At 39.2% G+C, this 144,179-nt stretch overlaps 2 protein-coding genes and 1 long non-coding RNA gene across 3 annotated transcripts; 2 read left to right on the plus strand and 1 right to left on the minus strand.

Annotated features, from left to right (window-relative positions):
* The first annotated feature begins 31,074 nt into the window (after positions 1-31,074).
* pou1f1.L (POU class 1 homeobox 1 L homeolog) lies at positions 31,075-43,732 on the plus strand. Its single transcript, XM_041581598.1, is given in 7 exon segments — positions 31,075-31,240; positions 34,757-34,825; positions 36,698-36,839; positions 37,997-38,217; positions 38,406-38,570; positions 40,473-40,533; positions 42,345-43,732. Coding segments are annotated over 7 exon segments (1,014 nt in total). The 5' UTR covers positions 31,075-31,098; the 3' UTR covers positions 42,559-43,732.
* A 10,680-nt stretch (positions 43,733-54,412) lies between these two features.
* On the minus strand, positions 54,413-75,568 carry chmp2b.L (charged multivesicular body protein 2B L homeolog). Its single transcript, NM_001094283.1, is given in 6 exon segments — positions 54,413-54,965; positions 57,808-57,914; positions 60,400-60,502; positions 61,609-61,803; positions 64,648-64,739; positions 75,462-75,568. Coding segments are annotated over 6 exon segments (645 nt in total). The 5' UTR covers positions 75,496-75,568; the 3' UTR covers positions 54,413-54,851.
* A 107-nt stretch (positions 75,569-75,675) lies between these two features.
* LOC108707899 lies at positions 75,676-112,368 on the plus strand. Its single transcript, XR_001934344.2, has 4 exons — positions 75,676-75,812; positions 84,462-84,502; positions 97,219-97,290; positions 112,078-112,368. It is a non-coding gene; the product is annotated as an uncharacterized LOC108707899 (long non-coding RNA).
* The last annotated feature ends 31,811 nt before the right edge of the window (positions 112,369-144,179 follow it).

The raw sequence follows: 144,179 nt of genomic DNA on the forward strand, positions 1-144,179 counted from the left end.
ATTGATTAAGAAGACCCTCTCTGTTAAATAGTTACCTGTTGTACTGCTCTGAAGTGTAGTAGAGCCTTCTGATGGAGAGAGATTGAAGAAATTAGCCAAGAATCTCTAAGCAAGTGCAGTTAAAGGGCATGTAAAAGCGAAAAAACTAAAATCCCATTTTTACTTTATTTAATGAAAAAGAAACCTATTTCCAAAATAATTTAATTAAAAAATGTGTAATGCTTTTATAAGAAACCTGACTGTATGTGTGAAATTGTCCCTTCATTTACTGCTGTGGATAGGAATTGTCAGATGGTCCCTAACTGCTGAGCAGGGAAACAATCATACTTATGAACAGCAGGGGGAGCCCCCGCCTTACTTCCCAGCCATGCAGAACTCAAGCAGCTTTGTTTATGACGATCCCTAAGCAGCCCAGACCACACTGAGCATGTGCAGAGTCTTAGTCTTGCAAAGATGTTTAACAAAGTTACAAGATGGTGAACCCCTGTAACCAACTTTGAAAGCATAAATTATTTGTTTGATTAGGCTTGTGGTGCAGTAAGTTCATGTTTATATTTAGCATACAAAATACAGCATTTCTAGCCTTATTCTATTTTAGACTTAACATGCCCTTTAAGCACACTTAGCATCTAAAGAAACTGGCAAGGTCTTACTCACACTGACTGAAAATACCCTTGAAAATCATGGGCAGGTATTAGGTTTAGATGGATATATAAACAGAAATATGTACAGCCATTAGGATGGAAAGGTAAGATTCCAGCTGACTAGGACTGACCCATTCATCTATTCCATAGTAAACCAAACTATAAAGATATAAAGACTATAAAGATATACCGACGGCCATAATGATAACCCAGTGCATTTCAGCAGTTTAAACCAGGTTGTCATCTGGGGGACAAACAAATACAATACACTTCTATCAATTTAAATGTGAAGATCCATTTTGGTGACTTTAGGCCATTGGTATAGCATTATGGAATTTTGCACATCTGTACATATGATTCAGTCTCAAAAGTGACTCTCTGTGTGTGTTCCTTCTTTAAAAAGAGTTGGTAGGCACCATCTTGATCTTCTTCAGGTCATTTTTCTATGCCACAGAAGCACGTGCAGTTGATGATGATCTGGCCCTGGCTTCAAATGTAAATGCCCTATGATGCTGATGGAACAAAGGAGGACCTAAAGCTGTATGAGATGGCACCTGCCAGCCTAACGGAGATACACAAAGAGATTAATTTGTGGTATGGGGAAGAAGCAGGGAGTGATCCATGGAGGAACCTGGGAAGGGGTTCATTCTTCTTTAATAGCAAAAATCAGGTTCATTCTCCTTTATTAGCAAAGGCATTCATGAGAGGCAGTACCAGTTGTCAAAATTCTCCTAAAGAACAACACAGGTTTCTTAGAAATCTATGATCTGCAAAACCCATTTACTCCACCACTAAAGCTTTCAACATCACAACAGTTTCCTTCGGAGTGCCATTCTTGCAGTTTCCTTTATTAATGACCTGTCACGAAAGGTTTCCCAAACCCAGAACAAACCCCAAGGTCCCGGCCTTGGCTCAGTCTACTGCCTATAACAACCGCCTTTCGTTCCTGGAGAAGCTCTCTGCTACTTGGATGCTGCCAGGTCTTATAGTGAGAGGACAAAGGAGAGAGTTCTGGGCAGACAAGGGAACCAAATATGAACTAAAGGAACAAGGAGGAACAGGCCAAGTCAATACTAATCAGGCAGAGCAGTACTAAATCAGGAGACAGGAGCGTAGTCGAGGTCACAGTACAAAAGCAGGATCTGAGAGAATGGTCAGTAAACAGGCGAAGGTCAGGACAGGTGGTTTAAGGTGGCCATACATGGAGAGATTATGCGGTATGCGACATCGCCAAACGAGCGGATCTCCCTCCGATATGCCCACCTTGAGGTGGGCAATATCGGGCTGATCCGATCGTGGGCCCTAGGGCCCAACGATCGGATCCTAACGATGCCCAAACGGGCGGTCGGATTGCGGGACCGCATCAACGAATAGATGCGGCCGCAATCCGACGGGATTTTCTGTCCCATCCGATCGAGATCTGGCCGACTTTCGGCCAGATCTCGATCGGTGAAGCCCGTCGGGGGGCCCCATACACGGGCCAATAAGCTGCCGACACGGTCTGTCGGCAGCTTTTATCGGCCCGTGTATGGCCACCTTAACTAGGGATGGTAAAGAACAGGCTAGGTTAGGAACAGGCAAGACAGATGAAAGCACACCCAGGAACTATTAAAAATAGATCTACGTTGGGCAAGCAACAATTGGCCGTGGGCCTTTTAAATATTTGAATTTCATGCCGAACACGATGACGTCTGGTGCATCGCTTACGTCAAAAACCTGGAAGCAGTGTGAGCGCGTCTATTGCACGTCTATTGCGTATCACTACTGGACCACTAGGTATTCTCACATGACCATTGCCTTCCCAGTTTTATTTACCATGACTCTACCGCATAATTTAAGAAAAAATATTAGTTGCTGTGCACATATTACTCCAGAGAGATTCAGTATATTGAAATTGGATGTATATTACCCCAGATAAAATAGTAATTCAGTATAACTCAGTATTAATCAAGCAACAGTTTTAAGATTTGTTTCATGCTAATCCTTCACAAACGAAACGTGTGCCAGTATTGATGCAGTACCGATTTAATTTCTAATGACCCAGAACATATGTGAGAACAACTACAGTGCCTCCTTCATGCAAATGCATAGCCATATAAATACAGTGCCGATTCCATAGTGCTCATTACAAGCCAGTGCTAGTCCTGGATGCTTTGTATAAGACATACTGGCAATTTCAGGGTCATGAGAAAAGAAATACTATGGTTATTTATAGGGCACCGGCTTTATGTTCTCTCAATAGATGAATAGCCAATTATAGCTCAGTGGGAACATTAACAGTATGAAAATGCCATTGTGAGAGGCAGTAGAATAAAGCAATATATGTTTCTATTACAGGAGGCTGATCGGAGAAAACATTATAAGTTACTTCAAACTAGTCTCTTGTTCTTAAAGGAGAAGGAAAGGCTAAAATTAAGTAAGCTTTATCAGAAAGGTCTATATAAATACACCGGTAAAGCCTCAATGTAATGCTGCTCCGGGTCCTCTGTCAAAAGAAACACCACATTTCTTTTCTTCTATTGTGTACTCATGGGCTTCTGTATCAGACTTCCTGTTTTCAGCTTAAACCTCCAGGGCATGGCCTTGAGCATGCTCAGTTTGCTCCTCTCCCCCTCCCTGCTGTAATCCGAGTCCAGAGCTATAGTGAGCAGGGAGAGACTCAGGCAGAAAGTGATGTCTCACAAAGCCAATATGGCAGCTGCTATCCTAAACAAACAGAGAACACTTCTAGAGTGGTTTACTCAGGTATGGTAAAGCATTCTGCAGAATAAATATAGTGTTATATCTTGCACTATTGTGGCTAATCTATTGGCAATAAACTGCTTCAGTAGCTTTCCTTCTCCTTTAAAGGTGTCTTTTTGTCCTGCTGCAACTCATTGAGCAGATCCAAGCTGACCATTGCCGGCTTGACCAACAGTCAACCTTTGTGCATCAGTTAAAACACTTACAGGACCTCTATACTCCTATTAATTCTTCCAGCCTCTGGCTGCAAGAATTAATCATGACCAAGTATCAGAGACACATCATGACCAAGTATCAGAGACACATCTATTCTTTTAATTGGACATAGAAGTTCTTTCTTCTTCTTTCACTGTACACATGGGGACTCTTTGGTAAGCTCCCTTGCTAGGAACCAAATCTCATTCCTGGAACTAATGAGGTCTCCCTGTTAATGGATTCCTGTAATCCCTCTATTTTGAGACATAAAATACTAAGAACAGCATTTCTCCACTATAAAAAAAAAAAAGCAACCACCTATGATGAAAGAAATTACTACAAGCACCGTCGTCTTGTTAGCTTTCAAGTTCTGATCAAATCTTTAAAAGGTTCGGAAAATAAAGCTGACTGTATGACATGAAGGTAAACAACAAAACAGAATAATATACAATATCTGTGACTAGTAAAGCAATTTCTACTTCTTCTCTCCCTGCAAATGAAGGGTGCTTGGTGCATCACCTAAATTCACAGGTACAGATTGATTTCGGATTGTATGCTATTGTTTGTATGATTCCAGAAGCCAGTTTACTAAGGCTGAGTTGTAATAACAAGTCTAAAGCTTGCCCCAGGTTCTATAAATCAAAGCAAACATCTGATTGGTTGATACGGTTTACTAGTCGTGGAACAAGCTTTAAACCATTGATTTCATTGCTACATTGGTTTATCTACGAGGTTTGACTTTGTACCTTTAGTATGATAGGAGATATATGACAAAATTGTACAAAAAAAATCAAGAAGTACTGCATAATTATAGTAGGTAATAAAAAGCTATTTTTTTTAATGGAGGGGAAAAAAAGAGTTCAATCTATTATAGACTTTTTTTCAACATTAAGTTTCTACTAATGACTTACTCCACTATAATCAGCTACAGCCAAAGAAATCTCAACAACCATCATTCAACTGTCAGATTTGGAACCAGAAAATCTTACAGACTACGCGGACCCATTAAAAAAAATATAAAAGCCGCCATCTAGTATAGAGGGAATGGTGAAGAGTGTCATTCCGCTGACAGCTTTGGGGGCTTCGATCAGTTCTTCCAACGCTCAAGGAGATTGTGTTAGATCAGCAAAATACAAATAAATAAAAGAAAATGCTGTGTTTGCAAATGCTGTGTTTGCTCTTGCTGTCATTTGGGAACTTGTGCTTGCTTTATGCCAGTAAATGTTTGCTTTTTCTAATGCAAGTTTAAATGGCCTTGAAAGTAAAATAAGAAAATCGAGACCTAATATCTAGGTCCTGCATTGGGTTGAATACCTATGGAATCTCCGCAAAGTGGTCAGAATTCAGGCGGAAGAACTCTGATCCTAAGGAAGGCAGCAGGGTGGGTCTCACAAGAAAAGTGGATCAGTGCCTATGGCAACAGAGAAAACAGACAACAAAACAAAAATATGGTTTAGTATGGTGTTAGTTTTCAGATGGCACCATGTGTTGTAGAAGAGAAATCTTTATTGTGTCAGTTCCCCTTTATAAAGGGCCTGTTACTCCTCCAACCTTGTGCATATAAGCTTATTCCAAAAACCTCCACCAACTGTGGCTAAAGTGCCTACTTACAAGATAGTAGTTTTATGTATTGCATGTAGTATCCAATAGTAGTCTCCCCTTCTCTGCACAGCTCCTTTATGCTCCAATATAGGAATACAAAAAACCTATAGCATAATACTGTTGTATTTATACAAATAAGAATTCTTTAAAACATTGCACTCAAATTTGTTTCCATGAGGATAGTCAACATATATAAGCAGGCAGGGCAGCCATCAGGGGGGGACAGGGGGGAGAGTTGTAGGGGGCCCGAGGGTAAGAGGGGCCCGGCCACGCCACACTTACTTGATTAGCCTGCCCCCCATCTTTCTGAGAGCTGCTGACTTCGGGAAGGCATGGAGGGGGGGCCCTGGCCACCAATTTTTTTTTATCATGTGGGGTCCTAGCCACCAATATTTTTTAATGGGGGGCCCTAGCCACAAATGTTTTTTTATGGGGGGCCTGACCACCAATATCTTTTTATTTTTTATTAACATGTGAGAACCCTAGCCACCAATATTTTTTTTTTTTACTGTGTGGTGGGGGGCGGACCTGTGGGATGGGGAGGGCGGACCTGTAGGTGGGGCTTGCAGTGGGCGCAGCCCAGGAAATTTTGTCGTATGGGGCCCTGTGATTTCTGATGGCGGTCCTGTAAGCAGGTCTCCCCAATGCAGTTCAGAGAGAAAAAGTTATGCCAGCATCTTTCTCTCTCCCCTGCAGCTCACTGTGACGTCACCTCTGCCTGATGCGTTTCGCTGAACCAATCAATGCCTATATTAGAGCATAAAGGAGCTGTGTAGAGAAGGGGAGAATACTATTGGATACTACATGCAATATGTAAAACTGCTATCTTGTAAGTAGGCACTTTGGCCACAGTTGGTGGAGGCTTTTGGAACAAGCTTATATGCACAAGGTTGGAGGAGTAACCGGCTCTTTAAAGGGGAACTGACACAATAAAGATTTCTCTTCTCCAGCACATGGTGCCATCTGAAAACTTGACAACTACACCATATTTTCATTTGTTGTCTGTTTTCTCTGTTGCCATAGGCGCTGATCCGCTTTTTTTCTTGTTTGATTTTTTCATGTATAGCTGAGAGACTGGAAAGGATCGGCAGGAGTAAAAAAACCAAAAAAACAAATTTTTTCTTCTTTATATTTATTCGGTGTGGGTCTGCACACAAGCAGGACTCTAGTGCCCGTGGTGATAATAAATCAGCCCTTTAAATTTGGTCATATTATCAGCACTCCAAATAAATGAGCATTTCCATTTGTGTGCAAGTTTGTTGTGGTGTGCCGCATTGTTTATCTATCCGCTTACATGATGTTAAACATTGATTTTCTTCTTTGGTGATTGCAAGGAGGTTTTCCTGATGTATTAGAAACATTGACTAAACTGCCATCTCTTTTATGAGCAGAGAATGATAATAATAACCTTTTATACATTTGGTATCCTTTGTGATATTTTCTGACATCTAATTTCATAAAGAAACATGATTTATGTTTCTGTAAAAAATTGCCTAAGTTATTTTTTTTGAAGAAGCCTTCTCCTTATTATGCTCAGCTATTCCCCAATGCATTTTATGACAGTTTCACCTTCAGAGTTTCCTTTAACAGTATCCCAAAACAGTTCCTACTGTTTAACTAGTACAAGTGCCACATCAAAGAAAAGCTGATACAGAATAACCTTTATGAATACCCTTCACGATAGGGCCTATTTACAACAGTGTGCAAAGTGCAAAATAAGTTTGCAGTCAGCCTTTTTTTTTGCACTTTGACTGGACTTTCCACTACATTTCAGAGCATAGGGACCAGCAGACTGCACCTAGAATATGTGTTAGGCAGCACTTGAATCAAATGAGGTGGGCAGGTCTGCTCTAAGGCAGATTTTTGACCCGAGCAGCTCAGAGCAGCTAGCCCAGGGGCACAAATGCTTAGGAAATGAGCACTTAGGGGCACACTCTTGCACTTGTATGAATGACCCCTTATATCTTATAGTAGATTTTATTTACCATAATTATTTAATTGTTTCTTTTAGAAAGATTAGCATACATTTGTCAATACTGACTGCTTTGTACCTCAGTCAGATGTTTGTACCTCTAGTGTATAGATATAGATGCATTTGGGTTTATATTAATTATTTAAAAATTTGTGTTAGAGGGGGAATTAATGGGCAGATTTATCAAGGGTCAAACTGAAAATTCGAATTTTGAATTTGAATTTTGAATTTTCGAATTCGAATTTCTATGTTCAAAACTGTGAAATTCGACTAGGGAATTGTCAAAATTCAATTCAAGTTTTTTTAAAAAAAATTCGAATTTGATTTTCGATATTTATCATTCACTGGCCCATTAAGAACTCGACTATTCGCCACCTAAAACCTGCCAAATTGCTGTTTTAGCCCATGGAAGATGTCCTGGAATCAATTTGGAGTTGTTTGCAGCCTTCCTGACATTCGAGTTTTTTGCGTAGAAAAAACTCAAATGGAGTTTGAAAAAGTCGAATCAAATTTGATTAGAATTCGATTCGAGTTTTTGGGTCGATCCTATTCACCCGACTTTGAAATTTTTTTAAATAAATTTCGATTCGAGTTTTTGGGTTGATCCTATTCACCCGACTTTGAAAAATTTGATTTTTTTAATGAATGTCGATTGGTCGAATTTCAAGTTCATGGGAGTTTTAAAAGCCACTATTTTGGATTTGACCGAACCCCTGAATCCTTTGCAAAAGATTCGGCCGAATACCAAACCGAATCAAATTGAAAACATTTTTTACTTCCTTGTTTTGTGACAAAAAGTCATGCAATTTCCCTCCCGCCCTAATTTGCATATGCAAATTAGGATTCAGATTCGGTTCGGCCAGGCAGAAGGATTTAGCCGAATCCGAATTCTGCTTAAAAAGGGCGAATCCTGGCCGAGTCCTGAACTGAATCCTGGATTTGGTGCGTCCCTAGTAATATTGGGGGTAGGCTGCCATTTCAGGTCATTTTGCCTGGTCATGTGCTTTCAGAAAAAGCCGGCTGTTGTTTCTCCTACTCAGTGTAACTGAATGTATCTCAGTGGGACCTGGATTTTACTATTGAGTTCTTATATCTACCAGGCAGCTGATATCTTGTGTTAGGGAGCTGCTATCTGGTTACCTTCCCATTGTTCTGTTGTTAGGCTGCTGGGGGGAAGGGGGGTGATATCACTCCAACTCCAACTAATGTCATAATAGTGCAACTGGGAAAATCTTTCAACCCATACAAAATTAAGTTTTGTTTTTTTTACATTATTATTAAGGCTTTTTTGAGCAATGCATTTTTATGCCAAGAAGGCACAGATTACAATGATTTATTCATCCAAAATTGGAAAATAGATACTATGCCTCGATGAAGACTCTCTCTGTGACACAAGTAGATCTCTCAAAAACAATAATGATGTTCTGTGCAGAGCAATGAAGACTATGAGCGTCCTGATAACATGATTATTCTGCATGTCTACAAAAATACAATACAAAATAGCTTAATATAGTCTCCAAGTCTAGACTCAACAATGTAAATTGATTTGTAATTATCTTAAAAGTCACAAACACAATTATTAAAAATGATTTATAGAACCAGAGAGTGACTCTATGGAAGAAGATAAGAAAAAAGGATTGTATTTATTTGTTTGCATGGAGTAAAAATATGCCAGGAGTTGTTGGACTCTAACTGCAGACAGCATCTCCGTCCGAAGGTAAACATAAATAAGAAGAGAAGCGGACAAATTCCTTGGCTATTATACAGGCCTGGAGCTCAGTAGAGAGCAGTTTAGCAAAGGTAACGTTGGTTAATGGAATCCTAATATTAGAACCTTCACCTTCTGAATGTAGATGGCCCCAGAAAAAAATATCAGGTCAAAATCAGGGACTCCTTTGTCCATATCTAAATGGAACTTACGTAATCATTCCACCTCCGTATAGTGCCCCTCTGGGATACAAGCAAGATGTGTTTCCATTGTCCACGGGCGTAATGGGTAATCTATTAGTCTATAAAAAGGGAGGGATTATAAAGGACCTCTTTTCTGAATTTCTCTCCAAGAAGAGAGTAGACCTGCTGAAGAGCCTAAGACAGAAGGCCTTAGTGAAGGAGACACCTAGAGGTCCATTTATCAAAGGTCGATTTTCAAATGAATTTTTTTTTTTCAAATACAATTTTCTTTTACTCTAATAAATTCAAACATACTCAAAATTTGAATGGGAAGTTATGTAAGAAAAAATTCAAGTCTAAATCTCGAACGAATATAACTCTAATCAAGTTTTTTCTCAGAAAAAAAATTTGAATCTCGGGAAGGCTATTAACATCTTCAAACGAGCCACTGGACATCTGCCGTTGACTTCTACATGAACTCGGCAGGTTTTCGTGGCGAATAGTTGAATTGGGCAGATTTATCAAGGGTCGAATTGAAACTTCAAATTAAAAAAATTCTAATTTCGAGTTATTTTTTTGTGTACTTCGACTAGGGAATAGTCCAAAAATTTGAATATCGAAATTTATCATGTACTGTCTCTTTAAAAAATTGACTTCGACCATAGCCCTATTAAACCTGCCGAATTGCTGTTTTAGCCTATGGGGGACCTCCTAGAACCCATTTGGAGTCAATTGGTGGACTTCGATCTAATATGATGTTACTTCGATTCACAAGATTCAAATTTGAATGAAAACAACCTATTCACACGAAAAAAAAATTAGATTTTTTAATAAGTTTCAGTTGGTCTTTTTTAATTTGAATTTCAAAGTTTTTTTTATTCGAAATTCAACCCTTGATAAATCTGCCCCTAATTGTTCCCAGGGTTATGGTTTGTTAAATCTCGATTTATGAATTTAAATTCAAATTTGAATTGAGTTTGGATTATTCCCAATTAGAATTTGTGATTTTTGACCAAAAATACAATTTGAAAATTCGAATTTACTATTCGACCCTAAATAAATCTGCCCCCTAATGTAGTAGACGCCTTTCTTGGAAGTTGGGCAAAGGGACCCTGTGAATGAGGGCTAGTAGCAAATTGCTTATTGCTTAAGCAGTGAGCACAATTAAGAAGAAATGGTATGGGTCAGTTCCCCATATATTACTAGACTGTAGAGATTCCATTTGTAAACTCGAATTTAGAGTTTATGGGAGTTTTTAAAAACTCCCATCAACTCCCATAAACTCAAAATTCGAGAAAAATGAAAAATAGAAATCTATAAAAAAAAAAAATCATTTTTTTTAAAAAAATGGGTGAATATGAAAGTCCACATTGATTAGGCTAAAACACCAATCTGGCAGGTTTTAGTGAATATTCGAATTTGAATTCTTAAAGGGACATTATATGATAAATTTCAAAATTTGAATTTCTGGGGTTTTTTTTCATTCAAAGTGAATTTGGACTATTCCCTAGTCAAATTAGACTAAAATTAACCTGAAATTCAAATTTAATAATTTAATTTATAAAAATGATAATAAGTATGTAAGAATGAGTAAGAACAATTGTGAAATTGCCATCATGTGATTTCATATGATAAGCGGCCATTCATTTTCAGTTTAAAAAAAGAAGCAACTTTTTAAATGTATTCTGTTCTTGAATAAATGTAATATTTCTGTTAAAGAACCCAAGAATTCTTCTAAAAGTATGTTTGGGAGTTTCAGCCAGGAAACAGAAATCACCATACTGTCAATGGCTAACATAATAGAGATACTGCAACATAAGCTTTCTGGACCTTTTCAGAAATCCTGAATACGGATGGGCGAATTTTTTCGCCTAGCTTCGCCGTGGAAATGACGCCCATAGACTTGTATGGCAGCGTGCGTAAAAAAAAAAAAAATACGTGTGTCAAAAAAATTTCGCCGGGCAACAAATTTTTTTTGACGCCCATAGACTTTAAGGGGCGTTGGGGACAAATTGCCGGCGGCAAATTTTTGGCGAAACATAACGGCTCAGATTCGCCCATCCCTAATCCTGAAGAATAGACCCCAGAGTCTTTCTTTGTAAAATTTTAAATGAGTTAGCCATTGTAGGTGTTTTATCTCTCTGACACAGTTAAGTCCTTGATTGTTTTGGAAATTTGTTGATTGTGAAATATAAATTGTTGGATTTAAAATTACTGGAATTGACCTGAAGCAGATGGGCTGTGCGTGAGGCTGAAGGATTTATCAACCTCTCCTGTATTTCATACACAAGGTAAATTAGTGATCAATAATGGCTAACAGGTTTATTACTGATTGCTGCTGACATATGAGTTGTTCGGCCATTCGTCATTCCCTTGCCTCGACCCTCTCGCTTCTCATTGACTTATAAATATAGACGAACGTGAATCAGTCGTTTCATAGGAATATGTTTCACGGCAATTACAAAGTGACTTCACATTATTTTTGTGATAAATAAAGGTTCATTTCTATCTCTATAAAGTGATTATTTTGTTTTATTTCTCATAAATATCTTCACTCTTGTTAAAGGAATATTATCATTTAAACAAATTTTATTACGAAATTATCTATGTTACACCCGAAAACAAAGTATAATTGTAAGTCACGTAGCTGTGCTTAAATGGACACAAATGTTATGTTACCTGCCAAACATGCCATTTGTAGAGGTATGGAACCTGGTATTGAGAATGAACAAGGTTTTCTGGATAAGGGAGTCTTTCTGTAATTTGGGTCTCCGTATCATTTTGGTCTCCATATCTTAAGTCTACTAAAAAAAGCATTTAAACATTAATTTAAACCAATAGGATTAGTTTGCCTCCAAAAAGAATTAATTATATCTTAGTTGGGAACAATTACGGGTAGGGGACCTGTTATCCAGAACACTCGGGACCTGAGGTTTTCCGGATAATGGATCTTTTCATAATATGGATCTTCATATCTTAAGTTTACTAGAAAATCATATAAACCTTAAGGGGCAGATTTATCAAGGGTCGAATTTCGAGGCGATGGGAGTTATTTCAAACTCCAATCACCTCGAAATTCGAATAAAAAAAGACCAACTGAAACTTATTTAAAAAATCGAATTGTTTAACTTCAGGTGAATAGGCTGTATTCAATCATTCGATTTAAATTTGGATCGTATTCTATCAAATTCGATTAGAAGTTTTTCCCCCAAAAAAACTTTGATTTTTCGAAGTCCACCAAATGAATCCAAATTGGTTCTAGAAGGTCCCCCATAGACTAAAACAGCAATTCGTCAGGTTTTAGATGGCAAATAGACAAAGTCAAATTTTTAAAGTGACAGTACATGATAAATTTCAATTTTTTTTTTCAAATTCGATTTGAATTTGGACTATTCCCTAGTGGAAGCAGGCACATTTCAGGGGCTGCTGCCACCTGAGGCAGCAGCCCCAATGCTGCCCCCTCCTGCTCCATGCTTCTAACTTCCAGTGCCAGAGCGGGTGGAGGAGGGGCCACATCGCTAGTGCAGTGAGCGCTATTGCGCTTGCTGCAGTAGAAGAGCCGAATTTCCATTTTAAAAAATGGAAATTCGGCTCTTAAAGTTACCAGAGGTGGCTATTTGCCGCCCATGGTAACTGGCCACTCCGTGCCGCCTGAGGCAAGATTCTAACCTTGCCTCATGGCCGGAGCGGCCCTGAGTGGAAGTACATTAAAATTACCTCGAAATTCGAATTTAAAAATTCCAATTTTCACTTCGACCCTTGAAAATCTGCCCCTTAGAGGCCTTTATTTATCAACAATCTCATTTTCATGGTTTTAGAGGTTTTTGAAACCACAACTAAACTCACTTTCTGTAAAACCATGAATGTCATCATCATGATTTATTTATATAGCGCTGTCAAGATACGCAGTGCTTGACATTTATTAAAAAAATCCCAATAAAAAGGTGAAGGGAAAAGTAGCACAAAAGTCACTAACTTCTAACTTTTTTGAGTTGTTGACAACTACAACTTTTTCATATTGTTGCACAAAAGTCAGTGTCAAAAACTACGGAAAGCTCTAAATCCACGAATGAAAGAAAGATCTTTCACCTGTAAAAAGGATGTTTGCCATTTACTCGTACGTGTTTTTAACAGGTTTTAGCTGGAGTATTTTCAGATTTAGAATTCGCAGTTTTGTCGCATAATAAATAGTGATGGGCAAATTTATTTGCAGGGATGGATTCGCGGCTAATTCCAACGTTTTGCCATCCGCGAATATTTTCGCAAAATCACTGCAAAAATTTGAGCTAGGGAAAAACTCACTGCAACAAAAAAAAAACTGTCATGAGTCAAAATTGGCACACGTTTAGAAAGTGTCACGCGTCAAAATTATTTGGATGCCCATTGACTGTAATGAATTTGGACAAAATAGTCACGAGTATAAAAATTGTTGATCTTGTAAAAATTGTTGCGCGTCTTTTTTTGCCGTTTCATGAATTTTTTCACCGTTTCGTGAGTTTTTCAGCAAAGCAAAGTGGGACAGATTTGCCCATCACTAATAATTAGTGATGGGCAAATAATAATTTTCTGATTTGGACTTTTCCATCCTATGGGTTTAATAAATTACAAAAAATTCTCGATTTTTTATCTGATTATAAAAAAACCCACAAATTTTCTGTGATTTTTGCATTCAGAGTTTGGTAAATAACCCCCTTCTTGTTATTGCTACTTTTTATTCCTCATATTTCTATTCAGGCCTCACCTATTTATATGTTGGTCTCTTACAATTAAATCTAGGAATTTAAATGAAATTTTAATTAATACTATTGGGAACTCAGCTACTTCTGTTTCTGTTGTTTTTTTTGCAAAGCATATAAGTAGTGATTGGCGAATAAATATGCCTGGTGTGAATTCACGACGAATTTTCAAAAAATTTGGACGTGCGTCCGTAAAGTCGATTGCGTCAAAACTGTCGCGCGGCAACACTATTCGGACGGCCGTTGACTTTAATGCCGGCGTCAAAATTGAAGCAGGCGTCAATTTTCGCAAATTTTTGGCCCTTTTGCAAATTTCGAGAGAGCTTCGCCCATCACTAGATATAAGGTAGTACATTATTCGAAATTTGAGGATCTATTAATAATTGTGAATTTTATTCTATCCCATTAATAAATGTCAATTTATAAGCAAATGTGAAAAGGAAAGTATTTGATCCAAAATAAAAAAAGAATATGAGGCAAGTCAATAATTTTGTTTCATCATCTTGGTGCTTCTAAAATACTGTGTGTGTACTATGTAATCTTATCCTGCCACCTGCTGGAAATACCCCAGAAACATCTAATGAGCTTCTCAGTCTCCTGCTGAATATTCATCTCTTTGGTTTCTACATATTGTTGCACATTCATCCGATGGTTAAAATACATTTATATGGAAAAATGATTAATTGTGGTTCATTCACAGATTATACAAAATGGCAGGTAGGAAAGTTGAGCTACTCAGGTTCTCTATGTATTCCCTGTATGACCCTTTCATGGGTAAGATACTTTGTGCCTGCAGTAAATCATATATATTTAAATGTATTCTAATGCACAGCCTGTATCTTATTGTATTCCCTCTGGTTTAGGTTTTTGCCTGTTCAGATACAGGTACGGGATCTATTATCTGCAATACCTGGGGCTAATACAAAGTACACTATTGGATTATTATTACAGAGGAAAAAACAAATCCATAAAAAAATAGGAATGATTTATAGGGCAAATTTGACTTTCAGTTTGGCTGCTCATAATAAGCTTTCAGACAAACTGTACATAAACATCAGTCCTGTACCAGTTGTTCCAAGAAGATCTAGGACAGTGAATACATTTCACCCTAAGTGACCTGCAAGCTGGGTTTTCAGGTGTATTAAAGGGGTTGTTCATCTTCAGTTCAATTGTTTTCAGATTGTTCAGCAGAAAAAAAGACTTTTTTCGATTACTTTCCATTATTTATTTTTTGCTGTTTTTCCAAAATCTAAGTTTAACGTTTAATGCTCCTGTCTCTGGTGTTAGAGTCTGGCAGCTCAGTAATTCAGGTGCAGACTATAAACTGTTACAATTTTGCAACATTTGGGAGGTTATTTACTAAACTCTGAATGCAAAAATCACGAAAAATTCGTGATTTTTTTAAACAAAATCTGGCTATTAAAAAAATCACAAATTTTTCGGAATGTATTAAACCTACGAAAATGGAAAAGTCTTTATCTGAAAATGGGGCATCTCAGACCTGTTGAGGTTGCATATAAGTCAATGGGAGAAGTCCCAATGATTTCGGGCAATACTCCAGTTTTCGGGTAAAAATGACGAAAAAATCGGATGAAAAAATTTGTGAAAATCTGATTTTATTTCTCCCCGCAAAGCAAATTCTTTGGAAAATGTAATAATAAATAAGCATAAAAAACATGGTAGCAGAAAATATTCAGATAAATTCAGACTTTGGTAAATAACCCCCTTAGTTGATACATTTCTCTGCAGTATCTCTGTATCAATTCTAACAGCTGCCTGTAATGAAACCCAGAGATTCTGCTCAGCAGGGGCAAAGATAAGAAATGTATCAACTAAGGGGCAGATTTACATATGGTCGAATATCGAGGGTTAATTAACCCTCGATATTCGACTGCTGAATGTAAATCCTTCGACTTCGAATATCGAAGTCGAAGAATTTACCGCAAATAGTTTGATCGAATGATTAAATCCTTCGAATCGTTCGATTCGAAGGATTTTAATCCATCGATCGAACGATTTTTCTTCAACCTAAAAATTGTTAGAGAGCCTTCCCCATAGGCTAACATTGCACCTCGGTAGGTTTTAGGTGGCGAAGTAGAATGTAGAAGTTTTTTTTAAAGAGACAGTACTTCGATTATCGAATGGTCGAATATTCAAATGATTTTTAGTTTGAATCGTTCGATTCGAAGTCGTAGTCGAAGGAAATTCGAAGGTTTTTTTATTCTATTCCTTCACTCGAACTAAGTAAATGGGCCCCTAAATGTATCCATTTAGAACTGTTTAGGGGGATGGCGACCCCCTCTCCCAGAGCTGCTTTAGAAGGTGAAAAAAGACACTTTTCACTTCAATATTAGAAAAACAGTGACACATAAAAAACAGAAAGTAATTGGAAAAAGTTGTTCTTTCTGGTGATCTCTCGGAAAACAACTAGTTATTTGAAGGTGAATAACTCTAAGTGGAACAAATAGGCTTTCTTCCCATATACCACCCTAACTGCAAAACAGATGATATTATTTTTTTGAACTTAATAGACTATGTTATTTTGTGCATGTGTTTGTATCCCAGGCCTGCACTTCCACCAAGCAATATAGTCAACCAGCTCCAGTTCAGAGAACAATGAGATTTGGCTATATGATTTTAGAGCCCTGATCAAGCTCTGGGGCAATTGGCTATTTATCCTACAAGGGTAAAAAAAATGTGACCATGCCAATTTTATGGCCACACCCCTATATCCTGTATCTATTTTACAAAATGTGGCAGTTTATGGAAAGTTTGAACACATTTCTGAGGATTTTAGGGTCAGGTTTTATGTGTCAAACCTATTACAGTTTTGCTAATGAAGGTGAATTGCCCTTTAATATGCAAGTCACCGTTTCCCCAAGAGACCTGCTTATCTTGAATAGTAAAACTATCTTTGCTTATCTTAAATTGTTACAAATGTATCTAAGTGCAGGTGCCGGGTATTCTGGGCTCTCTGACAAAAGGCTCTTATTTTAGAAACATTGTATTGTTTTCTCTGTAGGAGATAAAAGAGAAACTCAGGAAATTGTATTAACAACCCGGGACTGGGGATTGAGCTGTCAAAATCTGGACTGTTCTGCAAAAAATGGGACAGTTAGGAGGTATGAAACAGTACCATGTCCGAGCCAGGAACGGGAGAATAAATCACCATAAAACTGTTTTGTGGTTTGACTATGAAGATTTTCATTCATCCAGGTCATGGTATATCTAGTTAGAGAGTTGCATGAATGGATGTGTGAAGTGTTCTGAGTCACTGGTTCAGGTATGTGGATAACATTTGGGTTAAAATCAGATCCAATGAAGTGGTGGCCTTTACAGAACACATTAACTCAGTGGACAATAACATCAAGTTCACAAGGAAAGATGTCCACGAGAACAAACTTGCCTTTTTGGACTGTTTGATATGCATCCAAGAGGGGGGCAACTTGAAGATGGAAGTATACAGGAAACCCACTCATACGGATCAATATCTGTTGTTTGATTCCCACCATCCGCTGGAACACAAACTGGGGTGTCATTAGAACTCTGCACCACCGGGCGGAATGTGTGGCAACTGATACAGAGTCCAAGGACAAAGAGCAAAAACATCTCAGTGGAGCTTTGAAAGCGTGTGGCTACCCAGACTGGGCCTTTGTCAAAACAGCAGCAACCAAGCCCAACAGGAACACCAATAGAAATAACCGCCTGGAGACACATAGTAGGCGAAACATAGTCATCCCATATGTAGCTGGAGTGTCAGAGAAACTCAGGAGGATTTTCAACAAACACCACGTCCCTGTGTTTTTCAAACCTAGCAACACACTGAGACAAAAACTGGTACATCCAAAGGATCCAACACCAAAAGAAAAACAAAATAATGTGGTATACGGAGTCCAGTGTAGTAAGGAGTGCACAGATCTATACATTGGGGAGACAAAACAACTGCTCTCCAAGCGAATGGCTCAGCACAGGAGGGAGAACTCTACAGGGCAAAACTCTGCTGTATTTCTACACCTAAAAGACAAGGGACACTCCTTTGAAGATAGCAAGGTCCAAATCTTGGATAAAGAAGAACGCTGGTTTGAACGAGGCGTGAAAGAGGCGATTCATGTCAAGGTGGAGAAACCATCCCTGAACAGAGCTGGGGGCCTTCGACACCACCTGTCTGCTACATACAATGCTGTTCTAACATCTGTACCCTGGCGGTTCCAGAACACTTCACACATCCATTCATGCAACTCTCACAAGTAACACCTCTTTCTAGGAGTTGCATGACACATTGGATAATCCTATCACAACTACACAGAATCAACACCTCTGTGAGTTTCTTCAGATGTCACCTCTTTGAAGAGTTACAATGTGCCATTGTGATTGGATTAGTGGAAGAGTTTATATGCTGAGAATTTCCCACACCAGTCAGTTGAATTGAAGAATCTGCTCGGATTAGTAGTGAAACGTCTTCAATGATTACTCAGCAAGTCCAGTTGTTTTAGATTTACCTATACTAGATATGTTTTGTGGTTTCTTTATAATACTAAACAGTGGCTGTTAGCGATGGGCGAATTTATTCGCCAGGCGCGAATTCGTGGCGAATTTGCGTGATTCGCCGCCAGCGAATAAATTCGCGAAACTCCCGTGAAAATTCGCGGCAAAAATTCGCCAGGCGTCAACATTTTTTTTCCGAAAAAATGGACGCCGGCGTCAAAAACGGGCGCCGGCGCCAAAAACGAGACGCCGGAGCCCGGTGCATATTAGTTACGCCACTGATACTAAACCTACACTGCAATGCAATTATTATCAATATCTTTTTCCAATACTATTTATTGCACTAGCACTTTAACTATTTAGGAACTGCACTTTGGTACCATATGATGATTAATTGTAGTGATAAGGTACAGATCTATGAGTAAATGCCTGCAGCGGTCTTTTTAAATGAATTTATTAAGATCTTACCTCATTTATTGATTAGTACTTTACTAAATTAATTAAGCAATCTTTTTTACGCTAATTAATTCAATTTATATATGTGTATTAGGTTAATGAATTCATACACGCCGTAATTGACACTCGCATTCTATTAATTATTATCACATATAATTATTAATTCCCTGTATTGTGTGTTGGTTCCACTTTACTCAATTCAATACAGTATAGAAACTGTTTAAACTATATGTTGTAAGGGCCCGAAGGCACAGTTGGAGTGCGGACCTAGGAGGAGGCAGGTATCAGAAGGGTAAGGCAAGAGAGTAGTCAAAAGTCCAGGCAATAGTTCAATCCAGGCAGAGAAGGGTCAATACGTAATAACAGGCAAGTTCAGTACACAGGAATCAAAGAATCAATAATAACACACCCAGGAATATACAAAGTTAAACCTATACTTGGGCAATGTCTGCAGTGTCCAGAAGGCTTTATATAGGCCAGGAATGGCACCAAAGTTTGAGCGCAATGGCGTCTTGATGCTGATGCTGGCGTCCTGACGCCGGCGTTTAGATGCCGGTGCACATTCTGACGTTGGCAGTTAGGCGCCGGCGCATGTTCCGACGCCGGCGACCATTCCGTCGCCGGCGACTAATCGGCAGGCGAGAAGACGCTGGCGTCATAGTGCTGCGACCAGCAGGATCCACATGGAGAGGCAGGGAGTCGCCATTTTGGACGCTGTCGCCATCTTGGATGTGAGTAGTGACTTCCATTTCCATTACATATGCGCCTTGTTGTTCAATATTGATAAGGTAACACACTTCTAATTGGGATTCCTACAAAATCCTGTTAGTTATAGGCGGGGGTTCTTTTCTCTTTTTAGGTTTTACAATTCTTTTTCGGACAACAGTCAGACCTGCATATAACTATTAGACTTATTACAAAAACGTAAAACTTTTTTTCCTCAGTGATTAAATACTTGTCAGGATGGCAAATACTTTAGGCCAATATATAGTTAGCAAATAATATCTGCCTGCTTATAACTTAGGCTAGGTTTAGTTTTTAGTCATCTGTTGCACCAACTTGTCCATCAATGGTGGCATTCTTGTGCAAAGTAGACTAGAACCTTTGTATGAAAAGGATTTACCTGTTTATTTATTTATTTATTTATTATAAAGACTTGGTAATACAAACAGACACATTATACTACTTCTATACACAAATTAATTATTACAGTCCATGGTTAACCACGAAACGGTGCCCCTAGTGACTTTATTATCCTGGACAGGGACAGAATGCTTCCTTATGTTATCAAGCAGCAATGTCTGAACTAAGAATATGACATAGGAGAACAACAAGAGTACAAAGCCGTTTCTATTCTTTTGGCAATCTCGGACTGGTTAGTATGCTATCCCTTTAAGAATGAATAAATAGTTGTAAATCAGAGTGATCATAACTGACTTTAAATTATCTGTACATATGATGGAGATATAGGGTTCTTCTGCCATAGATTACTTTAAAATATGTGCCATTAATAAACAGCAAGACGACAGGTGGAGGTTCTCAGTAATATCAATCAGTTTTTCCTCATAAACATTCAGTATTCATTTAATAAATTTATTGATTCTCTATATAAAGTTTGGTTCCTTTGGGGGGGAAAAACAGTTCTAATTGCAGTAAATCCTGCAGTGCTGTGAGAGAGAAAATAGAATAATCAGGTGATAATCTCTTCCATTTCCAAACACAGGGAGAAGTCAGAATGTTTTGCAAACAAGAAGATGGACTTCGAGAGCCTGGGATTAAAATGGAGATGGTGACAGCTTGGAGGTCCATTATCCAGGTACCTTGGTTTCAAAACAGGGCTTGTTGTTATTAAACTGAATACTTTGTTTTGTGTGTCTAGCATGGAATTGCATCATTCTTCAACTTGAAAGAAACTTCCCACTCATGAAATGCTCTGCAAAAGATATATAACCTCCCCACTCAGTGAAAGGGCGTTGATAAATCCAAAGTGTTACAAGAAGAGGATTCTTTCTGGACAACATCATGAGTATTACATCAGAGGAACGATTTATATGTTCGTAGAATGTTCATTTCTCTGAAACTTACTTTTTAGGGCAAATTAAGATATTTTTCGAATTAGTTACTTAATCGCCGATTTTTTTTGTAATTTATTATGTGTAAAAAAAATACAAAAGTATAGCAAGTAAAAGCTGTTGAGTTCATGTAGTCATTGGAAGTTCAAGTTCATGGAGTCAAAGGAAGTTTCCTTTCTTTACTTGCAAAGATCAGCCTTTTGTACATGGTTGTAGAGGTTATCAGGGGATCAAAGTGTTCATTGTTGTACACATTTTTAGTTTTTTCACAAAAAGTTTGATTTTTTTCAACAGCTATTTGCGTATTTTTTTTTATTCAGATCTTTTAACAACGTTTATGGCATTCGTGATTTCTGAAAAATAGTTTAATCGTGGTTTCAAAAAGCTGTAATGCCGCTAAAATTCGAGCTTTAGTAAATGGGCCTCTAGAAGTAAATTTAAGAAAAACAAATTCAATTCAACCATACAGAGATTTAGTGAAAGGAAACTTTATTTGATTTACCGATATGCTCTTCCAATAATATTTCTGTAGAAAGAAAGGAGTCCTGTAACACCTTCAGATGCCCACCTTCTATTCATATAGGTTAATTCATTTAAAGCCATGATCAGATTTCCAGATTGATGATTTTGCAGAAAACATTGTCTAGCCTAGGTACCTTATACTTCATTAACACATCTAAAAAATGCCTTTTCTTTTCTTTTCCAATTATGTTTATTGGCATTTCAAAATAAACAATAAGAGCAAAATCAACAAAATATTGACTTACTGTACATTAAAAACCGCCAATAAACAAAATAAAGAAAAAGGATTATTACATATACATCCAATGAAAATCAAGCAACAATTGTTGACTTTAAACAAAAATCATAAAGAGAAATAAATGAATATGCCTTTCCTTTTATTTAAATTCTGTGTCTACTGATCAGACTTTTTGTTCCTAATGTCGTCCTCTTCTATATGCTAAAGAACAATGTGATATTAATGTATTGAATTGATAATTAGTTATAAATTAGGATTATGTTTAACATACCTTTTATTTGGTATTAGAGAGAAAAAGGTAATTGACTATATACATAAATAATATTTATATCTGAATGCACCAATCTCAAAAGTTGCCAACAACAATTCTTTACTTATGTATTATATATTTATGTATTAACGTGAAAGTGAATAAATCTACCCCTTATTTCTTTTGATTACTGCTTTTTTTTTAATACAAAAAACTCGTATTGGAGAAGCCTGATTTTAAGAATAACTGTGAATTAACGAGCACGTTACTTCAGTTACGAAAACAAACTGAAAATGTTCCATTTGATTTTACAAACTGGGCTGCAAACTGGGCTGCTTTAAAAAACGTGAAAAATAAAATATCTTGAAAGTTGAACTTGCATTGACTAACGTTTCATGGTTTATCATTAGAATTTTTGAGAGATGATTTTGAGTGATACATCTAAAAAAATTGATGTATTTTTGGAAAGAAACAATTTCAAAATATAAAAAATAGGCCCCCGTCTTTATCTGAGGTAGTTATATACTGTAAAAATACAAACAAAAAAAAATAACATTTATATCATATAATACACAAGAGCCACAAATAGGTGACTTCTAGTATCCTAATATTTTACAACATGGGGTATACTATTAACTATATGATACTTTAGAATAATTAATATTCTGTATAGTATATCCTTATAAACAGCCTTAGTGTTATCTGTTCTAATCGGTGCTTAGTGATGTAGCTTGTGTCAAAACTCACTGAATCTTTTATACGCCCATTTGCAAAATACACAAATATTAAAAGTCACCTAGAAGTCTGTGGTCATGGAATTCCTCAGTGCTTCCTTTACCATAGGGGTTACATAATTCCCTATATAAAGTCGCTTAGTTATTTAATTAGTTATTATCGTTACTTTTACTTGTACAGGTATGGGATCCGTTATCCAGAAACCCGTTATCCAGGAAGTTACAAATTACAGAAAGGCTGACTCTTATAGACTCCATTTCAACCTTTTCCTTTTCTCTGTAATAATAAAACAGAAGCTTGTACTTGATCCCAACTCATATATAATTAATCATTATTGGAGGCAAAATTGGCCTATTGGGTTTATGTAATGCTTACATGACTTTCTTGTAGACTTAAGGTATGAAGATACAAATTACGGAAAGATCCATTATCCAGAAGACCCCAGGTCCCGAGCATTCTGGTTACACGGCATTCTGCATAACAGGTTCCATATCTGTTTCACACATCACTAGGGGGGTTATTTATCAAAGTCTGAATTTATCTCATTATTTTCTGCTACAAACTATGATCAAATCCACTCAGGTTTTTTATGCTTATTTATTATTAAATTTTCCCGAAAATTTGCTTTTCAGGAAAAAATCAGATTTTCAAGATTTTTTTCAAATTTTTCCTCAGATTTTCATGATTTTTTCGGATTTTTCACCTGAAAACTCTGATTTCTTATGCTTTTTGTCCGAAAACTCCGTTGGGGTATAGCACAAAACCCAGCATACATTAAATAAATCATTGGGACTTCTTCCATTGACTTATATGCAACCTCGACAGGTCTGAGATGCCGGATTTTCAAATTCAGACTTTTCCATCCTCTGGGTTTTTCCTTTAAAAATAATGCTACGAAATTCTTTGAACATTAGGGGGGTTATTTACTAAACTCTGGTCCGGCATCAGACCTACCGAGGTTGTATATAAGTCAATGGCAGAGCTCGCTACCCTGCTTTGAAGTTTATGTGGTCTGCGCTGGAATTAGCCCGAAATCTGGCAAAAATCCTAAAAATTCAGGCTTTTCGGGAAAAAGCCTGAAAAAAATAAGGGATTCAAGAAAAAATCGTATGATTCGGGTTCTGCTCAACTTTATTGAGATTTTACTGAACCAATTAAATCAAGCTTTTTTAATAACAAATAAGTTAAAATCGGATATGGGAGTTTGTGGTTTTTTTTATTTTAAAAGTGAGATAAATTCAGATTTTAGTAAATAACCCTCCCCAAGTAATAACGGTTCATTGGTGATGTTCTAAGAATAACAAACGTATCATTTATTGATGCATTTTAGAGGAACGAGAGAAGAGTGTACAACAAGCAAGGAAAGATTTATCTGTTCCCTCATTAAACTTGAATAGCCGATGGCCGTATTCATTACAGCATTTAAGTGATTCGAAAATAAAAATGGTGGAGATTTCTGCCATTTTGCACAAAGGTCATTTATTGGTCAAGAACGAATATAGATTACCATATGTTCACTTAGAAAATCCCCATCTTCATTTATATTCATATCTGAACTTAGGTCTCTGTTTGAATTTATGAATATTAGCCATTCGACTGGAGAAAACATCATCTGTTCAGTGAATCAGCAGGTTAAAGTTTCAGTAACAAACAAAACCTCCCCCAAGGAAAGGGATTTAATCAGAATATTCAAAAAATTATAAATACCTTTTTCTTTTGAGCAGAATTCATGACTTCAATGGTAGCATTTGCTTATCTCCTTAATGAATACAGCCGTTTGCAAATTTTATTTAGCCCCAGTCGATTAACCGTTCACTAAAAAGGCTGTGCACAGCTCAAAGCACAAGTCAGAGCATAAAATCATGTTTTTAGAAAAAAAAAAAAATATATATATATATATGTATGGGATCTGCTATCCGGAAACCAGTTTTTTTTTTGTTTTTTTTTAAATTATTTTGATATTAAGGAATCCATGAAAATATTTATTTATTTTTTTTTGGATATTTTAGATGTAGTTACCCTCTGGTTGCTATGTTTTGTTTGGTTAACAATGTATACACATTGCACTCAAATTTATGGATGTTGTTTGTGTTACTGTAGAAAATTGAGTATGTATTTTCATATTATAAGCACAAAGCAGCTGTGTTTTTAAGTATTATTGCACTATTTTTTTATGCACAAGTAAATTGTTATTTCAAAAATTACACAGTTTTGGAATGATTAGGGTACATTTCCCTACAGGTTGTATTTGTATAACTTTGTATGTGACAAATAAGGAATCTTTTTATCTATCTATTATCTCTCTCTCTCTCTCTCTCTCTCTCTCACTTTCTCATCTATCTATCCATCCATCTGCCTGTCTATCTATCTATCTATCTATCTATCTATCTATCTATCTATCTATCTATCTATCTATCTATCTATCTATCTATCTATCTATCTATCTATCATCTGTCTGTCTGTCTGTCTGTCTATCAACTCTATCTATCTATCTATCTGTCTGTCTGTCTGTCTGTCTGTCTGTCTGTCTATGTCTATGTCTATGTCTATCTATCTATCTATCTATCCATCTGTTTGTCTATATCTATATATCTGTCTGTCTGTCTATCAGTCTGTCTGTCTATGTCTATCCATCTGTCTGTCTGTCTGTCTGTCTGTCTGTCTATCTGTCTGTCTGTCTATGTCTATCTATCTGTCTGTCTGTCTATCTACTCTTTGGGCTGCTTTTTCAGTTTCAGTAGATAAAAGCCCCAGTATTCCAGATTTTTGAAAGTATGAAACTATACCCACAAGTAGGATATATATTTTCCTTAAAATTTTTGAGATGTTTTATTATTACAGAGAAAAATTCGGAAAGATTATTTGTATAAAATGGAGTCTATGAGAAACAACCTTTCTGTAATTTGGAGCTTTATGGATGTTTCCGGATAATGGATCCCATACCTGTATTAGACTTTATGATTATATTTTGCTTTTCTATAAGTGAAAATGAAAATTGTTGCTGGTTGCTGGAATCAGTGCCTCGAGTAATCAACTTGCAGTATTTCTTATAATTATTATATTTTATTATTTCTGGGATCTCCGCTCTTTATTTCTGCTATAAAAAGCCAACGTTTCTAGGGAACAGTGGTCTTTGTTACTGGATAGCAGTTTAAGTTATAAAATGAGGGGGGAAAAAATAAAATGAAAAAAAAAAAAACCATTTCCCTTATATTTCTACAAATATATTTTTAAGTTGAACTATACCATTAAAATCATTTAGTAATTTGAAATGTTTTCTTTGAAAAAAATCAAGAATCCCCCGTACACCAGATATATAGAGATTTGCCGTGTATTCTGATAGCTGCTGTATGCCGTTGGCCTCACTTATCAGATCTTGATTAGAAGCGTGGGAACACACCTTTCAAACCAATGCTAAGGCTTGTTTAAATGCACACTATAGTTTTCACTATGGGCAACAGAGAGACCGGACAGGTGGCCCAGCAATAACAAATGGCTACGTTTGTTTTCCCTTATACCCAACATCTCCATTTTCTGTAAATCTGGCTTTAAGGCTATTGTCACCTCTAATGTAATTATGCTTGCTCACATTGAAAAGCCCAATGAAGTAGACTTCAGCAGCAAGGCCGAATAAGCCGCCTATAAGTTTCCTAAAACCTTCCACATTATGTTAGCCCATGGGAAAGTGTCTTCTTTTCATTCCTCTTAATTCACTCAATTTTCCTGTTTGTCTTCGTTACACTGACCAGACAATTTCATACATTCACACTACCCCCAGGACCTATTTATCCTTCCGTTCTGCTTGTTCATTTAAACTCATGAAGTGCTAAATTAACTTGCGCTTATGTGTCTCTGTGTAACTGAGATTAAGGGAATATACTTAACTCTCATGGTCATCAATATTAAAGTGGCTTGGCAGGACACTTGAGTATGAAAACTAATTGATAAACTCATATGATAATTAGCCTAAAGAAGAAGTGTTGGGCCTCCTCTTTGGTTCGAGTTGATGGATTAAATTGTGGCACTTCACAGAAAATACTTGCAACAAACCAGCTGGACCATGTTAATAGCGATGGGCGAATCTGTGGTGTTTTGCTTTGCCGGAAAATTTGCTAATTTACAGATAAATTCACGAAACGGCTGAAAATTTGTGAAACACATTGGCGTCAAAATAATTTTGATGCGAGACAACTTTGACACGAGCAACAATTTTTATTCGAGCACCTATTTTGTCCAAATGAATTAAAGTCAACGGGCGTCTGAATAATTTTGACGCCCATTGACTTTAATTCATTTGGACAAAATAGGTGCTTGTATAAAAATTGTCGCTCGCGTCAAAGTTGTCTCGCATCGATCCCTTCCCATTGAAGAAACCTGAATGGTTTATTTACAGCTGGTGCCTATGGAACCCATATTAACTGATTTATATTTTTAAAATGTATTTTGTATAGGCAAATTGCATGTTGATGTAAATTAGCCTTTTTTATGAAAACTCAAGAGAAGTCTATGGGGAATTTTGGAATTGAATTAGATGTTTTTCTTATCTAATAGAATCTGAACCCATATGTTGCTCCTAGTTGAAGTAACACAACTTTTAGTTGCACTTCTGTATTAACTGTGAAGCTAAAACCTTTAGATAAAGAGTAGTAAACGTGCTTAAAAATGTAAAGGTCTCATTTACTAAGATCAAGTAAGGTGAAAAGTGTAAAAAGCACTAGTGATGGACGAATTTCTCCCGTTTCACGAAACAAAAAAAAAATCATGAAAATCAGAAATTGGCGACAAAATCCCTGGAGAAATTGGCGTTAAAGTCAATGGGCATCTGAATAGTGGTGATGCACGCGATTTTGACGCAAGCGACTTTTCAATTGCATGTCAATAATTTTTTTGACGCCAGCAAAATTTCGCCGTCAAAACACGGAAATTCACCGCAAATTCGTGCCAAACGAATTTATTCGACCATCACTAAAAAGCACAAGAGGTGTGTGTGATACAAAGTTTTCCACCAGTTTTCAGGGTAAACCAAAAAGTGTCATGTATTTCTGCTTCTATAAAATAGATATATAAATAGTTTTCCAAGGATAAGTCACCAAGCGGCCTTATTGACAAAAAAAACCCAGTCCAAGGGTGACCAAAATTTGGAAAAACTCAAAGTGAGTGAAAAGATCAGTTGATAAATGCAGTAGCAAAGTTTAGTAAAATATAAATGTATTTATTAGGACATATATAACCTAACGCGTTTTGTGCCAAATGGGCACTTACTCATAGGCTAATTTTTGCTATGTGAGTAAAACACATGGTAAATTGTGCTTTTTTGCACTTCCCGCATCCCCGCACCTTTAGTCTTTTCCCCATACTTTGACATCTAAGGGCAGATTTATCAAGGGTCATTAACATTTGAATTTTCTAATTTTAATTTTGAATTCGAATTTTCAAGTTTTTTTTAAATGGAATTTGACTAGGGAATAGTTAAAATTTGATTTGAGTTTTTAAAAAAATTCTAATTAAGATTTTTGAAATGTATCATGTACTGGTCCTTTTAGAATTGCTGTTTTAGCCTATGGGGGACGTCCTGGGATTAATTTGGAGTTGTTTGCAGCCTTCCTAAAAATCAAGTTTTTTCCAGAGAATTTTCGAGTTTAAGTGGAATTTGACTAGGGAATAGTTAAAATTCGATTTGAGTTTTGAAATCGAATTTTCAAGGTTTTTTTTAAATGGAATTTGACTAGGGAATAGCTAAAATTCGATTTGAGTTTTTAAAAAAAATCTAATTCTAATATCATGTATTGGGCCTTTAAGAATTGCTGTTTTAGCCTATGGGGGACGTCCTGGGATCAATTTGGAGTTGTTTGCAGCCTTCCTGAAAATCAAGTTTTTGATTTGAATTTGTTTCTAGTTTGCAGGTCGATCCCATTCACCCTCAGTTTGATTTCAATTTGGTTGTGAGTTTTTTATTCTCGAATTTCGAGTTCATGGGAGTTTATGGGAGTTTACAAACTCCCACGAACTCTAAATTCAACCTTACTTAATAAATCTGCGCCCTAAAAATGAATAAATGAGAAAACTACTGAGGAATTAGACCTAATCCAGAAAGTAGTTTTAATGTATATAAAAGATAGTAAAATCACTATGAATTACAGCTATTCTATTTTTCGTTTTCACTCTTATGCCAATAGTACTGCTAATAAAGGCATAACTGTGAACAAACTGGAGGGGTACATCTATCTAGCAATCACTGTATCCTAGTTTTCCTTTCTCACATGACAGTTTCTGCATTTTTTATTAAAACATAACAATATGATAACTATAATAATAATAATAATAATAACATCATTCATGAATAAAAGTGACTTGGTGTAAGATGCAATAGGCCAGAAGTAGCACACAATACATTAGGAAGGAACTATAATTTCTTTAAAGGTCTTTATTTCCTTAGAAAGCTGACAACATATTGCAGTTACCCTGTTATGGTCCATCATTACTGGAGAGCACTGACACAGATACTATTATAGATCCTTGTGTAGTATATGGAGGGGCATGGGGTTGGTTAACTGGCTACTGACAGATGTCCAGGTAGGTTACTGATAAATCAAGCAGGTTTCTTAGTCAGCACCTCACCTTGAGCCAAATCTAGGAACTAGATTCAACATTTCCCAAGTAAAAGACATTTGGACCACCCCCTACATACAGGAAATACAAGTAGGTCTGGGTTTGGAGTAGATGCCTAAAACTTCTGGTTCTTGTCCAAACTAAATCACAGAGAGCCTTATTGTTTCAATCCCATGCTGAAAAATGCACATCAATCGAATGTTTTGCAACATCTTAAAACATGAAAAAATAGGTAATATATATATATATATATATATGAAGTAAATGTGCAAAATGTGCTCTAATGGCCTTACAACACCAAGCTGGAATAGATATATGTCTGAATCAGCTGACAATCTTCTTGATTCATACCAACCATCATCTAGTTGCGCCAAATATCACAGGTATGGGAATCCGTTATCCGGAAACCCGTTATCCAGAAAGCTCCTAATTTACGGAAAGGCCGTCTCCCATTATATTATCACTCCATTATATTTATCAAATAATCCAAATTTTTAAAAATGATTTCCTTTTTCTCTGTAATAATAAAACAGTAGCTTGTACTTGATCCCAACTAAGATATAATTAATCCTTATTGGAGACAAAACCAGCCTATTGGATTTATTTAATGTTTACAGGATTTTCTAGTAGACTTAAGGTATGAAGATCCATATTACAGAAAGATCCATAATCTTACCCAAAAATGTGCAACAAACACAACATCATTTTATCCTTCCCCTCTCCTTCCACATCAACCAAATGGATCTGAGCCACCCCACTGTCTATAATAAGGACATACAATAAATATTAGGTTTATTCATTTTAATGGGAGATACAAAGCACTCAGATATTATTGGTTGGTGGTCAGATTTATTATTAGTTGTGCCTCTTTTTGTAAGCTAGTACAGGTATGGGACCTATTATCCAGAATGCTCTGGACCTGGGTGTTTTCTGGATAATGGATCTTTCCATAATTTGGATCTTCATACCTAAAATCTACTAGAAAATATTTTAAACATTAAATAAACCCGATAGGCTGGTTTTGCTTCCAATAAGGATTAATTATATCTTAGTTGGGATCAAGTACAAATCACTGTTTTATTATTACAGAGAAAAAGGAAATCATTTTGAAAAATTTGGATTATTTCATTATAATGGAGTCTATGGGAGACAGGCATTCCGTAATTTGGAGCTTTCTGGGAATTGGGTTTCCAGATAATGGATCCCATCCCTGTAGTAATAGATAAACTATAGCTGGTACTTGCTTAAACAGGATCATAGTGTAATAGTAGATACCATTCCCAGTGGACCAGAGGTAATGTCAAAAAATCACAGGTATTTTTTTAAAAAATTGGCAACATGGGAAACTTTTTTTTCTATTGAAAAAGCAGTTGTAGCCTAGTGGATAGGAAGTCCTCTAACCATGTAGGGCCTGTGTATAGCAGTATACTGAAAAATGCATGTTATTTTGCCCTCCCAATTTTTATTAGTCGCCCAAAGCAGAAACAAGGTGCCATGAAAAAAAAAACGCCATAAAAATGACGCAAAACAAACAAACAAAAAATGGTAACACAACAAAATATTCAGAAAGTTCACAAATAGGAGCTGTATGTCCCCATGTATGTCGTGTCTATGTGAGACATAGTGCAGCCCCGTAACAGTGACCTCTACATTGAACGCTGCTTAAATCTCAGGTTTCTGTTTTTTTTGTTTTCCAAATCAATGGGGTGGATATAATGAGGTTGGGAGGGAAGGGCTAACAATGAAGTCTAAGAGCAAACTCCTGCAAAAAGAACATTAACATGGATAAGTGGGTTTCCCGGCCCTATAAATACCTGCACACAACCTGCCTGCTCCATACATACATGCGGAAAGCCAGTCCTTGGTGCTACTCCTATAAATTATTATAAATCCTCTGAGAACACTTAGCCATCCTTTTCTTTTTTTTTTCTTTTGTTTTGGGTTGGGGTAATGAGTTTCCAAGCTTTTGTCACAGCTGATTCTTTTGTTCCTTTAAATTCGGATTCTTCAGCTACTTTTCCGCTCAGGATGCATCACAGTACTGCTGAATACCTTCCCGTCACCAACCACACCACCAACGTGGTTTCCACAGGTACCTTTCAGCTCTTATCTCTTGTTTTGAAGATCGCTTAACCCCTCGGAGCCACTAGGCGAGCAAATTCGGGATAAAAAATGTGAAATGAAACTTCTTAAGCTGTCGATTTCAGCAGGAGGCTATATCTGTATTCCTATGCCAGTCTAATAATACTTTGCGCTTCTGGCAATGTGAAATCCTATATTTATGCTTTTACAGAACAATTCATTATTATTCCGTTTTTGGGGCAGGGTGATTTATAGCTTGGCCATCCTAGGGCTCATTTATAAACAAGTTATACCCTAACAGATACTACAGGTATGCGATCCGTTATCTGGAACCCCATTATCCAGAAAGCTCCGAATTACGGAATGCCAGTCTCCCATAGACTCCATTATTATAATAAAATAATCCACATTTCTAAAAAATGATTTCCCTTTTCTCTGTAATAATAAAACAGTAGCTTGTACTTGATCCCAACTAAGATATAATTAATCCTTATTGGAAGCAAAACCAGGTTGTTGGATTAATTTAATGTTTACATGATCCAAATTACGGAAAATTACGGAAAGATCCGTTATCCGGAAAAGGTCCCGAGCACTCTGGATAACAGGTCCCATCCCTGTACAGTTAGTTTGATACTAGTAATGATGTATGCAGTGCTCTATTAAACCTATTCTGCACAAGGAACACTAAGGAACCTTGCCAGTTATTAAAGGCATGGGGGCTCATTTATCAAGACTGGGCAAATTTGCCCATGGGCTGTTACCTATAGCAAACAAACAGATTGCTGCATTCATTGTTCTTCTTGCAGCTGGCTTTAAAAAGCTAATCACTGATTGGTTGCTATAGGTAACAGCCCATGGGCAAATTTGCCCAGTGTTGATAAATGAGCCCCATGGTCTTTATCAAATATGGAATTGGGGAAAAACATGGTGGATAGTTATCCCAAACTTAAAGAGGTTATTCACCTTTGAGTTAACTGTTAGTATGATATAGAGAGTGATATTCTGAGACAATTTGCAATTGGTTTTCATTTTTTATTATCTGTTGTTTTTTACTTATTTAGCTTTTTATTTAGCGGCTCTCCAGTTTGCAATTTCAGCGATCTGGTTGCTAGGGTCCAAATTACCCTAGAAACCATGCATTGATTTGAATAAGAGACTGGAATATGAATAGGTGAGGCCTGAATAGAAAGATGAGTAATAAAAAGTAGCAAAAACATTACATTTGTAGCATTACAGAGCATTTGTTTTTAGATGGGGTCAGCGACCCCCATTTGAAAGCTGGAAAGGGTCAGAAGAAAAAGGCAAATAATTAAAAAAACTATAAAAAAAATGAAGACCAGTTGAAAAGTTGCTTAGAATTGGCCATTCGATAACATACAACAAACAAACTGAAAGGCGAACCACTCCTTAAATAAGAAGTCTCAGGAACAAACGCTTTGTAATGGTTTATTATTCATGGCATGCGGATATGCAGCATTTTGGGGAAGTCTGTCACCTCTTATTCAATGCTATAATATGAATATAATATATACAGGTATGGGATCTGTTATCCATAAACCCGTTATACAGAAAACTCAGCATTACTGAAAGGCCATCTTTTCATTTTATCCAAATATTCAAAATTTTTAAAAATGATTTCCTTTTTCTCTGTAATAATAAAACAGCAGCTTGTACTTGATCCCAACTAAGATATAATTAATCCTTATTGGAAGCAAAACCAGCCTATTGGGTTTATTTAATGTTTACATGATTTTCTAGTAGAATTAAGGTTTGAAGATCCAAATTACAGAAATATTCGATATCTGGAAAGCCCTAGGTCCTGAGCATTTTTGTAATTCATTTTGTTAGTTTGTTTTCAGTGTTTCAAGGTTTCTGATAGGTTCATCAAAATCGAATTTTAGTGGACTAAGTATAAATAATACCAGGTCCCAAGGTTTAGATAACAAATCCCATGGTTGTATTACTGCACATCTCTGAATTGTGGGACAGTTCCTTCTAAAATGTCGACTAGTAGTGATGGGCGAATTTATTTTGCAGGTGCGAATTTGCGGCAAATTTTTGCGTTTCGCCGCCGGCGAATAAATTCTTGAAATTGCCGCAAAATGTTAAAAAAATGAATGTCAATGAGCATCAGAATTGTTGCCGGCGTCAGAATTGTAGCCGGCGTCAAAATTCGCGTTTTGCTAATTTTTCAGCGAACCGAAACTGGAGAAATTCGCCCATCAATATTGACTAGCGTTTTTCAGCTCAAGGTTCCCTTGGCTCAGAAACGAGAAGGGTAATATTATGGACTTAAAGAATCACTCAGAATATATAAAAAAAATCACATGCAACAGATGAGGTCTTTACATGGAAGGTAGTATTTAAAGGACCCTTGCAACTGAGTGTCCGGTTCTGTTTGCAGTCCAACTTGCAATGGTTTTTTGAACTGAGTGAGCAGATTGGCTCCATGTCAGATCACCAACAAGACCCAATATAAAGTGGGGATTAGACAACTGTGCTGGGCTGGAGCAAAATGGCCTAGTTTCCCATCTGTCAGCACAGCCCCTAAATGTCAGTAAGTAATGGATATGCAGAGTAGCTACTCGCTGAAGTAACTGCCTGTGCTCAAGGAGAGCTGCTGTCTCGGTCAAAGGAGTTTGCTGCAAGGGTTAAATGTCTTAAAAAATGATAAGAACAATGCTCACAAGAGCACTTTGAGCACGTTATTTAATTCTAACATTTAGGGGCAGATTTATCAAGGGTCGAATTTCGAAGTAAAAAATACTTCGAAATTTGACCATCGAATTAAAATACTTCGACTTGGAATATCGAAGTCGAAGGATTTTTCACTGAATTTCGCCATCCTAGAATTTATTTGGAGTCAATTGGTGGACTTTGAAAAATTGAAGTTTTCTTTTTAAAAAACTTTGATTCGAATTCGATCAAATGCGATATTACTTTGATTCGTACGATTCAAATTCGATCGAATAAGGACTAAAAAACTCCCGTTAATTCGAAATTCGACCCTTGATAAATCTGCCCCTTAGAGACTACAGGTATGGGATCCGTTATCCGGAAACCCGTTATTCAGAAAGCTCAGAATAACGGAAAGGCTCCCGTAGACTCCTTTTTATCCAAATAATCCAAATTTTTTAAAATGATTTCTTTTTTCTGTGTAATAATAAAACAGTACCTTGTACTTGATCCCAACTAAGATATAATTAATCCTTACTGGAGGCAAAACCAGCCTATTGGGTTTATTTCATGTTTATATGATTTTCTAGTAGACTTGAGTTATGAAGATCCAAATTACAAAAGTATCCGTTATCCGGAAAACCCCAGGTCACGAGTTTTCAGGATAACAGGTCCCATACCTTTACTATAATACTATTTATATAAGAAGTTAAAATATGAAAGGAATCTGATTGAATGTATCTTGAATCCTCATAAATTTTCTTACCAGTCCCGTCTGTTTTGTCTTTGGTCCAAATTCCTAAACTCTCTCATATCTACGTCTCGGCGCCTGATGTGGATAATACACCAGCTGGGCTGCATTACCCTAACCCATCGTGTCACTATGGAAACCAACAATCTACCTATGGGTTGATGACAGGTAAGGAAATCCCCACACTTGTCCCAGGAGGTTTCATTAATTGAAGTTGAGGGGTGCATAACAAATTGGTTCACGGCTGCAACTTCTTACATTGTTAGTATTCCATTTACTACACTTGCACTGCGGTTGGGTAGTCAGTTTAGTAAGTTGCACACTTACAACTGTGCTGGGTTCACATTTCACTAATGCAGTCATTTGGCAGGTTATCACTGCATGATAAATCCTCAGAAAAAGGAAACAATACCCCTGAATATTGTAGGTGTCTACATCAGATGTAGTAGCCCTTATGTTTCAAACCTTTAAAGGAAAACTATACCCTCCCAAACAATGTAGGTCTCTATAAAAAGATATCACATAAAACAGCTCATATGAAAAACCCTGCTTCATGTAAATAGACCATTTTCATGATAATATACTTTTAGTATGTGCCATTGGGTAATCCTAAATAGAAAATTGCCATTTTAAAAAATAAGGGCCGCCCACTCGGATCGTATGATTCACAGTGCCAGTAACGTAACTAGATGGGGGGGCCCTGGAGCGGGACGTGCAGCCGGGCCCCCCGCCCCCCTCCGTACGCCGGGAAACGGACGGAAGTACTGAAGAAATCAGTGGCGCGCGAGCTGCCGGTGGGCCCTGAGGGGGTGCGGGCCCTGGCCTAATCGCACCCCCTGCTCCCCTGGTAGTTACGCCACTGCACAGTACACTCAAACATACCAACAAACCATACTTGTTAGGTCACATGAGCCAATTAACAGACAGGGTTCAGTCTTTTGCTGCCACACTTCTTCCTGTTACAGTTAGAGCTGCAGTATTTCTGGTCAGGTGATCGCTGAGGCAGGACACTGACCATCACAAAATGGTGGTTCAAGGCAAGAGATGTAAAAGGGCAATATTTACTTAAAAATATAGACCAGTTTGGTAAGATTCTTTAATATGCTACTTAATATGATGTAAACTATCTGTTGCTTAAAGGGGAGGTAAAGTCTAAAATAGAATAAGGCTGAAAATGCTGTATTTTGTATACTAAATATAAACATGAATTAACTGCACCACAAGCCTAATCAAACAAATGATTTATGCTTTCAAAAATTGCCACATAGGGTCACCATCTTGTAACTTTGTTAAACATCTTTGCAAGACCAAGACATGCTCAGTGTGGTCTGGACTGCTTAGAATCGTCATAAATTATCAAAACAGCACAAGTCAAATAATATCTGCCATAAGCTGATACAGCAAGACTGATTAATAATCAAAATAGAAGATTGCACTGGGTCCTGTGTTGTCATGTAATCTAATGTGGATTTTATAGTTTTTCTATTGTTCAATACAAACTTTTTCCAACTCTACCGAACCAGTGGCTGCAGCAAAAGAATCCTCCAAATAGAATCCCAGTTTATCTTTTTAAATCTGGCTTCATGATCTTTGTCCCTGCAGCTGGAGTTGGAATCCAATACAAATCTCTACACAGCCTCCAACTGCTCTACAGGGAAACAAACAAAGCTGCTTGAGTTCTGAATGGCTGGGAAGTAAGGCGGGGGCTCCCCCTGCTGTTCTTAAGTATGATTGTTTCCCTGCTCAGCAGTTAGGGACCATCTGACAATTCCTATCCACAGCAGTAAATGAAGGGAAAATGTTACTGCATACAGTCAGGTTTCTTATAAAAACGGTGCACATTTTTTAATTAAAGTATATTGGAGATAAGTTTCTTTTTCATTAAAGAAAGTAAAAATTGGATTTTATTTTTTTGCCTTTACATGTCCTTTAAGTGTTCATTTTGGGGGTATTTTTACGAACTGTATTCTCCACTGGAGGGGAGCATTGTCAGTGTATCCCATGTTCCATTAGAAATCTTGTTTCTGAATTGTTTTCTAGGAATTAAACCAACTGCTTCAGAAATGCTTTCTGCCAGTATCTCCCAGACCAGAATTTTGCAGACATGCAGCATGCCTCTGTCCAACGTGGTGAATGGAGTGGGTACTTTGCAAGGCAAGTGAAACTTCTACCTAAGCATTTAGTATTTTTTTTATTTATAGTGCTAAGTTAAAGGGATTCTGTCATGATTTTTATGATATAGTTTATTTTTCTAAATTACACTGTTTACACTGCACTCTACAATATAAAATGTCATTCCTGAACCAGCAAGTGTATTTTTTTAGTTGTAATATTGGTGTGTAGTTGCATCTCAGGGCATTTTGCCTGGTCATGTGCTTTCAGAAAGAGCCAGCACTTTAGAATGAAACTGCTTTCTGGCAGGCTGTTGTCTCTCCTACTCATTGTAACTGAATGTATCTCAGTCAGGCCCGGATTTGTGGAAAGGCCACCTAGGCCCGGGCCTAGGGCAGCAGGATTTTAGGGGGCGGCATGCTGCCCAACCACACCCACATTAGTTCAAAAACACTGAGGATGTGCAGAAGATACAGTAATTTTGTAAATTTCCTGTGCCCAGTCCACATTGCTGAGGTCCCGATCATGAAAATTTGCATAAATAAAGGGGGGACACGGGTGACGAATGGCAGTGGGCCCTTGGGGCACCCTCTATGTAAATCCGGCCCTGATCTCAGTTTGATCTGGATTTTACTATTGAGTGTTGTTCTTAGATCTACCAAGCAGCTGTTATCTTGTGTTAGGGAGTTGCTATCTGGTTACCTTCCCATTGTTCTGTTGTTAGGCTGCTGGGGGGAGGGGTGATATCACTCCAACTTGCAGTACAGTAGTAAAGAGTGACTGAAGTTTATCAGAGCACAAGTCACATGACTGGGGGCAGTTGGGAAACTAACAATATGTCTAGCCCCATGTTAGATTTCAAAATTAAATATAAAAAAATTTGTTTGCTCTTTTGAGAAATGGAAACGTTTCTGGGGGTATACCTTGATGCAATAAATGGGGTAAGCTCCCCAACTGCATAATTTGAGTGTGTGCGGGTCTGTGTATATTTTGCAGTATTAGCAGTAAAACCATTGGTAGCCCAAAGCCAATGTGTTTGATCCTAAGAAAAGTCCTGGGGAGCATTTGAATGCTCTTAGGGCTGCAGCTGTCTTGTCTTTTAGTTGTTTAATATTTGAAGTCTAACCTAACTTAAGTTACCATTAAATTTTGTACTATAATTGTAATCAACTATTAAACAGTAACCAAAAAACTGTCTCCATTCTCATTAGGAGTCCATACTGGCAGCCTACCCCCTTGCCTGATGAGTGCTAGCTCTTGCACCATCGGTCACGGCTTTACGCCGGTTCACCAGTCCCTGTTGGGAGAAGACATCACAGCTACTGACTTCAAGCAGGAATTCCGCAGGAAGAATAAGCCCATCGATGAACCAATTGACTTGGATTCCCCAGAAATCCGAGAGCTCGAAAAGTTTGCCAATGAATTTAAAGTCAGAAGAATCAAGCTGGGTAGGCATTTTGTCCATTCTTCGCTTTTAATTCCATCCACTTAACTTTTCCTGTACAGTCCTTGGCCCTCAAGGAGCGCTATACTAATAAAAATATACATACACACTTAAGATTTAATAAGAAATCAGTGTTTATATTTTGAGTATTTTTTAAGTGTAATTGCTTATTGCAGTAACTTCTTTAAACAGGATACACACAAACAAACGTTGGAGAAGCCCTCGCTGCAGTACATGGGTCAGAATTTAGCCAAACAACTATATGTCGATTTGAAAACTTACAACTAAGTTTCAAGAATGCCTGCAAACTGAAATCGATACTATCCAAATGGCTGGATGAAGCTGAACAAGTTGGAGGTATGATGAATATGGTATAGTATGATGTATAGTATGATGTGTATAGACAGGGGCATAATTACAAAGGAAGCAGACCCTGCAAAGGGGCTCAGGAGCTATGGGGGCCACATGAGGCTCTAATTCATATAAATATTGGTAAAACAGGTCAACCTTTAGACATTTTAGGGGCCTGAAAAATAATTTGCTTTGGGGCCCATTAATATCTTACGCCACTGCTCATAGATGAAGATTGGGACAAACGATGAGGTTATGGTGAATAGAATTGAAAATACTTCTAAAAAGAGAAAGGTTAATACTGAAGCGTTTTTTGATTTTCCAGTCCCCATGAAGAATGAATGCCAATGAGTGAGTAGCCTCATGTCTGATCTGTAATTAGCCTGCAGCTATAGGTCAAGGGCTGGCAGCTAGCACCATTCAACATAAAGTTCCAATGGAGCTGTTGTTAGTCTAGGAATCCCAACAACTACAGATATAGAAACAATTAAAGGAAAACTATTCCCCCAAAATGAATACTTAAGCAACAGATAGTTTATATCAAATTGAATGACATATTAAAGAATCTTACCAAACTGGAATATATATTTACACAAATATTGCCCTTTTACATCTCTTGCCTTGAGCCACCATTTCGTGACTCTATCTGTGCTGCCTCAGAGATCACCTGACCAGAAATACTACAACACTAACTGTAACAGGAAGAAGTGAGGAAGCAAAAGGCAGAACTCTGTCTGTTAATTGGCTCATGTGACCTTACATGTGGTTTGTATGTGTGCACAGTGAATCTTACGATCTCAGGGGGCGGCCCTTATTTTTTAAAATGGCAATTTTCTATTTATGATTACCCAATGGCACATACTACTAAAAAAGTATATTATTATGATAATGGTTCATTTACATGAAGCAGGGTTTTACACATGAGCTGTTTTACTCAGTATCTTTTAATAGAGACCTACATTGTTTGGGGGGTATAGTTTTCCTTTAAATAAATATGGCATAAAAAGTAAATCAAGCAGATACTTTCGCACATGGGTGGATCTGGAGTTAATTTAGCCTTTAGCATTGTTTCATGCTTACAGTGATGTATGAACAAGCAGGGAGGGCCCAGCATCTGCAAAATATTTGCTGCCATGCCTAGAAAAAGAGACCTCAATGAGTCTGAAAGAGGAATGATTGCTACAACTCTGATGTTGTAAGAGAAAGAGAAGCTAAGATGATGCTGATACACAAATCTATCGGAAAGACATCATCAATGTAGCGGAATCTATGAAAGTATATGATGCCGTTACCCATAAAATCAGTGCATTTCACTCATTTAACTTCAGTTCCTAGTTAGGGCATCAGCAGAAGAGATTTTCACAAAGAGGGATAGTGTCACAGTTGATGAAGGGCAGAGACACACGGTCAGATTCAGGGAGATTAGACTAATCTCCCCGAATCTGGCCATGTGTCTCTGCCCTAAGACATTTTTTTATTATTGTGGTATTTACATAGATACACATCTCCTGGGGTTATGTATTAAAAATAATAGAATCAGCTAGTTTTGGCACTACTGGGGTCCCAAGTAGCTGCTGGGTCTGAGATTGGTCACATTTTATACAATTAGGTCACACATTGTACTCTGTTCTTGCCTTGAATCCAAGGGGCATGGTCTGACAGCCATGGAGGTTGTAGAAAAATTTGCTGAACATGAAAAAAGACTAGGCAACGCAACAGCCTCTTAAAAGATGGTCTAGTCAATTCATCAATGGTTTAGCTTTAGCTTTAGGTAAGGGATTACATCTTCTAGGCACTCTGCTGTTATTATTCTTAAACACTCAGCAACCCCTGAGCAAAAAAAGTTTATTTTACAAAGGAATGATATCCTTCATTAAAGAATAATGCCATATTTTTGCTTTCAAACAGCATTATACAATGAAAAGATAGGTGGGAACGAACGAAAAAGAAAAAGAAGAACAACCATAAGGTAACAACAAAGGAATGTAATATTTAGTACTATTTAGTTTCTGCGACTTTTTATTTAGTTGTGTCATCATTGAGCCATTGAGCGCCCCCAGGTTGTGCTTAGTTGTATCTTGTTTTTAGCTACAAGGAGGTCAAGAATGGCCAAAAATGCTGACACCTTGGCCACCCTAGACCAAGTCAATAGGTTATTGGCCAAGTTCTGCCACAAGTTAGTGAACTCACCAAAAGATCTGATCTTTACATGTATGGCCAACTTTACTGTCTTAAAAATGTTAGCACTGGATCATCAGTCATTGATTGCATGGTAACTTCTCTATTTCTCTAATGATTTTCTGCATTCAGAGAATGAGAAGAAGATTATCCTATGGCCCAAGTATAAAAAGCAGGAGTGTCTAAAGTATCCCATTTGAAGCCTGTCATATTTTTTTAGAATTCTAGATGTTCTGTCAAAGCACACTGTTGGTCTGTCTGTAAACAAGATTAAACAACACAGCACACACAACCCTTTGCCCAAGCTCCTTTATTTAAAAATAAAGACTAATCTTATGTACAGGGCTCAACTGTTAAGCCAATCTAGCTCTACTATGTTTAAATAATACTGTATATACTAAAATGCTGCACTGTTTTGCTGAGACTGGAGGTACTCCAATATCATTAATGCTTACTTTGCACATCCTTAAAGGAACAGTAACGTCAAAATATAAAAGTGTTTTAAAGTAATGAAAATATAATGCAGTTGTCCTGCACTGGTAAAACTGCTGTGTTTGCTTAAGAAACACTACTATTTTTTATATAAATAAGCTGCTGTGTAGCAATAGGGCAGCCATTCAAAGGAGAAAAAGCTCAAGTTACACAGCAGATAGAAGATAAGCTCTGTCTGTCTAATGGTGCTATCTGTCATCCATTCGTTAACCTGTGCCATATAGCCGTTTTTCAATTTCCGCCATTGCTCCACAGCAGCTTGTTTATATGAACTATAGTAGTAGTGTTTCTGAAGCAAACAGATCAGTTTTTCCAGTGCAGCCAACACTACATAATATTTTCATTACTTTAAAACACTTACATTTTTTGGTGTTACTGTTCCTTTAATAAATTACCCTCTGCAAGTGCAGTCGCAGCTTTGGATCCCACAGAGATGCTGTCAGACTGGTGCGGCCATGAATATTCTGATTATCAGTAGTTACACTCTTTTATACAATGTTCTCCAATTCCAGTTACTTTATAAGGTTTTGTAGCTCTAACTTGCATATGTTTAAAGGGGAAGGAAACCTAGCCGGCGCAAACCCTCCACCCCCCCACCCGTTTGTTGCCCACCCTCCCTCCTCCCCCCTGGCCTACCCCTCCCGCTGGGCAAATGCCCCTAACTTGTTACTTACCCTTCTGCGCAGGTCCAGTCCAGGGAGTTCACAGACGACATCTTCTTCCACGCGATCTTCTTCCTGCTTTGAACGGCGCATGCGCAGTAGGATCATTTCGCCGGTACGATCTACTGCGCATGCGCGTGACTTTTGGCGCATGTGCAGTAGATCCGTACCGGCGAAATGATCCTACTGCGCATTCGCCAAAACGCAGTTCACAGTAGGAAGATCGCGTGGAAGAAGATGTCGTCTGTGAACTCCCTGGACTGGACCTGCGCAGAAGGGTAAGTAACAAGTTAGGGGCATTTGCCCAACGGGACGGGTAGGCCAGGGGGGAGGAGGGAGGGTGGGCAACAAACGGGTGGGGGGGTGGGGGGTTTGCGCCGACTAGGTTTCCTTCCCCTTTAAGCACCAAAGCTTACATCCCATTGGATAAACTCTCATGTCTCAACAGCATAGCTGCCAAAGAAGCCCTGGAATCACACTTTGGAGAACAAAGCAAACCTTCCTCTCAAGAGATTATGAGAATGGCCGAGGGCTTAAACCTTGAAAAGGAGGTTGTGCGGGTTTGGTTCTGCAATCGCAGGCAGAGGGAAAAGAGAGTAAAAACAAGTCTGCATCAGAGCTCATTCAGCACTTTCTCCAAGGAGCACCATGACTGTCGATGAGACTAACATTTGGAAAAAGTATAAATATACTGCACAAACAACTGTCACTTGACGGAGTGTTGCAAATGTATTGCTTTATGAAGATAACGGTAGCGTTTTTTAAACTGAGTGCCTCTTATATTTATAGGTGTTTTGTTACTTCTGTTTTTAAGATAATATATACCATTAATCCCATCCCAACCGTGCCACACAGCTCCGCTCTACCTCTGTATTTCAGCAGAACTGGTAGATCTATAAATGCTAAAGTACTGGTAAGCCAAAGAAAATGGCTGTTTAAGGAGAACTCCACCCAAATAATGACATACCATATATAACATAAGAATCCAAGAAAAATTTTCTACCATTGTGTAAGTTTTTTCAAATGTTTTTGGGTTAGATCTCCTTAAAATAACATCTGAAATACACAAAGAACATTTGTTATTATGGAGCTTAGGAGCTCAGAAGACAATGAAAGCTTACATGGCAAGATTTCCACCCAAATAATGACATAACATATATAACATAAGAATCCAAGAAAAGTTTTCTACCATTGTGTAAGTTTTTTCAAATGTTTTTGGGTTAGATCTCCTTAAAATTACATCTGAAATCCATAAAGAACATTTGTTATCATGGAGGTTAGGAGGTCAGAAGACAATGAAAGCTTACATGGCAAGATTTACAAGAAAGCAGATCATACTTGCCAGATAATTTAGCAAATAAGCAAAGATAAAGAACCATAAGGGATAGGCTGAGAAAGACCTACAAGGATCATAAAAAGCCCTTCTGAAATTCAAGACATGCACCAAGAGCCTTTTTTTTTAAAGCAGAAAGCATTCACATGCCTCATGCTATACACAAACCCAAAATCAGAGGCTCTAACCTACAGTTAAGGAATTAAGGGATTCCTGTAGCCAACTATGCCTCCAGAACCCCTGTTTTAATAGCACAGATACAGTCTAATAATTTAGAGCCATAAATCCAAACTTGCAAATAGACTTGTGTTGACCTTCTTATATCAGTACAAGACATTGGCACATGGCTACTTGGGGGGTAGAATTTTGAAAGCAGCAAAGCAAAATAACCATAATGCTTAGGGTGAGAATGGTGCAAAGAGCCCAATATCTTGCACTGATCAGATCACTGATAATTAATCACCGTGGAGCAAAGTCTGGGATAACCTGTAACTATACACCTGTATTACTAGGAACGTTCCCCGCACTGCCTCAGCTGTATAGTTGAATGCATCCAATCCTCCACGGGTACACCGCTATCCCGATATATACTTAAAGATTTCCAAGAATGAGGAGAGCACTCATAAATAGCAATTTATGCTGTGATTGTGTTTATTCAGGCTACTACACAACATGTTTCGGATCCATGTTGATCCTTTATCACCATTGTTGTAGGTGGCAATATTAGAGGCTACCTTTGCAGCTAGTCATGGTTTGGGTGACTTTCTTGTCTGACATTGGCAATGTAATGATACTGAGAGAAATTCTGTCTCACAGGTTTTGGCCAGGTCAGAATACATGCAGAACAATGGAAAAATCTCTTTAGACCCTCCCGGCACACCCCCATAAGATATTCCAAAATGATATTGTTGATTTGGCTGATGCCCATTTACGTCCATAGTGCAGACTGAGGTTTATTAAGCCTTGTTGGACACATTTTCAGCAGTGTATTAACCAATGAAATGATTAGTTACTAATTAGAACTAAACCATTGGTTGCTATGGGTTGCTGAACTGGTGCAAAATATCCAGTTATCCAAGTTTTACTCGCAAGTGTGAAGGAAAAGTGGACTGACAAGTCCCACTATTCATGTGAATAGATCATGGCAAGCTATGCTCCCTATTTAGGGTGGTGGCAGACGAGGAGATTTGTCGTCCAGAGACAAATCTTCTCTGCTTCGGGCGACCAATCTCCCCAAATGCCTACTAGAATATGAATCGCTTCGGATTTCCGATGTCGCCTGAAGCTGCCTCACTTCGAGTGATGTTGGAAATACGAATCGATTTGTATGGCATCCCAGGCGGCGATTCTTATTCTTGCGGGCGAGAAGGCATTTCGGGTTGATTAGTTGCCCGAAGTAGAGAAGATTTGTCGCTGGGCTGCAAATCTCCTCTTCTCGGAAAATTAAACACTCCGAGTGCCATTCCACTGGCGATTTAGATTCTAGCCGGCCATAAGCAGTTCGGACTAAATCTCCCCAAATCTTCGCGTGTGTCCTTACCCTAAGTAAATCTTGCCTCATTACGGGATTTGTTTTTTTTTATATTTTACTGTATATATCAGGGTTGTCTTACCTCCTGATCTTTAGCGGTATACACTAATTCCAATCAGTAGGTAGCATTTACTGATACCATGTTTAAAATCTAACACCTAACTGGGTGCTATGGGTCTCCCGCACCTGGGCAAGTCAGTGCGTTTTATTACATATGAGAGTTAGTTTCCTGGGGTAGAATATTGGAGAGATTCCCTGCTCAGTGTAAATATGCTGGTATCACAGTACTGCAGCTGGAAGGCTGCCTGGCCAAACAACATACAGTTGAGGCAACTATATCTAGAATTTACAATAGGTAAAGGGCAAGAAGGCCCACCGCTCAACAATCCTGGAAAATTTACACATTTAACCCTAATTTGCATGTCCCCACCCAGTTATGCATATGGACATACCAGTACAAGCCATCCCTTCACTCTTTACACCTACACAGAGACAAATGTAAGTCATAATACATGGACCAGCAGAATTGGATCACTAACCCATTACATGGAGCTGACCAATTTTTCCTCCTTGGCTACATTTCCCCAGCACAGACCCAGACCATTAATAAAGCTATTAATGCACTTTTTCCCACTGTCCCAGTCCTCTCTCACTGTGAGAGATAGATTCTCTCAATACATTCTATTTATTCTTTACTCTGTGACATATTGTGTGCAGTCCTCTGTGTGGCTCTAGCATCTGTACAAAGGTTTTAGTTTTAATGTACTGAATTTTAATTTATTTCTAAATAAAATGTAATTAACTATGTGCTCATTTTGTTTTTATATCCGTGTCTGTGTAAGAAATTGGGAACAGACTCCCAGTATAAAGGCTGCAGGCTACATATTACGGCAGCAGAATATAGGGCTGTTTTTAGCTTGTTCAGTTAATAAAGGAAGCTTATGTTGCCCTCTAGTGTAGAGACGATAATATTTTGTAAAAAAAAAAAAAAAAAATACCATCACCAAATACAAATATTGGATAAATGATTGCAGTAATAAAACAAGTATATACCAGCACCATTCAGAGTGACGGCAGCTTCAGGGATCCCCAGCATCAATAGATTTGCTTGCACAGGATCCATCAAAGCAACAGGAAGGCTGAAATGGTGCAGGAGCAGGTTTGAACATGACCATCATGCACAACATTTGCATCCATTTTAGTGTGACCGGACTTAAATTTACGGTTATAAATGAGGCTTCTGATCTTCTTCCTTTAGGCTGAACATAGACTCACTGGCATTTCAAGAGCAAAAGTACAAACAACTCAGGGGTTGTACAACTCATTATGGCATTTGAGAATCAATGCCTCTATCCAGTTAAAGAATTCCAAAGAGCACCTTCTGCAGATACGATCTCCATTTACAGGTGGCCATACAAGGGCAGATTTGAGCTGCCACATATCAACAAGATATCGCCTGACCCGCTGTAAACTTTGCCAGAAGTGGGTCATGCAAGAAAAACCCAAATGGTTCCCAATATTTGCGAGGCATTAGACAGATGTAATGGGCGTGCTCGTGTAATAGGTTCTTTGCACTTCAGTAAACTGTGATGTCCTACACTCAAATACATTGCAAATAATCCATACCTTCCATTAGATAGGGAGCATAACGGTTGCTAGGGTAATTTGAATTCTACCAACAAGATGGCTGAAATTGCAAACTGGAGCGCTGCCGAAAAAAAGCTAAATAACTAAAAAACCACAAATAATAATACATGAAAACCAATTGAAATGTGTCTTAGAATATCACTCGCTACATCATACTAAAAGTTAATTTGAAGGTGAACAACCCCTTTAAGGACAATGAGCGTTTGTGCCTTAAGATAATAAAAATGGTCTCTCCTTTAAACAAAACAGGGATTGTTTGTCCATATGTATATTGTAATATATTTAAGCTGGCTTCCCTGGTCTTTCCATCTGATTCATTAAGAATTCTACTGCCTCATTATACGTTTTACACAGGGACTAAGTTTTACCTGCAACTTACTTACTTTCAAGGTTAAAACTCCCAGACATGGCTGCCCTTTTATTGGCCAAGACTGGGATCACCTGACTGTAGCTGGGAATGGTGGGAGCTACAACATGGAAGTTGTGCTCATCAATTATTTTTAAATCATTAAGCGGGGGTGCAATGAGGCTGTGACCACAAAAATTCATACAGACAGAGAAAGAGATTTATATCAACTGCTGACATGTTTCAGAAGAAAATATAATACGCGGCATGTGTTATTTTAAAAACATGTCCCTGTAAAAGGAGTTGTTCACCTTTGCATTAACTTTTAATATAAAGTAGAGAGTGATAATCTGAGACAATTTGCAGTAGGTTTTCATTTTTTATTATTTGTGTTTTTTGAGTTATTTAGCTTTTTATTCAGCAACTCTCCAGTTTGCAATTTCAGCAGTCTTGTTGCTAGGGTCCAAATTACCCTAGCAACCATGTATTGATTTGAATAAAAGACTGGAATATGAATAGGAGAGGCCTGAATAGAAAGATGAGTAATAAAAAGTAGCATTAACAATAAATATGTAGCCTTACAGAGCATTTGTTTTACGTATAGTTAGGGCCCCCCCCCATTTGAAAACTGGAAACAGTCAGAAGAAGAAGGCAAACAATTAAAAAATGACACAAAATAAATAATGAAGACCAGTTGAAAAGTTGCCTAGAATTAGTCACTCTATTACGTACTAAAAGTTAACTTAAAGGTGAACTGCCCCTTTAAGGAGAATTTTGAGTGTTGTAGTTGAACAGCAGCTTGACAGACAAATCTTTCAGCTCAGAAGAAGACAATGTACTGGCTGATTTGGGGGCTCTTTGGATGTAATGGATACGTAAGTGGGACTCTTGGCTACAGTTGGGGTAAATGTAATATAATGTGATTTACTCTGATTTTTGTGGATCTATGAATTGCAAGTACAATTTCTAAATATATTACTTAAGGCTTAAAGGTTCACCTTTAAATTAACCTTTAGTATGATGAGGAGTGTGATAATCTTAGACAATTTGCAATTGTTTTTCATTTTTTATTATTTGTGTTTTTTAAGTTATTTAGCTTTTTATTCAGCAGCTCTCCAGTTTGCAATTTCAGTAGTCTAGTTGCTAAGGTCCACATTACCCTAGCAACCATGCATTGATTTAAATAAGAGACTGGAATATGAATAGGAGAAGCCCAAATAGGAAGAAGAGTAATAAAAAGTAGCAATAACAATTCATTTGTAGCCTTACAGATCATTTGTTTTTAGATGGGAGTCAGAAGAAGATGGCAAATAAAAAAAAATAACGAAGACAAATTGGAAAGTTGCTTAGAATAAGTCATTCTATAATATACTAAAAGTTAACTTGAAGGTGACCTACCCCTTTAAATAGCACCCACTAGTTGCACAGTTATAGAAGGTGTAAAGAACAGGTGCTTTTGATTGATGACTTTCCCGGCAGAGAATTCCCTGTGAATGCCCGTGTTGGCCGCAGTTATTTCCCTACATCCAAATCAACAAGGATATAAATGGAACTGTATTTATGGAATGTAAATCACTATTCTGTACACTAGATGTCAGCATTCTCCTCTGTTTTTAGAAAGTCTCTGTATTGTGGGCATAAAGAGTTTAATATGTAGCAGAGCTCATACTTTAGAAACTTTGTCCTGCAAACTTAACTGAGGGATACTGGGAGTTGTTCTCTGCAACATACGTGTAGGAACTGAACAGGAGCATTATAATATATATATAATTTTTATAACAAACAGAGACAATATTTCCAAATACAAAATTGACAAGGGCGTTTAGAGTTAATAAAGTTACTTAAAGGGTGTTTCACCTTCAAGTTAACTTTTAGTATTTAATAGAACAGTCAATTCTAACCAACTTTTTAATTGGCCTTCATTATTTTTTTTTATCTATAGTTTTTGGATTATTTGTCTTCTTCTTCAGACTCTTTCCAGCTTTCAAATGGGGGTCACTGACCCCATCTAAAAACAATTGCTCTGTAAGGCTTCAAATTTATTGTTATGGCTACTTTTTATTGCTCATCTTTTTATTCAGGCCTCTCCTATTCATATTCTAGTCTCCTGTTCAAATCAATGCATGGTTGCTAGGGGAATTTGGACCCTATCAACCAGATTGCAAACTGAAGAGCTGCTGAATTGAAAGCTCAATAACTCAAAAAACACAAAAAAAAGGAAAACCAGTTGCAAATTGTCTCAGAATATTCCTCTCTGCATCATACTAAAAGTTAACTTAAAGGTGAACAACCTCTTTAAAGGAAAACTATACCACCAACATGAAGATAGTTTACATCATATTAAGTGGCATATTAAAGAATCTTACCAAACTGGTCTATATATTTAAGTAAATATTTCCCTTTTACATCTTTTACCTTGAGGCACCATTTTGTGATGGTCTGTGTTCTGCCTCAGAGATCACCTGACCAGAAATACTACAACTCTAACTGTAACAGGAAGAAGTATGGAAGCAAAAGACAGAACTCTGTCTGTTAATTGGCTCATGTGACCTAACAAGTACGGTTTGTTTAGTTTGTTTGTGTACACTGTGAATCCTATGATTCCAGGGGGCGGCCCTTACTTTTTAAAATGACAATTTTCTATTTATGATTACCAATGGCACATACTACTAGAAAAGTATATTATTATGAAAATAGTTTATTTACATGAAGCAGGATTTTACATATGAGCTGTTTTATGCAATATCTTTTTTATAGAGACCTACATTGTTCGGGGGGGGGGGTATAGTTTTCCTTTAAGCAGTCAAAAACAGGCAAACTATGGAGACTTTCCTTACATTCCAAAGCCCCAGTCCTTCTCAGAGTCATTCAAATGGCTCAATATCCTAAATGTATACTGGTTATCAACACTCTATGCACATTGGGCTTGTGAATCAAGCCATTAGTAGTGATGGGGGGCGAATTCACGGCAAATTCCCTCGATTCGCACCGGCTAATATATTCGCAAAATTCGCCAGCATTACCACTTTTGGCCACTTTGCCGATTTACTAACGGGCGCAGGCAAAATTCGATAGCGAAGGAGATAGACGCTATCGCTGATTCGCACTCTAACGCCAGGTGACTTCTCGCTCTATCGAATGGATGTTACTCCGCAAATTCATTAAGATACATATTTTACTGAACGTTACCTCTTTGGCCAGACTTGCCTTCGCCAGCTCAGACCAGGCAAAGTGCATTGGAGTACAACATCCTCAATCTTCAGTTACTACATCATAATTTTTGAGTGGAAAAGTCCAAAAAACGCTGGGACTTTTCTGTTTTTCAGGGTGATAGGCTGCAAAAGGCATACATTTTTTTTTTGGGTACCCGGTTTCCCCCATATATTTTCTAACATATGGAACATTATTTTAAAGTGGGCTCATGTGTATTGCAATAACTGTATTGACTTTATTTAGGTTCCCTGGACATGTGTAGTTATCAGTGGAAACGTAATGTATTAGCTGCAACATGTAACATAAAGACGTCCATTCAAGTCTAAATTTCCCACCCTATGCAAATTAGCCTGAGCGAAGTCCTGTAACAAAGTAACGCTAGGCAGATTTGAACACTAGCGTTTCTTTGCTTTGCTCGCATTATCGAAGTAATGATATCGAAAATTCGCCAGTGGCCGATGCCCAGGACGAAACTTCGCATTTTAGAAAATTGAGAGTGAATTTTTGGCTGGCGAAGTGTTGCGATGGCTACGAAGCCGTTGCTGGCGAATTTTCGCCGGTTAGTAAATTTGCCCCCTTATATTCGTGGGTGTTATATGGACATTCACAGTTGCTTCTCATTTACTGCAGATGCAGAGGCTCCTGAATATGATGGCGACATGTCCAGTAACATCAGACACATTCAGACTGATGCTGAGCCAGAGGAGGACACAGAGGATGGGGCTCATTCCACCTCTTCCAGTCTTCCATTAGATTAAGTACATTTTAATGATATAATTCTCTTTGTGAATGTAGGGCAGGATAATATTCGCACATTTGCATTTATACTAAAAGCAATCATTCTCATGCACAAACATGCTATATTTAAATTAACACACCGTAAAAACTCATTGCCCCACAAAAGGAACCTTATCCCTACTCTATTGAATTCAGTGTACATATCATTTAATTGTAGCATCCCCCTCACTGGTACTGATTGTGAGCTTTCTTAAAGGGGAACTATCGCGAAAAAGAAAATTTAATATAAGCTTCATCATACTGAAATATCATACTAAATATCTATTCAATTAAATATTCTGTATAGTTTCCAAAATAATCAAGTTTATGTTCACTATTCCTCTCTCGGCATCTGTTTCTCCTCATTCTGTCTTCATGCAGGAGTTGGGTGTCAAATGTATAATCCAATATGTCTTATAGGGGGGCTCCTTTTGCCTAAAAGATGTATTAGAGCTCACTGTATTAAAATCACCACACATCATGTCTCTCTACATGCAGAATGTGTGCAAAAGGCACAAATCAGTTATTTGGATTCAGTTATTTGAGTGAGCTCTAATATATCCGCTAGGCAAGTAAACCCTCCTATAAGATATATCGGATCTAACTGTCAATAAATATCTGACACCCAAAAAATGGACAGTTAGATCCAATATATCATATAGGGGGGGGGGGGTTGTCTTTCCTAGCAGATGGCTTAGAGATCACTCAAATAACTGATTCCAGAATAAACAAAATAACCGCCTTTTGCACAAATTCTGCATGTAGAGAGACATGATGTCTGTTGATTTAAATTAGGGATGCACCCAATCCAGGATTTGGTTCGGGATTCGGGCTTTTTCAGCAGGATTCGGCCAAATCCTTCTGCCTGGCCGTACCCTTAATTTGCATATGCAAATTAGGGGCAGGGAAGAAATATTAAATTGATTGCATTTAGAAAGTTTCTTATTTCAGTGTGCTGAAGCGAATATTAGATTTTCATTTTTGCAATAGCTACCCTTTAAAAGGGCTGTTCAACTTTTAGTATGGTATAGAATGGCAAATTCTAAGCAACTTTTCAATTGGTCTTCATTATTCTTTTTTTTTTTTAGTTTTTTTTTTTAGTTTTTTTTTTAGGTATTTGCCTTTTTCTTCTGACTCTTTCCAGCTTTCAAATGTTGTTCACTGACCCAATCTAAAAAACAAATGCGCTCTAAGGCTATACATTTATTGTTATTGCTACTTTTTATTACTCAGCCCTCTCCTATTCATATTCCAGTCTCTTATTCAAATCAATACATGGTTGCTAGGGGAATTTAGACCCTAGCTGCCAAACTGTTAAAAAAAAAAAAAAATCAAAAACTACAAATAATAATAAATGTTATACCTAGAGCTGCATTAGTGAATAAATGTGTGATAAGGAATAGTTATGGTAAGGCTTTAATGTACAAAGGCACACAATTAGAGGTTCACAGCACAAAGCAAATGAAGCTACAAAACCCTCCACCTCCCAAGCTTCAAACATCAACATGGTCAAAAAAAATGGATTCAAAAGAGGACAAAAAGCATCAACAAGAAAAACAAACCAGACACCACTAGTTAAACCAGATTGAATAAGTCAGATACATAATAGTTAAAATTGCACGACGGGGAGCAGGTCTGTGATTGGGCAGCTGCTCCCGAAAGGTTCCTGGGAAAGGCCCGAGCATAATTTCCTATACCCCAATAAGACTTGTGTGTCTGTATTTCACAGCTTGGCTCATATTAAAAGGTTTCTGTACAAAGCGTCTCATATTTTATTCTGGCAGGACAGTGAGCGGCATTGTTGAATGATTTAAATATAAAAGCGTCCTTAAAGAAGAACTAAAGCAGTAGCTAGAAATGTTGTACATTATGTTTTGTGCTTCTGTACCAGCCCAAGGCAACCACAGCCCTTTAGCAGTAACGATCTGTGTCTCCAAAGATGCCCCAGTAGCTCCCCATCTTCTTTTCTGCTGATTCACTGCACATGCTCTGTACTGCTGTCACTTACTGAGCTTAGGGACCCACTCACAATATACAGTACACATAGAATAGAAATGTCACAATATAAGGCTGATTAGTAATTAATACAGATAATTACTACATGGCAGCACAGAAACCAGTGCAATTAGCATCAGAATTTAATAATCAGCCCTATAGCATCAGCTTATATTACAGACCAACCTCATTTTCTGCTGGATAATTAGTGATGACCCCTAAGCTTAGCTTCTCAACAGCTGCTCAGAGCCCACTGAGCATGTGAGTGTCACAGACATTTTCCAAGATGGTGACCCCGTGACAAGTTTGAAGTCCTGGATCATTGCTGCTATTGACAAGCTGAAACTTTAGGCTGGTGCAATAAGTTCAGTATATAAAATATGGCATTTTTAGCCACATTAATTTTTAAGGTTTAGTTGTCCTTTAACAGCATGAACATGCAAGTGAAATGATTCAAGCTCTCATACACTCGCTTCAAGGAAAATTTAGAACTTTATTCAAAGGATTAAATCTTTACCATCATGAAGCACAACTGCAAATGCAAAATGCAGAGCTAAGGGTATGTACCTGTGTTCCCCATTGTCCATGACAGTCAATGTGTATAGGTCATGCCTCAATTAGGAACACCCCGTACCCTGAATATGTATGCAAAAGCCAAGAAACGCCCATGTATGCATGTATAACCTTACCATGTGCATGGAACATCCCCCCTTTCCCTCTATATTAGCAGAATGTAACATCCCCCTTTCCCTCTATAGGCAGAATGGAACATCCCCCCTTTCCTCCTATAGGCAGAATGTAACATTCCCCCTTTCTTCCTATAGGCAGAATGTAACATTCCCCTTCTTCCTATAGGCAGAATGTAACATTCCCCCTTTCTTCCTATAGGCAGAATGGAACATCCCACCTTTCCTTCTATAGGCAGAATGCAACGTTCCCCCTTTCTTCCTATAGGCAGAATGGAACGTCCCACCTTTCCTCCTATAAGCAGAATGCAACACTCCCCTTTCCTCCTATAAGAAGAATGAAACATTCCCCCTTTCCTCCTATAGGAAGAATGAAACATTCCCCCTTTCCTCATATAGACAGAATGCAACACTCCCCTTTCATCCTATAGGCAGAATGGAACATTCCCCATTGCTCGTATAGGCAGAATGGAACATTCCCCTTTCCTCTTATAGGCAGAATGGAACATTCCCCTTTCCTCTTATAGGCAGAATGGAACATTCCCCTTTCCTCCTATAGGCAGAATGGAACATTCCCCTTTCCTCCTATAGGCAGAATGGAACATTCCCCTTTCCTCCTATAGGCAGAATGGAACATTCCCCTTTCCTCCTATAGGCAGAATGGAACATTCCCCTTTCCTCCTATAGGCAGAATGTAGCCTCCCTGTGCCCAGTATTGCCTGCACACACCATACAATATAAGCTGAGACAATGTTCTGTGCACTATTGTAGATATTATGGGCTTGCACACTGAAAATAATTGATATATTCATACAGGGGGTATTGTAAATGATTCTTTATATTAATTTATTTACAATGCATTCACATATGCTGCATATAAAGAATCTTTTTACAATACCCCCTGTATGAATATATCAATTATTTGAGTGTGAAAGCCCATAATATCTACAATAGTTTATATGTAACCAGCACATGGAGGTGGTTTGGGTTTTTTTTTTTTTTTTGCACAATGCACCTTGTTTTATTTTTGTATTTTTATATAATTAAATTGCCCATATCTTGCTTTGAAATGTTCTGGTACAGAATGGTACAGAAGTAAAAGAATCGCCATGTCTTCAATACTATAATGATTTTCATTGGTTGAAATAAAAACGCACATGCCTAGAGGAGAAAATGTTACAAGGAAACTTACGTTTTTTTTTGTATGTATACAGTTAATGATGGCTCTATTTACACTTATTATTATTATTATTATTATACACGTCCCTGGAAGAGTCCATTAGTGAACAGAAACTGCAATGCTTCTATCAATCCTTCTCTTTTAAAAAATATATTGCTCTTCTACAAAGCAGATACTGTTCAGTTGCGTAGGTAGCGTTGCCCGTATTCCCTCGGCGTAATGGGAAGTAAAGGGATAATAATAAGAGTTAATCCACGCCCAGTGCCTTCAGCTGTCGCTCAATCTCTTCGTCCGAGATGCCTTTAGATTTGGCGGCAGATGTAGATGGTAGACCTTTGGCTGCTGATGGGGCTTTTGCCATCTGTAAGAATCAAGGAGAACCCAATAAACAAACATGATTTGGAATACACGTGCCATGGATTTATATACATAGTCATGATACAAAGCTAATTAAAATTAATTCAGATTCACATTACATGGCAGCTTAAAATCAGTGCAGTCTGCATCAGGATTCCCTAATCAGCTCTTTAACATCAGCTTTTCTGATTGATTATTTCTGATGACTCCTACGCTTAGCTTATGTATAAATGCCCAGAACTCACTGAACATTTACAGTGTCACAGAAACTTAAAGCGGTGGTTCGAATTTTAGTATATTATCGAATGTCTATTTCCAAGCAACTTTTCAATTGGTCTTCATTTTTTCTTTTTTTTTTATATAGTTTTTGAATAATTTGCCTTTATCTTCTGACTTTTATCAGATAGGGTCACTTACCCTATCTAAAACAACAAATGCTCTGTAAGGCTACTAATGTATTGTTATTGCTACTTTTTGACTCCTTTTTCTATTCAGTCCTCTCCTATTCATATTCCAGTCTCTTATTCAAATCAGTGCATGATTTCTAGGGTAATTTGAACCCTAGCAACCAGATTGCTGAAACTACAAACCTAAATAACTCAAAAACCACAAATAATAAAAAATTAAGACAATTGCAAATTGTCTCAAAATATCACTCTCTACATCATACTAGGGGGGGTTATTTAGCTCCGAATTTATCTCAGTATTTCTAAGATAAAAATCCGAACAAATCCGAATGGACCTTATTTATCATTTTTGGACCTTTGCCTGAAAAGTTCAACTTTTTTGGACTTTTCCGCAAAAACCATGAATTTTTCAGACTTTTCGGGCAAAAATCCCCAAAATCATCGTATATCGGTACTGACAGCATCACAGACACTGGCACCTTCCCCATTGACTAATACAGAACCCCGAGAGCTTTGAGATGCCAGTTTTTTGGATACTGAGTTTTCATACCATCAGACTTTAATAAATCCGAAAAATTCTGATTTATTTAATTTATTTTTAAGGTACGAGAAATCTAACTTTTCTGATTTTGGGTACTCAGAGCTTAAAAAATAACCCCGTAACAGTTAACTTAAAGGCAAACAACCCCTTTAAAAGATGGCCTAACAAGACCCAAGATGGTGACTTTCTGTGGACGAGGCCTGGATCATAACTGATATAGAGCTGCTGCAGGACCTCTCTGATAGAAAGTTCAGTATATAAAATACATTATTTACCGTTATTCATGTTAGGCTTAAGTTCTCTTTTAAAGCCAAGAGAAAGAGGATGAAATCCCTTTAAACCTGATGGGCTAAAGCTCACCAAACCATTCTACAGATATGGGACCTGTTAGCCAGAATGTTCGGGACCTGGGGTTTTTCGGATAACTGATCTTTCCGTATTTTGGATCTTCATACCTCAAGTCTACTGGAAAATCATGTAAATATTAAATAAACCCAACGGGCTGGTTTTGCTTCCAATAAGGATTAATTATATCTTAGTTGGGATCAAGTACTACCGTTTTATTATTACAGAGAAAAAGGAAATCAATTTTTAAAATTTGGATTATTTAGATAAAATTGAGTCTATGGGAGACAGCCTCTGTAATTTGGAGCTTTCTGGATAACGGGTTTCCGGATAACGGATCCCATACCTGTCGTAGATTTGGAAATAAACCCTGTTATTATTGTAGTCTCTACTCTTTTAAATGGCAGTCAACTAGGCACAAGGGTCAGGTATCTGGATACGGGAGCATTTGTGCATGATTATTGGATTGGATGATTATTGCACTGACTTGAACCGCAGCATCGGAACTTCTGGCTTTTTCTTTTCAGCTTATCAGCTTTGTTAGCGGCAAAGTAAAAGCCGATGGGAGAAATCAATCACTAGGGGAGGGCAGACATACAGACTCAATCATGTAGTTTGTTCAGACGCAGAACTGAATGATCGATCTGTGCTTGTGACTCGCTTTATCATCTCGTTTTCTGCATGCAACATATTTTAGGCTCTCTGCTTGAATCAATACCCCTTATATCAAAGTCATTTTGTGCCATCCAGCAATATTCCCTGTTGGCAACAAAACCCTCACCAGCTGACATGCTTGCGAGTCCAGCAACACATTATTTGTCCTTGCTGATTTATGAGTCCATTAAAAGAGAACTAAAGCCCAACTAAAGAAGTAGATAGAAATGTTGTACATTATGTTTTGGGCTTCTGTACCAGTCCAAGGCAACCACAGAGAAGATCTGTGTCTCCAAAGATGCCCCAGTAGCTCCCCATCTTCTTTTCTGCTGATTTACTGCACATGCTCTGTGCTGCTGTCACTTACTGAGCTTAGGGACCCACTCACAATATACAGTACACATAGAATAGAAATGTCACAATATAAGGCTGATTAGTAATTAATACAGATAATTACTACATGGCAGCATAGAAACCAGTGCAATTAGCACCAGGATTTAATAATCAGCCCTGTAGCTTCATCTTATATTAAAGGCCAATCTCATTTTCTGCTGGATAATTAGTGACGAGCCCTAAGCTTAGCTTCTCAACAGCTGCTCAGAGCCCACTGAGCATGCGAGTGTCACAGACACTTTCCAAGATGGTGACCCCCTGTGACAAGTTTGAAGTCCTGGATCATTGCTGTTATTGACAAGCTGAAAGTTTAAGCTGGTGCAATAAGTTCTGTATATAAAATATGCAATTTTTAGTCATATTCAAATTTAGGGTTTAGTTCTCCTTTAAAGGGTGTAATTCAACAGCACAGGAATATCTGTAGTATGTTGAATGGACACAGCCTTCTAATTAAAGACCAGTGAGAGATAGAACAAACACAACAGTAGCGCCAAATCAACTCGTACCTTTCCTGAGATTTCAATTCCAATTTCATCCAACACCTGGTTCACGATGTCTTGGCTTTCTTCTTCATCTTCAGATGCATCGAAAATATCATCCAGCGTGTCGTTGACTTTACAATAAATGAAAAAGATCAATAAACAAGAATGCATTGCTTGGAAAGCTGGACTTGGACAATATGGGGTGCAGGTAACATGATGATGCAGGTAGAGGAATGGAATCTTTCTTTAATATCTGGCAATTTGGCCGGCTGCAGTCATAACTTTCAACAGGTTTACAACAGGGTGTATTTATTTCTCTGAAGTGATGGATACAATCATTGGAGAAGGATGGACACAGCAGCTGTACTATTGATATCATATACAGCACAATGTGACTGTCACTAGGTGAAGCATGGACATAGGTATATATAGTGAATTTTTTCGCAGCGGAAATCATGCCCATAGACTTCAATGGGAGAAAAAAAAAAAAAAGGATAAGGATATTACAGAGCAGCCCGTGAAGATTGAACAGATCCCCAGAAAAACAAGAGGGGGAGACTATGATAATATATTATTAAAAAGGGAAGCTTTCTGGATCCATGAGCTAGTTTGTGTGGCACCAAAGGGTCTTAATGGGCAACAAGCCCTGGGTTGTTTTTTAGTCTAAATTGGTTTTTCTCCTCTTTTACTAAACAGCACCTTATGATTTTTATTACAGAAAAATAGACAATATATATCCAGACATTAGGTATAGTCCTGATAAAGTTGATACATAGGTTTCAAATGGTTGAGATAAGGTTTGTTTCTATTTATAGGTGCTGTTACAGTGTATCTGCTGTTCCTGGAATCAACATAAGCAATATGTAACAGTTTTTCATGTTTTGGATTAAGTACACAGAATTTGTATCATTACAATTTGGTGACGGAAAAGGTATCACTACAGTCTGGTGACACCTAGTGGCACAAAATTATAAGGTACTTTTAAATATGTATTTTTTAATATATTTTTAGCCGTGCATTTTTAACCATGTATTTTTATCATGTGAATTTAATTGCACTAAATGCTTATGGCACAACTTGATGATGTCATGATGACACCCATGTTGGGGGGTATTGTGGGTATATAAATTGTTAAATCATCACAAGCACTTTTATCCTTGATAAAGGCCCCAATGCGGACCGAAACTTTGGATCCACGGTGATAAATAAAAGCACGATTATTTATTTGAACTGGAGTGCTGGTCCATCCTTCGATCATTATTTATTATATGTATATAATACACAAAAGCCATAAATATCTTGTAAATTATATCCTTATAAATGGTGAGCTCTGATGTCATCAGTTATAAACGGTGAGTTCTGATGTCATTTCTGTCACATGACTCACTGAAACTTGTGTATTATAATAAATAAAGTACCCCCAGTTGCAAAATATGAGGATATTAGAAGTTACGTCGGAGTTCCATGACCTGTATAAAAACACTCGGCCTTCGGCCGAGTGTTTTTATATGGTCATGAAACTCCTCGGTAAGTTATAATATCCTTATATTTTACAAGAGGGGGTACTTTATTCACTATATAAACAGTGAGTAGTGATGTCATATGACTCACTAAAACTTGTGTATTATAATAAATAAAGTACCCCCAGTTGCAAAATACGAGGATATTAGAAGTAACCTTGGAGTTCCATGACCTGTATAAAAACACTCTGCCTTCGGCCTCGTGTTTTCATATGGCCATGAAACTCCTCGTTAATACTTTATTCACTATATATACATGCATCCATACATGGTGGGCGTTAAACAGATTATCTGGAAAGCAGAGACTTTAAGTGAAATAAAGTGAGTGCCATGAACACCCACACATTCTTTTCCTTTCATATCGCTTTAGCCGCAGACTTTACTGGAATCTCAACTACGCATGAAAGCTGGCTGAACATTAGGGGGAGCCCTTTAGAGAGTAACATTCAGTTTTATGACTTAAATGAAAACTATACCCCCAAAATGAATACTTAAGCAACAGATAGTTTATATCAAATTGAATGACATATTAAAGAATCTTACCAAACTGGAATATATATTTACATAAATATTGCCCTTTTACATCTCTTGCCTTGAACCACCATTTCGTGACTCTATCTGTGCTGCCTCAGAGATCACCTGACCAGAAATACTACAACACCAACTGTAACAGGAAGAAGTGAGGAAGCAAAAGGCAGAACTCTGTCTGTTAATTGGCTCATGTGACCTTACATGTGGTTTGTATGTGTGCACAGCGAATCTTAAGATCTCAGGGGACGGCCCTTATTTTTTAAAATGGCAATTTTCTATTTATGATTACCCAATGGCACATACTACTAAAAAAGTATATTATTATGATAATGGTTCATTTACATGAAGCAGGGTTTTACACATGAGTTGTTTTACTCAGTATCTTTTAATAGAGACCTACATTGTTTGGGGGGTATAGTTTTCCTTTAAATCTCATTCTTTAGGCACAGAAAGCCTCCATCTACATCTACAATACAATGTGGTGTCATATATAAAATCATGGGGTGGGATAAGAACAGATACACTGTATGTAAGGTGTAGCGGAATGTATGTAATGGGTACTCACTCATTTCGTCTGTCATTTCCATTTTCATGTTTTCTTTCTGGAAGTTCTGCATGGTTTGGAGGGTTTTCTGTGGGTCCATTTTTTTGTTTACTGCTTGCATTGTCTGAGAAATAAACATGGTGATTAGCTCCAATCATATGTTTGCCTTTTCTATATCTCGGGTAGAAGCAGAAGTATGCTTGCATATGTATTAAAGTGCCTTTATTAAATTCTTATCGTCTGACATGTTTTGCCTAAAACAGCAGAGAACAACAGCTTAAAGGGATTCTGTCATGATTTCGTTTTTATTTCTAAATTACACTGCAAATAATTCACTCTACAATATAAAATTTCATTTCTGAACCAGCAAGTGTATTTCTTTTTAGTTGTAATATTAGTGTGTAGGTGCATCTCAGGTAATTTTCCCTGGTCATGTACTTTCAGAAAGAGCCAGCACTTTAGGATGGAACTACTTTCTGGCAGGCTGTTGTATCTCCTACTCAATGTAACGGAAGGTGTCGCAGTGGGACCTGGATTTTACTATTGAGTGTTGTTCTTAGATCTACCAGGCAGCTGTTATCTTGTGTTAGGGAGCTGCTATCTCGTTACTTTCCAATTGTTCTGTTGTTAGGCTGCTGGGGGGGAGGGGTGTGATATCACTCCAACTTGCAGACAGCAGTAAAGTGTGACTGAAGTTTATCAGAGCACACATCACATGACTGGGGCACTGACAATATGTCTAGCCCCATGTCAGATTTCAAAATTAAATATAAAAAAATCTGTTTGCTCTTTTGAGAAACGGATTTCAGTGCAGAATTCTGCTGGAGCAGCACTATTAAATATTTTTTTTCCCCATGACAGTATCCCTTTAAATACTGGATAACAGATAACACCATTATGTCCTACAGAGCTTATCTGCTATCTGTCTTTTCTTCTTTGAATAGCTGCCCCTGCAGCTCATTTATATAAACAATAGTAGTGTTTCTGAAGTAAACCCAGCAGTTTTACCAGTGCAGGGCAACACTGCATTATATTTGTCTTACTTTAAAACAATTAATTTTTTTCTTTAAGGGCCCATTTTGCTCAAGAGTCTGTTCTGCTGTAACTATATAGGGTTTGTTCGTCTTTACATTTTTTTAGTATGACATTTACATCGATATTCTATCAATGAAGACCAATTGCAAGTTTGCTAGGAATAGAGGTGATCCTTTTGGAGCTGTTGATAGTTACTTTAGCTGTTGTTGACATAGCGCCGGCCATCTTCATCTGGGAGCTCATAACTTTGGTCTGGGTTGACATGGATGTGACTTTAGAACTGACGGCGTACGTGCGAGTTTTTTGCTTACGGAGCTGTACCAGCTGCTTGGCCAGTACTCTGCATGCATCTTTGTTACCCGTCTTTGCCATCTTCTTTATTTCCATTTCCTGTGAAGCACAAACAGATGAATATTACACGGCATTCTCTTTTATAAAACCTAAGCTTTAGTCTGGTGCCTGATGAAAGTTGATGACATTAAAGGGGAACTCTGGCTTCCAAACCAATATTTGATAAAGAAGCCCACATAACACAAAAACCCCTAATATACCTATCACAGTTTCCTGTTATGAATAAATGCAATTTTCTATGCTGAAATACAACCGTTTCTTCTTTTTCTGTATCATTTGAAATCCTGGCAGGGGGGAAGGGACTAAACATGGAACTACATTACCCATAATGCATTGCATTTAGGGTTGCCACCTGGCCGGTGGTTGATCCCAATGTTATTCATAAGGAAAAAAGATAAATATATAGGAAGGCCGGTATTTTTTTACGGAAAAGGTGGCAACCGTGATTGCATTGTAATGTTCCTGTTCCTTATAGTGATGCACCGAATCCACTATTTTGGATTCAGCCGAACCCCCGAATCCATTGCGAAAGATTTGGCCGAAAACCGAACCGAATTTGAATTAGCATATGCAAATTAGGCGTGGGAAGGGGAAAACATTTTTTTTACTCCCTTGTTTTGTGACAAAAAGTCACGCATTTGCAAATTAGGATTCGGATTGGGTTCGGCCGGGCAGAAGGATTTGGCCGAATCCTGCTGAAAAAGGCCAAATCTCGAACCGAATCCTGGATTCGGTGCATCCTTATTTAAATCATGTGTGCAGGGAATTGTGGATTTGGAGGATGCATGGCTGTTGATATAAAGTAACAGTAGTCAGCCAGCTCAGCAACATAGTCAGACAGATCAGCAGTAGAGCAGGGGGCTAGGCTTAGGGAACTGTTACAAACCATTAAAAATCATGAAAAGTCTGCATATTTTTTAATTGATGTATATTGCAAAGTTGCTCGAAATTATGTTTACTTTTCAAAAAGTTATGTTTGTGTGGAGTTCCCTTTTAAGAAATGCGCAGAATACAATTCCCAACATGCAGCAAAATACAGATGCCACTAGCAAGTGGGGCTCGAATGAGAGGCTCAATAATAGAGGAATATTTTTATCTGGAAGAAAATAATTCTATATCTGATAAGCAAAAAGAAAGTCAGATTCTTCGGTGGTGGGAACCAAGTTGTCAGGCACTCCCCAGTGAATCTAATGCAGGGATTTGGAGTACTTTTCTATCTCAGAGCCTAATATTACTTTATTTACTAGTAGTCCTAGTACTGGTGCAACAGTATAATAAAGTGTGTGGATTGGTATGAGAAATCATGTCAAAATAATGTGCAGTACATTTAGCAGTGCAATGTATAACTGAGAAAATGAAGCAACATGGCAAGTGTGTGCTTCTGCAATTGAAGCTATTCTGGACTGGAGTGTTTTTGTTTTTTTTTTTTTTTTAAAGGAATTGTTCAGTATGAAAATATAAACTGGGAAATAGATAGGCTGTGCAAAATAAAACATATTTCTAATACAGTTAGTTAACCAAAAATGTAATGTATAAAGACTGGAGTGACTGGATGTGTAACATTATAGCCAGAACACTACTTCCTGCTTTGCAGCTCTCTTGGTTTCCACTGATTGGTTACCAGGCAGTAACTGACTTGAGGGGGGGGGCACGAGGGTCATAACTGTTGCTTTTGAATCTGAGCTGAATGCTGAGGATCAATTGCAAACTCACTGAACTTTTCTGTCCCATGTGGCCCCCCTTCAAGTGGCTGACTAACTCAGAGCTAGAGAGCTGCAAAGTAGGAAGTAGTGTTCTGGCTATTATGTTAGACATCCAGTCACTCCAGCCTTACATTACATTTGTGGCTAACTAACTATATTGAAAACATTTTTTATTTTGCACAGCCTATTTACCCAGCTTTTCATTTTATACTGAACTGTTCCTTTAAAGTAGCGATGCACCGAATCCACTATTTTGTTTTTGGCTGAACCCCTGAATCATTTTCAAAAGAATCGGGCAAAGAACTTGGCAAAAACATCCAAAAAAAAAAATACCCATTTGCCTTTTGTGTTATATGAGGCAATGAAAGGGGTGGTTCACATTTAAGTTAACTTTTAGTATGGTATAGAAAGGCTTATTCTAAGCAACCTTCCAATTGGTCTTTATTATTTATTTTTATAGTTGTTTTTTTAAATTGTTTTACTTCTAAATCTTTCCAACTTTCAAATGGGGGTCACTGACCAGATCTAAAAAAAAAAAAACAAATGCACTATAAGGCTACAAATGTAAAGTTATTGCTACTTTTTTTTACTTATCTTTCTATTCAGGCCTCTCCTGTTCACATTCCAATGCATGCTTACTAGAATAATTTGGAATTGCAAAAAGTCTCGGAATATCACTCTCTACATCATACTAATTTAAGGGTTAACAACCCCTTTAATCATAGGCTTTCCTTTTCCTTTAAATAAATACCGTCATGCATTATACAGACTAACAATAAAAATAACATTGAGGTTCTGTAAAATTGACTCTGTGCTTGGCTGCCGAAAGGCAATTTCTTAGAACACGCAAGAAAGGGAACAGGGGGCCGATGTAAACTTTGCCAGAAGTGGGTCATGCAAGAAAAACCCAAATGGTTCCCAATATTTGCGAGGCATTAGACAGATGTAATGGGCGTGCTCGTGTAATAGGTTCTTTGCACTTCAGTAAACTGTGATGTCCTACACTGAAATAAATTGCAAATAAACCATACCTTCCAATAGATAGGGAGCATAACGGTGTCCTTGCTTGTGTGAGATTTCTGTGTTGTTTATATGTTACCCATGATTTAGCAGGAGTCTCAGCTCAGTAACACAACATATAGCCACATATTAGAGGAGATAGCTTTTCTACTCCACTTACCAGCTGTTTTTCTTGTTTCTCCAAGGCCGCACGGTCTCTGGTTATGGCCCTCTGCGTTCCTCTTAACTCCTTATTCTGCTCCCTGATTATATCTGCCAGAAGCAAAAATAGGCTTAGAAAATAATCCTTCCCAACATAGCTCAACTCTAGAATGCCTATGACTGAGTGCTGAGTGGACATGAAACGCGTCGGACTCCGAGTGGGGTTATTGATAAGTATTTTAAAATGTTACAATAAACATATTTTTATTACAGCATGAATATAGAGAATTTTTTTAATTTTTGAGTACAACTCTAGAATGCCTATGATTGAGTGCTGGGTGGGCATGAAACGCGTTGAGCTCCATATGGGATTATTGATATATATTTTAATATGATACAATAAACATGTTTTTAGAACAGATGAATATAGAGAAACATTTTTTTGAGTACAACTCTAGAATGCCTATGATTGAGTGATGGGTGGGCATGAAACACGTTGGGCTCCATGTGGGGTTATTGATAAGTATTGTAAAATGATACAATAAAGATGTTTTTATAACAGCATGAATATAGAGAATGATTTTTTTTTTTTTGAGTACAACTCTAGAATGCCTATGATTGAGTGTTGGGTGGGCATGAAATGCATTGGGCTCCATGTGGGGTTATTGATAAGTATTTTAATATGATACAATAAGTATGATTGAGTGCTGGGTGGGCATGAAACGTGTTGAGCTCCGTGTGGGCTTATTGATATCTATTTTAATATGATACAATATACATACTTTTATAACAGCATGAATATAGAGATTTTTTTTTTTTTTTTTTTTTAGTACAACTTTAGAATGCCTATGATTGAGTGCTGGGTGGGCATGAAACGCGTTGGGTTCCATGTGGGGTTATTAATGTGTATTGTATATGATACAATACATATTTTTATAACAGAATGAATATAGAGAATTATTTTTTTTTTTTTGAGTACAACTCTAGAATGCCGACATGAGAAAAATTTAATGTTTCTTGTGTTCCATTTTCCGCACAACGGGCTCCATGTAAACAGCCGCAATAAAGCTGGAGAACAAATTAAAGCAATTACCGCTCCCCAATGCCAGAATCTGGGGCATTAACATTTACATTTGAGGTAATAAAAAGGTTTAATAGTGTTGCATTCGAAGGTCAGCCCAGTAATCATCAGCGAATGTTGTATTACCTCCCGTAATCATCTTTATGAACCTTGCCGACGTGTAAATATTTAATAAGCAATATTTAAAACATGCAAAAAAAGCTGCAAATGAGAGAATATGCGACTCTCTGCCTTTTTTTCCCCCAGTGCCGTTCATTTAAGACATTGGAATCTGAAGCAAAAGGTCCGGGACTAACTAGTTTCTTACAAGTGTAAATGTATTGATGAGTTTCACTGCAGTGGAAATAGCGTTTGGGTCGGAGAGAATTAAGGAAGAGTCGGAGGATTCGGGAGACACAATAACAGGTTTATTAGAGAGTAACCAGGGTTTGTGCTGGTCCCACAATATGATACACATACTCACAATAAAGCGTAGGGTTAAGGGGAACAGGAACCCTGTGACATTTCAGTACTCATTACTGTATTGTATGTCATTTAGCTAGAAAAAAAAACCTCATTAAGGGGATAACCTGCCATTATAGTCTTATTTATAAAGCAATTACTAAGGGAAATGGAATGGCGTTGAAACATTTAAACAGACATTACGGAATATTACAGCAATAACACATAATGTGCGACATAAACCAGGGGCCGGGAAATAAGGCCCTGAACGGAAAGCCAGAGGGGAGAGCGAGGCTGAATCATTCATACAGTGGGAATACAGGCTGCGCTGGCATGTGTATAGCTAACAGCTACTGCTTGAAGAAAGGAAAAACACTAGGGAGGTGAAAATAATGAATTTAGGAACTTGCTGCATAGCAAGGGAATCTTGGAGCCCCGGGTCAGGCAAAGCTCTATCTTTCAGCTCTGTTTTTCAGATGGAAAGGGGGTAGCTAGTATGGTCTGAATATTTGTACAGCTATGGGATCTGTTATCCAGAAAACCATTCTCCACAAAGCTCAGAATTACAGGACGACCATCTCCCATAGACTTCATTATAATCAAGTAACTCAAACTTTTCAAAATGATTTGCTTTTTCAACCCTATCGGGTTTATTTAATATATAATTATTTTTAAGCAAACTTAAGGTATGGAGATCCATATTAAAGAAAGATCCCTTATCCAGAAAACCCCAGGTCCTGAACATTCTGGATAATCTCAATCTATCTATCCCCAGTAGTAATGCACCAAATCCACTATTTTATAGTCAGCAGAATCACAAATCCTTTGTGAAAGATTTGGGAAAATACCCAACCAAACCCTAATTCGCATATGTAAATTAGGGGAGGAAACAGGTAGATAGTGTTGCATGTCCGGTTGGTTAAAGGACCAGTAACAGCAAAAAAATGTAAAAAAAAATGTTAGTATGCTACGAAAAAAAGACACCAACACATATTAAACTTAAAGTCGCCAAGTCTTTATTAAGAAATAACTTACCGAAACTCTGCTTGCACTCCTCCGGCGTCAAGGTGATGATTCATCGTGCGGTGCTCGATTTCTCATCCCTGGCTATCTCCAATAAGGAAGGCAGGGAGGAGAAATGGAGCAACGCACGATGGATTGCCGATAGCCTTTTCTGAAGAGGAGCACAAGCGGAGTTCCGGGAAGTTATTTCTTAATAAAGACTTTGCGACTTTAAAGTTTGATATGTGTTGGTGTCTTTTTTTTTTCAAACCAATTTTCTTTTTGAAAATTTTTGCTGTTACTGGTCCTTTAAGAAATGTTTATATTCCTTGTTTGTTTGATTGTGTGAAAAGTGAATTTGGCTGAAAAAGGCTGAATATTGTCGGAATACTTGACACTAATTTGCATATGTAAATTAGGGAAAAGGGGGAGAGATAACTGCTTGCTGCACAAGGTTAAGAATTTTTTTCATTCCTTGTTTGTGTGACAAAAGTCATGTGGTTTTTTGGATTCAATTCAGCCAGGCACTTGGATTCACCCAAATCCTGCTGAAAAAGACTGAATAATGGCCGAATCACGAACCAAATCCTGGTGCATCCCTAGTCCCTGCACACCTGCCCATTCACCTATATATTCCCACACTACACAGGCATTGTACAACTCACTTACTGAATTCCCAATAACCCCCTCTACTCTGATTTCACCCCATTCATCCAACAGCACTTCATTAAAGGGGACAGGCGGAGCAGAAACTTTTGCAACATTATAATGAAATAATCCAATTTTTGAAAAATGATTTCCTTTTTCTCTGTAATAATAAAACAGTACCTTGTACTTGTACCAATAATCCTTATTGGAAGCAAAACCAGCCTATTGGGTTCATTTAATGTTTACATGATTTTCTAGTAGACTTAAGGTGGCCATAGAAGATCTTCTTGGAAAAGATGTTTCCAAGAAAGATCGTTAGTTTCAATACAGACTGAATAGTCAGATATACAGGTAGAAACAATAGAATTCTACCTGTATCTGATGATTCAGCACTAACAATGGCCAATGTTCAGGTGCCTTCAAGGGCGCCCGATCAAAATTTTCTGCCCAGCCTGATCGACGAGCCGTTCGATATCCAAGTCTTCTGCCGATATCGGTCGGTTCTTTTCCCACCATACACGCACCGAATATCGTACGATATCATCTGTGCGTCAATGACCACCTTTTAAGGATGAAGATCCAAATTACGGAAAGATCCATTCATTATAAAACATATCTGGCCATGAAATGATAATTTGGGAAATATAGGGGAAAAGGACATTATGATAAACGAGGGAAGCAGAAATAAGTATGGGACTCATACATTCTACGGTTGTTAAAAAAAAGTGCATTTTAAGAAGATATACACCTCACATAATCAAATGAGACACATCCCTTACTCTTTCTATTGGGCTACAAGAAACACTACTGGAATTTCTAAAAAAAATAAAAAGAAATCTGCCCTCTCACTTGAGATTTTGCCTCCTCCCATGGACTGACAACAGGTGGATAGATAGATGGGTGCTTGACTGGGAACAATGATGTGTATGGTAAGTGCTCCTCCTAGGGGGAGTGCCCACATAGTTAAAATGAGAGCATCTTGGTTACACGGTGCAGTAGGTAGTTTTGGGTGGCAGCATTTTGATCCCCCAAATCAGCCTTCCAACGCTTGCAGGAAAATTAGACCTGTCGCTGCAATGGAAAGACAACGGTTTTCTGTTGGACTGACTTAGCCAGGGGATTGATGTGCATCTTATCAAGCGATGGAAAATGATACAGGTATGACAGAGGTAAGTCTGTTTATCATATTGCAGCTGGAAAGTGGGGTCTTTCTTCAACTCTTCTGATTTAGATGGGTTTAGAGAAAAAAAATTGTATCCTGTTTTCTCCCCAGAATGTAGATTTCATTCTCATCGAGACTAATACACAACACTCTACTGTCTGCAGCAAAATGATAACATGTCGTGCCAAGATGTAAAATGTATGATGTACTATTGGGTAAATAATCAAGTTCAGCAATATGTTGTTAATAAAATATCTAATCCATACACATGCTGCAATATCAGGGATATGTACAACATATTACAGAGGTGCAACTCCAATTATCCCAGTCTTTAATGAGACGAGGGCAGTTTTAGTTTAGGGACGGCTGGGGGAGAAGGAGGAAAGAGTCTGCCCTGTTGCCGTAGCCAAATAATAAAAGTAATAAGGATGAAGAGTGGCTCTGGGGTGCATTTGTTTCATTACTGAAATTATTGCAATTGTCGGGGAACTGTCACGAAAATGAAAATTGAATATAAGTTTCATCATAATGAAATAATAAACTTTCTAAATACAATTAATTAAATATTCTGCATTGTTTCTGAAATAATCAAGTTTATGTTCACTATTCCTCTCTCAGCATTCGGTCTTCATGCAGGAGTTGGGTATCAGATCAGTCATTGACAGTTATATCCAATATATCTTATAGGGGGGCTCCTTTTGCCTAGAAGATGTATTAGAGCTCACTCTATTAAAATCACCAGACATCATGTCCCTCTACATGCAGAATTTGTGCAAAAGGCAGTTATTTTATTAGATTTTGTTTGTACTGGAATCAGTTATTTTAGTGAGCTCTAATATATCTACTAGGAAAGAAAGCCACCTCTTTAAGATATATTGGATCTAACTGTCAATGATTATCTGACACCCAACTGCTGCATGAAGACACAATGAAGAGAAAGAGATGCTGAGAGAGTGAAGATAAACTTGATTTTCAGAAACGATGTAGAATATTTAATTGATTGTATTTACAAAGTCTCAAAGTTATACAGGTATAGGATCCCTTATCCAGAAACCCAATATCCAGAAAGCTCCGAATTACGTAATGACTGTCTCCCAGAGACTCCATTTTATCCAAATGATCCAAATGTTTAAAAATAATTTCCTTTTTCTCTGTAATAATAAAACAGTAGCTTGTACTAGATCCCAACTAAGATCTAATTAATCCTTATTGGAAGCAAAACCAGCCTATTGGGTTTATTTAATGTTTAAATTAATTTCTAGTAGATATAAGGCATGAAGACCCAAACTACGGAAAGATCCATTATCTGGAAAACCCTAGGTCCCGAGCATTCTGGATAACAGGTCCCATACCTGTATTACATTTTTGCGATAGTTGCCTTTAAGGAGAATGTTTGAAAAGAACAGGTAACAAACAGCTACCTGCTCTCAGCATGGGCCAGTAACATTCCAGTTCTATATTCCATCCTCAACTGCAGCTGAACTGGTATCGGCCCCAACAATGAGATAAACACGACCCTCAATCACTCAGGGACTGTATATCCTTATGCTCAATCACATCTACAATGAAATAGCCATTCTCAAAGTGATACAGACTGTAGACTCAAAATCATGCTTATTATTTATTTACATATTGTGAAGCACGACCGAGCAGTCTTTGGCCCTGCTGATATTGTTGGACTTCAACTCCCAGCATCCTCCCCCCAGCAACCAAATGCTATCAATGATATACTGGGACTTGAGGGTCACAGCTTGCCCACCTATGCTTTGGATTGATGCTCATTAAGTAAATAAACAGCATTATGTGACTTGGAAATGTAAAAGTACTAACATATCATGGGCAGCTATAGCATTGCTTAGGAAATCATTAAACTAGCGAGGGTGCAGTTTCCAGAAAAATGTCTGCTATTTAATTAAGCAAACTGAAATAATTTCCTGTAAAAAAATCACTCCGAGAGATCAGTGCAAACGAATACTGTTCCCACTCAGTTCCGAGAAGCAGGTTGTTAAAAATATAAGAAACACTTTAACCTACTCACGTTGTCTTATTAAAATGTAATTTTAAAAAAAATATTCATTATAAAACAGCTGTTCAGCTGGGGGACTCCTACGGTATGGGACCGGTTATCCAGAATGCTCGGGAACTGGGGTTTTCCGGATAATGGATCTTTCCGTAATTTGGATCTTCATAATTTAAGTCTTCTAGAAAATCATGTAAACATTAAATAAATCTAATAGGCTGGTTTTGCTTCCAATAAGGATTAATTAATTCTTAGTTGGGATCAAGTACAACTACTGTTTTATTATAACAGACAAAAAGGAAATCATTTTTAAACATTTGGATTATGGAGTCTATGGGTGATGATCTTTCGGAGGTTTCTGGATAATGGATCCCATATAATTGCTGTATAATAAGTGGCTTTGAGTCTACCCCAAATTGCATGAAAATCTGGACACAATAAATCCCATCTTGCATCATAAGATACTGACTATGTTTATAAACTGAAACCCTTTTAAGCTTCTGTCGCAGCACAATGTGCAGAATATTAAGTGCTGGCAAACAGAGTACAGTCATTGGATCCGTTATCCGGAAACCCATTATCTACAAAGCTCCGAATTACGGTCTCCCATAGACTAAATAAAACAGTAGCTTGTACTTCCCAACTAAGATATAATTAATCCTTATTGGAAGCAAAACCAGCCTATTGGGTTTATTTAAAGTTTACGCAATTTTCTAGTAGCCTTAAGGTATAAAGATCCAAATTATGGAAAGATCCATTATCCGGAAAACCCCAGGTACCGAGCATTCTGGAAAACAGGTTGAATACCTGTACAATAACAGGGCCGGTACTATGGCAATGAAGCATAAAATGTATCATGATAGGCTTTCTTTAACCCCTTGCTCACAAAAACATTATGACACGGACAGGACTCAACCAATGACAATGTTTGGGTTTTGGGGATCCTGGAAGAACTAGAAGGAGAAACAAGAAGACAGCATTGTACAAATCAGCACTTCTAGTTAGAGAGAGCCTTTCACTACACTTTGCATGTAGGTAAGTCCAGTGAGTGAGTAATATTTCAGCCCCTGATAATCACCCTGTGTAAGAAACTAAATGAGTCAGACATTCTGATTCTTTTTATGTGCCCCGAATGATGTCAGTCTTGTGACAGTGAAGTCACAGCTCCGTTTCTCTATAACAGACACAACATGTATTCATAGTGACATTGTCTGGAAATAGATAAGGTATCCTGAGCACAACACTGCTTATAACGTATGAACTTGTTTTCCAGATAACAGATCCGGTGGTACAGGTAGGAGACCTGGAATACAGAACGCTAGGGAACTGGGGTGTTCCGGAGAACGGATCTTTTTTTCATACCTTAAGTCTACTAGAAAATCCTGTAAACATTAAATAAACCCAATAGGCTGGGTTTGCTTCCAATAAGGATTAATTATATCTTAGTTGGGATCAAGTACAAGCTACTGTTTTATTATTACAGAGAAAAAGTAAATCATTTTTAAAAATGTGGATTATTTGGAGAAAATGGAGTCTATGGGAGACAGACATTCCGATTAACAGATCCTATACCTGTATATTAGAAGTGTTTTATGTATTCTGCAAAACTCTGCATTGAAGCCTCCGGGAAGTTATTTATATAACCTATGTTAGACCTTCCAAAGCACTACACACAATGATACAGGTAGGGGACCCGATATCCGGAATACTCGGGACCTGGGGTTTTCTGGATAATGGATCTTTCCATAATTTGGATCTTCATACCTTAAGTCTACTAGAAAAATCATGTAAACATTAAATAAACCCAATAGGCTGGTTTTACTTCCAATAAGGAATAACTATATCTTAGTTAGGATCAAAAACAAGGTACTGTTTTATTATTACAGAGAAAAAAGAAATCATTTTTAAATATTTGGATTATTTGGATAAAATGAAGTCTATGGGAGACTGCTTTTCTGTAATTCAGAGCTTTCCGGATAATGGATCCCATACCTGTACAAAGCAACAGTTCTTAATATTTAAATTGTACAGAAAGCGCTTTTGATAGTGTAAGGGATTCTGTCCCTTTATAGAACAACATGTACGAAGTTGAAATAGTTAATTAGTACAGCAGGAGTCCACCAGTGACTAAAGACCTCTCACTAGTAATGATGGACAATTATGTAGAGCTGTGCGGAGCAGACTACTGTAATCACAGTGATAAATGGCATTGCCCCGCACCACGACTGATGTGCTGTACACATGTTTAATTGTCTGCTTGAATTCCGTAAGGATCAGCGTGTGGTAAAAAGGATTAAAGGGTATGGATAGAATTGAACACAGTTACATGTTGAGAGGAAATCATTTGTATTAATGTGTCGTACAGTGTAGGGTATGTCTGCAGATCTCTCTCACTGTGAGACGCGGTGTAAGGACAGGTGTTCTCTAGTGAGAGACACACTTACACCGTTGAGACTGCACTCAGGCCATTCTCATATAGTCTCAGCAATTGCAGATGCTGGAAATTAAAACTCAAAAGAAACCCCACATAAAGAATCATCACACAAAAAACTTGGGTTGTTGGCAGAGATATTGTGTGGGGCCCATGATGTTCCTGAAGGCACAGAGAGAAACTGGCAGCAGGGGGTACAGTACAAACTTACTGAGAGGTGGCACATTGGCAGCAAGAGAAGGAAAATATAGTAAAAGAGTATATTCAATAAAAGCCTAGGGTCGTTGTGCAAAAGGAGAGGTGAGATAAAACAGGTGAGCAGCAGAAGGTAAGGACTTATAAAGTGATAGGGCTCAGACTGGGTGCAAGACAAGGCACAGGCTATGTGTAAGAGGGGAGAGATGGGGCACAATCTGCACCTGAGCAGTAGCCCTTGGGAACCAATCAGTGATTAGCTTTGTTCTGCCAGCTGTAATGGAAACAATGAAAGCACAAGTCTGATTGGTTGCCAGAGGTTACTTCTCAGGTGCAAATCTGCCCCATTGTGTCTTGCAGGCTACAGGGGCACATTCAGTCTGGCTGGGGGAGACAACATTGTGTCTGATTTGTGTACTTTCTGTCTGACTGAACGACAGCCTAGTCTGGGCAAGGGCACACACTGTGTATGGCTGGGAATACTATGAATACACTCACACAGCAATTTCAAGTTCTGAGCAACAAATGTGTTAGGGAAGCACAGTGAGAATGATATATCCTCAGGGGGTGTCTGGGGGAGACTAAGGGTATGGCTAAGTCACAGCATATAGAGAAGGTCTGGGGGAGACTAAGTGGGAGTATAAACAGGGGGTGTCTGGGGGAGACTAAGTGGGGGAATATACAGGGGGTGTCTGGGGGAGACTAAGTGGGAGTATATACAGGGGGTGTCTGGGGGGAGACTAATTGGGAGTATATACAGGGGGTGTCTGGGGGGAGACTAAGTGGGGGAATATACAGGGGGTGTCTGGGGGAGACTAAATGGGGGAATATACAGGGGGTGTCTGAGGGAGACTAAGTGGGGGAATATACAGGGGGTGTCTGAGGGAGACTAAGTGGGGGAATATACAGGGGGTCTCTGGGGGGAGACTAAGTGGGAGTATATACAGGGGGTGTCTGGGGGAGACTAAGTGGGAGTATATACAGGGGGTGTCTGGGGGAGACTAAGTGGGGGAATATACAGGGGGTGTCTGGGGGAGACTAAGTGGGGGAATATACAGGGGGTGTCTGGGGGAGACTAAGTCGGGGAATATACAGGGGGTGTCTGGGGGAGACTAAGTGGGGGAATATACAGGGGGTGTCTGGGGGAGACTAAGTGGGGGAATATACAGGGGGTGTCTGGTGGAGACTAAGTGGGGGAATATACAGGGGGTGTCTGGGGGAGACTAAGTGGGGGAATATACAGGGGTTTCTGGGGGAGACTAAGTGGGGGAATATACAGGGGGTGTCTGGGGGAGACTAAGTGGGGGAATATACAGGGGGTGTCTGGGGGAGACTAAGTGGGGGAATATACAGGGGGTGTCTGGGGAGACTAAGTGGGGGAATATACAGGGGGTGTCTGGGGAGACTGGGTATGGCTAAATAGGGGCAAAGGAAAGGGTCCCAGGGTGAGAGTAGGTGGGGGCATAGGAGAGGGTGTCTGGGTGGTAGAAAGAGGGACACACACACTATTACTACATGAGCCCGGGTAAGGGGGTTCTGGCTGGAATGAAAGGGACATACCATACAAGTCAGGCAGGAGGGGAGCACACGGACGCTGTATAGGTGGGTGAGGGGTCCCAGAGATCCGTTCTAGTTGGCACGGACACACACTGTGCCAGTCTGGTTGATAGACGCCCCAGCGCAGTTTACATAAACACGAAGCGCAAAACAGCACCTTAATCCGGTCACCACAGACAGCAGAACACGAACACCCCCGGGGTACAGCAGTCAGCGCCCAATAGGCAAAGTGCCAGCAGAAGTAGCGGTGTATGGACTTTGTACCCTCTCACATATAACGGCCCCAGCACACTCACCGTCCACGGTCTTCTTCTTGAATAGGGAGGCCATGTCTCCTCTCTGTGTCTCTCCCGAGCTATTTCCTTATTCACAGGGCAAACCAGGAACCGGTCTAGCCGCTGCACCCCACCACGTGACCCACTCTCGGCACGTCACAATCTAGCCCCTCCCAGCCGTGACGTCCTTGTTGCTCGGGTGATTTCGGCTTTTCCCAGTCACGTGGCACTGCTGGTTAACTCTGTCGCTTCCGGGAGACTGGCTGATAGCGTTCAAAGCTCGATAACGAGAACATTCCGTCTGTGGAGCAGAGGAGCCGCTGTGGCGCGAATAGCAGCGCAGATTATCGGAGGAAAGGGGCCTGTCCTTTGGTAGGGAGACCTTGTTATGATATTGGCAATGTAAGAGTTAATAAGTATAGCTCGGCGTAGGGGAATGTAACTCGCTGGTGTGATTCCCGCGCCTGCCGATAGAGGGCAGCAACACAAGAATGCTTTGCGGCAGCCCAGGTGTCTGCTTTTATTTAACAGGCGCTACTCACCCGCGGTATTTTATTTATTTATGGTGTCCGAGTTATTAAGCTTTTTATTCAGCAGCTCTTCAATTTGCAGTTTAAGCAATCTGGTTGCTAGGGACCAAATTCCCCTAGCAACCACTGATCAATATGAATAAGAGACTGGAATCGGAATAGTAGGTACCTGAATAGAAAGGCTAGTAATAATAATTAGCAATAACAATAAATGTTTTATAGATGGGGTCAGCAATGCCCATTTGAAAAAAAAAAAGTCAGAAGAAAAAGCCAAAAAATTATAAAAGTATAAAAACCAATTGAAACATTTCTTAACACTGGCCATTCCATAACATACTGAAAGTTACCTTAAAGGTGAACCACCCGTCAAAAGTGGACTCAGACATAAAAACCTGTAAAATAAAAGTCCATTTCAAATTAAACATGAAATCCAAATTCTTTTTTTTCTATTAAAGCATTCATAACTGTTGTAAACTCAAAACAAATCTCAGCTGTCAATCAAATATTGCCTGCCCCTCCTGTATGCCATAGGCAATTACTTTCACTTTCCATTCAGCTCTTTCTAGATTTAAAGGGATACTGTCATGGGAAAACATGTTTTTTTTTCAAAACACATCAGTTAATAGTGCTGCTCCAGCAGAATTCTGCACTGAAATCCATTTTTCAAAAGAGCAAACAGATTTTGTTATATTCAATTTTGAAATCTGACATGGGGCTAGACATTTTGTAAGTTTCCCATCTGCCTCCAGTCGTGTGACTTGATAAACTTCAGTCACTCTTTACTGCTGTACTGCAAGTTGGAGTGATATCACCTCCTCCCTCCCCCCCAACAATATAGCCGCTCCCTAACAGCTGCCTGATAGATCTAAGAACAGCGCTCAATAGTAAAAGCCAAGTCCCACTGAGACTGATTCAGTTACATTGAGTAGGAGAAATAACAGCCTGCGAGAAAGTAGTTTCATCCTAAAGTGCAGGCACAAGTCACATGACTGGGGCAGCTGGGAAATTGACAATATGTCTAGCCCCATGTCAGATTTCAAAATTGAATATAAAAAAATATGTTTGCTGTTTTTGAGAAATGGATTTCAGTGCAGAATTCTGCTGGAGCAGCACTATTAACTGATGCATTTTTGAAAAAAACATGTTTTCCCATGACAGTATCCCTTTAACTGCTCTCCCCACATTCCCCCAGTTCTCTTAACCATTTAATTGTGTAGCCAGTGCCTGGGGATGGACATCAGGTCCCCCATTCTGTTGCACAAACAAGATTCTGAGATGATACAAGGCTTGTCTTAATAACAGTGTCCATAAAATGGCTCCTGCCTGCTTATTATAATTCTGAGTTCCCAGACTGAAGGAAACAAGATTCAAATAATTTTTCAGTGTAATGTAAGTTAATTTTGCTTGACTAACATGATAAAATAGGATTTGGAATAATTTTTTTGGATGACGGGTCCCCTTTAAACTCTCTGCCGCAAAATACAGTCCGTTGGCGCTGATTAGCTCCGCCCTCCCTGTGCTGGTGGAGCTGATGTATAGCTTTGGTCTGCGCCATCTGAATAATGACAAACACAGGCTGCCCTGTATTCATGGGATTGTTCTCCAGGTACAAAGTGTGGGGCAGGGCAATTTGAGCCCCTTGTTATGCACATTGCGCCCTGCGCTGAACTTTATAAGTAACAAAAGGGATCTTTAGTCAGGGCCTGGGACTTACCCCCAATATGCTAAAAACATAAAAGTGTTGCTTAGCATCAGTCATTATAAGTACCTGTACTACAGGTATGGGATCCGTTATCTGGAAACCCGTTATCCAGAAATAGGGTCGCCACCTTTGCCAGCTGCTAAACCCAAACAAAGATAGCATTGGGGGTGTGGCAGTCAAACAACAGAACAATGGGAAGGTAACCAGATAACAGCTCCCTAACACAAGATAACCTGGTAGATCTAAGAAAAACACTCAATAGTAAAAACCCATGTCTCACTGAGACTCCTTCAGTTACATTGAGAAGGAAAAACAGCAGCCTGCCAGAAAGCATTTCTCTCCTAAAGTGCAGGTGCAAGTCACATGACTTGGGGCAGCTGGGAAATTGACAACATGTCTAGCCCCATGTCAGATTACAAAATTGAATATAAAAAAATCAGTTTGCTCTTTTGAGAAATGAATTTCAGTGCAGAATTCTGCTGGAGCAGCACTATGAACTGATGTATTTTGAAATTTTTTTTTTCCCATGACAGTATCCCTTTAACTACAGTAGAACCCCCATTTTACATCCCCTTATTTTAAGTTTGCATTGTTGTTTTGTGGTCCCACTATATATTATATACATAATACATTTCCCTAATTTTACATTTTCCTGGATTTTACACCATTTTTTTCTGGTCCCCTGAAAAACGTACAATGGGGGCTCTACTGTATGTAACTATGATTTTCTTTTTTTTATTTGTTTCTGTAATAATAAGAAATGAACTGTTATTCATAATAATTAAGCCATGTTAAGGTGAGTGTCTAAGTATTTAAATGTTTTTATTTATTGGCCAGATTATTGTTCGGGTTGCACAAGGCTGAAAACCGAACAAAAAGTGGAGACCCGAACAGGTCTTAGAAAAACCGAACTGTTCGGGTCAAAATCAAACCCTATCCAGAAGTTCCGAATTACAGGATGGCTGTCTCCCATAGACTCAATTTTAGTTAAATAATTCAGATTTTAAAAATTGTTTTGCTTTTTTTCTGTGATAATAAAACAGTACCTTGTACTGGATCCCAACTAAGCTGTATAATGTTTAAATGATTTTTAAGTAGGCATAATGTATGGAGATCCAAATTACGGAAAGACCCCTTATCTGGAAAACCCCAGGTCCTAAGTATTCTGGATAACAGATCCCATAGCTGTACAGAGTTATCAGGTCACTTCTTCCCCAGAAGGGGCGCAATCAATAGCCCACCCATCACTTGGGGGTGGTGGGCCTGGGGTGGACCCTGCTTACAAGTAATTTGCAGCCCCTATGGAAAAAAATGCATTACACATGCCTGATTTGCACCTAGTGTTGGAGGGTCAGGGTGCAGGTCTTGGTCAGCGGGGCCTACGAGGGCTGGGCCCACAAGGTTTCTACCCCTTGTCTCACTGGCCCAGTCTGACCCTGTTTGCTCCTGATTCACCCCATCTAAGCCCCATTATGCCAAAACTCCAGTCATACTCAGCCCAAACCCAGCCCACTCTTGCAACTGAGACCCTCAGATTCCACCTTCCCAGTCATCCCTTGCTTACAACTTATAGTTAGTCTACCTAGAGACAGCTGTGAAATATTGGCATCCCCTAGTGAATTCCTTTAAAGGAATTGTTCAGTGTGAAAATAAAAACTGGATAAATAGACAGGCTGTGCAAAATAAAAAATGTTTCTAATATAGTTAGTTAGCCAAAAATGTAATGTATAAAGGCTGGAGTGATTTGATGTATAACATGTCAGTCAGATCACTACTTCCTGCTTTTCAGCTCTCTTGGTTTACTGGTTACCCTGGTTACCAGGCAGTAACCAATCAGAGACTTGAGGGGGGGCCACATGGGTCATTTCTGTTCCTTTTGAATCTGAGCTGAATGCTGTGGATCAATAACAAACTCACTGAACAGAAATGTACCATGTGGCCCCCCTTCAAGTAACTGACTAACTCAGAGTTATAGAGCTGAAAAGCAGGAAGTTGGATTCTGGCTGTTTTATTAGACATCTGTTCACTCCAGCCATTATACATTACATTTTTGGCTAACTAATTATATTAGAAACATTTTTTATTTTGCACAGCCTATCTATTTACACAGTTTTTATTTTCACACTGAACTGTTCCTTTAAAGGAAACCTATTGTGTAAAAAAAGAATGTGCCAGTGCAGTAAATTCATAAATATAGAAGGAATGTGCCTTAAAAAGTAGTGTTTCAAGTTGATTTATTGAAGATTTCTGCAAAATCCCTACTAGTCCAGTCCATCTGTTTCACTTCTTGCTGCCTCCTTTCCCAGGCTGTGGAACCGATGGCACTCAATACACTGCACAGGTAGGACAGGAACCAGCAACTTGGCTGACCTGATAGGGAACTGAAACCTGTCTTTGCTTGTGTAAGTTCAGAGCTGTGATTGGCTGCCTCCCGCCTGCTGTGTTTTTCTGACATGCCCACCCCTCGTTTGAAACAGGAACAAGGACTGTAGCAGATCTATGGGGAGCTCCAAGAAAGGGGCAATTTTGAAATATAATATTTTTAACCCAAAGTGAAATCAGCATCATCCATTATTTATTATTGGCTACAAGACTAAGGGATTTTCATTTTTGCTCTATGTCTCCTTTAAACTTGCAGGTGTGCCTTTGTGTTCTCCTTAAGTTAATATGCACCCATGTTCCAATGTGGTGGCGATTGCCTGTCATTATCATGGGAAGCACTTTTGTAACAATAACAGCATTTTCTCACTAGATCCCAAACGAGGTGTAAGTACAGTTCTACCCCAAATTGTAACCATTGCACAAACTCATGACTAAGATGCTGGAATAGGAGAAGGTATGGCCACTACTTGTTCTCAGATCACCTGCCTCCAAAGCTTAGTTCTACCATAAAATTCTGCGAGATAATTTTCCACAAATAATACTTTGGACTTTGTCTTTGAACACTCACTCACTCATTTGCAGGTGAAGAAGACCCATTTTATCTTTCTGGCTTTTCAATTCACATACTTATCCCTCAGTGGAGCCGATGAACTTTGCAAAGCTAATGATATTCAGTTGAGTGGAAAATTGCCTCTGCTCTGGTTAAGTTCCAGGCAAAGCCCATGTTCCAAGTTCTCACCGGGGATCTGAAATGCCGTTACACGCGTTAACCCCTTGAGGCTTGGGCTAATTTTGCATGTGAAGCACCAGAGTGTCAATGGAAATTTAGGATTCACCTCTTTTATTAAATGCACTCGACCTTTTTTAATCTTTATGTATTACATAAATATATAGAAATAAGGTTGAATTAATTATATTAATATATTTTATCACAGTTTTTGTCATGATAACTTTACATTGCTCCTCTGGTTTTGCTGGCTGGCTAGGAATGTTTGGGGGTTATGGTTCCAAAAACAAATGGGTATTTTTACACACACTTGTCCCTAACTAGCCTTCATACTGTCCCCCCATCCTTTGCTAAGTGCCTGAGCCCCTCTAACTAGTCAGCCCCATCTAGGAGGACCACTGTTTTTTCAATGGCTCTATATATCGTTAAAGAAAAACATAGTGGCAGTAATTTGTATGCCCAGGTCTCTGCATAATTGTTTGTGTTCATATGAAGGAGAGCTGCCATGGTGCTAATTCCTCCTCAGTGCCAACTTAGCCAATGTTCCCCTTAAAACATCTGCATGCTGAACAGTATCTCCTGCCAAATGTACCCCAGTCAAAACCCTATTGTATTTCCTTCCAAATGTTCCCCAGCCATCACTTCAATCTTATTTGTTGCCAAATGTTCTCCCTCCATTACCCCCCAATTGTATCTCCTTCCAAATGTTCCCCAGCCATCACCTCAATCTTATTTGTTGCCAAATGTTCTCCCTCTATCACCCCCCAATTGTATCTCCTACCAACTGTTTTTTTTATATGTCTGCAAATTTGTTTCTCAAACTCCTGCAGGTTTCTGGAATTTCAGGTGTAAGGAGGCTTATCTGAAGTCAACAAACCACCAATTCTCACCGCCAACCTATTGATTTTGTTGTTCCTCAAACCTTCAAACCTATGCACAACCCTTGCATCTTAATATTTAAAGAGTCCTGCTGAAGGAATTTTCTAAAGGAAATTCACAAAAAAATCGAAATATATCAATCAAGGTCTACATTTTGAAACATTTTGTGAGCGTACAGTATATACCTGTGCCCAGAAGAAGAAGACCCGGAAGCAAGTATATCTCTGCTTAAAGACAAATTTCCAAACTCTGAGGCTAGTTTATTGTTTGGAAACTCAGATCAAAGCTGCCTCATAATGCAGATAAACGATAATAATAATAAAGATGACGTAGGGTAACCGTTACTTCTTGCTTTCAACTTCAGGCGTATTTTGCTTTGTCTTAAACTGGTCGCAAGTTTGTGATACGCATGAGTCCTTTCATTTTAGCTCTGTTCATGTAAAACATCTTGTTTATATGCAGTAGCCACCAGCAAAAGTTCAAGAACACGACATTCAGAAGCACAGTTCTGATAACACACAGAGCTCTAAAGTCTACAGATGGCAGAAATAAATAGGTTTTCCTGGCATGGGGCAGAGTGTCGATACCGGTGAATGAGTCTCGACAAGTGAGCGGCAAGTTCATTTGTGTCTCGGTCAGAGGTCTGAGAATTCGTCTTGTAAAACGCCTATGCTCTCCTTTCAACAGGGACCACAAGGTTTAGGGAAACATTTTTCAGAAATGCAGCGGGCTGAAAAAGAGCAAGATGGTTGCCAAATATGAATAGTGTAATTGTGTCTCTGGTTGCATGCAACCATCTGGACTATACAGAACTTTTGTCATTGGTATAATCTTACTTGACCACTTTGTAGGTACCAGTCAATCATAATTAGAAATTGTGTATGGGATTAAAAAATCCTTCTGTTTTAAGTAAAATGTTTATGTATGAGGAAACAGGAAAGATTGGGTATGGTATATTTAGAAGATGAAATAATTATTAGGGATGCACCGAATCCACTATTTTAGGATTCGGCCGAATCCTGAATTCTTTGTGAAAGATTCCGCGAATTCCGAACTGAATCCAAACCCTAATTTGCATATGTCGATTATGGAAATGAGATGGAAAGAGAGTAAAAATAGTAAAAAAAAAAAATTGAGTTAATTGTTTGTGTGATGAAAAGTCACATGATATTCTATATTCAGATTCGGTTCGGCCAGGCACTTGGATTGAGCCGAATCCTGCTGAAACATTAGTAACATTTATTACTGAGAAGTCTTACAATTTGATGTTCAATCTAGTTGTACAATATCTGGAACATAGCTTAAGGTGTACAGAACATTCCTTCTCTCCACAGAGTTTGCATCGTATTAGAGGAGCAGATTAGAGGTAGTCATAGATGACATTGACTTTCCAACAAGGAGTTTTATCACACTTACACTGAATCTCTTGGATGTAGAAGAGAATCTCTGTGCCAGTCATGTAATTATTTCAAGGAGAGCAAAGGAAAACTGATAATGACATTGAAAGAAACAAGGGGGACTACAGTAAACTTATTGCTGTTTTTTTTCTTGTTGCATCTCTAGATTAAGGTTGCCGAAATCGCTGCACGATCACTGTCCTGACCCTGGTTCCTTCTTGTACAGACTTGTATAGACACACAATACCTGCAATTGAAACCTGTCGGAAGCTGAATATGTTGCCACCACCTCAAAATATTCTTGACACTTCCCCGCTCACTTGCACACAGCAATGCTAGCCACTGCTCCACCTTGAATCTTTCAGGAGGGATTCAGCTGAATCCTGAACTGAATGTTAAATCCTAATTTGCATACAAATTAGGGAACAGAAAACAAAGAAAGAGAAAAATTTCTTTTGATACACAATCATGTGATTTAGAGTAACATGAGTTTAAGGGGTATTTATTTACTTGTTTTAATTCTCATTTTTATAAAAAAAAAAAAAAAAAATCAACCGAACGCCCAACCACGAATGGCCTTAATTTACTAAAAAATCCAAAAAAAAAGCAAATGCGGGTAAAGTCACAGCAAAATCATGCGACAAGCCGAATAGTGAGTCTTTTTCAAATTGTCCTTCGAAAACCAGTGTCAAAATGTCAGAAACCCTCAAGGATTATAAAGGCAAAAAACATCATCTAATTCTAAAAGGGACATCTGCTATTGACTTCTACATGACTTAGACAGTTCTTAGCTGGAGTATTTCGGATTCAGATTTGTCGCAGTTTTGTGGCATAATAAATCCTTAAAACGTCCCGCTTTTTTTTCACAACTTTTTTGGATTGTTTGAGACAAAAAGCCCGACCAGAAAAATTATACCTTTAATAAATGTGCCCCTAAGTGTTTGGATTTAGTTTGGCCAGGCTCTTGGAATCCTGCTGAAAAAGGTTCAGATTTGGGCAAATTCAGTATTCAGTGGATTGCCATATTGTGTCTGTCTGAAGATAAGAGGAAAGGTAGAGTTAATTTGTGTCAGAGTGTTTCCGGGTTTACTAGAAATCTATTTCTAACTCTCCATATTCTTATTGCCCTAAATCATGATTCCCACTGCACAGAGTATGTATGCACAGTATGAGTCTGGCTGGCTGCCTGCCTGTGTGTCTCTGCCTTTTCCACTCTTTATGAAAGAAAGGTTGAGACCAGGTCTGCATTAGAGAAGTGTGTTCAATAGTCATTTCTATTTCCCATGCATTATTAAAATAATATTTCTAGGTGAAATAAAGCATCACTTGGAAAGCATTGTTGCTACCCATTGTTCCAAAACTTTGAAAAAACCTCATCAATAATGTTTTTCCTTTTTTGTACAGAATGAAATATCTCTTTCGCTCGAAGACAAAATGCTGTTGGGGTAAGGCATGAATCACTGTTAGATCATTAAGGTTAGCACTTGTTACAATGCAATTTGTTTCACAATGTCTGTGAATCTGTGTAATTTCATTTTCATTACAGGGATAAAATATATTTTTATGATAACTTTTTTGTTAATTAAAAAATCCCCATGTGCACGTAAAGCTTCTCATACACATAAAGATCTACTCCTTTGGGACGGGCACCAAACAAATGGATTCCCAATTTGGTTACCTATGGGCTGAGTCGAAAAGAAGAAAGGTTTAATGCACAAAACCTTTATTTCAGAAAAGTAAGAAACATTCAGCAGCATCAGTCACCTAATGTGTTTCAGGTGCCACCACCCCTTAATAATAGAGCAAAAATTAGCTGATCCGATAGCTTGGCTCCCAGGCCAATGATCAGATTGTAACAGAGGTCTATGCTTAGGCATCAATGTGCTCATTCAGTCCTTACCCAATAGATATCTGACCAATTTTGAGCCATATATCATTTAGGAAGGCTGTTGGAAAGGCTCCATACATGGGCAGAGAAGCTGCTGCCTCTCTCCGTGTATGGTGGGCTTTAGACAATTCCGCAGAAACTGGTCAGAAAATGAAGCACCCTGGTTGCAAAGGGCAATAATATATTTGTATTTGGTGCCTGCTGTAGGTTTTAGATAAAATAATAACATAATTTAATTATAATCCACATATTTACAAATGTCTTATAGAAAGTGCTCAGGATTTACTCTACTTGGCCTGCTTTCCCCCAAACCACATCACTGTGGACAATGGTATTTTGGACTAAATAGTCAACTGTGGCCAATCAAGGAGAGCTGACAAGTCAGTGATTGAAACTTCTCAATGGATATTTGATCAGAGGGAACTGCCTATTGATTAACCAATGAACTGATTAGAGACTGAACAATGAATAAAAGAAGACCTCATTAGAAATAGAAGCATTAAAAAAGTAATAAAAACAGTTAAAATGTAGCCTCACAGAGCAGCAGTTTTTCAGCTGCTGGGGTCACTGTCCCCCCTAACGACCCGGTATCATTTTTGAATTGCATTCTGATGAAAAGATTGCATTCAAGATAAAAGTAAAAAAATACTATAAATAACAAAATGAAGACCAGTTGAGAAGAGAAGAGGACACTCTATAGCATATGAGATGTGACGTTAAAGGTTAACTTCCCCTTTACAAGCAACTTATATAGGACCTCATTGGATTTTGCTGCCCCTTGTTTGGAATTCTGATCATTAAAAGCTTAAGTCTAAACACTGAATACAATAAAACTTTGCTGTGACAGTCACATTGATGAAAAGGTTCTTAGGTTTATTCCCTGTACATCAAAATCATTTTTACAACAAGAATAAAAATAAAAAAAATATTGTGTAAAGTAAAATATAGTGTATCTGACACAAAGACAATATGTCTCTGCTCAAAGCAATTTTTTTTCTCCCAGAGATTTAAATTACACATCAAAAACAAGGAAAGCAATTAATGGAAATAACACAGTGGAAATGTATTATTCCCCTCTTTACTCTCTCACCTAATAAATAAGCCAGGAAAGAAATCCCATTGCCTCTGTCAGTTCAGCTGCATCCAGGGGGATTGATGGTGATACAGCTCCAAGTTATTGCCAAATAGAAAATACTTCTTTCTCTGTGCTGCTGTTAGTGTTTCTTTCATTTTTTTTTTTTTTAAAAAAAAGTAGAATACAGTTTTAAATAGAAATAAACACATCTGTATGATCAAACAAACTTTAGTTGGATAATTTAGAATATAAATATACACAAAAAAAACTGTGCTTTAATAATGGGATTTTACAGAACCATGCATCCAAAAGAGTGGTTCCTAAATTTGTGTTACGTACTGTAGTTAAAAGTTAAAGATGAAGTATTTTAAAGAGAGGTAAGAATTGATGGGGATGCACAAAATCCACTATTTTGGGATTCAGTCAAATCGTTTGTGAAAGATTCAGCTGAACTTACATATGCAGATCAGGGCCAGGAAGGGTAAAAGTGAAAAGTTTTTTTCAATTCCTTGTTTGTGTGATAAAAAGACGCGATTTTAAGAATTCAGATTTGGTTTGGCAAGGCACTTGGATTAGAATCCTTTTCAAAAAGGTTGAATCCTGAACTGAATCCTAGATTCGGCGCATGCCTAAAGCTGGCCATACTTATGGAGATTTGCCCATTTGGCGACCTCCCCGATATGCCTACCTTCATGTGGGCGATATATGGCTGATCCAATTGTGGGCCCTAGGGGAAATGAGAAAATGAATGGTCAGGTTGAGGACCACATCAACCAACCGATGCTGTCCTCAAACCAACAGGCATCTGGCTGACATCTGGCTGAATTTTGGCCAGATATCGATCGGGGAAGCCCTTTGGAGGGCCCCATATACTGGGCAATAAGCTGTGGACTTTATCTGTCAGCAGCTTATATCTGACGATTATTGGGGCCTTAAGTATTGACAAAGTTTCCAAGATTATAGTTTTAGGAATACCAGTTTGTTTCTGTTACTAGCCTCTTGCTATGTGGACCTCTATCTACCTAGGTACAGGTAGAGACCCATCAATACCTATTCCACCAAATGACCTTAATTCCTCCCATCTGTTCACCACATCCCCTGCATGTGGGTTAGAACTGCCTTTACAAATTATTTTGTTCTTAGTTGTAAGATCAAATTATTTGTGCCCAATGTTCCCACTTAGACTAGGGTCTTATAGGTGAATAGGTCACCCAGTGTTGGTGAAGTTGATACTGATAAGAAGTAAGCTACTTAATTTTTTCGGTTTGTTTCTGACATGATGGCACTAAAGGAAGGTTGAAGGCAGTGATCCCCTGCCAGTGGCTCTGGAGCAACATGTTGCTCACCAACCACTTGGATGTTGCTCCCAGTGGCCTCAAAGCAGGTGCTTATTTATGTTTTGTAGGCGTAGAGACCATGTGTAGTGCCAAACAGAGCCTCCCGTAGGATACCAAATACAGCCATTATTAGTCATCTCCTAGGAACTTTTTTCATGATTGTGTTGTTCCCCAACTTTTTTTAAATGTTGCTCATGGGTGAAAAAGGTTGGAGACCTCTGGTTTCAAGCCAAATTATCCAGTTTAACTCCTGTCTGAATGGGCTGGCAATCTGTGGGTTCTGGCAAATGCCAGAGGGCTGTTGTAAGATGCCATAGAAAGTGATTATTACATTGACTGTGGGGGGCTGTTTGGGCCTCTGTCTGTGTACTTGAAATGCCATGGCCTATTTTATATCCCAGTCCAGACCTGAAGAGCACTGATCATAACCCAACACTGTATATTAGAACATGGCTTCTCTGAAATGGCCAACAAGGACTTTGTGAAATGCTACCTTCCCAGAATACCTGCAGGTATTCTCAATTGACACCCATAGGCCTGATTCATGAAGCATCGTTATTCTGATCAGTCTATAATAATTCATGAATTTATGAAGTGAAGATCAAATTGCTGCCATTGACAGCCAAACTGTCAGCCAGTGGCTTAACTTTAGAGGAAGCAGACTTCGGGGTCACTAGAGCATCCGGGAAACAGGGGGGTTTCCTCTATAGTATAGTATCCCCCTCCCACGTGGGGTACGGCCAGCAGAGCAGGAGAGATAATGTGCACTGGGCCCCTCCAAAAAAAATTTCAGTAGGGGGGATCGGCGCAAACTTGTTCCACCGCTGCTGTCAGTGGTTCATACTGACCAGTATAGAAAAAAATGTTTAGATCAGTTGACAAATCAAAGAATAAACAACAAAATGAACATTAAACATAGCATACTATGGAATTTGACATTTCCGGCCAGTCATTTTGTTGCGGGATTAAGATATCAAACGGCTAAAGGCTGTATACAGTGATAAATAACGTTTTTGATCACATTAATCAAATTGCCTAGAAACTCTGCCAAATCACCCTTCAGTCTCTGATAAAGCTGCCCTTAAAATGTTATATATTCTCTTTTCTTGCAAGGAACATATCCATTCACAGTCATTCCTTATTCCAGCTTGCTTCATGCTGCTCTTTGTTATATTCAGGATGAAGTTCCGCCAGTTTGGAACAGGAATTTCTGCACAGGTGACTAAATGTCATTTTCAAATGTTAATGACAGCCTTAACTGTTAGGAAAATTCCAATCCCCCTGCTGATAATCTTTTGTGGGGGTCTCCGTACTTGGTTCTTGACCTAATTTAGTATGTCTTTGCCGTTACATTGTTTTATAATTCCCAGTAGCAATGTCAGCATTCATTGCAGCTGAGAATTAAACCTTGTTGAATTTCCTGAATTGGAGCTAGTCTCTGTGACCCCGCTGTGAGTTCTGAGCCCCAGGCTTTACATGCCCCATTATAGCAAGAAGAAATTCATTACAAAAATGCATGCATTATCATATATTTATCATATTTCTCCCTGACACTTACTGTCATTACAAATAGGAATTGTGTAGATAGTTAGAAGGAAATGAGATGATTTAGAGTTGGTTGTAGTCGTTTGTTGGACAGTATCTCGTTCAAACCATTTGCTAAGGATCATTATGTTATGGGTTTTTAATTAGTACAAGTGCAAGGTCATATTGATGGGAGAGAATTATGTTGGAAAATTCCACGTGTTTAACAGCAACATGGAAGTTTAAGGGTGGGCCTCCTCCATCTGTGGGGAAGACAGAATACTGTGGCACCTTATAAAGTGTGGCTAGAGGAGGCTAATGGGTTTCAGGGTTGGACAGAATATTTTGGATTGATATGCATGGAGATAGGGGCTCCAGGACAATCATAATAGCTCATTTAGGTGTATTTTATTATACTTCTTCTAGTCACCTTGAACAGAAGGCATATCTGAATCCTTGTACAGGTATAGGATCCTTTATCTGGAAACCCGTTATCTAAAAAGCTCCAGAGTACAGAAAGGCCTTCTGTAATAATAAAATAGTAACTTGTACTTTATCCAAACTAAGATATAATTAATCCTTTTTGGAATCAAAACCAGCATATTGTTTTTTTTTTATGTTTAGGTTTTCTAGTAGACTGTAGTTGGAGGATTCTGGATAACAAGTCCCATGCCTATATTTAACTTCTAAATTGATATACTATTATTCTTTATATAGCACCAACATATTCTACAGCACATTGCAAAGATTAAACATCATTCACATCAGTCTCTGTCCCAGTGGAGCTTGCAGTCTAAGGAATCCATGATATTCCCACCCTAAGGTCAATTTTATCAGGAACCAATTAACCTTGCTGTATGTGTTTGGAGTCCCCAATCAATGGGACAACATAACAATTCCTTGCAGATAGAGGCTAGGACCCCAGTGTTGGAAGGCAGCAGAGCCATCTTGCTCCCCAATCAAGGCTCAAAAGGGTTCAGTAGCAGTACCATTTGAAAGCCTTAGATGCTGTATAAATAGCTGCCATGAAGGTTTCTTACTAAGGAGGCTGAAAGAAGCACTAGCTCTAGTATGTTAAGAGAATGTTAGTATGTTGAGTTTCCCTGATATGCTATACTGACCATTTGACCTTGCCAGCAAAACTGCCAAAAAATAGAACAGCCAACTAGGGAAACCAACAGCATTTAAAATTAGGGGGCTGGGCTTAAGGTGGCCATACACTATAAGATATTCTAATTTGGCGAGGTCTCCAAACAAGCAAATCTTTCCCCCCGATATACCCACCAAAGGTGGACAATATCGGCCCTAGGGTAAAATGATTGGATTACAACGATGGCAATAGGTGCCCATGGGACGAGGACCTAATCAACTAGCCAATGCGGTCCTTTATTGGAAGGGAAAATCAGACATCTGGGCGGTTTTTGGCCAGATATTGGTTGCGGAGGCCCATTGGAAAGCCCTGTACACGAGCAGATAAGCTGCCACATTGGGCGTATGAGCTGAAAGGACAATAGATAGGGTGAGCTATAACAGCTGAACACTTAAGACTGTTTAGCTGGTATGGATGCAAAAGTGCCTTCAAGGATAAGTAAACCTGAAAAAAATAAGTGAATGTAAAATTGACGAGCGTGCTATTCTAAAACTTTTGCATATATATATTTTCGTATATACTCAAGTATAAGCCGACCCGAGTATAAGCCGAGGTACCTAATTTTACCTAGGAAAACTGGGAAAATGTATTGACTCGAGTATAAGCCTATACTATATACTTGCTATATAAATGAAACAGAAAGTTATCAAAGTTAGGTGCGCTCACGATTGAAAAAGTTAATTGCCGGTACCTAAATAAAAGATAACGAAATATAGTGTAGCGTGCTTCTTTCCAGAGGTTAAAGGGATACTGTCATGGGAAAAAAATTTTTTTCAAAATGAATCAGTTAATAGTTCTGCTCCAGCAGAATTCTGCACTGAAATCCATTTCTCAAAAGAGCAAACAGATTTTTTTATATTCAATTTTGAAATCTGACATGGGGCTAGACATTTTGTCAATTTCCCAGCTGCCCCATGTCATGTGACTTGTGCCTGAACTTCAGGAGAGAAATGCTTTCTGGCAGGCTGCTGTTTTTCCTTCTCAATGTAACTGAATGTGTCTCGGTGGACATGGGTTTTTACTATTGAGTGTTGTTCTTAGATCTACCAGGCAGCTGTTATCTTGTGTTAGGGAGCTGTTATCTGGTTACCTTTCCATTGTTCTTTTATTTGGCTGCTGGGGGGGAAAAGGGAGGGGGTGATATCACTCCAACTTGCAGTACAACAGTAAAGAGTGATTGAAGTTTATCAGAGCACAAGTCACATGACTTGGGGCAGCTGGGAAATTGACAAAATGTCTAGCCCCATGTCAGATTTCAAAATTGAATATAAAAAAATCTGTTTGCTCTTTTGAGAAATGGATTTCAGTGCAGAATTCTGCTGGAGCAGCACTATTAACTGATTCATTTTGAAAAAAACATTTTTTCCTATGACAGTATCCCTTTAATGAAACATCGGGTCTACTCGCAAAATAGATTCTTGAATGTTGGCTTTTCACAGCAGTTGGTATCGTAGTGGTGCAGGGGAGAACCGGTTTTCTTAAATGTCTGGAAAAGAAGCTCTTATAGTGTAATATTGCCGGAGCTCAATATCAGAGCTCAATGCGCGATAAGGAACGCCAAGATGGAGGCCCGGGGGATTTCTCTTTCTCAGAGGTGAGAGTATCCGGTCACGTGCCTTTGAAACCCTGACAAAGCCTGTGAAACACGCCACTGCCCTGTGGAGATGCCACTGCCCTGTCCCTGGGCCTGTCGAGACGGAGAAGCGGCACTTCCAGGAGGACAATTCACAAGCTCTGGCAATATTACACTATTTGAGCTTCTTTTCCAGACATTTAAGAAAACCGGTTCTCACCTGCACCATTTCAATACCAACTGCTGTGATAAGCCGATATTCAAGAATCTATTTTGTGAATAGATCCGATGTTTCCTTAACCCCTGGAAAGAAGCACGCTACACTATATTTCGTTATGTTTTATTTAGGTACCAGCAATTAAATTTTTCAATCGTGAGCGCACCAATCTTTGATAACTTTCTGTTTCACACTTTGGATATGCCTGTTTTATGCTGACTCGAGTATAAGCCGAGGTAGACTTTTTCAGCACATTTTGGGTGCTGAAAAACTCGGCTTATACTCGAGTATATACGGTACATTAATTATTATTTTTTTTTAATTCCAAGACATTAAAGGTTACATGTATGGTTAACATAAATTAATTTTGTTACAACAGCGCCAACTGCTGGTCAGTTTCTGACCAGTCTGGCCATCAAGCGACTTCATCAGAGGCTTCATTGAAAGCCTCTGATGAAGTTGCTAATCGACGAAACGCATAAGGCATAGCTGGCTGACATCACGCCCAGGAAGAGACGAGAGAAGTGGAGTGCAAAGGCAATGCTGGTCAGAACCTGAACCGCAAACCACTGAGAACACTTATAACAACCTGGACTGAACGGAGAGAGAGATGTTATGCCTGGTTTAATCACATAAATGTGAGTGCAACCAATTGGTTTTTATTATTATAGAATAAAGAAGTTTTTACACTATTTGCGCTTTTTAACTTCCTCTAACAAGAGAGAACAACTTAAAGCTTCATACTCTACAAAATTTGATAGGCACAATTTAATCTGAACGTCTGTAAGTACCCACCTAAACCAACTACACGTGGTGAAGTGTAAAAGGTTAATTGCACTGAAGGTCAAGTAAGACCATAAGAGGTTGTGAAACTACAACTCCGTTAGTAAATACTACACTATTTTATCTACCTTTTCCCTTTTTTCATTTTATTTTTTCCCCCGAGATTTTATTAGCGCTGACCTATTTGAATTTTGGATTCCTGCTTTTTTACTCGAGGAGAAACGAGGATTGTTGGGTCGGAAAACAATTGTTGGGTCGGAAAACCAGGGGAAATCTCAGAAACTTTGTTCACACAAAAAGTATTTTCTATTTTTTGTTTTGTAGGAAAAGAATTAGAAACCTTTCTCAAATCTTTCCTAACCAGAAATACATCAGAGCAGCCTCTTTCTTTCTCCTGACAACCTCCTTGACTACTTGGTGGTAAGACTGGTCAGAAACTGACCAGCAGGTGGCGCGGTTGTAACAAAATTCATTGTCGTTAACGGTACATGAATTGTTTACATATCTTGGAATTAAAAAAAAACAAATCTAATGAATGTACATTGCAAAATTGCTTAGTATAGCCCCCTCATCAATTTTACATTCACTTATTCAAAGTGAAAGCAATGGGTCCTCACATTATTATAGCAATTTTACTGCAGAGTATCCTCCAACTGCAGGTATGGGACCTATTATCCAGAATGTTCGAGACTGGGGGGTTTCTGGATAATGGAAAATGGATCTTTCTGTAATTTGAATCTGTACACCTTAAGTCAGCTAAAAATCATTTAAACATTAAATAAACCCAATAGGAGTGGGTTTCCAGAAAACAGTTCCTATACAGTATACTTGTATATATTTTTCAACATAAGCAAACCAAGTTCTACATAACATCTTGGATTGTGTTAGAAAGTGTTTTGAGTGTGCTGCATATGCTAGAAAACCTACTCAACCTATAGTAGGCCTTAATCAGGCTTGGGAACTTAGAGGTCAGACATATAATATTTTAAGAAATTCTGTTCAGCACAAAACGTTGCTACCATTTTTAAAGTTTATAACAGTTATTGCCAGCAACTGATAGAATTGACTTACCATTGTGTCCATGAGTCCTTGATATTAGTGTTCCTCCAGGTTATACAAATCCAGTGGCGCCAGTGGTTCCATAAGTAAAGGGCATTAATGGGAGGAGCATTGGTATTTCGGCAGAAAAGAAAAAGGGGAGTTGCTATGGGCATATTCAGAGGCACAGATCTTCAGGGTGGCATTGGACTGGTACATGAACCAAAAATATAAATGCATATCATTACAAGTCTAATTCTTCATTAATCCTTAGTATGTGGTCACAGCTTATTCTATGGAAAATCAATATCTAACTATGACAGTTATTGCTTTGCATCCAGAGCAATTAGCAAGCACTATAGTAGCTCCTACTTATCTTTATGAATGTATATACTGTAAATTAAGGATAGTAGGATCTGTTATCTGGAAACCTGTTATCTAGAAAGCTCCAAATTACAGGAAAAAAAATATTTATTTGAAGTCATCAAAGGAAAAGTATTTTATACTTGATCCCAACAAAGATATACTGTAACTAGTCCTTAAGGGCAGAGACACTTTGTTTTCCGAAGTCGCCCGAAGTTTCCTCGTGAGACAACTTCGGAAAACGAAGTGCACTGATTGCCATACTGCCGGCAATTTACATTCTAGCTGGCGGGAGGCAGTTTGGCGAGATTAGTCGCCCTGCAGAAGAGGAGATTTGTCGCTGGGCGACTAATCTCACCGAATCTGAGCGTGTGTCTTTGTCCTAATGGAGGCAAAACCTGCCTAATGGGTTTATTTAAAGCATTGTTTAAAGGGGTGGTTTAACTTCAAGTTAACTTTTAGTATGTAATAGAATGGCTCATTCTAAGCAACTTTTCAATTGGCCTTCATTTTATCGTTTTTCACTGATCCCATCTAAACAACAAATGCTCTGTAAAGCTACACATGTATTGTTATTGGTACTTTTAATTACTCAGCTTTCTATTCAGGCCTCTCCTGTTCATATTCCAGTCTCTTATTCAAATCAACGCAGGGTTGCTAGGGTAATTTGTACCGTAGCAACCGACTTGCCGAAATTACAAATTGGAGAACTGTTGAAGAAAAATCCAAATAACTATAAAACCACAAATAATGAAAAAATTGGAAATTGTCTCTCTGCATCATGCTAAAAGTTAATTAAACGTGAAAAACCCCTTTAAGGTATGGTGATCTGAATAACAAAAAGATCCAATATCCGGGAAACCCAAAGTTCCAAGCATTTGGATAACAGGTCCAATACCTGTAACAATAAAAAAAAAAACACATATTGAGATGAATGGAAGAAAACCCCAAAAGAATAATCTTATTTCTGAAAAACAGATTTGCATATTGTCAGATTATGATAAAAACATTCAGTGAGAAGAGATTGTGTAGAATTCAATAACAGTGATTTGTGATTACATCCTTCAGGAATGCTATTTAATGACACGCGGCATTGAAGGTCTCATTAAGTTTTCAGTAGTGGGATGTAGTAACAATGTATCATTTCATGCTGGAAGTGAAGGGAGCAGGTGAATGATCAAGGCTGTAAAACTGCATTTCAAACCGAGAACTCCGACGGAGAAGACAATATTTGCTATTTATTTTGTTTTCATTGTATTCATCACAGCGACGGCTGATTTATGAACAATAGTGACCAATAATACAAACTATCTTTGTAGCAAATACAAAGCCATGAACTACATTTAACCGAGGCCTCTTCTAATGATCACATAGCGAACAGTAAACTTGTATTTCATCACAGTAACGTTGTGCCCAGATTTCCTTAGGCATTGAGGGCAATCTTGACCATATTGATATCATACTGTTGCACCTCAGAATAGACCACCTGTTGGTCAGGTTTTTCTGAACTGAAAATAAATGGAAGGAGCCTACGTTCCTTCTCAGCTCATGGCTGGGATATTAGCAGGTGCAGATGGTGCGAAGAGAAAAAGAAATGAGTGTAATTGGACATGTTTTCTGCACTTTTGCACCCATTGGTGCCCTTGCATCCAGAATCTCTGCATACAGTATGACCCTTTTTTTAAGTTTATAGGTTCAACATAAACAATGTCTTGTAGATAATTAAAGGGATATTTACAGGCTTGAAAAAGGGCCTAGTGGGGTCCGAAACGTTGCCTGCCTTGCATTTTGGAGGGCTAAAAAAAAATTTTCACTTTTAATTGCAACTACTAGTGTCCCGCCAAATTCTTCGGTCTGACTTGTAGATAGTTAAAGCGATATTGTCATCCTAGTACTGCTTTTAAATAACTGTTTGATTTTTTATGAACAAATTAGTGATGGTTTGTATATATCCAGTTTAATTTATATTACATATATTAAAATTACAGTGGTGTTGGTTCACCTTCCTTTCTAATTTGCACCTCCTGCCCCTTCCTAACTTGCACATCTGAATGAAACGGGCTGTTCACTTAACTTTTAGTACGTTGTAGAATGGCTTATTCTAAGCAACTTTTGCCCTTAATTACTTATTTTGTTTTCGTTTGTTTGTGAATTTTCCTCTTCCGACTAGTGATGGGTGAATAAAATCAACTGGCGCAAATTGTGGCGAATTTCCACATTTGGCCGGCATAAATAAATTTCCAAAACCCCCACGAAAATTTGCCGGCATCAAAAAAAGTCGCTCCCGTCAAAATTGCAGTGCACCAACACTATTCAGACGCCCATTGACTTTAATGCCGTTGTCAAAATTGGCACGAGCGTTAAAATTGACGCGGCCGTCAATTTTAGAGTTTTACAGGAGAAACTCGCACATTACTACTTCTAACTCTTTCCAGCATTCAAATGGGAGTCATTGACCCCATCTAAAAACCAATGCTCTGTAAGGCTACAAATGTATTGTTATTGCTACTTTATTCTTATTACTCGTCTTTCTATTCATATTCCAATTTCTTATTCAAATAAACACATGGTTGCTTGCGTAATTTGGACCCTTCGCAGCAGATTGCTGAAATTGCAGACTGGAGAGCTTCTGAATAAAAAGCTAAATAACGCAAAAGCCACAAATAAAAAATTAAAACCAATTGCAAATTGTCCCAAGGATTGTTCAAGGAACAAATATTTTTAGATTGTAAGCTCTTGTGAACAGTGCCTTCTTTATCTCTTGTAAAGGATATCGGTCATAGCTTTTTGTATGGTCAGTATATACACCCATTGATTCCAGAGAGCTGCAGAATATGTTGGCGCATTATAAATACATGTTAATAACAACGAATAGCCATTTTATTTTATCATGATAGTGTCTGTGTAGGTCGAGTTATCTGGGAAGAATTGTTTTCATTTGACAAAATAACGGAATCATTCTTTTTAATGCTGAGAAGTTTCCAGATGGGGTTTAAAAAAAATGGAGGTGCCTATGGGGTTAAAAAAAATTGTCTAAAAAAATCGAAGTCTAAAAAAAAGGCAGAAACATGGCCAATGTTGACAATAGAAATGCGAACTTGGCAGAAAGTGATTGGTACAACAGTTTGTGGTGACATATTTAATGGATTATAATGTGAAACACAATAGAGTCCTGAGCTAGAATTAACTTTCATTCTTTCATTTTTATGTTAGAGAAAGTGCAATTCAGCGAGGGGAATATGGAGAATAAGAAGAGAAGAGTTTCTCACACTAGGCTCACATACAGTAAGTGCCTCTGCTTTTTGCTTCACTCTCAGGAACTCATTTGCTAATGATGCCGTCTCAGCACCGGGACTCGTTTCGGAACAATGTGTAAGATTCCTGCTGATACAGAAATACACATCTACATCATTTTACTATCTCAATAGTATGGGGGTTCACTCGCTGGTAGGCTGCAAATGAGGCGACTTCACACACCAGTATCGGTTTAAGGGCTTCCTGTCCACGTTTATTTTCCAGCGGCTGCAGAAATTGCAGAAGGTCACCGAAAAACAGCAGTTCAACAGAAATATCCAGCCTCCTGGCTAACACAAAATAAATGTTTTTCTTTCTCTCCTGAAGCTGAGAATACCAGCAGTTTGTCTCACACACATTCAGCCGTGCTGCTCAGCATCAGGTGTACTAAATAGGCCTAGGGCCTCTTGAAAACCTGGCCTACGGATTTAGGAATCCGTCCCATCCTACTCTTGCGGGTTCCCAGTAAGACCAGTCCCGGATCATCAATTACAAAAACCTTGCAGAGAGACCTTGCAGATTTACTAAGCTCGAGTGAAGAATTTGAATGCAAAAATATTCGAATTTCGAAGTATTTTTTTGGGTATCGAATTTGATTGAATCGAATGATTCGAACGATTCGAAGTAAAAATCAAATTCAAAGCCCACTAGGGCTGCCACCTCAGGGGCCCCCACAGCCTGTAAGTCCGCTCAACACCACAACCCCCTCCCTCCTCCCATATCTTGTATTCTCAATTATGGTCAAGATTAGAGGGAAGGTCGGGGGAGAGCCCCTAGGGTTTCAGGTGGGGAGCGGGTCTGGATCAGGGGGCCCACTGGGTTTTTTTTTCCCAGTGTCCCGCCAGCCTAGTCCAACCCTGACTACTTTTACTACAGAGTCCATTTTATCCAAATAATCCAAATTTTTCAAAAAGATTTCCTTTTTCTCTGTAATAGTAAAACAGTACCTTGTACTTGTTCCAAACTAAGATATAATTAATCCTTATTGGAAGCAAAACCAGCCTATTGGGTTTATTTCATGTTTACATGATTTTTTTTAGTAGACTTTAAGGGATTCTGTCATGATTTTTATGATGTAATTTTTATTCTTAAATTACACTGTTTACACTGCAAAAAATTCACTCACCATATAAAATTTAATTCCTAATCCAACAAGTGTCCTTTTTTTAGTTGTAATGTTCGTGTGTAGGCAGCCATCACTAGTCATTTTGCCTGGTTATGTGCTTTCAGAAAAAAGCCAGTGCTGCACTATTGAACTGCTTTCTGACAGGCTATTGTTTCTCCTACCCAATGTTACTGAATGGGGTCGCAGTGCGACATGGATTTTTAATACTGAGTGCTGTTCTTAGATCTACCAGGGACCTGTTATCTAGATACTTTTCCATTCTTCTGCTGATGGACTGCTGGCGGGGGGGGGGGGGTGATATCACTCCAACTTGCAGTGCAGCAGTAAAGAGTGACTGAAGTTTATCAGAGCAAAAATAACATGCAGGCCCGGATTTGTGGCAAGGCCACATAGGCCCGGGCCTAGGGCGGCAAAAAATAGGGGCGGCATGCCGCCCAGCCGCATTATGGGTATGTGTGCGTCCCCATTCAATTACACCGCCGGCGCGCTGGGAAGGGAAAGTGTAGTGGGGCGCTAGGACCGCGCGGCCGCCTGGTCGGACCTCGCGGCCTAGGGGCGGCCGGCAAACAAATCCGGTGCTGGTCACATGACTGGGGGCACCTGAGAAACTGACAATATTCCTAGCCCAATGTCAAATTTCAACATTATATATATAAAAAAATCAATTTGCTCTTTTGAAAAATGGTTTTCAGTGCAGAAGTCTGCTGGAGCAGCACTATTAACTGATGCTTTTTGAAAAACAGTATCCCTTTAAGCTCTATGCCCCAAGTGGAGAGCTACAATATAAGGTCATAGCAGGGATACACAACCTTTGTATGCTCCTCTAGCTGCTCTACCCACTTATCTGCAATATACAAATTAGCTGAAATGTGGATAATATCCCAGTTTGTGCAGAATCCTCTCCCACTTCAGACACTGGCACACATTTCTGATTGCCTTTATCATGATTTAATAAACTCTTATTCGGATGTACAACATAATCACGGAATCGCAAAGTTGTCATCTGCATAATAAGTTCCACTGATGGAATTTCCACCAATACAAATCACTTATTATATCCATTGTCTGGAGACAACCGTTGGTCTGCAGCCATCATAAAGTTCTCCTGGCTGCCTGTCTATAAAGATGACATTTCACATTTATGTCTTGCTCCGTCTCTCGTCCCTTGGGTTTCTTCAGAATTTTCTTTGTAAAGAAAGATAAAATATAGTTTTCTAGAATAACGGATACCGTCCCTCTGATTTACGGTCTACACGGAAACCAGTCGTATATAAGAATCCCAAAGGCCAATGTAACTATTGCTCTGATGTAATAATCCATATTTATGGCTGGATAATGTTTTATGATCTCCACCTGAAAAGTAGTCTTTGGTTGCTGAAATACATCTGCCTGCCCATTTATTACTCCTCTCGGGGACTGCACTCTGTATTTTTATTTGCTTTTGGTATCTACCGTCATACATATATATTCAGAAGCTTCTACGTATCATTGTTATATATAATTACCTAACAGAAAAGCCTTGAATCTGGGCTAAAGGCCCATAAATTATTGTATATTTTTTAACAGCCTACGCCAGGTTTGAAGTTGATTGTTTTCCAAGAGGAAAATAAATATCCTTCGCTTTTATTGCAGACATATTGTATTATCAGGAGGTTTTCAGACAAGTCCCGTCAGCTCCCAAAAGAAAGGAGAACTCATACAAGGCAGATAATTGATTGTCAGCGAGCAATCTGTTCCCGATCCAGGACTTTCCCTTCCTTGTTTCATTCAGCCCCTGCGAGTTATAAAAACAAGATGCTTTATTCACAATAGGTAATAACCTTCTTCCCTGCTCCATAAAATGCTAAGCAGGAGGAAATGATTCTGTAGGACATTTCTATGTCTTCTGCTAAAACCTTCAAAGGCAAATTGGGGAGGAAAATCAGAATTCTTGTGTCTTTGCCCAAGGATAGACATGTAACCGAGGGAGCTGTGTATGTCAGGGACACTGTTAGTGCTTTATCATAGCTTTCAAGATTTCCTTAAGGCGTTTGTATAAGAGGAAAGAAATTGCACAAGGGAGATTTATGGTTCCAACCGGCAGAGTCAAAAGGGACTCATGCTAAACGCTCTTACAATCATAATAGCTTTTAATACTAATTCTTGCCTGAAGGTTACTAACTATTCATGGTAGGCTATTACGGAAACAAAAACTACACTTTCTATTTTTTTTTTTTATGGCTTGAACAATCATCTCAAATAAATGAGCTTTACAGATAACTGGAAATGAGAGGGGCTTGAATGGGATCATGGTAATAATATGTAAGAGACTGTGCTGGGTGATAGATATATTATTGAAGGAAGGATAATTATCATTGTTGGTATATTTGTTTAGCGGGTTCCCTAATTAAGACTGTTGAAGCAATTAGCTTTGAATTGTTTTTTTTTTCTTTGCTCCTGTGTGTTTAATCCGCAGCGCATATTGTTTGGCTAAATGGATATTAAGTGACGGGAACATGTTTGTACTTGTTGGATAGGGATATGGAACATGCGGCATTATGATTATAATAGGAGTCAAATGCGACTTTCAACCTATTGTCCTATTAACTTAAGTGGAAGCAGAGTGAGTTGTAAAAAATAGCACCCTCTAAATATGGCATTTCTAGCCTTATGCACCTTTAGGGTTTAGTTCTCCTTTAAGGGTAAGGGCACACCTGGCGATACGGGGAGATTTAGTAGCTGGGCACTAATCGGCTCTTCTTTGGGGCGACTAATCTCCCCGAACGGCTTCCCCTGTCTTGCGCCGGCTATAACGAAAAGTCGACTGCGGCATGGCACACCCATCGCTTTGTTTTCCGAAGTTGCCTCACGAGAAAACTTGGGGAGACTTCAGAATACGAATCGCCACGTGTGGCATGCCGCAGGAGTCTTTTCATTATAGCCGGCTCAAGACAGGGGGAAGCGGTTTGTGGATATTAGTCGCCCCCAAGAAGAGGCGATTAGTCGCCAGGTGACTAAATCTCCCCAAATCGACAGGTGTGCCCTTACCCTTAAAGGAGAACTAAACCCTAAAGATGCATCAGGCTAGAAATGCCATATTTTATATATTGAACTTACTGAACCAGCCTAAAGGTTCAGCATCTCTATAGTAGTAATGATCCAGGCCTTTAAAGTTGTCACAGGAGTTTCCCATCTTGGATTTTGTTAATAGTGCCTGTGACACTGCACATGCTCGGTGGGCTTTGAGTGACTTTTGAGAAGCTAAGCTTAGGGGTCATTGCAAATCTACAAGCAGAAAATTAGTTTTTGCCTGTCATATAAGGTGATGCTACAGGGTTGATTATTATATTTTGAAGCTAATTGTGCTGGTTTCTGAGTTGCCATATACCAATAATCTGAATAATTTACTAATCATCCTTATATTGTGACATTTCTATTATATATAATTAGCAGGGGCAGATTTAAAGAGCCTGCACCCCTAGGCCCCCACCACTTCTTGCACCCTACCCCTCACTACTTGCACCCAACCCCCCCCCCCCCCCCCCCACTTGCAAAGCTGACCTTACCCCCTGCTTGCCCCTGCTCGCATTTCTCTGACCTCCCCTGTCAGATCTGCTGCTTCTGGCAGACTGGGCGGGTGGAAGATTCAAACCAATGTCAAAATTTCCTGCCCAGTCCTCTGTAAAGAGCATCTGTTATCCGGAAACCCTTTATCCAGAAAGCTCTGGTGGCCATCAACTATAGACTCCATTTTAATCATATAATTCAAATTTTAAAACCTGAATTTGTAATAAAAAAACAGCACCTTGTACTTGATCCCAACTAAGATATAACTAATCATTATTGGAGCCAAAACAATCCTATTGGGTTTAATTAGTTGCAAGCATTCTGGATCTGTATATATAAAATTTTGGCATTACTATGACAGCACCTGGGCACCTATATTAGCTAGTTTTAGAGTGTACCGCCTTTGAAATAGAAAAAAAAAAGATATAATATACTGTATATTTATATATATATATTGTTTTCTTTATACAATTCTTGAGCCGTTATGAAAGCATTGTCTCAATGTGCTGGAAGAGATTTATTTATTTTTTTTCAATTTAGCATTTTTGTTGAAGCAATAAATATGTGCTATCACATTTTACAACAAAGCTGCTGCATTTAATTGCGAAATTTAAAAAAAAAAAGAGGAAAATTGATGACAAGAAGATATCTGTTTAGAATGGGGAATTATATATCATAACTGTATAATTACCTTAAAGGTTTTTAAATGATAAAGTTGGCGAGAGTGGCAGTTTTGGAATGTTAATGTTGCTGGCAGCTGCTTAATTGATTTTTATCAGTGTAAAATATTCCCCAGTAGGGTACAGCTGCTACAGTGTGTCTGACTTCAGCAAGGCTGTTTATTGCAAACTCTCCAAGGCAAATGTATGAAACTACTTATGATAACTGCCTAGGACAGAAGTACAGACAACTTTGTGTTAGTCCTGCAAGTAAACCGTGTATTTATACATGTTTGTATTACTGAAAGTATTAGGTTATAGGGGGTCAGAGATGTTACAATTACGATCTTTCCTGGAAAGATGTCTCTTTTCAATACACACGTGTAGAGCCGAATCCAGGCCTGGACTGGGAGACAAAATAGGCCCTGCCATTCCAAGTACATAGAGGCCCAAACAGCCCCCTACCAGCCCAAACAGTCCCCAACCAGCCCACTCTATGGTAACTTTCTATGGAACCATACAGCAGCCCTTCTGGCATTTGCCAGAACCCACAGATTGCCAGTCCGGGCCTGGCCGAATCGTCCGATATACAGGTAGAAACAATAGAATTCTACCTGTGTCTGACGATTCAGCACTAACAGTGGCCGATGTTCTGGTGCCTTTAAAGGCGCCCAATTAAAATTTTACAGCTGGCCCAATCAACGAGCCGCCCAATATTCAAATCTTCTGTCGATAACGGTCGGCTCGTCTCCAACTATAAACGCACCGAATATTATATGAAAATTCATACAATATTATCAGTGTGTCTATGGCCACCTTTACCCCAAGGAAAATTCAACCGTTTAAAAAAAAAAACCCTACCCCCCCACCCCACTTAGACCCCCCTTCCTCCTCCCCCCCAGCATAGCTGTCCCCCATGGAAATGCCCCTAACTTTATACTTACCCTCGGCGCAGAGTCAGGCATCGGAGTTCCATGAAGCCATCTTCCAGGTCTTCAGCAAGATGAGTGGGAGACCGGCGAAACGGCACATTTGCGACAACTGCGCATGTGCTGAAATGGTTGGAAATTACCGAAGCCCTGGAAGACACGAACTTGGAGCGATTTGTTTTCCGAAGTTGCCCTTAATTGCCTCACAAGGAAACTTCAGGCGACTTCGGAAAATGAAGAGTGCCTGCCCCTAGGCGATTTTCATTTTAGCCGGCGGAAGGCAGGGGAAGGCAGATTGGGGAGATTAGTCACCGTGAAGAAGAGGAGATTTGTCGCCTGGCGACTAATCTCCCCGAATCTGCCCATGTGGCCAGACCCTAATGCAAGGTTCTCTGATGAGATCGGTATTTCTGAATAGTTTGTGGAATGAAAATGAAAAGGGCTTGAGCTACTTTTAGAGTAATGGTACATTTAGCATTATGACTGCTGCTGCAATTAGGTGGAAAAAACAACCAGTTAAAATGTCCTTCTGCATCTCAAGCCACCGAGAAGAGGTCTGCCTGTCTCTCCTTGTGTGTTACCCACCATGTTTCCCTTGATTATTATGGGAAGCTGTGCCAGGTGGAAAGAAGCAATATGTCCATTATGGCCATCAACCAGAAAATCCAGGAAACAGCACAGAGATTAGCAGCTAATAAGAGCAGTAGTTCTCTCCGGTGGGTTTGGTCCCTTAGGAGTTCCAATGCAGTGGATAGAAAGACCAGCCTGTAGGCCAAATAGGATGAAATCAGAGGGCAACTTCTTATTTACAGACCTGGAACTCAGGAAACTATAGAAGAATGACTGCTCAGAACATGGTTTCTAGTATTTGTAACCTAAGGGCCGCTTGAACAGAAAAAGTCTGAGAGTTCAGTAAATTATTATATCATAACATACATGGATCTGCCGCACAGAACCTTAGGCTAATGAAGAAATTTAAGTCTAGCAGGTGTGATCTATGACCACAAGATGTTGCACTCGAGGCTTTGCGAGTTCAGCAAAGAAAATAGTCCATCAAATCAGGGAGTTTTCCCTTGCTAAAAAATATCTGCTAAAGGCCATCAGCTGAATTACAACAATAACGTTCCTAAGCTAAAAAAAATCTCCCTTCTGGTCAAGGACAGTGAAATCCGTGTGTGGTATTACCATTTATATGAGAAAGGCATTCTAAAGTTGTAAAGTCACTGAAAAGTACCATACTCTACTAATGTCCTTCTAACGATTCTTAAAAATGTGTGTTAATTAATGTGTCTCAGAGAGTAGCCCCATAGCTGTAGGCATTAAAAGCCCAGTAAACGCAAGGGGTCATATAGTTAGATGCATGCTAATTAAATAAACTACCTTGGGGATAAGGAACCGTTTAATGTGAGGACAAAAAGGGCACTAGGAGTGTCAGTCTCCTACAGGAATGCATCACTGAATATTATAAGATATACACTGCTTTATTTTATAGGACTTTGATTTCTAAAATCTGAACTTATCTCATATTTTATTTAGAAAACACAACCAAACTCCCTTGCCCGATTTTAGCTCATTTATTTATAAAAGAAACTGGATTTAATTAATCGGACAAACTCAAAAAAATATAGTGAAACCACAAAATGACTCAGATATTTCAGGCTTTTCCCCGAATTGCTTGAATTTTTTGAGTTTTTGCCACAAAAACCTTGAACCCAGCTAGGGTTGCCACCTGTCCAGTTTTGACCCGGACAGCCCAGTTTTTTGAAGGCCTGTCCGGGTCAAAACTGCCTGCTCAGTTTCAAATTAGGAAAACTGGGAAGGATTTCCTATGATTGATATGGCTCCCACAGACCCACCTCCATTACATCAAGGCTCCTCCCCCCTGCCCGGAGTTCACGGGACAAAAGGTGACAACCCTTAACCCAGCGCAGACCACGAAAACTTGGAATTGAGATAGGTGCCTCTCCCATTGACTTATAAAAAGGACTGACAGATCTGAGAAGGCAGATTTTCGAATGTGGGCATTTTGTGGCATCAGGGCATAATAAATCTCTAAAAATTCGAGGTTGTTTGTCCTCTAAAAAAATGCAAGTTTTCTAGTGAAAAAAACCTCAAATTTTTCAAGATTTTAACATTCAGATTTAATAAATAACCCCCTAAATCTTTAAAAAAAAAAAACTCTACGTCTTTCTACATAATCATAGCAATAACTCCAATAAGTCTTACTAATTTGATTACAGAGCAAATAATATTGAATCATTAATTCACATCTACAGTAATTGCATTTAAAAAATATCAAGATGCTTCATTAGGTATGCGTGAATGCACAGAGCATAATTAACTGTGCTCGCATTGTTTTCTACTAATGTCTCGGTAATTAATTGATAAATACTAAGAGCAACATTCTTTCTTCGAACAAAAAAAAAAAATGGCAAGACTCATGAAAGGATAATAACTGAATACAAATAAAGCACCCCGTTTCATTCCAAACAATATGGCGGCACAGTTATACTGGGACCACTGCTGTTAGTTCTGCATAACGACAAGTAATAATGGCTCAGGTATAGAAAAGGGATAATTGGGTGACTTGTGTGTTTCAACCAGGAATTTTTTTCTAAATCAAATGATTTTTTATTTTTTGTGGTTTTTGAGTTATTTAGCTTTTTATTCAGCAGCTCTCCAGTTTGCAATCTGGGTGCTAGGTGCATATTTAAGCATATATGTGGCATTTTGCTTCACAGTGAGTGCCTTCATTTCAGTATAAGTCCCTGTTGGCAAAAAGAGTATCCGAGGACACCCTTTTCCATATAATCACTGCAGTTGTTTGGGTACACATGGACTTTCTGGAGTACATACATGAGTGAATTCTATTAATAGATTTTAGAAGTTCGTCGACACATTGTAACCAAATGAATATGTGAATAATTTCTAAGATGGCTATGTAAGAATTAATTTGGGATACTATTGCTTAATTTAAACACCCCAGAAGAATTAATCAAAATTAACAAGGTATTGTTGCATTATTATTATGCATAGGGGCTAAGGCTGGAGATAAGGCTTGAAATGTAAATTGGGGCAATGTTAAAGAGGGCTCTGTAGGCACGGGTGAGAAGTTTAGATTTGAAGTGAGAATAGATAGCTAAAGTAGGAGAGTTGCAGCAGATGTGGTTTAATGGGTGAGGTAGATGAGTTTTGTAGCAGCATTTTGGATGGATTATAGAAAGGACAAACAAACAGATGGCAAGCCAATAAGGAAGAGATGGCAGTTGTGTAGGCGGAAGATCATTAATATGTGGTCAAGAATTTTGGTAGAAAAGTACATATTCTTGCAATATTTTTAAGATGCGAGAAATAAAAGACAGTGCAGAACCTATGTACTGGATGGAATAATATTATTCAATGCCGTTACTCAACAGCAGCCCCAATACTGCCCTTCCTCGCCTGCTCCAAGCTTACAACTTTTACAGGTAAAGGGGAAAAGCCATATTTCCATTAAAAAAAATGTTTTGTCCGAGATCGGTTTCAGCAAATGAGAAGACATCCAAGAGGATATAGCAGAGATGCAGTTGCACTTGATGACAGAGGAGAGGAGGAAAGATCAGGACAAGAGAAATACGTTTTAGTGTCATCAGTATAAAGATAGTACTGGAAGCCAAAGAAGATGATGATGAATTGGCTGAATTGTACCAGAGTACTGGCACAAGCACAGAGCCTTGAGGAACCAACTAGAGAGTGTTGAGTTTCATCTAGGAGAGAGGATAGAGAAGGAGCCAGGAAACTGCTGTAGACTATGTGCCAAGGTAGAGGGAGTCAAACGAAACAGAGAGACTGAGAAGGACTTAAATGGAAATATCTCCTTTAGATTTAGTAGACTGAAGGTCAATGGAGATTTTCGTTAGTGCAGTTTCAGTTGGAATATAGTGGGCATAAACCATCTTGAAATGGATCAAGTAGATAATATTGAGTGGGTAGTAGTAATTAGTAGAGTAAGTGTGTTAGGCTGCTTTGAAAATGAGAGGAACAGGTGTAGTGAGAAGAGGACATTTATTGCTGCTTTTATGATGAGATGACTTTCATGCTTAGGGGTCATCACACTGATTATTATGGCTTATCTTGCTGGGTGCTGTAGGGTACACCCATGTTTGATAATTGCTTTGTACTGTTGTTATTGCTTAGCTTTTAATGGGGGGGAGGTCTGTCTTGTTTTGACTGTAAATTGATTTACTATATCGGTTTCACATTAAATATAATGCATCTTTGTGAAAGTAAATGTTCTTTTTGTCAGGCGTGTATATTTATTTTATGCATATTTATGACATTTAGGTGCCTCCATGAGCAGCTACCTGAACAGTTCTAGAGCAAGGATGACTGTGTGTGTATCAGCTCTCACTGATCTCTCCCTTAAAAAAAAAAAAAAGTTCTCCCTGACAGTTGCCGAGCCGTATGTGTAATGTGTTGGCTTATGGGTGCTCAAATGATTAAGTCAGTTATTCTGCTGAAGGCAAGCTACAGTGAGTCTGAGCCCATGTGCAGAGCTGACCCGGCGTTTGCATTGTTCAGGTGCTGTTCATAATGATTTATATGTCTGTGCAGAGAGCTCACCTATACTGTAATACATCATAGAGGCACCCTATTGTAATGACCATGCACCCGTACATCACAGATTCCCTTTAAACTGTTCACTAGTTGCCAAGGTAACTGACCCTTGCAAAAGATCAGCAGTGTGTCATGAACTCAAGCCCAATGGGACAGAGAGAAACAAAGAGTAGTACTGTCACTAATACATAAAATGTGATGGTTTCTTTAAACAGGACTCCATGAGAAACAGCATTCCTGTATTTCTGCGTTATTAAAAAATGTCATCTCTGTATCAATTTGACCACAGTTCCCAGAATCCTCAGCTGCCCAGCCAGCCTTTTCTTTTAAATAAAGCAATGAGTATAAAGTATCTTTTCTTTATACATGGATAATCTTCAGGCTTTCCCCAATGTACCTTTACCTTATGTGGGCACTGCACAATGATCAGATCTATAACTGCTCTTTCTACTTTGTTACAGGCTGTTTAACTCACAACCATTTCCCCGGATAACGTTGCATTCTCTCATTGCTCCCAGCCTTGATCTTGCCAAGCCATACACAGATGCCATTCTGTTGAGCACATGCCTTTTCCCTCTTAGATAATCTGCAGATAACTGGAAGTATTATTTAGCACTTTTTCTGTATTACTGTGCAGTTTGTTGGAATAATTGGTAGAAGTGTGCTTACTCACCTGTAAATGCTACAGAACAGCATTCCAGCCTGGTTTTTGGCTTCAGTTTCTTGGGTCCTCTTGTCTGATTGTAGCATGTTAAGGAATAATCTGTTTCTAGGAGAGAGTAGAGCCCATTTGACTCCCACCATCCACTAGTTTATAAACTGGGGGTCAGCAAAACTCTACATCACGGAGCAGAGAAGACCCCCACCAGCACAGAGGCTAAGTTGAAAGAGAGGGAACATCTCAGAGGTGCCCTGAAGACATGTGGGTATCCAGATTAGGCTTTTGTAAAAACCGGTAGAAAAAAAAAGTAATATCACCATGACTTACGTATGACTCGATGTCGGCCCCCCAACACCCCTACTCCCAAGAATACTCCAGACAATAATTATGGGTGAAAAAGCCCGCAAAATATTTTATTTCTTAACCTTATTTAAGCTTAATTAAAATAACCACCAAACAAACCTCATTATAATCACCACATTGAGTAGCCTGTTAACATGCATAAAACATTAGCCACTAAAGGCTGCATATAACCAAATGAATAATGTGTTGACATGTGTAAAATAATAGCCACTGAAGGCTGCATATAACATTTCACAATAACTTGTAATAACTTACAGTATTCCTTTTAACCAACCCTGTTCTCCAACCTAAGGCTAAACCTCCATCCCTTCCTTCCAAGCCTGCTGTGCCCAAGCCTAGCCCCAGGTCCCTCTCAGTTTACCACTACAACGCCCTCTCGTCTACCCATTAGGGGAGCCCCACTACGCCACTGCTGCGACTCAACTCCCAACCCTCCTTATCGGGGGGCGGGAGGGAAACAATGCTCCTCCTACTGTTCCCAAGGTAAGACTGGCTTCCTGCCACTCACCCCTTCTATTTATGGCATAAGCCCAACCCCTTAACCCCTGCTTACATTCCTACAATCCCCATAATGCCCAGCGCCAACTCCCACCATAGGCCTACTCGTCCCTCAGTCATGCCCCTCTCTGCTTCACCTGTTCCAGGGGCGCTTTGTGGGCTTCTAGACTACCGGTCAAGGTGGAAAACTGGACAGGATACAGAACTTGATCTTAGCATATGTAGCCGGGGTTTTGGAAAATCACTGCATCCCTATCTGCTTTAAACCAAGTAAAACACTGAGGCAGCAACTAGTTCACCCAAAAGACCCCACCCCAAAGAGTAACATTGTGTATGCAGTGCAGTGAGGAGTGCTCTGATTTGTATGTGGGGGAAACCAAACAACAGTTACACCAGCGTATGGCTCAGCACAGAAGAGCTAGTTCCTCTGGTCAGAACTCAGCCGTGTACTAGATCTAAAAGAAAAAGGACACACTACCAATCCAGATTCTAGAATGGGAGAGCGACTGGTTCAAAAGAGGTGTTAAATGTAAAAACTGAAAAAACAAGTTTGAATAGAGGCGGGGGGGGGGATGCGACATCTATTGTCTGCCACATACAATGGTGTTTTGGCACCTCTCCCTGGAAGGTTTAACAACACATCAAATCCCCAATGTTGCTAATACAATCAACACCGAATTTAATGACATCATTGTAGATTATGATAAACAGATTATGCTGATTGGAGAAACATTCCAGAGGATATATAGCGAAGCAAGATCCTATGTACAAATTATTCTGAATTAAGAAAGACAGTTGGAGGACTGGTGAAACGTCTTCAAAAAAAAAAAAAAAAAAAAACACAGCAAGTCCAGTTGATTTGAGTTATTTCTATTTATATAACTTGACCTGGATAAATGAGAACTTTCACAAACCCATACACATTCAGGTCCGGATTTACATAGTGGGTGCACCTAGGCCCACTGCGTTCGTCGCCCATGTCCCCTCCAGGGGGCATAGAGGCGGGGCAGGTAATATTTGATTGAATGCTCAGATATTTAAACTCCTTTATAACAGGTATGAATGCTTTAATGAAAAAAACGATTTGGGTTCCATGTTTACTTTGCTAACAACTTTTGTTATACAGCTTTTTATGTGTACGTGACAGGTCCACTTGTAGGTAACTGTCCAAAACTATCCTAGTACAGATATGGGACATGTTATCCAGAATTCTTGGGACCTGGGATTTTCCTGATAACGGATCTTTGAAATTATTTGGATCTTCATACCATAAGTCTACAAGAAAATCTTGTAAACATGAAATAAACCCAATAGGCTGGTTTTGCTTCCAATAAGGATTAATTATATCTTAGTTGGGATCAAGTACAAGCTACTGTTTTATTATTACACAGAAAAAGGAAATAGTTTTTAAAAATGTGGAATGTTTTGATAAAATGGAGTCTATGGGAGACAGCCTTTATTTAATTCAGAGCTTTCTGGATGATGGGTTTTCGGATAAAGGATCCCCATACCTGCACAAATAACACATTATATTGTGTATCAGTAGTGAGAGATTTACCAAATGCTGCTGGAGGGTTAATGTGATTCACAGTTGAGCAACAGCTGGAGAACTGTAGGTTTATGCATTTATGCATTTTTCCCTCTTTCAGACATGTGCCCTAGACTTTTTGTGATGAATATTATATAATAAACAATTCTGTTATTAAAGTGTCATAACTCATTAACAAGCCTTTAAGAAACAGGTAATACAAATACAAATGCTTCCATGCGCCCTGTACTTTATGGTAGTCATGTATGTCCCTTTCTAAAAGGAACAGGTGAGTGAGCTGAATGAGGAAGCACAGAAGGAAGGGCCAGTGATACCGTATATTAATTAGTGTTTAATTAGTGTTACATTCCTCTAAATATGTCATTTGCTGCATGGGCTGTTGGAATAAAGACCTTTACTTCTTTACACTTGTAGCAATCATCACATTTAACAGGTTTTTACATTCTTGAAAGTAATTATTATTTTATGCTTTTTTTGACAAAACATTAAAACCATTCAGGCAAGATGATTTCACATCTGCCAAATGCAAACTTTTTTTTTTCTTCTTCTCTGCATTCAGAGAAATGTGTTCAATTATAAATGCTACAGGGTAACGTAACACATAATAACTGTCCTATCCAGGTACAATATTTGTGCAATTTACCGCGCGTCTCTTCCTGTAACATGATTGGGTCACTAATTCCAGCTGTTACCGTAGGTCAACTGTACGGAAAATACGAATTCCCAGCACGATTTGTGAACTCTATTTCTCTTGGAAAGTACTTTGCCGTTGTGCTTCTGCTGCTGCTGGAATGGGTTCTTGCAAAACGAATTAACTCAGACCTGCTTGGGTTTTTTTTTTTTTATTTTAGTGTGTCTTTCTGCAGACCGTTAACTCCCAGCCATTACCCCGTGAATCACCTCCTTCCCATGCTGCTTGCAAATTAGACATTGCCAAAGCCAATGGAGTGCTGCAGACGAGCCTTCCACTTCTACAGATGCCCAGGAACGCAAGCCATTCACTGACGGAAAAAAAAAAGTCTTTGGTAGTAACACGATTGAAATTGTTATTTGTATCAACTTCTCCATAATTTAGACAATTTAAATACAATAAGCAAGGCTGAGAAAAATGATGAAAGGAAAATTAAACCTTTACTGACTGGCCTCATTCTGTTTATTTCATCAACAGGAAGAGGCACGGAAGGTTTGCACACCCCAAATAGAACAGGTGCAATGTGCACTGAAAGGGGTTGTTCACGATTGTGTAAAATTTTAGTATGATGTAGAGAGCGATATTCCGAGACAATTTGCAATTGGTTTTCATTTTTTATTATTTGTGGTTTTTGAGCTATTTAGCTTTTTATTCAGCAACTTTCCAGTTTGCAATTTCAGCAATCTGGTTCTAGGGTCCAAATTGCCCTAGTAACCATGCACTGATTTGAATAAGAGACTGTAATATAAATTGGAAGGGACTGAATAGAAAGATGGTTAATAAAAAGTAGCAATAAAAATACATTTGCCGCCTTACAGAGCATTTGTTTTTAGATGGGGTCGGTGACCCCCATTTGAAAGCAGGAACTAGTCAGAAAAAGAAGGCAAATAATGCAAAAATGATTTTACAAAAAGCCCAACTGAAAAGTTTCTTTGTATTAGCTATTCTATAACATACTAAAAATTAACTTAAAGGTGAATCACCCCTTTACGTGGGTCTGAATTATTAATTGCAAGCTATGTCTCTGTTCTGCAAAGTATTAAAGGGGATGTAAAGTAACAAAAATCCCATTTTTGCTTTTTTTTACTTTAATGAAAAAGAAATCTATCTCCAATATACCTTAATTAAAAAATGTGTACCGTTTTTACAATAAAATGGACTATATGCAGTGAAATTCCCCCTTAGTTTTATTTGCTCTGACTGCTGCAGATAGAAAACTTCAGACGGTCCCTAACTACTCTGAAATGATCTTAATCTCAAACGGCAGGGGGAGCCCACCACGTTACTTCAGTGACCACAAGCAGCTTTGTTTGTTCCCCTGTAAAGCAGCCAGCGACAGTGTAGAGATTTGTATCCGCAGACCCAGTGTAGTCTTCTGTTTAGTAGTCTTGCTGTATCAGCTTCTATGGATATATAGTTATTATTTGACTTGTGCTGTTTTGATTATTTATGACAATCCCTAAGCTTAAAGGAGAACCAAACCCTTGCTAATTAAAACCCCTACCCCCTACCCTACATAGACCCCCCTTGGTGCAATCTTCTGTTTCGCGACAACTGCGCATTTGCCAAAAGTCACGGAAATTGCCGAAGTGCCAGAAGAAGTCCCAAAGATTACCAAAGAGAAGAAAATGGCGCAGTGAACTCTGATGCCCTGAATTTGCACCAAAGGGTAAGGAAAGAGGTAGAGGCATTTACCAAAGGTACCACCTCGGCTGGGGGGGGAGCAGGGAGGTGGGTCTATGTAGGGTAGGGGGGTAGGTTCTCCTTTAACCTCCCAACTGAAGCCCAGAGCAAACTGAGCATGTGCACAGTCTTGGTCTTGCAAAGATGTTTAACAAAGTTACAAGATGGTGACCCCCTGTGGCTAACTTTGAAAACATAAATCATTTGTTTTATTATGCTTCTGGTGCAGTAAGTTCATGTTTATGTTTAGTATACAAAATACAGCATTTCTAGCAGTATTCTATTTTAGACTTTAGTTCCCCTTTAAGTGACAGTGGATACCTTGCACAGGGATAACATTAGAGGGCTGATTTACGTTTGTAGGCGCAGTGGCAAATTTGTGCTTTCCGTCACAGTGGCACATAAAACCATCATCATTAAAGGAGCTTGGATCAAAATAAGCTCTTTGCACTTCTGTAATTGTGCTTGATGCTCAGGGCCAGAACTAGGGGTAGGCAGAAGAGGCACTTGCCTAGGGCGCAATGAAAGGGGGGGGGGGGGGCGCTGGGCAGGTATCTGTCTTCTGCCTACCCCTAGTCCATGTTCGCTGCTCTCCCTCCCGCCAGCTCTTTCTCCTCCCCTCCGGCGCTTTCCCCTCCCTCTCGCCTCCAGCGCTCTCCTCTGCCTTCCCCTCCGGTGCTTTGTACATGTGTGTGCACACTGTGTTCAGGCGCGCATGTGGAGGGGAGCATGCACGTTAGCATGGAGGGGAGTGCGGTGGCCGGCCAGGTCACTTAGGGCGCCAGGCCGGATTGGCCCAGCACTGTTGATGCTGCTCAGTCCTTCCTGCCTTTTATTCTGAATTGAGCACAATTGCACCTATTGACACAGCTGTTCCCTGGATCTATGTCCACCTCGGGACCAGGCGGTAGCTCCAGGGTTACCTTGGCGCCCTGTATCAATGCCCGCAGTGCAGTTGTCCAAAACAACAGGACACACATTACTTTAATGCAGAACACATGCAAGGCAGACTTTGAAAATATGTTTTGCAAATGTGTTCAATTTGCAACGAAGAACATGCACAACATGGAGATTGCACATGAAATTCCCTGCTCACAGCACTTGCAGACTTAGATATTGACAACCCACACCACAAAGGGTAGTTTGTAACCTATTCACCCCAAGATGGCACTTAGACCATTTGCTGGATCAGCTATGTGCTGAGAGGGAACTTCATTAACCCTCTTTTTTCTCCCTTGCTAAAAAAAACTGCCATCTAATGTATCTGCCAGTACAACCACTTCAGGGTAGGGTTGCCACCTTACGTCTGTACTGAGACCGGGTGGCGGGTGGGAGGTGACCTTGTGGGTGGAAGTAGGTGATGATGATGGCGGCTCAATAACATCAGGGGTGGGGCTGGTGACATCAAGGGTAGGGTTAAAATGTGGCGATCAATGATTGACCAGTCACAACGTCAATCTAATAGAGTCCTGCCCGGTTTTCCTAATTTGAAAAACTGGGCAGGCAGTTTTGACCTGGGCAGCCCTCCAGAAAACTGGACTGTCCTGGTCAAAACTTGGCAGGTGGTAACCCTACTTCAGGGAGAGAATTCCGTAACTTTGTAGCTCCCCCTGGGAGTGTCTGACTTACTGTAATACTGAATTTGAATGCACTGTTAAATTTAGTGGAATAAAAAATGAAGACCTCTGGGGTCTAAAACATACATAGGTTGCATGTCTACAACTTCATTATATGCAAACGCCCCACCATCTTTAAAAGGTCCTAATGCAGCCCATGTTCTGCTGTGAGTAACGGTGGATATGCACGCCATGGTACCAAAAGGGGTTAACAGTAGCATATAAAATGCAAGCTCTGGAAGTTTTCTGGCAAACATGGCTGAATTGTCTCTTGTTTCATAGTTGGCAGTTGGCAGATCTTCCTATGTAATGCTCAGTAATCTTTCCATCCCCTACGAACCACTATCGGGAATGGGAGGTAACACACTGTTAACAGACAATTTGCATCTATGCATGCGGTGCCCATATGGTTCCCCCATCATTTTTAGCTGCGTTTCTCTACGTGGCGCTGTTTTTTATTACACCTTTCCCTTGGTAACGCTCATCCAGCAGAGCCATTACTGGAAATGCCACACATCTGCTAATTAGCAAACTTTTTCTACTGGATGTGGAATTTCAATTGTATTTGCTTCCCTCTCCTTTGTGTAAAGAACACTCGCGATTCCAAATCAATTACACCAATGATATTTGGGTGGAATTAACTCAGTAACATCGTGCCTAATTAAGAGCCATTAAAATTCCTTCCGACTAAACCTCACAAAGACAGAAGATAAAGAAGATAATATTTCCAGAAATGATTATACTGCATCACATTAAGAGAATATTTGTCAAAAAAACCCAAAAAACAAAACAATATTTATCAGTGTTATTTAAAGCGCTTCCAAAACCAAATCTTATATTGCATTAATAAAAACTTATATGAAATTTAAATTATATGATTTTAAACTGGTATGTACATATAAAAATTCTGAATAATTTCAAAATACCCGTCTTTGGTGTGTGGGGCTTTCTGCCCCAATAAGTTACTGATATGGCTGACTTTGACGCCCATTTAACAACATTTGAATTTTAGTTTTAAAACTGTCAACTCTGTTTCTCTAAAATCACAAATGCCTTGAAATTTATTAAAATATCTGAATATAAATAGTATGAATGGGGAAAAAATGCAATCTCGGAAAACGCTAAAAATGCGAGTTTTTCGTGACAATTATTGTGAAAAAAAACCCGAAAACCCATTGATTAAAAAGGTCCAATAAGCTCAGCGCAGCTCCCATTGAATTCTATAAGACCTCAACTGCTTTTAATTGCCGAAGTTTTGTATCAAAGTGTTTTTTTAGAATTCTTAGGGTAAGGGCACACCTGGCGATTAGGGGAGATTTAGTCGCCTGGCGACTAATCGCCTCGTCTTTGTGGCGACTAATCTCCCCGAATGCCTTCCCTCTGTCTTGCGCTGGCTATAATGAAAAGTCAACCACATGGTGAGTAGTTATAGGCAAATTTCTCCCGAAAAATTTGCTAATCTCCCGAAAAATTCGCTAATCTCCTGGTCCTTAAAGAACAAGGAAAGTTAAACTAAAGAAGTAGCTAAAAATGTTGTACGTTATGTTTTCGGCTTCTGTACCAACCCAAGGCAACCACAGCCCTTTAGCAGAGAAGATCTGTGTCTCCAAAGATGCCCCAGTATCTTCTGACCCATCACTGACCCCCCATCTAAAAACAAATGTTCTGTTAGGCTACACACATATTTTTAGTGCTACTTTTTATTACTCATCTTTCTGTTCAGGCCTCTCCTATTCATATTCCAGTCTCTTATTTAAATCAATGCATGGTTGCTAGGGTCATTTGTAGCCATGCAACAGGATTGCTGAAATTGCAAACTGGAGAGCTACTGAATAAAAAGCTAAATAACTCAAAATAATAAAAAATGAAAAGCAACTGCAAATTTTCTCAGAATATCTAAATCATACTTTAGTCTAGTTTTTTTCTAAAAAAAAGTTATAAATAGGGTCTAAATTAGGATTAAATCTGAACTGTTTCTCTTTGTTCTTGACAGAGCACTTGCCTTTTCTCTGTAAGTCGGATCAGACGGTGGCATCTCCATCCCTGTCTCTTCCATAACTCGGGGAAATGGATGAATCCCATGCGGCGCGGCACTCAGAATTAGATTGCGCTCCCCGTGGAGGAGACGTTGATTGCAAAGGCAGGTGCATCATATGTCCTGTTACATTAGTAATGAGATTATGAAATGATCCATTTGTTGGTCATTTACAGTTTCATTTTCTTGATCTCTTATGAATACATACGCTCTCTCCCCCCCACCATAACTGCGCCTTCACTGGCAGTCGGTTTCAAAAGCAAATTATGAGTTGAGCACAGTCATCTCAGGGTTGTTGCTATTCTGATACCACGGCTCAATAGCATGCACATAACATTAGTTATACATTTAGTGCACACGGCTTACATGACTGTTACATGACTATGTTTCATGCTGTTATGGTTGGTGCATTTTAGCTGCTTAAGGCTGTACTCCAAGTAAAAACTGCTTTCTGCATAATAATCCTAAAGGTAATTCTAAGCAACTTTCCATTATACATAACCATACATTGTCAAAGGGTTTAAAGATATTTGTAAATGTACCTGCTAACGAAAACAATGTCTGCCTGCAGTGTCAGACTGGCCTGGAGGGAAACGGGAAAAAACCTGGTGGGCCCCGACCCTTAATGGGCCCCCGCCGGACCAGACCCCTCTCCCGACCAGTTTGTTAAAACAAAAAAGATTTCTTTAGGCGGCGCGCCATCTGCGCATGCGTGCAGCGCCATTCATACGGAGCGCCAAGTGCATCAAGGTAGGGGGTCGGAGGGGGCCCTGGACAGTAGTCCCAGTGGGCCCCGGGCCCCCCAGTCTGACCCTGTCTGCCTGACTGTATATGTTATCAGTTCTGACTCCTGTCACAATGTAGCAGAGTAGCAGGCACAGCAATTGATTCATTAAGGATTCACATAGGAGAATTAATGCATAGAAAGTCAAGGGACAATGCTGTCTGACTCACAGAAAGACAGCACCTACTAAATGCTAACTAGAAATAAGAAAAAGGGTGCACACCCTTAAAAATATAATGTGAGGTCTTAATCCATAGGGAGGCTTCCCATGTGGGTCTCCAAATCTAACATGTAACCAATCAGGAAAGGATTTCACACTCAATTTACAAAAATTCTAATATATATTTATTACATGAGAAAAAAAGAAAAGAAGAAAAATTTACAAAAATCAAAAGTAAGCCCAATGCGTTTCGACCATATTTCGACCATATTACTAAATGGAGATAGTGGAGTAATATGGAGGCTGTAGGGCAAGGAGGTAACAAAAATAAGGAGTGCCCCCCTGAAAGGTTGATGGTACACTGGTGGCTTTAATAATCAGTTAAACGACCAGTAACATCAAAATTGTTTTAAATTTGTTAGTATACATCGAAAAAAAAACACCAAGACAAATGAAACTTTAAACTTTAAAATCGCAGTCTTTATTAAAAAATAACTTACCGAAACTCCGCTTGCGCTTCTTTTCAGAAAGTCATCGGGTGATCCATTGTGCGGCATTTGATTTCTCCTCCCTGCCTTCCTTATAGGAGATAGCCAGGGAGGAGAAATTAAGTGCCGCACAATGAAATCGTCGCTGTGTCGCCTTTTCTGAAGCGGCATTTCGGTAAGTTATTTCTTAATAAAGGCTTGGCGACTTTAAAGTTTAATTTGTCTTGGTGTTTTTTTTCATGTATACTAACGAATTTTTAAAAACATTTTTTTGATGTTACTGGTCCTTTAAGTTATGATTTGCAGTACAGGTATGGGACTTGCTATCCAGAATGCTCAAGATCTGGGGTTTTCCAAATAACAGATCTTTCTGTAGTTTGGATGTTCATACATAAAGTCTACTCGAAAATCATGTAAACATTAAATAAACCCAATAGGCTGGTTTTGCTTCCAATAAGGATTAATTATATCTTAGTTGGGATCAAGTACAAGTTACTGTTTATTAAACTTATTATTACAGAGCAAAAGGGAAGAATTTTTTTTTTGGATTATTTGGATAAAATAGAGTCTAAGGGAGGCAGCCTTTCCGGGATTCAGAGCTTTCTGGATAATGGGTTTGTGGATAATGAATCCCATATCTGTAACAGTAACTGTATGATTGATGAGTAACTGTATGTCAGACGATGCCACTGTCAATGGTCAATGTAGTCACATCCGTAAGGAAAGTTGGTGGAGCTATGGGGTGATGACATCGCGGGGAGGGACCTATATCGTTAGGGAGGAGTTAATGTGTCACTCGGATGCAATTCAATGGAAGTTTGAAAACTTGGCAGAAATTGTTGAGCCTGGCAGCCCCATGAAGAACTGGGCATTATGGTTCAAAAACCGATAGGTGGCAATCTTAGCCCAGTACATGGACACACATCTGAACTAACCCTAAATCTCCAGGTTAACTCTCTGATTATGTAATATAGTGTTCTTTATAGGTCAGTTATTCCCCAACCAGCAACATGTTGCTCACCGACCTCTTGGATGTTGCTCCCAGTGGCCACAAAGCAGGAGCTTATTTTTGAATTCCAGGCTCAGAGGCAAGTTTTGGTTGTATAAAAACCAGGGGTACTGCCAAACAGAACCCCCTGTAGTCTTCCAGTCCACATAGGGGCTACCAAATAACCAATCTCAGCCATTATTTGGCATCCTAGGAACTTTTTTCATGCTTGTGTTGCTCCCCAATCCTTTTGACAATTGAATATGGCTGACTAGTTTAAAAAATGTGGAGACCCCCCTTTCAGGTGCATTGTTGGAAACTTTTCCTCTTGCTGGTTACTCCATAGTAGAACCTTTGGAAAGCCTCTCCATCTTATTCCAGCTAAAATCCAATTACTTCATACAGAAGAAGCACTTTTGTTGCTGTTACATCATGATGTTTTTGCTATGACTTTGCCATAAGTTGGAACCAGATCTAGAAAATTGCTCAGGTTTAGTCCAATATAATTAGGTTCAGTGGTGGGAATACAAAAAGCAGGTTGGTAGGTTTTGGGTTGTAATTTGCAGCTGCACCTGTGGTGGCAAAGATTAATATCCCTGACAAAAGCCTCCCCACCCCAATCTTATCTGCCCACAAAAATTTACCCCCCCAAAAAAAAAACATTCCCAGTCTGCCCAAACACATGCCCACTTTTGCCTCAGTCATGCACCTCTTCAGGGCACTGTATCTATAGCAGAACTGCAGAAAAAATTTGCCGGCAAAAATCTGCCGCATCAGAATAGTTGCCCGCATAGAAACTGACGTGCATCAAAATTATTTTTACGCCCTTCGACTTCAATGCGTTTCGTGAATTTTCCGCCATTTCGCGAATTTTGCTGTAAATTCGCAAATTTTTCGGCAAGGCAAAATGGGACAAATTCGCCCATCTCTATGTATTAATCATCTTTCTATTCAGGCCTCTCCTATTCATATTCCAGTCTCTCATTCAAATCAAAGCATGGTTGCTAGGGTTATTTGGACCCTAGCAACCAAATTGCTAAAATTGCAACCTGGAGAGTTGCTGAATAAAAAGCTAAATAACTCAAAAATAATAATAAAAAAAGAAAACCAATTGCAAATTGTCTCAGAATATCACTCTCTACATTATACTAAAAGTTAGTTTAAAGTTGAGAAATCGCTTTAATATAAACACCTGCTCTGCCTCCCTTCGAATGTTCCATATAACTGTAGATATAACAGAAAGGTACAAAGATTCTTCCCAGTTAGAAGGAAATACTATCCTGTGCTTTGTCAGCTTCCACTTCAGATCATAAACTGCTCGAGACAAAAGTCATACCTCCCTGAGATCATAACAATGGAATATGTTTTCAAATTGCTTTGAGCGGCGGCAAAGCTAAATTAAATAACAGCTGTTAAATCCAGAGGAGGGGAGTTAGATTAATTAGTAAAGCCTGGAGTGTGGGGATGGAATAATGGAAAGAGGGAAAGCATCTGTCTGAGCAGAATTTATCTTGTGTGCCGCTAGCTTTCCACGGGCTCAATCTCAAAGTACATACAAACAAATTACCCGAGAGCCGCAAGCAACAATTCCAAAAAAAATATCTAAGAATATGAATTTAAAGGAGCAGGAAGATTTGTTATTCTGGAAGAGATCAGGCTTACTGATGAAACTGTGCCATAATAATAATAATATGTGTTATTGGCACTTCTAACAATATGTTGGGAATTTTTGGGTTACACCATTTCTGGAATGTACCTGCTGCCTAACTAAGATAAAAACATGAAATTCACTGAATCTGTGTGATGTGAAGCTTTTAATTATGGGGATGTACTTTTAATATGATTTAGAGAGTGATGTTCTGAGACAATTTGCAATTGTTTTTCATTTTTTATTATTTGTGGTTTTTGAATTATTTAGCTTTTTATTCAGCAGCTCTCCAGTTTGGAGTTTCAGTGATTGAATGTGACTTTTAACTTAACATAAATTTTAGAAAGAATCTAAAAAATCAAAGTAGGAGCAGAGTTGCGTCAAAGTAGGATCAGAGTTGCATCAAAGTAGGATCGTCAAAGTAGGTTCAGAGTTTCGTCAAACTAGGAGCAGAGTTGAGTCAAAGTAGGAGCAGAGTTACGTCAAAGTAGGATCAGAGTTGCATCAAAGTAGGATCAGAGTTTCGTTAAAGTAGGAGCAGAGTTACGTCAAAGTAGGATCAGAGTTTCGTCAAAGTAGGAGCAGAGTTTCGTCAAAGTAGGAGCAGAGTTTCGTCAAAATAGAATCAGAGTTTCATCAAAGTAGGAGCAGAGTTTCGTCAAAGTAGGAGCAGAGGTTCGTCAAAGTAGGAGTAGAGTTGAGTCAAAGTAGGAGCAGAGGTTCGTCAAAGCAGGAGCAGAGGTTCGTCAAAGTAGGAGTAGAGTTGAGTCAAAGTAGGAGCAGAGGTTCGTCAAAGTAGGAGTAGAGTTGAGTCAAAGTAGGAGCAGAGTTTCGTCAAAGTAGGACCCAAGTTGCACCAAAGTAGGAACTGACTTGCGACAAAGTAGGAGCCGAGTTGTGCTATAGAAGGAGCTGGGTTGCGTCTAAGTAGGAGCCGAGTTGCATTTAAGTAGGAGCTGAGTTGCATCAAAGTAGGAGCTGTGCCTGCCGTAGTAGTAGCCAAAGCCACAGAAAGGAGTCAAGAAGAATAAAGGAAAACTGAACACCAATGGCCTTCTTTTTTAAACCGTTGGGCACTCATTTTTCTTTTTACTTGTGGGGGGGGGGCTGGCCACTGATTTTTTACTTTGGGGGATCTGGCCACCAATGTTTTTTTGTTTTTTTTTACTTGGGGGGATCTGATCACCAAGGGTTTTTTTTTTTACTTGTAGGGGGGCCACACCACCAATATTTTTTTTACTTGTAGGGGGCCCAACAAATGTTGTTATACCGGGGCCCCGTGAATTCTGATGGCGGCCCTGCGCACCAACCATAAGTGACATCACACACTGATTGTTTCTATATTGTAAAAAAATATTTTTTTGTTTGTTTCAAGTATTAATTATCCGCCTGTCCCCCTCCCCACTGCCACCCGCACAGTGGGGACATTAAATAAATTCCACCCGAGTTCTGAGCACTCTGAGTTCTGTGGGTATTTTGCAGGTTCCTGACCTGCTGCAGAACTCTAGTGGCCAGTTCTTTTGGCTTATCTGTGCCTATTGACTGAAGCCACTGTGGGAAACTTGTATCTACTGCCTGGTTCAGGGGTGATGGTAGTTTTAGGGTTTCCTTGTGTCAGTAGTTGCAGCAGAGCTGGATTCAGATCAGTAAGCAGCATGAAGGCAGTGGCACTGAGTGCAACTACATGAAAGTGCAAGGCACTCTTGATAACACGTTCAATTCCTGGGTTTGTTCATGGCCCAGATAGAAAAAACTGCTCTGAAGAAAATCCTGAAGGCCATTTCTTTCCTCAGACAGCACCAAAGAATGACATAGCAGAGTGGGGAAGAAAGCACTTTACGGAACAGAAAGAGGCACCATATGCCGAAGGCATGTCCATGTTATAACTAAATAAGAGTCAGACAACATGAAAAAGAATGGGCTGATGGTTTCCCTTTAAGTAAACTCCAAACCTCAAGAACTGAGCATCTGCTTCCCTTGGGCACAAGTGCCCCCCCCCCTGAAATGCACAAACATATGCTTCACAATTGCTTTTGTGTTTTAAATCTCGTCTTATGGAAGTACAGTCATATTGCCCATAGGGAGAAATTGTTAAACTCATCAGTAGGTACAAAATAAAAGTGACGTCTATTTAATAAAGGTAGAAGAGGCGTGAAAGGGTTTTTGTCCTGAAATTCTTAGAGGCAGATTCACTAAAGGGCGAATTGTCGCCAGCGACCGATTCGCATACATCGCACTACGCTGGTGACTTTTTGCTAGCGTTACTTTGGCAGTGCGAGCATTTCATAGCCAAGATGCGATAGCGTTCGTTTGTGCCTAGCGAAAATTCGCTAGTGATCTTGTGCTTAGGTCGATTTGAATAGGGCTGGGTAATTTAAAGTTGTATGGACGTCTTTATTATAAATGTTGGTGCAAATGCTTGAAGTTACCACTTTTTATTACACACGTCCAGGGAACCTTAAAAAAGACAAGAGAGTTAATATAATGCCCCATACATGAGCCCACTGTAAAATGAATGTTCCATATGTTATGAAATGTCTGGAGAAAATCGGATACCCAAATATAAGTCTAAAGGTGGCCATACACTGAGAGATCCGCTCATTTGGCAATGTCGCCAAATGAGCGGATCTCCCTCCGATATGCCCACCTTGAGGTGGGCAATATCGGGCTGATCCGATCGTGGGCCCTAGGGCCCAATGATCGGATCCTAACGATGCCTAACGGGCGGTCGGATTGCGGGACCGCATCAACGAATAGATGCGGCCGCGATCCGACGGAATTCTTTGTCCCATCCGATAGAGATCTGGCCGACTTTCGGCCAGATCTTGATCGGTGAAGCCCGTTGGGGGGCCCCATACACGGGCCAATAAGCTGCCGACACGGTTTGTGTATGGCCACCTTAAATTAGGACTTTTGCAGCCAATCCCACTTAAAAAAAGGAAAAGTCGCCAGCATTTTTGTAACTTTAATGCATTTTCGGCACACAGTATATGATGTAAGTGACAGAAGATTGAGGAAGATCTAACTGCTTTTAAGCGGTTCACCTGGTCTGAGGTGACGAAGTTAATCTATGGTGAAAGAGGTAACGTTCAGTAAAATCCGCACTTTACTGAATTTGCGGTTGTTCGACAGAGTGAAAAGTCGATTTGCTATAGAGTGTGAATGTGCGAATGCTTATTGGTTAGTGAATTGGCGATGTCCCTGCGGGTGGCAACACTGGCAAAAAGTCGCTTGTGTTAGCCTCTTTGCCCTTTAGTGAATCTGCATCTTAGTTTGTCCCTCCATGGGGTAAAACTTTCCTTCATCAATATTGTCAAAAAAGTGTAAAGTGAAATTGCAAATTAATTCTTTTCTATTTTTTGACATTTATTCATAGGGGGAGATATTTTAAACAGTCAGTAGGCCAAAACTTTCCTGTGAACAACATGGGAAAAAAATTGCATTTTAGAACAAATGGCCACGAGTTTTTCCTAGAAACCTTTTGCTGGAGGGACACTTTAGGAAGTTGTGCCGATATCTACCCAAAAACACATGGGGTTCACTGACACATCCCTGATACAGCAAATCAGTGTCATCAAAATAAAATTACACCTTACAGGCAAGGCAACCACAAAATAATTATTTACCTAATAAAAGAAAACATAATTCTAAGCAACATGCCAATAGACATTTATTAAAAACTTTCGGTGCTTTTAGGGCAGAGGCAAACGCTGCTATTTCGGGAGATTAGTCGCCCAGCCATAATTTGCTTCCTCTTCAGGCGACTAATCTCCCTGAACTACCTTCCCGCCGGCTAGAATGTAAATCGCTGACGCGATGGCACTCGGATCGATTCGGCTTTCCGAAGTCGCTCGAAGTTTCCAGCAGCAGAAAACGAATCGCTCCAAGTGCCACCCCGCCGACGCATGTAAGCACACAAACGCATGTAAGCACCGAAAGCAGGTTATGACGCAGCATGTTGCATTTTACTTGCGTTCGGTGCTTATACGCGTCTGTGTGAGTACAGCCTCATTGAAAAGAATCCAGTGTGTCTACTTCTGTGATCCCCTGCGGCTGAAAGCATGAAACCGGAACGCAGCGGAACGCAGGTAAAAACGCTCATCTGTAAGAGCCCTAATTCTCCTTAATTCAACGCTTAGCAGCAAGGGGAAACTTTCCTCTTTATTACAGAGAGGAATGGCAGCAGATGAGGCTGATTTATGCCAACAGATGGCAGCACAAGTCTCCGTTTCCTTGCATGGAGCTCGCTGCCTTGTCTGTTTGCTCTGTGGGCAGCTCTACACTCAGGGCCACTGACAGGCGGCACGACTATGGGCTTCTCTGTATCAGCACAGATGGTGCCATCAAAATGATTAAGCTGCTAATTACCCCACCTGCCCTCACGCAGGTATATCCCTTAATTCTGCCATTTCACTGCTCTCCTATTCCCGACTTTGGACAGTGCGACGCTCGCTCACTGTATATGTGACATTCCACTGTTACAACAAAAAGATTTCATTGAATCACTAGAAACAAAGAAAGCGTTTTTTGCTTATGAATGCATCCCTTGTACTGGTTAAACAATTGATCTATGTGATCTTCACTCCAGAATGCTTAGGACCTGGGCTTTTCCAGATATGATTTAAAATAATTTAAAAAACTGTTCCGTAAAGCTAGAGAACACTGAAATAAAATTGCAGCAAAAGATCACATCTACATCACGTGTAAAACCTGTTGAGATGCCATAAAAGTCTATGGGGGGAATCAATATAATAAAAGTCGCAAAGAGAAAAACAATTCGCACCAATAAGAATAAAATTCCACATCTCACAATGTAATATTTTTCCTTAAACTGTCATTGCATTACGAATTTTAATTGCACATTGCGAATTTTAATTGCGCACTCTTAAGAAGTGCTTGAAGGTGTTGTAATCTTTTGGAGCAAACATAACGACTTTTTCAGTAAGAAGTTTTTCTACATTTACTGCGCACTGGCGCAAACTATAAAACGGTCTTCCACTTTTGGAAGTGGTCGCTAAACAGTTTCGCAAAACAGGTTCTCAAAAGCTATATTAAATAGTGATGGGTGAATTCGTGAAACTGCGTTTTTTGGCAACATTTTTTTTTGGCGCCGGCAAATTTTCGCGCCCTTTTCACGAATTTATTTATACGAATCACGCAAAATTCACTGCAAATTCGCATCTGGCAAATAAATTCGCCCATCGCTAATATTAAATTACATTCCCCATATATGAGGTTTATTCTCAGCATTCAATCCAGTCTCCTGTTTTTATGGCAGTTGCAATTTTTTCTTGAAAAAGGATTTTTTTTGTTATGATTAAATGCAGTCAGCATTGGAGAGGGTCCAGGACTCATTGGGCTGCAACCTCATGAGCAGCATCAAATTGGGGTGTCTGCAACCTCAAGGGCCCCCCTTTGACCTCAAGGGCCCTGCTCCCAGCATACCCTGAGCAGCACCAAACTTTTTTACTTGCTCCTTTTATCCTTTTACCTGAGGCTATAAATGGGCAGGGGGGCATCTGCAATGTTACCAGGGCCCCCAGGTTTTCTCCTAGTGTTTTGCCATCAGGGTCAGACAGGGCCGGTGGGACATTGAGAAAAAACCCAGTGGGCCCATCTAAGCCAAAATTCCAGGGAATCACTCTCTTAAAGACACACTGATATCCAAATACCAAAACAAAAAAATGGTTTTATTCTTTATTAGTAAATAGTCACGTCCAGATATCCCACACAATTCTGTGCACGTTCATTGACAGGCTTACATCAGTGACAGGTTTACATCCATGTTGTCACATTGTTTTGGGAGACTCATTGGCAGGCATGCACAACATTGCACTAGCAACAACACAATACCAGTTGCCACAGACACACATCCCTGTCCAGGACCTTGCACCCACTTCTGATCATAGCTTTCTGGTGTACACTCTACACCCCTCTGCCCTACTCTGTGTAGGTAGGACCGGTTTTGTGGTGAGGCCACAAAGGCCCAGGCCTAGGGCGCAAAATATTCGGGGCGGTATGCTGCCTAGCCACCTCCCAGGGAGCACAGCTCCCCAGTGCTCTGGCAGCAATCCGGTGCATAAGCATGCAGGCACTAGGACCACACGGCTGGGCTCCGGTACCACGCGGCGTCAGGGCGCCCGCCCACTAAATCCGGCGCTGCGTGTAGGAATTTCCTTGTCCCTGCTTCAGGATATACTCACTGGCCCTAAAAACAGTCTCTTCCGCCTTTTCTCTGGCTTAGCCACAGCCACTAGGCCACTACTTCCTCATTGGGGTCTGCGCTACTCATAACATCTTTCCTGTCTAACTGAAGTGCCTAATACTTCTTACTAGGAGACCCTTCCTCTACCTGATCCTGTCCAGCTGATGTCTGGAAGAAGAACAACCCTGTCCTGTGTGTGTCCTCCTCTTTTATAGCCTTTGCGCCCCTCTAGTGGCTGGTATCTAAACTACAACTAAACTTACATTGCTTAACACATTACAACTATTCCCATTACCTTTTGTTTTTGTTTTAACTAAACATATATAAAATTAATTAATGATAACTTCACATCATTCTCACACATTTAGTTTTGAGTGATATTCAAACTATTACCCGGCCTAGCTCCTTACACCCCAACCCTAGTGGGCCCCGCTGACCCAGACCCCACCTTACACTGTCTCCATTACCTCCCCCCGATCACAGTTCCAGCTGAAAAGAACAAGGTACACTACTAATGGGGAGGAAAGTTGCAATACTGGCGCCCCTGAAGTGCCCCGGGCTCCATATTCCTATGCTGCTCACTGGCCCAGTCCGACCCTGAATGCAATGGTTATTAACCCTAATGCAGGAGAGTCCAGGGCAAATGCCCTCTCTGTCCTACTGTACATTTGGGCCTTTATATAAGAAACTGCAGCTTACAGAATTAGAAGGCAATAAAGCCACAATTTCTCAAAAGGTAGAGCCTGTATGTAACCCTCCCACTTACGTATTCTGCAAGAAATCCCTCCTCTTTAGAATGTCAGGGTCACACCATATGGACACAATTTAATTATGGGGGCTTGGAAGTCTCAGGTTCATTGTTTTAATAAACTTGCATTGTTTTCGTTATTTTATTCCATTCTTTTAGATGAATTAATGTTGACTGCTCCCCTGAACCCTCACAGGCACACTGCTATACATTCATACTGTGCAGTTTAGAGAGCTCGTAAGCACCTTGTGTTCAGGTCACAATTGTGAATCTGCCCCAAAGATTTTATATTTATAAACACAGACCCAGTCCTAGTGTCCTCTCCCCTTACATCTCCCATTTCACCTGTAATCCAACCCAAGTCAGAAGGGAAAAACATGGAGTTGGAAAAGGTCATATTAATGGAATCTGGTGTGTTTCCAATCAAATCATAAAAAAGCTCATATCTACATGTTTTTTTTATCTATCTTACACAAATAATGTTTTTTTTTTTTTTTGCTTGAAATAAAAAAACAATGAAAACAAGTTGTGGACATTTGTGGAATGTTATGGAATGTTTCTAATAATGGAGATACATGAATTTAGAAAATAAACCCTTTAATACTTACAGTAAATTCTAATTACAACAATAGTTTAGCCAGTCTGGGATTGGCAATATTTAGTTCTAGCCAAGCAACAACGACATAGAGAATGACATACAGCTGTGGGACGCTGGGAGTTGTAGTTGTTCAACAGCTGGATGGCCTAAGGCTTATGGCTGTCACTGTTATCAGGGCAGTAGAGGTCTAGCGCCCCTTGTCACCTCTTGCCGTAGATTTCTATGGAATCTGTGTTGCCTAAAGCACATGGGGGCAAATTCACTAAGCGCCGAAGCGCCGAACGCTAGCGTTAATTCGCTAGCGTTTGGCATTTTCGTTACTGCGCAAATTCACTAACAAACGCTGGCGTAGTTTCGCTAGTGTTACTTCGCACCCTTACGCCTGGCGAATTTTCGCTAGCGACATAATTACGCAAATTCACTAACTTGCGCAGTGTACTGAACGCTACCTTTTACGCTAGACTTCCTTCGCCACCTCAGACCAGGCGAAGCGCAATAGAGTAGATAGGGATTGTTTGAAAAAAAGTCAAAATTTTTTCTAAGTCCCAAAAAATGCTGGCGTGTTTTCTACATTATGGGAGATAGGCTGAAAAAGATCGAAAAATTTTTTGGGGCTCCCCTCCTTCCCCCCTACATTTCCTGACTCATGGCAACTTACCTAGACAGTGGGCACATGTGTAGGGCAAAATAAAATTTTTATTTGCTGATTTGAAGGTTTTCTAGGCATTTGTAGTGCTGATACGTATTCCTCCATTGAAATTTGAATTTTGCGCCGTATGCAAATTAGCCTTCGCTAGCGTAACTTCGCTTTACATAGCGAATCAACGCTAGCGCAACTTCGCAACCTTACGCTACCCCTGAGCGCAACTTCGTATTTTAGTGAATTTGCGGAGCGCTGGCAAAACTACGCCTGGCGAAGTGCGGCGAAGTCCGTGAAGCGCGGCGAAGTTGCGCCTGGCGAAACTACGAATGTTAGTGAATTTGCCCCATGGTGTTGGCGGGGGGGACCTCTGCTCAGAAAAGCTCAAACAATCAGTTTGGACCTGATTCCAGCCAAGCTCCTGATCTATACGGATGCCCATTCTTTTCTAATTGCATTAACCCATAGAACCTCACTCAAGGTGTTTACACTTTTTTTTCCTGAGATCTTATTGTCTCACACATTTGGCACCATCATCACTCTGCATCAGCCAGGAACGTTCCTTTCTTGGCCTGGAATCCAGCTCATTCCCAACGGATTCTTATCAAATAAGATAAGCACCTTATGGTTTCCATTGGCTTCCACAGCTGCAAGCTATTTCTTTCCTCACTCAGCTCATAGCCAGCATGTTAATGTGCATGATACACTGATTTATTTTCCCTTCCCCAATCGCCGCTCGCTATTTGTCTGCCTTGTGTTTGTTTATTAGTTTGTGTGTCATTTATCTGGATTCATTCATTGTTATAAAAACACTCACACACTTTGTCAGAAACTGTCACTAATGGACGGTGGGATATTCTTACCTCCAGCAAAATGATATCCCTGTTCCTATATTGCTGAAGAGTATGTTGGGCTGTTTTTCAGATCAGGTACAACTATTTCTATTTATTGATGCTTTTTGATATACTGTGCTCCAAAATGTCTGAAAGAAACTCACTACAAAATTGTCTTTTTTTGTAATGATTGTGCCTGCCATAAAGAGATAGTTATCTCTTGGAAGATATTAACCCCAGTACAGGGCTGGATTTCTATTTCTGGCACCCCTAGGCTGCCCGCTGTCTGTCTGCTCCACCGCCCCCCCCCCGCCCATACAAAGTGTTTAAGTAAATGAGAAATTTGTAGTCCTTCCAGTGAGTTAGGAAGAAGATTTGACTGGGTGGCATGTCGCCCTTGAAATCATGCCGCCCCTGAAATCATGCCACCCTAGGCCCTGCCCATTGTTTCCTTGCCACAAATACAGGCCTGCCCCATTAGTATGTGGAACCTGTCCTTAGAAAAAGGAGGAGGAACCTACAGAGGCGATCCTGGCCCCTCCGCCGCCTGAGGCAGCAGCAGTTGCTGCCGCCCCCCCTCCCCCATGCGCTTACCTTTTTGCGCCTGAGGGGGTCCAAGAGGGTGTCAGAGAGGGCCAGGACGCTAGCGCAGAGAGCCTAACTGCGTTTTCTGCGCTAGAAGAGCTAAATTTCCAGTTTGAAAACCAGAAATTCGGCTCTTAAAGTACTAGTAGCAGCATTTTTGCCGCCCCTGGTACCTAATGGGGCACTGCCGCCTGAGGCGAGAGCCTCAACTCGCCTCATTGGCGAAGCGCCCCTGGGAACCTACCTGTATATAGGAATCTAACCAAATTATTTATGTTTCCCTGTAAGCAGGGTAGGACTGGGCTGGCACAGCACAAGAAAAAACTCGGTGGGCACCAGCCTTCATGGGCCCCTTCCAAACCAAATCCCTTCCCTGCAGAAGCTCCCCCACTCCCCCACAGTCGCTAGTTAAGTAATTGAAAGGTAAAGGTAAAGGATAAAGGTAAAGGATTGTGTAGCACAGGGTGGGTGTGGGAAAGTGAATGCTCAAGCTGGGATGGGGCCCATTAAGGTTGCAAGAGGAGCCCTTGACAATGCAGCCCCAGTGGGCCCTGTACACCCCAGTCTAATGCTGCCGGTAAGGGTTTATGGTAAATTTAGGGAATCTCCTAGAGGCTTATGTCATAACATGAAAGAAGCCATAATCCAGAGTGCAGGTATGCCCCAGTATAAGGAATACTCACCCTGGTGGCTACAATTAGAGGTGCCTATTTACTTTAATGCATGTAAAATCGTCGCCGGCGTTGGAATTGTCACCAGCATCAAAAATCCCGATGTCGGCGTCAAAACTCACGCTTTGCGAATTTTGCAGGAGATTATCGAATTTTTTGGCAAAACTGGGAAATTTGCCCATAACTACTCACCATGTGGTTGTTTCCTCTGTGAATGCCAGTACTTCTATGGTGTGCGCGATGTGCACTTATGGATTTTACGTGCGGGCGTGACAACGTCTTTGCGCATTGGCGTGAAATTCAAAAGTATTTAAAGGGGCTTTTGAATGAAACTCATTGCCTGTTGTAAAGTCTAACTTGTTTAGTTCCTGGGTGCTTATTTCTTGTGAATCCTGCTTGTTTATACTGGTATTGACCCTTGCCTGCCTGCTTGACTACTCTGAACTCTCCAATCCTGACCCTTGCCTGACTATCCTGTGAATTCAGCCTGTACTGACCAAGCCTGTCTGACCACGCTATTCCATTTGGTACCTCCTGAGTTGTGGCCTTCCGTCCAAAATCCTTGGTGAACAATCGTGCCCCTTTGCTCATCCAGAACTCTTGCTTGGCTCCTCTCTTATTACGGCATCCGATTAGCTGAGGCTCCTCCTGAAGTGAAAGGCGGCTGCTACAGGCGGAAATGGAGCCGAGACCAGGGAGCCTAGCACTTGTTCTGTATTTAGGGTGCTGATCGTGACACCCAGATGCAGGCGCTTACTTAATGAGCACTAAAACACTGCACTTGTGTTCATAAAAGAGTCTGCATGAATATCCTTTATAATCCTGATTGATTACATGTTTGAATATTGTATATATAAGTGTTCATTTACACATGCCCAGGACACAAATGCAAGACCACTAAGGGGAACAAAGTTGCACCTAGGGTTGCCACTTTTAATACCAGTCACATGCTGCATGGTTAATTAGCAATTAAATTAGATACGTGCTGCAGACAGAACTGATTTATGTGTAACCATGCAGCATGAGTCTAAATTAATTGCTAACTAGCCATGTAGCCTGTGGACTTATATGGTATTTAAGGAGTGAGGGATCATTTCATGCACAAAGCATTGATGTCTCCTTATGATTCTGTAGACGCCTACTGATGTAGCCTGCATCAGGAACCTTGGGATATTTACAGCTGCCCAGTTTCGGACTGAGTTGTCCAGGGCCCACCAGGAGGGTCACCACTTTGAAGGTCCCCTGCCCAAGCTGTGGAGGCCCACTACTCCAGTCTTTACCAGCACCCCCACTGAGTACCTCCTTTTTATTCCTTGGAAATGTACATTTCTACCACTGCAGATCCCAAGTTGGCAGCTGTCCTTGAGCAGAGGGGCAGTTGAGGGCTGGTGCCCATTGGGTTTTATCCCAGTGTCCTGCCAGCCATGTTGGACCCTGTTTCCACCTTGGTAGTAACTCCATGGTTACCATGCACCGATACAGGGCACTGGTGTGCAATTCATCAATCAAATTGGGCTGAAGTAATGGAGCTTGGCACAATGACTCCATTTTCCCATGGTCATACCTGCAACTGCAGTCATAAATGAGCCCTATGGTCTTTTACTAAAAATGTGTACATTTTATGTATTAGTAAAACGTATGCATCTTAGGTAATATCACCTCCCCCTCTCTATTAGAAATCACTGAGGGCTTCATTACCTATAGCCTTGTGCTTTTTGTGCTCTATATAGCGGCAGAACTATATAGCCATTGATTGTCCTTATAAAATACAGAAGAGGATTTGAGGTCTCCTGTATTTCTAAAATCAATTTGTCAATGAAAGTTTGGGATTTGCCCGCAGAGGTGAGATCATTTATCAAAGTCACATGGTTGGCATGGCTGCAGGCGATAGAGTTTGATAAATGAACTCTGTTATTTAACATATTTTTAATTAAATTGCCATGTTCTGCCTGGGAATTGCTTATCAGAAAGTGCCATGTCTAACTAGGGCAAATTAATCAGGAAATCACACATTAATTGTATTCGAAATTAGTGATAACATAATGAAGAAGTTTTATGAAGGAAAGTCTGCTGATGTAAGACAAACGCTGCTCGAGTTTGCCCGGCGGAACCTAAATAATCCAGAATTAGTCTGTGCCACAGAAAGAATATCCTACTCTTTACTAGAAGGTGTGACCCATCTATTGGCATCGCTCATCTGGTCTGTATATTCTCAATAAAGTGGTCCATTGTGCTTACATGCAGCACCATTCCATGCAATCGAATTCATTTGATTAACTCCCAACACTGCATTAATAGTAGAATGAAGTGTAATAATTAATGTCATGTAGATAGGAACAGAAATTCAGTTATTTCAATGGTTCTGACAAGACAATCGATAGTCAGTAAAATATAGAGGCGTTTTTTTCTCCCCTTTACAATTAGAAATTTCACATCCAAACACAGGAAAATAAGAGAATTTCATCAGATCTGACATGACACATTTCAGCAATATTTTGCCGAATAATAGTAATTATTCAAGTTCTATAATAATTAGGGTGAGAAGAGAGGATCAGGTTGAAGTGTCCAGCTATTATAGTTCTTGCTTAGAAATTGAGGGATCTAGTTTCCAGGCGCAGTGTGCAAAGTGCAATTTTTGATCACATTTCGCCACGTTATTTACCCACAATGCACAGTGTTCTGACAAGGGGGGGTGGGAAGTTGTGCAAATCATGTAATTATGTATGCAAATTGAGTGTAAATTGGGGTTACAATGCTATTAACGTATCATTGGTGTGCTGGCTGATGTAACGCGGTGCGGTAACCCAGGAACTAATGGCATTTTCAGAATGTCGGTGACTTCAAGGGTTCAAGTTGTTGTTGCACCAAATAGATGCAAAAATTTAAATCTGCAGAAGACTAAACTGCTCATGGTATTGTAACTCATACATACAAGTTACTATAGAGAAGGTTCCTGAATGTGGACTGAAAAGTCACAAGTCATGGACTTACAAAAGAGATTTACTCATGACTAGGCCATCAAAAAGTGTAGAAATGGCTCTCTATGACATCAGGAAATCATTCGATGATGTCATGTCTGGTTCTCATTTTTCTTCTTTACTTGTATCCGTCTTTCTTCTACAAAGTGCATATCCAGATTCATGTGAGGAGACGGTAAATATTCCTTTAAGGCCCCATAAATATTGATGGACAAATGAATTCAACAGGCAAGAATTTGCGGTGAATTTCGCATTTCGCTGCCGTGGAATCTTCGATCAATCGAAATTCGGCATCAAAAAATCCGCCGCAACAAAAAAATTTTGCGTCAAAATAGCCGTGCGCAGAAAATTGCCGCACGTCAAAATTATTCAGATGCCCATTGACTTTAATGCATCTTGACAAAATAGTTACGCGTATAAAAATTGTCGCTTGCATCAACATTTTCGTGCATCAAATGAATTTTGACGCCCACTGACTTCAATGCAATTCAATTTTTCGGTGAAGTGAAATGGCACAGATTCCGCCATCACGACATAAAAAATATGCAGTTCACTTTTGGTCTCCATTACTTAAAGGAAATGTAACCCTTCTTAAAAATGTATATATTAATAAAATTGCTCTTCTAAGCATATTTAAGTTTACAATTTTTTTGGTTTTCATTTTCAAGATATCAACCTATTTTTAAGTTGCTAATATAATGAATTTTTACCGACAGCGCCACCTGCTGATCATCTGTATAGTCATGGGTCAACAGTTTCGGAAGGAAAACAGAGAACAGTTCTTATGTTACTCTCTCTAGGAAAGAAACGATAAAGCTCAAATGACCTTTGTGGTGTCTTTCCTGAGCAGAGCAACTTCAGAGTTCACTGGTTCTTTTTTACATGTTCTCCTGACTGTATCACGGCCAGAAATGGACCAGCGGGTGGTGCTGTTGTTACAAAATGTATTGCATCAGCAGTTTATAAACAGCTGAATATCTTAATAATGAAAAAAATAATAATAATGTAAATTCCCAAAGAATTTAGAAGAGAACATGGAGAATTTAACACATGTTTAATAGAAATAGGATTAAACTAGAAGAAGAGCAACTAAGCTGATCAAGGCTACAGATATGACAGATATGGCTATGTTGGGATTGTTTACACTGGAGTAGAGTATCGAAGATTTAACTAAAGCTTAACAACTTGAGTAGAAATGCTGCACATTTTGTTTTGGGGTTCTGTACGGCCCAAGCTAGCTGCAACCATAAAGATGTGAAAACTAGGGATGCACCGAATCCACTATTTTGGATTCGGCCGAATACCCAAATCCATCTTGGAAGATTCGGCCGAATACCATACCGAATCCAAATCCTAATTTGCATATGCAAATTAGGGGCAGGAAAGGAAAAAGTAGAAAAAAATTGGTTTACTTCCTTGTTTTGTAGCAAAAAAGTCACGTGAAATCCCACCCTCCCCACAATTTGCATATGCAAATTAGGATTTGGTTCGGCCAGGCACAAGGATTCGGCCGAATCCAAACCCCGCTGAAAAAGGCAGAATCTTGGCTGAATCCCGAACCGAATCCTGGATTCTGTGCATCCCTCCTGAAAACCCCCAATATTGTCCTATCTTTATTTCTATTGCTCAGGCCCGGACTGGCAATCTGTGGGTTCTGGCAAATGCCAGAGGGGCTGCTATAAAGTCCAATAGAAAGTCAGTATTTAGTGGGCTGGTGGGGTCTGTTTGGGCCTCTGTGTAGGCTGATTGGGCCTCTTTGTACCTGAAATGCCAGAGCCTATTTTGACTCTCAGTCCAGCCCTGCTATTGCTTTAAAGCACATGCTCTGGGCTGTTGTCAATCACTTGAGCTTAGGGACCGCCAGACAATATACTTTATATGTACAATATAAAATTCACAATTCAGGGCTAATTAGTAATTAATTCTAATTCTCATTACATGACAGCTCAGACACCAGTGCAATTAGCATCAGAATTTAATAATCAGCCCTATGTCAGGCCAGCCATATTTTCTGCTTGATGACCCTTAGCTGCTGCCCAGAGCTTACCTTTAAAGGACTGAATCATCAATGAGATTCTGACACATTAGACTGCTGCAGTAAGTTCAGTATATAAAAAAAATAACATAATCACCCATATTTGTTTTTAGGGTTTTGTTATACAACAATCTCTAAACCTGGGCCTTGGATTTATGGCTAATTATGTGGACTAAGAAAGGACTGCACCAGGTCAGAAATACTAACATGTCTGGATATGGACTAAGAGATCATATGGAATTCCTTTGATTCTACACTCCAATAATTCAGCCCTAATTTACACTCAGTCTCTTTGACCCACATTATCTTGTACCTTATCTGCTTGTCTCTTGCAGATTCCCTCGTAATTGACTTTGACACCTCACACATAGGGGCACATTTACTAATGGTCGAATATCGAGGGTTAATTAACCCTCGATATTCGACCGTCGAAGTAAAATCCTTCGACTTCGAATATCGAAGTCGAAGGATTTACCGCAAATACTTAGATCGATCGATCGAAGGAAAAATTGAACGATTAAATCCTTCGAATCGAACGGTTCGAAGGATTTTAATCCATCGATCGAACGAAATTCCTTTGATCAGGAAATAGCTAGAAAGCCTATGGGGACCTTCCCCATAGGCTAACATTGAGGTTCGGTAGGTTTTAGTTGGCGAAGTAGGGGGGGTCAGTAGAGACAGTACTTCGACTATTGAATGGTCGAATAGTCGAATGATTTTTAGTTCGAATTGTTCGATTCGAAGTCGTAGTCGAAGGTCGAAGTAGCCAATTCGATGGTCGAAGTAGCCAAAAAAAAAAACATTCGAAATTCGAAGTATTTTTTCTTCTAATCCTTCACTCGAGCTAAGTAAATGTGCCCCATAGATTGATATTCCTTTTTGTTGGTCATTTGACCTATGAGCTGAATGTTGTATATATACCAGAGAACACCACAGCTTCATTGTAATCAGCTTGAAAAAGATATTAGTTAGCTAATAAAAGTATCACCCGTATACCACTTTTTTTATTTCAAAAGGGTTGCCCTGTAACATTTTTACCTGCAATTACAACAATCTCTCTGATGCTTTATTCACCATTAGATCCTTCCAGCAGACACGAGGGCATCCATTCAGATGGAGGTTCCATGATAAGACGTGAAAAGGATTTTTTTCTTTTCTACAGTGAGAGCTGAGAAGCGGTGGAATTCTTTCCCTGAATCAGTTGTACTGGCTGATACATTAGATAGCTTTAAAGGAGAAGGAAAGCTACCAAAGTAGTTTATTGCCAATAGATTAGCCACAATAGTGCAAGCTATAACACCATATTTATTCTGCAGAATGCTTTACCATACCTGAGTAACAGCTCTCTGTTTGTTTAGGATAGCTGCCATATTAGCTTGGTGTAACATCACTTCCTGCCTGAGTCTCTCCCTGCTCCCTCATAGCTCTGGATTCAGATTACAGCAGGGAGGGGAGGAGGGGTGGGGAAAAGAGAGGGGGAAAGGGAGAGAGGAGCAAACTGAGCATGCTCAAGCCCTAGCCCTGGAGGTTTAAGCTGAAGGCAGGAAGTCTGATACAGAAGTCCATGTGTACACAATAGAAGGAAAGAAATGTGGTGTTTCTTTTGACAGAGGACTCAGAGCAGCATTACTTTGAGGGTTTACAGGTGTATTTATATAGACCTTTCTGATAAAGCTTACTTAATTGTATCCTTTCCTTCTCCTTTAAATAAGGGCTGGATGCCTTTTAAATAAGGGGAAATACAGGGTTACTGAAATGAAGTATTGACCCAGGGACTGGCATCTTGGAGTCAATAAGACTGAGGAAAATTGGGGAGACATAAAGGTTGAAATTAATGGGCATGTCTTTTTTCAAGTTAAACAATAAGGACTAAACAATAAGGATCATCTTCAAACCAAGAAACAACTGGAGCCGTTCCATATACCAGCGCTGAGAATGATTCACATTGGCTTAACTTTTGCAAAGCTTTATCGTTCCAAGAAATTAGGGCTGAACCTGTATTACGTCTCTAACCCCCTATTTTCCCATTTATTTAATTAATTACACATTTATAGTTTTCCCATTCTCCTGACATACGTTTCTGATATCCTGCAGGTTACAATGGGAGTGGGTGACTTTGTAGTGGATTAAAGTATGTTGCCCTTGGAAATAATCATTGTTTTTAATGAGTACACTGCCAGCATCTTGATAAATATCACTATCTGTGTTTATTTTCTTTTTAGCTAAACTTGCCATGTTTTATCAGATTTGTGTATTTTAAGATCTGATTGTACAGTTAGATTTTTTTTTTCCATGCGCAGATGAATGTCTTCACTCGCTTCAAAAGTGCGTGTTTGGGCTTTATTGGCTGGACAACCTTAGCTCTGATTTGGGCAGAACAGAATTACCATTCCTATGAATCCCATCATTAGAATGTTTGTATTTTAGGGCTGGGGGTTCTTAAACATCTGCAGCTACATAACTGGGATCTTTTACCCACAATGTTTGGGACCTGGAGTTCTCTGGTTAATGGATCTTTCCGTAATTTGGATCTTCATACCTTAAGTCCTTAAACATCTGCAGCTACACAACTGAAAAGATTCTGTACTACAGGTATGTGACCTGTTATCCAGAATCCTCAAGACCTGGGGTATTCTGATTAATGAATCTTTGCGTAATTTGGATCTTCATACCTTAAGTCTACTAGAAAATCATGTAAACATTAATAAACCCAATAGGCTGGTTTTGCTTCCAATAAGGATTAATTATATCTTAGTTTGGATCAAATACAAGGCACTGTTTTATTATTACAGAGAAAAAGGAAATTATTAAAGATTATTTGTGCATGGAAAACTGCCTTTCCGTAATTTGGAGCTATCTGGATAAAGGGTTTCCGGTTAACAGATCCCACACTGGTACTTCTAATAATGGGATTGTTGACCTTTAAAAGCACCTTTAAAATATAATTTTAGCATCGGTTACTACATAAAAAAGAAGTGAAAAGTACTGAAAAATAATCCATTAAGAATAAAGAGATATTGTGTATGGTATAACACGTGTATAACACAGAGTAGAAGCTTTAAGCTCTGTCAATACAGGTATGGGACCTGTTATCCAGAATGCTCGGGACCTGGGGTTTTCCGGATAACGGATCTCCGTAATTTGGATCTTCATACCTTTAGTCTACTAGAAATTAATTTAAACATTAAATAAACCCAATAGGCTGGTTTTGCTTCCAATAAGGATTAATTATATCTTAGTTGGGACCAAGTACAAGGTACTGTTTTATTATTACAGAGAAAAAGGAAATCATTTTTAAAAATTTGGATTATTTGGATAAAATGGAGTCTATGGGAGACTCCATTTTATTCCGTAATTCGGAGCTTTCTGGATATCAGGTTTCCGGATAAAGAATCCTATACCTGTGCTAGCATTCACAATGGAAATTAGAATGGGCAAAAAATGGATATTTGCTCTCGTATTGTGTTCAGGAATAATGTTTTTATCCAAAAACACAGTAAAAATTAGGAAGCTATACAAATCACAATTGGGTGAATAAATTCAGCAGGCACAAATTTGTGTCGAATTTCCATGTTTCAATGCCGGCAAATAAATTTGCGAAACTGCCACGAAAATTTGTCAGTTTCAAATAAATTTGGATGTACATTGGAATAGTCGCGGGCATCAAAACTGTTGCTCGTCAACATTATTGGTTTATTGACTTTAATGTGGGGCGGCAAAACTGACATTGATATGAAAATTTTAATTTCAGGAATGTTTCACCGTTTCGCGAATTTTGTGGAAAATTCGCTGAATTTTCGGCACAACATCAATTGAAAATAGCCTAGATATTGGTGCCTGAACAACCATTCATTAATCAGGTCAGTATGGCTAGAAATATTCCTCCATTAATATTTGATTAGGGCTCGTTCAGATACTTATGGGCACATTTACTAAGAGTCTAAGTGAATTTTCGAATTTAAAAACTTAGAATTTCGAACTAATTTTTGAGTAAAAAAGTTCGACTTCGAAAATCGAAGTACTGTCTCTTTAAAAAATTTTGACTTCGACCACCACCTTAAACCTGCCGAATTGCTATTTTAGCCTATGGGAACCTCCTAGAACCCATAGCCAACATTTGGCTACGTTTTTAGAAGTCCAAGTAAAATCATTCGATCGATCGATGAAATCATTGGAATTGTTCGATTTGAAGGATTTCATTGTAAGATCAAACGATTTTACTTCGACCGAATATGGCCAAATTTGATTAAAAAAACTTTCGACTTCGAATATTGAAGTAATGCAATTCGATGGTCGAATTTCGACGTTTTTTACACTTCGAAATTTGACCCTTGATAAATCTGCCCCTTATTATGCTGAGAGGACAACATTGAACTAGTTATATCTACTTCTATAAGTGCAACATGAGAGCTTACAATCTTCATTTACTGAAAGCTGGAGGAGATGTGGAGAACCTGGCCTTAGATATAGCAAAATCGCCTTCTCCGGTTTCTTAAACTAATTCAAGGTTTAGTCTCCATAAAATGCATCTCTGTTGGAAATAACTGAAATTGCAGGTGCTAAAACCAATGCATCGATTCGTTCTTCTGAAGTCGTCCGAAGTTGCCTCAGGAGGAAACTTCGGGCAACTTTGCAATGTGTAGGTTTTACTGCCGGCAATTTAATTTCCAATGGAAAAGAATTTTCGTGCTTTTTATTGCAGGAGCGACAAAGCTCCCAGTCAGTGGATCACCTTAAATTGTCAGACCTATGGCAGCCTCACAGGAAAGAAAATCCACGAATCATGGATGCTTCATCCATAAAACACCCATAAATCAATCTTAGGCCGTGCAGATCAGCGCCCAGATGGTTCCTATATTCAACAACAATGGGCGTCAAAATTATTTAGACGCGCATTAACTTTTTTTTATATGCGCACCTATTTTGTCCAAATGCCGTAAAAGTCAATGAGCGTCTGAATAATTTTTATGCATAACAATTTGTATGCGCCCAGCGAATTTTCGCAAATTTATTCACCGGTGGCAAAACGCAGAGATTCACCACAAATTCACACCTGGCGAATTTATTCGCCCATCACTACATATGGCAATAAAAGTCTACCTTCCAATATCCAGTGGTGGTCCAGTGGTTTGATACTTTGGATTGGATTCAGCCAGACACTCAGCATTTGGCCAAATGCAAATAGTCCAAGAAAGGCTGGGAGTTGCCCAATCTTCCCGTTTGGGCCACAAGAGGCAGTGTGGCATCAGCCTGACACTGACAAAATATAATCTCTGACTCTGCCTCTGGGTCAATATTCTCTGGCACCCCCACATTACAACTGTGGGCAATTGCTCATAAAAGGGCTAATTAAGTCTGCTTCCCTGACTCCCCAATGCTGGATTATTGGCCATATCTTGTCCTTGATTCTGTAACCTTGTTCCTGATCCTGTCTAGTAAGTCCTGCTCCTGCCCTTGTTCCCATTGATCTGATTTCCCGGTTTGACCTTGGCCTGTTTTCTGACTCCGTGGGCGTTATTTATCGAAGGTTGAATGTTAGAGTTCTTTATTCCTCGAATGAACTTGAATGAACTTACAACTCGAATGGTTTCAAAACTCGAATGAGATTCAGTGAGTTCAAGTATGGAAACCCTGAAAACTCGAATGAATCGATTTGTCGGCGACAAAAAAATAGAATCGCTTGAACTGATCGAGTTTTCGGGCTAAACCCTCTGAAAAGTACTTGAACACTTGAAGGCTATTAACCTCTTCAAATGGTTCAAGGTATCTCTGCCATTGACTCCATGACATCGACAGGTTTTAGATGGTGTATTTTTGGATTCGAGCTATTTCCTGGATCAGGCTATAATAAATCTCTTTTTTTAACCCGAAAATTTGAGTTTTGGTCAAAAAAATAACCTTGAAAACTTGAATTTTCATGGAAAACACAATGTATGTTTGCTGCTTGACCGGCAAGTCGGTAGAGGGATGGCACTCGAAGCGCTTCGCTTTGCCCTTACCATTGGGCCTGTTTCAAGAACTTATTTTCTGACTGCGCCTATTTATACTATTGATGCAGATGTGTGCACGTTTCTTTTCTTTATATCTTTATATAATACACAACAGCCATGAATATCTTGTAAATTATATCCTTATAAACGGTGAGTTCTGATGTCATCAGTTATAAACGGTGAGTTCTGATGTAATTTCTGTCACATGAATCACTGAAATTTGTGTATTATAATAAATAAAGTACCCCCAGTTGTAAAATATGAGGATATTAGAAGTTACCTCGGAGTTCCATGACCTGTATAAAAACTCCTTGGTAACTTATAATATCCTTATATTTTACAAGAGGGGGTACTTTATTCACTATATATTACACAGCACATCGGCTCATGTACATTTAATCACCAGCCATATTCCTAACGCTACGACGTGTTGAATAAGAGGATATTTAAATGCGAACGATCCAAGGCAAATGTTATCAAAGCTTCTTGCTCAGGGGCAAATTCACTAAACAACGAAGTGCCTAACGCTAGCGTGAATGCGCCAGCGTAGCGCATTTTTGTTAATTCGCCGATTCACTAACGGACGCTGGCGTAAATTCGCTAGTGTTACTTCGCACCCTTACGCCTGGCGAATTTGCGCAACTGACGCGCAAATTATTCTGAACACTACCTTTTACGCCAGACTTCCTTCGCCACCTCAGACCTGGCGAAGTGTAATAGAGTAGATAGGGATTGCTTAAAAAAAAAAAAATTCTAAGTCCCAAAAAACCCTGGCGTTTTTTCATTTTTTATGGGTGATAGGCTGAAAAAGATTGAAAATGTTTTTGGGGCTCCCCTCCTTCCCCCCTACATTTCCTATCTCATGGCAACTTAGCTATACAGTGGGCACATGTGTAGGGCAAAATAAAAATCTTATTTGCTGTTTTGAAGGTTTCCCAGGCTTGTGTAGTACTGCTACATATACCTCCATTGTAACTTCAATTTGGCGCCGCATGCAAATTAACCATCGCTAGCGTAACTTTGCTTTGCTTGGGAATTAACGCTAGCGCAACTTCGCAACCTTATGCTTCCCCTGAGCGCAACTTCAGATTTTAGTGAATTTGCGCAGCGCTTGCGAAAATACGCCTGGCGAATCGCGGCAAAAAGCGGCGAAGCGGACGCTGGCACAATAACGAATCTTAGTGAATGTCCCACTATGTGTTTCCCATTACATAGTGACGGCAGTAACAGCAGGAAAGATGGAAACAGAGAAAAACATTTTGGGATAGGATGAAATTATGAAACAGAGTTGGAGAACCACAACTGGCACATTTTGAATGGAAAATTTTGCACATGATTTGGTTTCATTCTGTTAAAAAGATTAATCTAGGAGCATAAAAATTGAATTTGCTGAAGGACATAGGATTATAGAAGCTTGGTACATTCCTGACTGTATGTAAATAAGCTCATGTTACTAAAGGCTTTGTGTATGAGGGGTCTACAGTTTCTTACTGTGCTACTGACTACAATCAGGCCCAGCAATAAAGGGCTTATTCTCAAAGGAGAAGGAAAGCTACGGAGGCATTTTATTGCCAATA

The sequence above is a fragment of the Xenopus laevis genome, chromosome 2L (assembly GCF_017654675.1).
Source record: "Xenopus laevis strain J_2021 chromosome 2L, Xenopus_laevis_v10.1, whole genome shotgun sequence".
Taxonomy (NCBI): domain Eukaryota; kingdom Metazoa; phylum Chordata; class Amphibia; order Anura; family Pipidae; genus Xenopus; species Xenopus laevis.